General features: G+C 42.1%; 6 protein-coding genes, 1 long non-coding RNA gene and 1 pseudogene across 8 annotated transcripts; 5 read left to right on the top strand and 3 right to left on the bottom strand.

Annotated features, from left to right (window-relative positions):
- The first annotated feature begins 12,056 nt into the window (after nucleotides 1-12,056).
- Nucleotides 12,057-22,640, top strand: LOC149976228 (uncharacterized). 2 transcript variants are annotated; one of them, XR_016488079.1, is made up of 2 exons: nucleotides 12,057-13,032; nucleotides 21,731-22,640. It is a non-coding gene; the product is annotated as an uncharacterized LOC149976228 (long non-coding RNA). The 2 variants fall into 2 exon arrangements; XR_016488078.1 differs by lacking the exon at nucleotides 12,057-13,032 and adding an exon at nucleotides 13,670-13,820.
- Nucleotides 22,641-25,506: 2,866 nt separating this feature from the next.
- Nucleotides 25,507-32,635, bottom strand: LOC110494711 (adenosine receptor A1). The gene is made up of 2 exons (XM_021570006.3): nucleotides 32,155-32,635; nucleotides 25,507-26,590 (listed from the first exon to the last, which is right to left on the bottom strand). The coding sequence occupies exons 1-2, from the start codon at nucleotides 32,628-32,630 to the stop codon at nucleotides 25,963-25,965; spliced, it is 1,104 nt and encodes a 367-aa protein (XP_021425681.3). The 5' UTR covers nucleotides 32,631-32,635; the 3' UTR covers nucleotides 25,507-25,962.
- Nucleotides 32,636-40,184: 7,549 nt separating this feature from the next.
- Nucleotides 40,185-42,068, bottom strand: LOC110493273 (adenosine receptor A3-like). The gene is made up of 2 exons (XM_021567528.3): nucleotides 41,393-42,068; nucleotides 40,185-41,307 (listed from the first exon to the last, which is right to left on the bottom strand). Exons 1-2 carry the CDS (start codon nucleotides 41,755-41,757, stop codon nucleotides 40,719-40,721), a joined length of 954 nt encoding a protein of 317 aa, XP_021423203.3. The 5' UTR covers nucleotides 41,758-42,068; the 3' UTR covers nucleotides 40,185-40,718.
- Nucleotides 42,069-54,815: 12,747 nt separating this feature from the next.
- LOC110495198 (adenosine receptor A3) lies at nucleotides 54,816-56,725 on the top strand. Its single transcript, XM_021570512.3, has 2 exons — nucleotides 54,816-55,510; nucleotides 55,596-56,725. Exons 1-2 carry the CDS (start codon nucleotides 55,182-55,184, stop codon nucleotides 56,308-56,310), a joined length of 1,044 nt encoding a protein of 347 aa, XP_021426187.3. The 5' UTR covers nucleotides 54,816-55,181; the 3' UTR covers nucleotides 56,311-56,725.
- A 3,933-nt stretch (nucleotides 56,726-60,658) lies between these two features.
- Nucleotides 60,659-61,197, top strand: LOC110493272 (adenosine receptor A1 pseudogene; annotated as a pseudogene).
- Nucleotides 61,198-88,916: 27,719 nt separating this feature from the next.
- LOC110494710 (large ribosomal subunit protein P2) lies at nucleotides 88,917-95,399 on the top strand. Its single transcript, XM_021570005.3, has 5 exons — nucleotides 88,917-89,111; nucleotides 94,299-94,422; nucleotides 94,567-94,615; nucleotides 94,969-95,061; nucleotides 95,266-95,399. The coding sequence occupies exons 2-5, from the start codon at nucleotides 94,300-94,302 to the stop codon at nucleotides 95,340-95,342; spliced, it is 342 nt and encodes a 113-aa protein (XP_021425680.1). The 5' UTR covers nucleotides 88,917-89,111; nucleotide 94,299; the 3' UTR covers nucleotides 95,343-95,399.
- A 3,476-nt stretch (nucleotides 95,400-98,875) lies between these two features.
- On the top strand, nucleotides 98,876-102,812 carry LOC110494709 (uncharacterized). The gene is made up of 5 exons (XM_021570003.3): nucleotides 98,876-99,035; nucleotides 99,299-99,583; nucleotides 100,263-100,386; nucleotides 100,779-100,889; nucleotides 101,331-102,812. Exons 1-5 carry the CDS (start codon nucleotides 99,014-99,016, stop codon nucleotides 101,968-101,970), a joined length of 1,182 nt encoding a protein of 393 aa, XP_021425678.2. The 5' UTR covers nucleotides 98,876-99,013; the 3' UTR covers nucleotides 101,971-102,812.
- Nucleotides 102,813-102,968: 156 nt separating this feature from the next.
- LOC110494708 (uncharacterized) lies at nucleotides 102,969-106,732 on the bottom strand. The gene is made up of 6 exons (XM_021570002.3): nucleotides 106,538-106,732; nucleotides 105,540-106,182; nucleotides 105,168-105,272; nucleotides 104,923-104,984; nucleotides 104,327-104,608; nucleotides 102,969-104,144 (listed from the first exon to the last, which is right to left on the bottom strand). The coding sequence occupies exons 2-6, from the start codon at nucleotides 106,171-106,173 to the stop codon at nucleotides 104,097-104,099; spliced, it is 1,131 nt and encodes a 376-aa protein (XP_021425677.2). The 5' UTR covers nucleotides 106,174-106,182; nucleotides 106,538-106,732; the 3' UTR covers nucleotides 102,969-104,096.
- Between the last annotated feature and the right edge of the window lie 25,736 nt (nucleotides 106,733-132,468).

The following is a 132,468-nucleotide window of genomic DNA, read 5'->3' as shown; positions in this document are numbered from 1 at the left end:
CTTTATTTAACCAGGTATGCTAGTTGAGAACAAGTTCTCATTTACAACTGCTCCCTGGCCAAGATAAAGCTAAGCAGTGCGACACAAACAACAACACAGTTACAAATGGAATAAACAAACACACAGTCAACCACATAGTGGTGAAATAATTACAATTTATCAATTAAAGGAGTGGAGTGATAGATGTGCAGAAGATGAATGTGCAGTAGAGATACTAGAGATATAGGTTGCAAAGGAGCAAAAAAAAAAAATAACAGTATGGGGATGTGGGAGTTGGATGGGCTATTTACAGATGGGCTATGTACAGCTGTAGTGATCTGTGAGCTGCTCTGACAGCTGGTACTTCAGTTTAGAGAGGGAGATATTAGTCTGCAGCTTCAGTGATTTTTGCAATTCGTTCCAGTCATTGGTAACAGAGAACATGAAGGAAAGGCGGCCAAAAGAGGAATTGGTTTTTGGGGTGACCAGTGAAATATACCTGCTGGAGCGCGTGCTATGGGTGGGTGCTGCTATGGTGACCAGTGAGCTGAGATAAGGCGGGGCTTTACCTAGCAGAGACTTGTAGATGACCTGGAGCCAGTGGGTTTGGCAAAGAATATTAAGCGAGGGCAAGCCAACTAGAGCATACAGGTCACAATGGTGGGTAGTATATTGGGCTTTAGTGACAAAACGGATGGCACTGGAAGAGACTGCATCCAATTGGCTGAGTAGAGTTTTGGAGGCTATTTTATAAATGACATCGCCATAGTCAAGGATCGGTAGGATAGTCAGTTTTACGAGGGTATGTTTGGCAGCATGAGCGAAGGATGTTTTGTTGCGACATAGGAAGCCGATTCTAGATTTAATTTTGGATTGTAGTTGCTTAATGTGAGTCTGGAAAAATAGTTCACAGTATAACCAGAAACGTAGGTATTTTTAGTTGTCCACATATTCTAAGTCATAACCGTCCAGAGTAGTGATGCTGGATGGGCGGGCAGGTGCGGGCAGCGATCGTTTAAAAACCATGCATTTAGTTTTACTTGTATTTAAGAGCAGTTGGAGGCCAAGGAAGGAGAGTTGTATGGCATTGAAGATCGTCTGGAGATTAGTTACAACAGTGTCCAAAGAAGGGCCAGAAGTATACAGAAGGGTGTCTTCTGTGTAGAGGTGAATAAGAGAATCACCAGCAGCAAGAGCAACATCATTGATGTATACAGAAAAAAGAGTCAGCCCGAGATTAGAACCCTGTGGCACCCCCATAGAGACTGCCAGAGTTCCGGACAACGGGCCCTCCGATTTGTCACACTGAACTCTGTCAGAGAATTAGTTGTTGAACCAGGCGAGGCAGTCGTTTGAGAAAACGAGGCTGTTGAGTCTTCCGATAAGAATGTGGTGATTGACAGAGTCGAAAGCCTTGGCCAGGTCATTGAATACAGCTGCACAGTATTGTCTCTTATCGATTGCGGTTATGATATCGTTTAGGAACTGGAGCGTGGCTGAGGTACACCCATGACCAGCTCTGAAAACAGATTGCATAGCGAAGAAGGTACGGTGGGATATGAAATGGTCGGTGATCTGTTTGTTAATTTGGCTTTCGAAGACCTTAAAAAGGTAGAGTTGGATAGATATAGATCTTTAACAGTTTGAGTCTAGAATGTCTCAACCGTTGAAGAGGATGATGACCGCGGCAGCTTTCCAATCTTTGGGTATCTCAGACGATACGAAAGAGAGTTTGAACAGGCTTTTAATAGGGGTTTCAAGAATTGCAGTGGATAATTTTAGAAAGAGATGGTCCCGATTGTCTAGCCCGGCTGATTTGTCGGGGTCCATATTTTGCAGCTGTTTCAGAACATCGGCTATCTGGATTTTGGTGAAGAAGAAATGGGCAAGTTGCTGTGGGGGGTGCAGGGCCGTTGACCAGGGCAAGGGTAGCCAGGTGCAAAGCATGGCCAGCCGTAGAAAAATGCTTCTTGAAATTCTCAATTATAGTGGATTCATCGGTGGTGACAGTGTTTCCTAGCCTCAGTGCAATGGGCAACTGAGAGGGGGTGCTCTTATTCTCCATGGACTTTACAGTGTCCAAGAATTTTTGGGAGTTTGTGCTACATGATGCAAATTTCTGTTTGAAAAGATAGCCTTTGCTTTCCTAACTGCCTGTGTATATTGGTTCCTAAGTTCCCTGAAAAGTTGCATATCGCGGGGGCTGTTCGATGCTAATGCAGTATGCCACAGGATGTTTTTGTGCTGGTCAAGGGCAGTCAGGTCTGGAGTGAACCAAGGGCTATATCTGTTCCTGGTTCTAAATGTTTTGAATGGGGCATGATTATTTAAGATGGTGAGGAAAGCACGTTTAAAGAATAAACAGGCATCCTCAACTGACGGGATGAGGTCAATATCCTTCCAGGATACCCGGGCCAGGTCGATTAGAAAGGCCTGCTCGCAGAAGTGTTTTAGGGAGCGTTTGACAGTGATGAGGGGTGGTCGTTTGACTGCGGGCCCGTAGCGGATACAGGCAATGAGGCAGTGATCGCTGAGATCCTGATTGAAGACAGCGGAGGTGTATTTGGAGGGCCAGTTGGTCAGGATAACGGGAGTGTGAGATATTGTGAGATTGAGGGCATCTAGTTTAGATTGTAGGACGGGTGAGGTGTTAAGCATGTCCCAGTTTAGGTTACCTAGCAGTACGAGCTCTGACGATAGATGGGGTCAAGGAATTCACATATGATATCCAGGGCACAGCTGGGGGCAGAAGGTGGTCTATAGCAAGCAGCAACAATGGGAGACTTGTTTCTGAAAAGGTGGATTTTTAAAAGTAGAAACTCAAAAAGTTTTGGCACAGACCTGGATTGTATTACAGAACTCTATCAGGCTGCAGGCTATCTCTGCAGTAGATTGCAACTCTGCATGCTTATTCATTTCTGTCTTGTCAGAAAATGTTATAGTTAGGGATTTAAATTTCAGTTTTTTTTGGTGGTCTTCCTAATCCAGGATTCTGACACGGCTAGGACATCCGGGTTGGCCGAGTGTGCTAAAGCAGTGACTAAAACAAACTTAGGGAGGAGGCTTCTAATGTTAACAAGCATTAAACTAAGGCTTTTATGGCTACAGAAGTCAACATGAGAGCACCTGGGGAATGGCAGTGGAGCTAGGCACTGCAGGGCCTACATCAACAGAGGAATAGAGGAGGAGTAGGATAATGGCACGGCTAAAGGCTATAAGAACTGGTCGTCTAGTCCATTCAGAATAGAGATTAAAAGGAGCAGGTTTCTGGGCATGGAAGAATAGATACAAAGCATAATGTACAGATAAAGGTATGGTAGGATTTTAATACAGTGGAGGTAAACCAAGGCTTTGAGTGACAATGAGAGAGGTATTGTCTCCAGAGACACCATTTAAACCAGGTGAGGTCACTGCATGTTTGGGAGGTGGAACAAAAGGGCTAGCTAAGGTATATTGAGCAGGGCTGGAGGCTCTACAGTGAAATAAGACAATAATCCCTAACCAAAACAGCAATGGACAAGGCATTTTGACATTAGGGAGAGGTATGCGTAGCCGAGTGATCATGGGGTCTAGTGAGTAGCGAGGCGAGCTGGAGACACGTTGATTCAGACAGCTAGCGGGCTGGGGCTAGCAGGCTAGCAGAAGTGCCTTAGGGGGACATTGCGACGGAAGAGTCAGTTGTAGCCCCTTCGGGCATTTACGTCAGCAGACTAGTCATGATGGATCGGCAGGGCTCAGTTTAGTAACAGGGTCCAGGCCAATTGGCAAAATAGGTATTGTAGCCCAAGAAAATAGGCTGATGGACCTCTTCAGCTAACAGTCTGATATGCTCTAGACAGCTAGCAGACCGCGGCTAGCAGGCTAGCAAATGGGCATTCAGGGGACGTCGCGACGGAGGAGCCTGTTGAAAACCCCCTCGGGCGGATTACGTCGGTAGACCAGTTGTGAAGGATCGGCGGGGCTCCGTATCGGCAGTAAAGGGGTCCAGTCCAATTGGTAAAATAGGTAATGTAGCCCAAGGAAGTGGCTGATGGACCTCTTCAGCTAGCCGGGAGATGGGCCTAGCATAGGCTAGCTCCAGGCTAATTGGTGCTTGCTTCGGGGCAGAGACGTCAGCCAGGAGTAGCAAATCGGACAGCAGCTAGCTAGCTACAATGATCCAGGTGGAAAGTTTCAGAGCTTGCGGTAGGAATCCGGAGATGTGGGGAAAAAGAGTCCGGTATGCTCTGGTTTGAATCACGCTGTGCAGACTGCCAGGAGCTGTCCGGGCTAAAGGTTAGCTGATTACCGCTAGCAGTGGCTAGCTGACTACTAGCTAGTAGCTAGTTAGCTGGCTAGCTTCTGTTGGGGGTTCCGGTTCTAAAGTAAAGGAAATAGAAGATCCATACCACATTGGGTGAGGCGGGTTGCAGGAGAGTATGTTGGAGTTTAAAAATATTTTAAAAATATATACGAAATATATGTGAAGAAAAAATATAAATACACGGGACACGACAAGATTAAGACAAAGACGCCTGACTGCTACACCATCTCGAATGACATATTAAATACCTTTGACTGGCTCTAAGTGGGTGCTGATCATTGGATGTACTCTGTGTTGTGGTCAGGTGGTCTCCCCACACACAGCCCTCCACAATGACTGCCCACAGGGGTCCCATACTGATCCTGGCCATGTTGGCTGGTCATAGCACCACTTCACCAAGAGAATTTCCCACACATGATCTGGCCCCCTCAACTGGGCTCCTCAACCTGTTAATCAGATTTCTAGCAGGGCAGCAGGTCTCCGCCACTACCACCCACCCCACCAGGACAAGACATCCTGACCCGCCACCCTACCCTCTCCCCCCATTACAGCTTACACTAATCAGCTCTGCACCATCTGGGGACTTTTCAATCCATTTTAGAAGAAATGGTGAGTTCTGATAGGTTTGGAGTGTCAACTTCTATCCAAAGTGTGCTCTGACCTGGCCACGATAAGAAAAAAAAGATTCAACATTCATTCTAGTATATGAACGTAAACCTGTGTGTGTTTACCAATGGTGGAGAATGGTGTTATAGCATATTACTAGTCATATGATGCACAGTTGTAGTTCTCACTTTCTACCACTTGATGCTGCTGAATGTCAGTATACCACAAGCATTGCAGGAGCCAGCACCACCACATGGGGGCGCAATGTACGGATGTCCCAAGGAACCCAGACAGCACAGATCATTTAACCAAAGGGGTAGTCAATCACAGGCCCCTACAATATTTACTTTCTATGTTTCTTTAAGCAAAATGTGTGATGATCATGTGTTATTCATTATGAATATGTACTTACATTGCATTTAGACTTCACTCTAACTGATAACTGTAACTACATTTTCATTAATTGTACTATATTATTAGTCAATATAATACTGGTGGTGAAGTAGTAAATGGGAAAGGGAAAGGGGGATACCTAGTCAATTGTACAACTGAATGCATTCAACTGAAATGTGTCTTCCGCATTTAACCCAACCCTCCTGAATCAGAGAGGTGTGGTAGTAATGTATTGTTAGTCAAATCAACAGGTAGTAGTAGTAGTAGGTCATATGCTAGTAGTAGTTGTAGTAGTAGTAGTAGTAGTCATAGTAGTATTAGTATTAGTCATAGTAGTATTAGTAGGAGTAGTAGTAGAAGTAGTAGTGGTAGTAGTATTAGACATAGTAGTAGTAATATTAGTAGGAGTAGTAGTGGTAGTAGTATTAGACATAGTAGTAGTACTATTAGTAGGAGTAGTAGTAGTAGGTCATATGCTAGTAGTATTAGGAGTAGTATTAGTAGTAGTAGTAGTAGCAGTAGCACTAGTAGTGTTGGTAGTAGTATTAGTTGTATTAGTAGGACATATGCTAGTAGTATTAGCAGTAGTAGTAGTAGATCATATGCTAGTATTAATAGTAGTAGTAGTAGTAGCTAGTGTTAGTAGTATTGGTTGTAGTATTTGTTGTATTAGTAGGGCATGTGCTAGTAGTAACAGTAGTAGTTTTAATAGTAGTAGGTGTAGTAGTAGTAGTAGTAGTAGTAGTAGTAGTAGCAGCAGCATTAGTAGTATTCATAGTAGTATTAGTAGTAGTAGTAGTAGTAGTAGTAGTAGTAGTAGTAGTAGTATTAGTTGTAGTAGTAGTAGATGTAGTATTTGAAGTAGTAGTATTATTATTATTAGTAGTACTAGTATTAGTTGTAGTAGTATTTGTAGTAGCAGTATTATTAGTTGAATTAGTCAAATTAGTAGTAGTAGTAGTAATCTAATTGTTTGTTGTATCAGTAGGCATAACCAGTAACATCAGTCATACTGTAGTAATGATAGTATCACTTGTACCATATACAGCCTTTACAGTATACAGCCTTTACACTATACAGCCTTTACAGTATACAGGGCTGTAGGTCACATGTACTGTACATGTAATCTGCAGACTGCACCTGTCTGTGTTTCAACAGTAAATCAGTATTCAGGCTATTCAATGAAAGCCCCCTCCTCCCGTCCCCTCCTCTCTCCTCTCTGTTTGGCCCCTCACACTGGCCAGCCTGTTGCCTGTTGAAAAGAGTCTAGACTAATGGCTTTGCTGCCATTTCTGTAAACCCTTGACAGTAACACAGCACTTGGCAGGCAGCCTAAGGAAGGCCAATGACCTCAGGGGTGTTGGGGAGAGGGCGTCAAGATCTTAAAGAGACAGTACTCCTAGCTGACTGTAACTGGGGGAATGGGGGGGATAGTGTGTGTGTTCACAGCAATTTGACATGTATTGTAGGCCTACTGTTGTTATTCGTGCTGAATGTGTTACTCATGACAGGATGGGGGTTAACATCGCATCCATAATGATAAGTAGGCAAGACATACCAAGAAAACCTAGTTAAAGCAACATTCTGACACATCAACAACTGTAACAACAAAACAGAACAAAATCAAAACACAAAATACACTGCTCAAAAATAAAAGGGCAGGACAGGAGACTCGTTCTTAAGGTTGCGCAAACAGTGACCTGGCAGGAAACTATGTTATTAAGTACACAAAGCCAGGTACTGCTCCAGGGGAAATTCTGATATTTCAGTTTGCCAGTTATGGCCGAACCAGCAGGCAGTGTGGTTGAGGAAGGGGAGAACGACTGGCCCCTCTCATTGAAGCCACGGAGTTCAAGGCCAACCACTGTACTATAGGCATTGTTTTATTAAAGTTTATTTGTGCTAATATTTGTGCTAAATATTTGTGTAAATAAATAAAAATCCAAGGCATTCAAGGTACCACTAATTTCTTCTAATACACCAGATGTATATCCTTGAACTGATTATTTTAAAATCACACACAGAAGACGTTATAACGATAATTTAGTTGCTAATGGCAGCCTGCCTACCCAGGTCGGCCTTCAACTGGAGTTATTTAATGAGAGGGGGCAGCACTGAGCTAGCTTGAAACGTCACTTCCTGGAGTAGCTCAAACTGCGCATTTTATGTCTCCATGAGACACCATCTTAACTGACTTCCTTGGGTTCAAATGTGCTATTGAGTCCTCACATTGGTATGAATGGTGTCACGTGATCGATGACTTTGTCCATTTATATACAATCTTTGGGTTGAGGACATGAACCCTGTGCACTGTAAAGGTGAATTATACACACACAGAGAAAGAGAGAGAGAGAGAGAGAGCGAGAGAGAGAGAGAGAGAGAGAGAGAGAGAGAGAGAGAAAGAAAGAAAGAGAGAGATGTATCTCAGGAAGGGCAAACAATGAAGATGAAACAGGAAGATGTGGGCTGAATGAATCAGGGCCTGAAGGAACTGCTGTTCAGAGGAGAGTTGAAGACAGGGACAATGGCAGGAGGTCTCTTTACTATTCACTATAAACAACATCATGTTCTAGAACCACCAGCACCAGGCTCTCATCAGGGCAATATAATAGAATAATAATACACAACAGGAATCCCTGATCTATGATCGTTGTGCATGGAGCGTTTCTCATACACTGGATTCCAAATCAACCACGAGACCCCTCAGAACAAGAATAAACTGACGACTTTCAGAATTTCTGGCCATTTTGAGCCTGTAATCGAACCCACAAATGGTGATGCTCCAGATACTCAAATAGTCTAAAGGAGGACAGATTTATTGCTTCTTTAATCAGAACAACAGGTTTCAGCTGTGGTAACATCATTGCAAAAGGGTTTTCTAATGATCAATTAGCCTTTTAAAATGATCAACTTGGATTAGCAAACACAACGTGCCATTGGAACACAGGAGTGAGGGTTGCTGATAATGGACCTCTGTAAGCATATGTAGATATTCCATAAAAAATCTGCCGTTTCCAGCTACAATAGTTCTTTACAACATTAACAATGTCTACACTGTATTTCTGATCAATTTGATGTTATTTTAATGGACCAAAAATTTGCTTTTCTTTTAAAAACAAGGACATTTCTAAGTGACCCCAAACTTTTGAACGGTATTGTATACTAACATAAAACATAGTTAGTGTATACTTTCCTACAAAGGGAAATAACGGTAACTATGAATTTGGTTAACATTTTATCATCCGTATATAGGGTATAGGGCAGTATACCTTTGTAGAGCAGTATACTCAGACAGTTGAGGCCATGGCGTGTGAGTTCAAGAGAGAGATCCCGGCCAACATGATGCTGTTTATGAGGAGAGGTGTGGTTGCTATCACCTGATAAGCCCTTCTCTCTGAACTCTATTCACAGACAGAGTGCTCCGTGAAGCACAACCAATGAGAGGGAAAGAAACGTAGAAACTACAGGAGGTTGGTGGCACCTTAGTTGGTGAGAACAGGCTCATTTTTATTTTTAGTTTTTATCTCCGTAAGTCAGTTAAAAACAAATTCTTATTTACAATGACAGCCTTCCCTGGCCAAACCCTAACCCAGACAATGCTGGGCCAATTGTGGGCTGCCCTATCACGGCTAGTTGTGATACAGCCTGGAATTGAACCAGGGTCTGTAGTGAAGCCTCTAGCACTGAGATGCAGTGCCTTAGACTGTTGCACCACTCAGAAGCCCTTTGACTCATTCATGGTAATGACTGAAGTGGAATTAGTGGAATGGTATCAAATACATGGTGTATTTTCAGAATTGTTTTATTGTTGTTTTATAATATTATTGTTTTATTTGTTTGAAATAAACAACCACATGTTTATCAGTCGAGACATCTAATTGTAGATACGATACAAAACGGTTAGACTTAACTCCAGGACGTCACATTTTCCTGAGAATCACATTTTGATAGTTCTCCGTGACAGCGGCCTCGCATCTCTCTTCGTTGGAACCCCAGCGTTCTCCCTCAGGTGTTACCATGGAAACTCTACACAGCAAAAAGACAAGACACAACAGTCAAATGGTAACATTAGGAAAAGGTTACTAGAGCAGGCCGATGCCGATCCAGTGTTGTGTGAAATCTAATAAATAAAAAAATCGAGGGCTTTTTTACATTTCTCACCAGCCTCTCAAGTGTTTCCAATCCACACAATAAAAATATCCAAATAAGAAAAAGTGGATAATGTTACACTTTGCTTTTGCCTTAAACTGCTAAACCCTTGTCTGAAAAATACTTGGTACAAGTAAAAGGAGAAGAGAGAGGAAAGCCAGGATTCCCCGAAGAGGGAGGGCAACCCTAACGTGTGCCAGAGGAGGATTTCACCACCAGCAAGGGTTGTGTGTCTGTGTGTGTGTGTGTGTGTGTGTGTGTGTGTGTGTGTGTGTGTGTGTGTGTGGGGGTGGGTGGGTGGGTAAACCTGCAGCTAATGGAGGGTCCCAGTGGAGAGTGTGTGTTCTGGGGCTACAGAGACCATTAACTTCATAGATTCCACATCAACTTCTACACACACACACACACACACACAGCACTGTACTGTATATTCACGTGTAGAGTCGATTAGCATCCTTATGGCATATGGAGCACCTATGATTAGAAAACAGTGTGGTTTGAAAGGGATTATCAAATGATTAGGATGAATTTGCAAAGTAAATTGTATGCAAAAACATTTTTCTATTAACAGCTATACATTTAGTAGTCACAGCCCACATGGGTTTTGATTGGATCACAATAAGTTTTCAGAGTTGCCATGAATTGTTGTAGACTTACCAAGTTCTGTTCAGTGACAGTAGGTGAATAGATGACATTTTAGATTTGACTGATTTTATGTATCCAGACACATTTGTTTTAATCCCTGGACTGACTCATATCTCTCTCTTCCCCAGCACACTGCTTCAACTGTACACAAACAGGATACAGTATGTTACTGCTGCCCCTTCCTCTTGTAACAACACTAGCCTACATAGAGATGTGAAATACATCTGACCTTCCATTTGCCAGACAGCTAGCTGTGTTAAGGGTGAACGTGTTTCCTGATAACTGGGCTAGGGTTGAGGCTGTTTGCAGAGCCACCAGGCTGCATTTCATTCCAAGAAGTTCCCTCTCCTATGTCCTCCTTTACTCCCCTTTTATGAATCTGAGACAACTTGGAAGGTTTAAGCAATATCTTCACCACCCAGTTTCTGCCATGTTGCATTTACAAATCCAGTCCGATCAGATCTTTTAAGGGTCGTGGGGGAAACACCTTCCTGAAATGAAGAGCAGGCCGTACTGGGCCAGGCACAGAGAGACTTTGGGCGTGTTCCACATTGCAGCCGGCTTTAAAGGCGAGTCGAGACTGACCGATCTACAAATCACCTTGCATCATAAATAACTACTTATTGTTATCTGTAGATCAGTTAGTCACTCTCAATTTAACCATGATGCAACACAGCCTTTCCCTGCCCTGGGGTGACATCTTGCCTTGGGGACAGTGTCCTGCTATGACTCTGGCTGTGTGAGAGGCACAGTTGTGCAAACAGACTGTAATGATCGGGCCGTCACAGCACCTGAGTGTCTCGGTGGAACAGGAGAGCTATGTGCATTAGTTGGTGGGTGGTTGGGTTACTGTTTTCTGATCATAAACCATCAAGTTATACTACCCATTTTATAACAATGAAAGATTCTCCATATCAAATGGAGATTTTTTATTGTTTTTTTATTCAACCTTTAAAAATAACATTTACATTGCTGTACACATTTCTAAAAAGATTGTATTGACAAATATAATCTATTCATTATATTCAACTCAACAGAAGTATCATAACTTAAATCCTTCACATGAAAGGAAATAACTTATTTGACAGAGGCTCCCAGGACTAGCCAAGTCCAAAGTTGTATACAGTAATTCAGGTGAGGCATTCAGAACCTGCTGTGAACTCTAGAGCAAACAGCCATGAACCTCACGAGAGCCTGTCCTGCCTGCTCTGCCCTACCTGCCTTAAATACCTTGCCTGCTTGTCATATTGCCTGCCTGCCTTGCTTTCCTACCTGCCTTTCCTTTCCTTTCCTTTCCTTGCCTTGCCTTGCCTTGCCTTGCCTTGCCTTGCCTTGCCTTGCCTTGCCTTGCCTTGCCTTGCCTTGCCGTGCCTTGCCTTGCCTTGCCTTGCCTTGCCTTGCCTTGCCTTGCCTTGCCTTGCCTTGCCTTGCCTTGCCTTGCCTTGCCTTGCCCTGCCTGTCTGTCTGTCTGCCTGTTTTGCCTTGCCTTCCTGTCTGCCTGCCTTGCCTTCCTGTCTGCCTGTCTTGCCTTGCCTTCCTGTCTGCCTGTCTTGCCTGGCACACATCTGAAATGGAGGACAAGGGATCCAGGAAGTAGCGCTACATTAGAGAACAGCCTGCATTTTCTCTCTCACTCTCTGCTGGGCATACATACACATGAGAGACCAGCGCACACAGTCCTATTGTTACTGTTCAGTATGTGATCGTCAGAATCTTGGAGAGATTTTGACCCTTGCCCTAATAAAACTGAAAAAGATGGCTGGTTACTGTGCACTGCCTGAACTGGCAATGCCATAAGAGGGATGCCTGAGTGTGGCCACTGCCCCTGAAGCTTTCCCAATTGAGGGTGGAGTGAGAGAGAGAGAGCAGGGAGCCAGCCCGAGCTGCCTAACAGAGACTTAGAAGCAGGCAGCACTCTTTTGAACCACTGCCAACGGAGGCTGGCCCAGGCCATTGCAGCTGAAACTTTTACAAGCTCACTGCTGGTGAGCAGGAAGAGAGAGACACAGAGAAAGACTTGTAAAGGGAGTATTCTCCAGTTCCTCTCTGCGCTCGCTCCTGAAGTTTTGGCAACCTTATTTCTTTCTAGATAATTGTTAGGGTTTATTAAAAGGGGAATCTATACAAGAAAACATAAAACACATTGGGAGGAGTGTGTATGAGGATTGAGATACATTGAAGGACAGAAATCAATGAGAAAATAACAAAAGAGCAGAAGATGTCAAAGAGAGAGAGCTGCCCGGGATAATGCCTGCGAAAAGAAGAGCATCATGACATCACAGAGAGCAGCCCGGGATAATGCCCGAGAAAAGAAGAGCATGATGATGTTGCACAGAGAGCTGCCCGGGATAATGCCTGAGAAAAGAAGAGCATGATGATGTCACAGAGAGAGCTGCCCTGGGTAATGCCTGAGAAAAGTAGAGCATGATGACTCACAGAGAGAGCTGCCCGGGATAATGCCTGAGAAAAGAAGAGCATGATTATAGTTCTTGCCTGCAGCACTTGTTTATCTGACATACTGTATGTGTCTATGTCTCTCTCTGGTGGACATACGGGGGAGGAAGGGGGGAGACACTTTTTGGCACAGTGACACTGGATTATTTTGGTGACTTAGATTTTTCTTGGCATGGAGTCCCACGGAACTCTGTCATTGTATTTATTTTACTACTGCCGTCTTTTCCCAGAAGTTTTCCTCACCCTCAGTGTTGCTTCAATTCAAAACAAAGACACAGGCAGGTGCAGAACAGCTACAGACAGTGTGTAATGACTACCGAAAATGGGAATCGTGAGGCATGTACTACCTGGGACTGATGCCAACTGCTGACAAAAGGCTTCACTGCACGCTCTGCAGTCTTTAACTCCTCCTCTTCTTCTCCTCAAATGCAGCGGAGATCTCCAGCATTGACTTGTTTTGATATAATAAGTCTGGCAAAGCTTTTTGGGGTGCAAGAACCGATGTGAGTATTTAATTCTGATACCTATCTCCGCATTTGTGTGTTTTTTCCTGCTCCCTCTGCCTCAGTGTGTTACTGTGAGGTGTGTTGATGATGATAGACTGTCAGTCTCTGGGTTTAAGGGCCTTGTGGGGTGACTTTGTTTCATTGTTCCTTACAGACACTATTTTAGAGAGGATTTCAAAGTTCAAGAGCTCAGTTTACGCTATCGAACACTTTCAGTTCTAAGACAAAATATGATTTTGAGCAGGCTGTTGTGACCTCATGTGCACTCTCTCTCTCTGTCTCTCGCTCTCTATCTCTCTCTCTCTGCAGCTGGACCAAAGTGGACAGGGAGATAGGAGGGCAGGGAGAGAGGAGGGCAGCGAGAGAAGAGGGTGGGGAGAGAGAAGGGCAGGGAGAGAGGAGGGCAGGGAGAGAAGAGGGCAGGGATAGAAGAGGGCAGGGATAGAGGAGGGCAGGGAGAGAGGAGGGCAGGGAGAGAAGAGGGTGGGGAGAGAGAAGGGCAGGGAGAGAGGAGGGCAGGGAGAGAAGAGGGTAGGGAGAGAGGAGGGCAGGGAGAGAGGAGGGCATGGCAGAGACTGCTCTCAAGCCCCAACCCCTGTTCGAGTGGGGTTGCTCGCCAGCACGCCGCTCAGCCTTTCCCTCATTCTGCAGGGGAAAGAGAGGGATGTGGAAACGCGCTCTCCTCTCTTTTCTTCCCACCCTTTTTTCTCCACCAACTTGGCCTGTTCCCCTCGGGTCATGTCTGCCGAGATCCCTGCTCTGTCCTTTACAAAATCTACCTCCAGGTATTTCCATGTTTAATACTGCTTCTTAGCCAGCGCCCTGCGACTCTATTTTTTCCATTTACCTCTTCTTTACTCCTATCTTTTATCTTTTATATTTTCCTCTTTTACACCATAATCTTCCTCCTGTACACGTGTCTGCCTCGCCACCCGCCGCCTAATAATCTCTGCCATTACTGAACGGTAGAAATTAAGCATATTTTTTTGTATAAAGAGGTAAAGAGAATTAGCTAGACGACGAGCATGTTATGCACTTTGTTAACCCAGTGAAGTTTGATACAGAGATAGCTATTCACTTCAGGGTCAAACGTTTAGCGCATGAGGCAGCCGCTCAGGACGATATGCAGTCTTTTATATCGAATGTGATGGACAGCTTTGTTCGTGTAGGACGTTTTAGGTAGAACAGTCACCCGAGGATAAAGACATAGGCCTCTTAGTGGTCTCATGGCTGGCTCTGGCCTTTCTGGCTTTTAGTGAACAATAACAATGGATGCATCGTTACGAGGAAAAGGAAGCCTAACCACACTACTATGCCATGAATCCTATAGCCCTAAACAGAAACAAACTGCACCAGCGCTGCCTCTCCAAGGTTTAAAAGGGAAGTACTTTGAGATGAAAGGACTTTGGCATATTTACACTGCGGTTTCCCTTTCTCGCAGAATTCAATTCCATAAGGTTTAAAACATAGTGAAAAATAGGCAACCAGTCTCCTGCATTGTCTGTTGTGGAGGAAACACTATACAAACACTTTACAATTGGTATACTATACAATACTATACAAACACTATACAATTGGTATACTATACAATACTATACAAACACTATACAATTGGTATGATCAAAAGAACCACAATAGAGCAGCTCTATAGTGAACATAATAAAGTCAACAAGTTGGCTCTAGTATTATGGACAGTTTTGTTATTTTGATTATATTCAGAAATTCAACGTCACTTGCAATGTGTCTGTAACGTATATACTGTATGTCTGCACACACAAACAGTTACGATGTGCTGATGTTTTGGATGATTTGATATATAAAAAATATTGAGACCCTGATCTTAAGGTTTTTGCATTGACTATTACATCACATCTAAAAATATAACAATTTAGAAAGCCCTGGTGGCTGTGTAACACAAAAGCTCTCTCTACCAAATGTGTTAAAATGTGAAACAGAGATGTCAAACTAAATTACAACATTAAATGAGCTGATAAGGAATGGGGGGACGACTTCTTTGGTAACTAACGGTATGTTAGTTACCGCTGTTACCTACAGACCTGTCCAGAAACCAGTACGAACCAGATAATTCTGATGCAAGCAATGTTCGATGCATGAAGGGGTTCGTATGATTTTCGGGTCTCAATTTCAGCATTTCTGCACTCACAAAGTAGCTTTAAGTTGTTGTTGTTGGCATGTCGCAATTAAGATCGTGCAGAAACGATCACGTTAATAGAAGAAGAAGAAAAAGGTCTGGATTGATGTTGAAGTGGCTCGTGGTCATTATCAGTAGCTCTACTTTCAACAAAGGGTCGTCAAAAGTCGCCATTTTGTCAGTGCACGTACGCTTACTACAATGTGCAGCATTAATAAATTGCTCATGTAGCCAAGGCCTACACTCTCAAGGCCTACACTCTCCAGTTTTAGAATATTACCTACAGTCTATTATTTGGTTAGTGTGCGAGTGTGTTTGTGTCTGATGGTGTGTATGTGTGTGTTTGTGCGTGTGTGTGAGAAAGAGAGAGAGCATGTCATACAGAAAGCCAAAGCTACAGTAAGAGAGAAATATAAAAAAAGAGGTGGGGGCAGGGAAGGTGGGGAAGAGACAGAAAACGAGCTCCTCCTCCCCTTGTTCGTTGCGTTCTCCTCAGATGAACTTGTCATGTTACTTGATGATGTGTTCTTTTGGAAGCCAGGCCATTCATATCCCCTGTTATTTGTGTCTCCTCCCCCCGGTTACAGTGACCCACTGGTTACCAGGAACAAAGTCTCATTGCCTACATCAGGAACTATAAGCATACTCAAACAATCTGATTTGATAATACTTGAAGGCCAATGAGAAGTAAAAAAATAACAATATTGAAAGTAATGTTTAACTCTGATGTATCCAACTGCTACAAAATCGAGGGAAAAGTTCTGGATTTAAGTGAACATATTGTATTGTTAGATGGAAACAGGAGTAGACCATATAACCTGGCTCTGAAAAAGAACAATAGGTGTTGTCCGAACAAATTAAATCAAATCCAACTGTATTTGTCATATGAGCCGAATACAAAATGTCTAGACCTTACCGTGAAATGCTTACCAACAGTGCAGTTCAAGAAGAGTTAAGACAAATAAAATAAAAAGTAACAAAATAACATAACAATAACGAGGCTATATACAGGGGGCACTGGTACCGAGTCAGTGTGCGGGGGTACAGGTTAGTTGAGGTAATTTGTACATGTAGGTAGGGGTGAAGTGACTATGTATAGATAATAAACAGCGAATAGCAGCGGGGGGTAAATGTAAATAGTCCGGTGGCCAGTTGATTAATTGTTCAGCAGTCTTATTGTCACGCTCATCGAAAGGAATGGACCAAGGCGCAGCGTGGTGAGCGGACGTTTTAGTTTATTTATAATGTCGCCAACAAAACAAGAAATAACAAACGACGTAAAGCTACGTAGTAGTGCTCGCAGGCCACTACACATAGACAACTACCCACAATCACAGGTGGGAAAAAGGGCTGCCTAAGTATGATCCCCAATCAGGGACAACGATAGACAGCTGCCTCTGATTGGGAACCACACTCGGCCAGAACTAAAGAAATAAAGAACATAGAATCCCCACCCATATCACACCCTGACCAAACAAATAGAGACATAAACAAGCTCTCTAAGGTCAGGGCGTGACACTTATAGCTTGGGGGTAGAAGCTGTTATGGAGCCTTTTGGCCCTAACAGCTTATAAACTTGAATTCAGTATAAGACCGTAATTGTCAAATTTGGTATCAATATTCATAAGGCCTGTACGATATTAAATTCTTTGTTTTCTTTTGAACAAATCTATGGGGATGAATATTGAACAAAGTGAAAGATGTTTCCATTAAATGTTAATCAATCATCTAGGTCTGTTCATGATTTAGTGCAGTTAGTTCCTGCATGTTATTAGTGCTCCAACAAATAGGGGTTGCTATGCCACGCTACACTGAGGCCTCCAGAGACCACAGGATGGAGTCAAACAAGGTCAACACCAGATATACTTCCTGTTTGGGGCCCGCTATTTTTGCAACCAGGACATTATCGTAGGACAGAGACGATTTACTTGATGAATAAATTCTGTCGTTGTCAATGTAGGGAACAGAAGTAGGCTACTGTACTATACAAAAGTGTACTTGCTTTAGTCTAGACATATAGTGTTTAGGTACCATACTAGGCTCAATAGGATATATAGTATATCTATTCTGGAGGATTTTTCAACTCACCTGTACTAGGCTCAATAGAAAACTGAACTGAGAAGAAAAGATGTGGAGCCTGAGTCTGGTATTAGCAGAAAGGGTAGACTGGAGAGTTGGAACATGAACACGAGGAAGACACTGAACGTTGACTACTTGGCTATGGGAAAGGAGAGGCACACCACGTCCATAGTACTGTACTGAACAATATGGTGGTATTTTTGTTGTTGTTGCAGAGGTTGGTTATGTACATGCATACTTAAGATTGGAAGTAAATGCTGATTGACTCAAACAGTACACTGGCTTAATAATGCTGACTGATTTAAAGCAAATCATTTTTTGAAAGCAGTATTGTCAGATCAACTCTGTCATACACTGTTTGCCTACTGGTGAATTGATCAACTGATCTCTTCTAATTCCATGTTAGATATATGTGAATACTAAATGATTGACGTGCTTTTTTCACCATTGATTTCATGCTTGAAAACATTGTTCATAATTGATAGGATGTGTCTTGAAACAGACACTAAATAACGTATTGTTCTACATAAAATGGGCTCAAAACATTAACAGAGGCAGATGCTTGCAAACGGGCGAACTCAACGTGATAATAGCCACTTCCTTTTCAATCATTACCATACTGAAGTGGCAGGCGAACAAAGTGTTTCTAATTGTAAAGCGGAAAAAACTGTTTACATTAATTAGGCAGAAGATCATTGTAAATTCCTGGCAAATGGAGAGAGAGAGGGAAAATCAACAGGATGTGTTACAGATAGTCTCAACGGATGGAGCACACAGACAGGATCAGTCTTTAACTGCATTAGCTCTACCCCTCTCTCTGGACATTTCTCAGAATTGAAAACTTGAGCACAGGATCTAGCTGATGCTGCGACAGTGTAAGTCTGGTTCGATGCCATAGTAGTTATGGTATTGTTACATGCACGTCTTTGTTTTTTTACATGGCAGACTCCCATTGCTTCGGTGCCAATATTCCCCTCCCCCTCCCCTGTCAGTGGCGAGCATCGCCATGCTCCCTCCACTACATCAACTGCTTTTTGGTTCATTGAGATTCAGCCTGGCACACAGACAATGCCCATTTCTTGGCACAGGATATTGAAGGGAGAAGCGTACAAGATTCTACCCCAGTCTCTTCCCTCTCGGTCGTGCCCAGTGTTTTACCGATCCCCGTGGACCTTTGCCAACTCATGTTAGATATTTTTTGTATTGTGCTCGTGGTAAAATACTAATCGCGAGTGATTCGTAATCCAGCTAATCCACAGTATGGAACATTAGAACCAAGTTTGTTATTGCGACGTTGTTTCACTCTGTCCGGGCATCTTTCTATAAGGCGAAACACAGAAACAGCATTTTCTGATGATGTCTTTGTCAGAAAAAGTGTACAGGAGAGGTGACAGGAAGACAGCTCCTCTCTCTTACTTACCACGGCAGCCATTTTCTTTTGTCCAATGAAGTCAGTGAGTGAGAAGCCTGGGATTTGAACAGTTGATAATAAGGATCCAGCTTTTTGCTGATTTAAACTTTTTAATGTTTGTAAGTATTATCTCTTCTCTAAGTTTAAATGTGCCTGTTTTTGTCTAGGTTATATATTATGTGCACAAATATGACTCACTGTCTTGTATGATATTGACATCTACCAAGCCTGCAGATCTGTATTTATATAATTAGGACATACGGTCAAACGGTCATACAGGTAAAACACTTCCAAATATAAATATACTCAATCATATTATGGATTCTCACCGTCAATCCCATCACCTGTTGTCATGTATCCAGTCTTCAGGCTTGACAAAAACCTCTCCCAGAACTATGAGGCCCATCATCCTCATGAAGCACTGTTCAGTGGGAAGTTACTGCCTACCAGCACTTCAAACAGAAGGATGGGTTTCATATAGAAAAATGGAATGCAAAAGGTTGTGTAGCTTCTTCGTACTAAACTTGCTACCAAAACTATACAAGTGATTACTGCAACCTTATCTTTGATCAAGTGTTACCAATGTGCCAATGTGCTACACTTGTTTTCTTAAGATATTTTACCATTTTGAAATTGACCACTATCTTATTTCCTTTGTTAAACTTCCGGTCTGCGGGCTGTGTTGTTAATTATTCATAAACAACCAGAAAATCATCAACATTAGAAATGTGGAGTTACTCCAACAAAATCCAACTGAAAACGCATTTCAAAACGCATTTCTTATTTGACCTTATTAAGACGTCTAAATAGTTGTAAACTCACAGCCTGGAAATTGAATTATTTTTCTCTAACTTGAAAAATGAAATACCTCAAACTAAGGTAAACTTCATAACACATTCATGTATCAAGTTAGGATGCACAAGTTATGGACTCACAAGTTAGGATTCAACCCTAAGCCTTTAATCACTTATTTTTGTCAATAGAAATCAGTCCCCCTCGGTCTGTTTCGTCTATGTACACTGACCAGTCAGAAGAGGCTCTTATTTGGCGTCTAATTAATTCAACATCTCAATTAAGACCTCCACTCCATCCCTGCCCCACTGCCTTCTCATTCTCCCCCACAGAGCAGTCCCTGGCACTCCTGCACACTGCCTCGCAGCCTGCCAAAACATTTCAATCACTGTCTGCCTTAATTAGGCCAAATAGGAATTCAGAATGTTAATGAACTGCCCTGGTGCCTTTCAGAGGCTATGGTTCACATGCTAATTTATGCAAAGCGGCGGGGCCTCTTCATGGTTTGACCATCATCTACCGTAACACTGCCTGAGCTGGCCCAACCCACCCAGCCGAAGCAAGGCCCTGGGGGGTGTGGGCTGCACTGCCCAGCTGGTACTTCAAACCCTAGTTGGCACAGCTAACACTGAGCTCTTTTTCAAAGAGCTGGAAATGGCTTCCACACTGAGAAAAACAACCACATAGTTTTAGGGGGGACATTTGAGACTCTCTTGTTATGGTAGAAATGATAGAAACATCTTTATAGTTCGCTATCAAATACCATGTCAGCAAAAAAACAATGGAATTTGATCAGTTTTCATTCACCTTCATCTCTTCGAAATGATGGACGCTGCAAAGTGGTAAATGTCATTGAGCTTATCCACTCAGATGGGCCTAATAGTGTCACCTTTTACAAGTAAAGCAGTCAGACCCAGCTGAGATCCAATCCAATGAATTGAAAGAAGCAGTGTGAGAGTTTCACAGGTTTCTGCCCCACAAATGTTGTCACTTAAGAGTGCCAAGCAACTCCCTAAAATGGCCAAAGCGCTACTATTTTGTTTTCATCCTGTTCCCTTCCTTCTTTGCATTGCTTGCAGGCTATCCACACAGTTCTGTACACCATATCCACACAGCTCTTTTCACGCTATCCACACAGCTCTGTTGAGGCTATCCACACAGCTCTTTTCACGCTATCCACACATCTCTGTTTAGGCTATCAGCACAGCTCTGTTCATGCTATCCACACAACTCTGTACACGCTATCCACACAGCTCTGTTCATGCTATCCACACAACTCTGTACACGCTATCCACACAACTCTGTACACGCTATCCACACAGCTCTGTACACGCTATCCACACAGCTCTGTTGAGGCTATCCACACAGCTCTGTTCAGGCTATCCACACAGCTCTGTTCAGGCTATCCACACAGCTTTGTTCACGCTATCCACACAGCTCTGTTGAGGCTATCCACACAGCTCTGTTCAGGCTATCCACACAGCTCTGTTCAGGCTATCCACACAGCTTTGTTCACGCTAGAGGGAGGCAACTGGGGGATAAAATTCAGCTTTTTACTTCTGCCTGTTAAACAGCAAGCTACCGTAAGGTTGCAGGGCTGGAAAGAGCCAAGTTTCTAAAGAAAATGGGCACTAATTCCTGGCACAGCTCTCCTTTATTACATGCCAACTTCTCTGAATGCCAGTGAGTTACGTTTTAGACTCGCACAAATTAACATACTTTCCGTAGCGACTGCATTCTTTTGTTATTATTTTGTTCATCTTTTGACCTAAGCTACCTTTAGCGATTCCGTAGCAATCAGATCACATGCCTGCTGTTCTCTATAAGTGTCACAGTGACACAGACACACACCTGTCATTGCCTTAATATGAACTGATGAATCCTCGGGTTCAGCTCCACGGCTCACACAAAGCAAAGCAGTTGAACCAGGCCCAGGTTTAAACATCAGAGCCAAAACCAAAGAGAAAATTGCTCCTTGGAGGTAATTCCCTATAAAACTGTTACCAGACTAACTCTTCAGTCCGTAGTGGGGGATGTCATTTGAATAATCTGGACTTGTGCCGAGTTTCTGTTTGTGCCTGATTATTTAAGTTGGTTATGTGTGTGTGTCTATGTGTGACCATTTGTTTGAATGCAAATATGCAAAGGTGTGTGTGTATGTGTTTATTATGTACAGTAATAATCAACCAATAATCTCTCTCTCTCTCTCTCTCTCTCTCTCTCTCTTTCTCTTTCTTTTTCTATTTCTCTTTCTCTCCCAGATTCCCAGCAGAAGTCCTGACCTCCTCTCCAGGTTGATGATAAATTGAGCACCTGTCCTTGAGACTGAGGTAGTAGATTGAATAGTTGTGGGGTATATGTCCTCCCTCTGACATAACTATACAATCTACTGTCTTTCCTAAGGAGACAGACCAATCGTCAATACCCCTGAAGCTAGACCATTTTCCCCTGGCTGTCCCATCCATCTCCCCAGCCTGGACACCTGCCTGCAACCTGTCTGTGTTCTGTGGGGTAGTTAACAATTAGCATATCACATCCATTCACTGAATGTTCCAGGACAACATGAGGATGTGCAACATTTCCTCTGTTAGACCACCCAATCCTTTATTTGGTTTACAGCGATTGGGGCCAATTGTGATATGGCCCTATTGTGTTTGAGTGAAAGTGTGCTTTAGGGTGAGTGTGTTTGTGTTGTCGCCTCTCGCTGTATGTGTTTGAATGACATTCCCCCCTCATCCGTCAGCCTTTTAGGTGAGTGTGTCCTGGCGAGGTGAGGTAGTAGGTTGTATAGTTTGTGAAGGGATAGAATCCTATTCAGGTGATAACTATACAGTCTATTGCCTTCCTTGAGAGGCACAATGACCGTCCGCAGCGATGAGGAACTCCACAGAAAACTGCTTGTTGAATTCCTCTGCATTTTATGCAATCTTACTGTGGAAAAGCAACAGAGGAAGCACTGGTGTGTTTATTACAGTTTTCTAGCGTCACCTAGTGGCCAAGGAGCAGCAGGACTCCAGAGACATTCGACCGGAAGGTTCCCGTAGGCAGGGGTGGAAAGAGAACTGAAATATCCTACTCAAGGAGGAGTACTGTTACTTTAAGCAATGCAAAATAAAGTGCATAAAGAATAAAGTTGGCAGACTTCAATATACTTCATATTCCAGACATAAACATGTCATTCTTTCACCCTTTCAATCCATCATTCACCCCTCTGTTACATCTTACTTATCCATGGGACCGGCTGACATTCACTCACTCATCCATTCATACTCTTTCCCTCGCCCACTCACTCCCTCACTCACAAACTATCTTTTCCCTCACTCACCAGGGGTGGAAAGAGTACTGAAATATATTACTCAAGTAGAAATACAACAACAACAAAAAAGTACTCAGAAAAGCTACTCAATTACAGTAACGAGAGTAGTTGTAATGAGTTACTTTACACCTCTGCTCATATGTTCACGACTCAGAGCAGAAAGTAAAGAATATGAAATTAACTTAATAGAGAATGCATGAGTTTGACATAATCTAAACTACAGTGGGGCAAAAAGTATTTAGTCAGCCACCAATTGTGCAATTTCTCCCACTTAAAAAGATGAGAGAGGCCTGTAATTTTCATCATAAGTACACTTCAACTATGACAGACAAAATGAGAAAAATAAATCCAGAAAATCACATTGTAGGATTTTTAATTAATTTATTTGCAAATTATGGAGGAAAATAAGTATTTGGTCACCTACAAACAAGCAAGATTTCTAACTCTCACAGACCTGTAACTTCTTCTTTAAGAGGCTCCTCTGTCCTCCACTCGTTACCTGTATTAATGGCACCTGTTTGAACTTGTTATCAGTATAAAAGACACCTGTCCACAACCTTAAACAGTCACACTCCAAACTCCACTATGGCCAAGACCAAAGAGCTGTCAAAGGACACCAGAAACAAAATTGTAGACCTGCACCAGGCTGGGAAGACTGAATCTACAATAAGTAAGCAGCTTGGTTTGAAGAAATCAACTGTGGGAGCAATTATTAGGAAATGGAAGACATACAAGACCACTGATAATCTCCCTCGATCTGGGGCTCCACGCAAGATCTCACCCTGTGGGGTCAAAATGATCACAAGAACGGTGAGCAAAAATCCCAGAACCACACGGGGGGACCTAGTGAATGACCTGCAGAGAGCTGGGATCAAAGTAACAAAGCCTACCATCAGTAACACACTACGCCGCCAGGGACTCAAATCCTGCAGTGCCAGACGTGTCCCCCTGCTTAAGCCAGTTCATGTCCAGGCCCGTCTGAAGTTTGCTAGAGAGCATTTGGATGATCCAAAAGAAGATTGGGAGAATGTCATATGGTCAGATGAAACCAAAATATAACTTTTTGGTAAAAACTCAACTCGTCATGTTTGGAGGACAAAGAATGCTGAGTTGCATCCAAAGAACACCATACCTACTGTGAAGCATGGGGGTGGAAACATCATGCTTTGGGGCTGTTTTTCTGCAAATGGACCAGGATGACTGATCCGTGTAAAGGAAAGAATGAATGGGGCCATGTACTGTGAGATTTTGAGTGAAAACCTCTTTCCATCAGCAAGGGCATTGAAGATAAAACGTGGCTGGGTCTTTCAGCATGACAATGATCCCAAACACACCGCCCGGGCAACGAAGGAGTGGCTTCGTAAGAAGCATTTCAATGTCCTAGAGTGGCCTAGCCAGTCTCCAGATCTCAACCCCATAGAAAATCTTTGGAGGGAGTTGAAAGTCCATGTTGCCCAGCAACAGCCCCAAAACATCACTGCTCTAGAGGAGATCTGCATGGAGGAATGGGTCAAAATACCAGCAACAGTGTGTGAAAACCTTGTGAAGACTTACAGAAAATGTCTGATCTCTGTCATTGCCAACAAAGGGTATATAACAAAGTATTGAGATAAACTTTTGTTATTGACCAAATACTTATTTTCCACCATAATTTGCAAATAAATTCATTAAAAATCCTACAATGTGATTTTCTGGGGTTTTTTTCTTCTAATTTTGTCGGTCATAGTTGAAGTGTACCTATGATGAAAATTACAGGCCTCTCTCATCTTTTTAAGTGGGAGAACTTGCACAATTGGTGGCTGACTAAATACGTTTTTGCCCCACTGTATAAAGGTTGGTTCTCCAGACCTAAATCAAGCACTGAATATGTTTTTTCAGTCTTGTAGTACTGTTACAAGTCAACATTATTCAAGGATCTATGAACGAATAAAGGTTAAATAAAGCTATGAAACTGGCCTCTATCTTTTATTCTGAATTTTAAAGGAATTCAAGACCTCAGATTACTCCTTTTTTTAGGGCTTCTACTCTTTAGCTTGTACATAAATAATCATTCTCTTGTCAATAATGTCATGTGGATTATAATGTTTTGCATAGACATACCACAACCGTGGACGAAACTACATCTACCGCTGCGATGCTACTAGTATAACAATGACTTGAACACTAAAACATGACCTAGTTTACAGTATGTGAACCAAACCGAAAGTACGTAGCTCTAATGGAAAAAAACACAATGGTTACGAAGGTCAGTGGAGGTCTGATAGAGTATATCCAGCCATTGTATCACTCTGGTAGGAACACAATGCGTTCATCTATAGCTATATGCCATATTGCAATAATGTAATACATATCCCACTGCGTACTGCCATCTAGTGTACTTAGACAAGACCAGGGGAACTGTAGAGATGTACTGCCAGTTAATATACATTAATCAATAGAAACAATGTAATCATTAGCTGCAACAATTGTATATTACAACATATGTAATGTATGTATTTTACAAACCATTTTGAAATAAAAACTTAACTTCAGAGAGGATTTCCTCATCTCAGAAAATGTATATTTTGATAAAGAAAGAATTTGATGGAGACCTATTTGTATACTTTCTGTGTCACCTGATGGTATAAAGACATTACCACCACAAAATAAATTAAAAAATGGGGAAAAGTTGTGTTAGAACGTTGTGTATGGTTGTGTTGAAAAGAACATAAAAACAGTTAATTAGATAAGTACTCCTTCATTGAGATAGTACATCTTATTTCCAAATCTGGGAAAGCACTGTATACATACAGAAGGTAACAATTATAGAAACGACAAACTTTTGGATTGAGGAAATGGCATTCATACAAAGGAAATGCATCAATGAAATTAAACACCCACTACTCTTTCCATTTTCATCATCAGTTTCGATTTGCTGTGATATGCCAACGCAGTTGAGCAATGCTAAAGTAAAATACTTTGACATTAGCTCTACCTGATCTACACATGCTTATATTATACTGATAATACAATACATGAAGACAAATATGAGATATAGACCATATTCTAAATTGCTTTGCATCCCTACAATGACTCTTATCAAATAATTTGAGAATAAAACCCTGGAACTATAACTTCTTACCACACTCTATACATGTCACTAACTGTCCCTCACTCACAATGATGAACTCCCCTCCATCAGTCATTTCTGGCTACCCTAGGGTTACTGCTGGTGTTATTCTCAGTGGTCTGGTTGTCACCTCGGCACACAAACGTCCTCCATATCCTCAGGTACGCTTCCTGGATCTTGGGGATCTTGAAGGCATACACGATCGGGTTGACAGCTGAATTGCCATGGGAGAGGAGGATGCCCACGTAGAAGGCCTGTTGAGGTATGTTTGATGGGTTACCAAAGTAGGCAACACAGTTCATGAAGTGCAAAGGGAGCCAGCAAAAGGCGAAGAGCACCAGGACCAGAGTCAGGGATCGGGCTAGGCTCCTCTCCTTCTTGAAGTAGGTGTGGGACTGGGCACCGCTCCCTGTCCTCCCCTTCAAGTTCTTCCGGATTGTACAGAAGATGTAGCAGTATAGGACAGCCATGATAAGCAACGGAGTGAGGGTACAGAGGAAGAAATTGAAGTATACAATGTATGACATGGGAATCACAGCCAGGAAACGGCAAATGATGGTGGTTGAGTTCCCTGAGTGAGACAAGGTGTCATGGTTGTACCACCCAAACATGGGTGGGAAGCTCAACATGAAGGCAACAAACCAACATATTGCCACCACCACCCAAGATCTCCTCTCTGTCACTGTCCTCTTGTACCTGTTGAAGCAGAGAATCTGATCATCTGACATGACAACCTTGATGCTTTCCTTTGTACGCACGCACCCACCTATTTCATAATCATGATTACAAAGGGGAGATCCTTTGAGAGAATGTGCTAGGTGATAAATGTAGAGCACTCCGTAATTATTGGGACAGTAAATATTATTTTCTTATTTCGGCTCTATACTCCAAAAGTTGGGATTTAAAATCAGGCAATGACTATGCGGTTAAAGTGCAGATTATCAGCTTTAATTTGAAAGTATTTTCATCCATATTCATAGAACGAAGTGACTGCATCAAGCTTGTGACTTTACACATTTGTTGGATGCATTTGCTGTTTGTTTTGGTTGTATTTCAGATTATTTTGTGCCCAATAGAAATTAATGGTAAATGCTGTTGTCGTGGAATTTCTTACACAGGGACACTCAAAGTCAATCTTAAATTAATCATCCTTTACCAACTCAATGCACCATAGCTCTCCTTGCGCAGTCCCAGCAGTTGTCTTATATACGGCTATACACAGACAAGTTATATTTGCATGATTTAGCATAATTAATTAATCATTACCGTTTGGTTCATTCATGTGACCGACCAATACTGGTTTCCTAAAATGTGACAGACCAATACCTCACGAGGCTTCTTCTCTCGAAGCTGAGACCTTGAAACTGAGATATTGGGTGAACTGCCAAATTGCAGATAAGGATTCATGAAATTACAAGCCTACTCCCTAAATTTGTCTTACTCACTGCTTTTAGCACACTCTGCTAACCCGAATGTCTTAGCTGTGTCTGAGTCCTGGCTTAGGAAAACCACCAAAAATCCTGAAATCTCCATCGCTAACTATAACATTTTTCGCAAAGATAGAACTGGCAAAGGGGGCGGTGTTGCAATCTACTGTAAAGATAGCCTGCATAGTTCTGTATTACTATCTAAGTCTGTACCCAAACAATTCGAGCTTCTACTTCTAAAAATTCACCTTTCCAGAAACAAGTCTCTCACTGTTGCCGCTTGCTATAGACCTCCCTCTGCCCCCAGCTGTGCCCTCGATAACTGTTACTGTAATTTAATTATGCCAATGTGCTTTCTATTATATATAATCTATTTTATGAGAATTTCTAAGATTTCTTGTTTGCATAAAATAGACGCAGACCAGTCTTTCAATAATAGGTAATAGAATTTATTCTCTGAGCGCGCCCACTTAATCACTAACAGCAGTTTATATACAGATCATGACGTCATTTCATTGCTTTAACAGAATCCCCTCCTCTCGACCGGGACAAAGTGAGGTGAAAAGTTCATTCTAACTTACTAACACACTCCCAGATAACTTTTGACCCCTCAACATTATCGATCACCACTGAACTGACAGTTCTAATTAATAGAAAACTTAGGAATGCACTCACTGTCTTATCTAAAAACCCCAGAGCTAAGTTTCTGTAGGGTCAACCATAGGCTAACAACCATTTCTTCCTAGTTGGAATGGTGTTCATTAACTTTAATTACTCCTTGTCTGTGTCACACAATCCCTTCTTATGAACTCATATTGTTAATCAGATATAATAAAACAGAGTATAAGTTTACTTAGTTACAATTCCATTTAAAATGATTTGTTCAGTCATTTAATCATAATTTCCCAACAATCACATATGTGAATTGATTACCCCCATATATCTTCTGAGCTCATGATACTAGGTGACCTAAACTGGGACATGCTTAACACCCCGGCCATCCTACAATCCAAGCTTGATGCCTTCAATCTCACACAAATATCAATGAACCTACCAGGTACAACTCCAAATCTGTAAACACGGGCACCCTCATAGATGTCAACCTAACTAACTCGCCCTCCAAATACACCTCTACTGTTTTCTATCAAGATCTCAGTGATCACTGCCTCATTGCCTGCGTCCGTAATGGGTCTGCGACCAAACGACCACCCCTCATCACTGTCAAACGCTCCCTAAAACACTTCTGCGAGCAGGCCTTTCTAATCTCTAATCGACCTGGCCGGGATATCCTGGAATGACATTGACCTCATCCCGTCAGTAGATGATGCCTGGCAAATTCTTTAAAAGTGCTTTCCTCACCATCTTAAATAAGCTTGCCCCATTCAAAAAATGTAGAACTAGGAATAGATATAGTCCTTGGTTCACTCCAGACCTGTCTGCCCTTGACCAGCACAAAAACATCCTGTGGCGTTTTGCATTATCATCAAACAGCCCCTGTGGTATGCAACTTTTCAGGGAAGTTAGGAACAAATATACACAGGCAGTTAGGAAAGCTAAGGCTAGCTTTTTCAAACAGAAATTTGCATCCTGTAGTACTAACTCAAAAAAGTTCTGGGACACTGTAAAGTCCATGAAGAATAAATCCACTATAAATCCACTATAGTTGAGAATTTCAATAAGCATTTCTCTATGGCTGGCCATGCTTTCCACCAGGCTACCCCTACCCCGGTCAACTGCCCAGCACCCTCCACAGCAACCCGCCAAAGCCCCCACCAATTCTCCTTTATACAAGTCCAGATAGCTGATGTTCTGAAAGAGCTGCAAAATCTGTACCCCTACAAATCAGCCGGGCTAGACAATCTGGACCCTCTCTTTCTAAAATGATCTGCCAAAATTGTTGCAACCCCTATTACTAGCCTGTTCAACCTCTCTTTCGTATCGTCTGAGATTCCAAAAGATTGGAAAGCTGTCGCGGTCAGTCATCCCCCTCTTCAAAGGGGGAGACACTCTCGACCCAAACTGCTACAGACCTATATCTATCCTACCCTGTCTTTCTAAAGTACTTCGAAAGCCAAGTTAACAAGCAGATTACCGACCATTTCGAATCCCACCGTACCTTCTCCGCTATGCAATCTGGTTTCAGAGCTGGTAATGGGTGCACCTCAGCCACACTCAAGGTCCTAAACAACATCATAACCACCATCGATAAGAGACATTACTGTGCAGCCAAGGCTTTCGACTCTGTCAATCACCACATTCTATTGGCAGACTCGACAGCCTTGGTTTCTCAAATGATTGCCTCGCCTGGTTCACCAACTACTTCTCTGATAGAGTTCAGTGTGTCATATCGGAGGGCCTGTTGTCCGGACCTCTGGCAGTCTCTATGGGGGTGCCACAGGGTTCAATCCTCAGGCCGACTCTCTTCTCTGTATACATCAATGAGGTCGCTCTTGCTGCTGGTGATTCTCTGATACACCTCTATGCAGACGACACCATTCTGTATACTTCTCGCCCCTCTTTGGACACTGTGTTAACTAACCTCCAGACGAGCTTCAATGAGATACAACTCCCATTCCGTGGCCTCCAACTGCTCTTCAATGCAAGCAAAACGAAATAAATGCATGCTATTCAACCGATCACTGCCCACACCTGCTCGCCCGTCCAGCATCACTACTCTGGACGGCTCTGACTTAGAATACGTGGACAAATACAAATACCTAGGTGTCTGGTTAGACTGTAAACTCTCCTTCCAGACTCACATTAAGCATCTCCATTCCAAAATTAAATCTAGAATTGGCTTCCTATATCACAACAAAGCATCCTTCACTCATGCTGCCAAACATACCCTCGTAAAACTGACCATCCTACCGAACCTCAACTTCGATGATGTCGTCTATAAAATAGCCTCCAACACTCTACTCAACCAACTGGATGCAGTCTATCACAGTGCCATCCGTTTTGTCACCAAAGCCCCATACACTACCCAACATTGCGACCTGTACTCTCTCTTTGGTTGGCCCTCGCTTCATTCTCGTCGCCAAACCCACTGGCTACAGGTTATCTACAAGTGTCTGCTAGGTAAAGCCCCACCTTATCTCAGCTCACTGGTCACCATAGCAGCACCCACCTGTAGCACACGCTCCAGCAGGTATATCTCACTAGTCACCCCCAAAGCCAATTCCTCCTTTGGCTGCCTTTCCTTCCAGTTCTCTGCTGCCAATGACTGGAACGAACTGCAAAAATCACTGAAGCTGGAGACACATATCTCCCTCACTAGCTTTAAGCACCAGCTGTCAGAGCAGCTCACATATCACTGCACCTATACAGAGCCCATCTGTAAATAGCCCATCCAACTACCTCATCCCCATACTGTATTTATTTATTTATCTTGCTCCTTTGCACCCCAGTATCTCTACTTGCACATTAATCTTCTGCACATCTACCATTCCAGTGTTTTAATTGCTATATTGTAATTACTTCGCCACCATGGCCTATTTATTGCCTTAACTCTGTTATCTTACCTCATTTGCACTCACTGTATATAGACTTTTTGCTTTCTTTTGTTCTACTGTGTTATTGACTATGTTTTGTTTATTCCAACTCTGTGTTGTTGTATGCATCGAATTGCTACGCTTTATCTTGGCCAGGTCGCAGTTGGAAATGAGAACTTGTACTCAACTAGCCTACCTGGTTAAATCAAGGTGAAATAAAAAAAAATTATCAGTCACTTGCATGAACACAGAACAGTACATGAATAGAACACAGAACTTAATTATCAGAAAGGCACAAACATTAAAATTCCCTTACAATGTATTGTGTCTTTTTGGAGTCACTTTCATTGTAATTAAGAATAGAATATGTTTCTAAACAGTTCTATGTTAATGTGAATGCAGCCATGATCACAGATCATCCTGAATGAATTGTGAATAATGATGAGCGAGAGTGTTACAGAGCATTAATTGAAATTATGAATTGCCGCTTATCCTCTTGTTGTCCCCTTATGCCATAGTTTGTACATCTCAATAGTCATTAGAAACCACATTTGTCAACCATATCAGCTATGTTTTTTTTTAAAGACAGTAAAATGAGGCCGAATTAACTGTTTCACAGCCAGACAAGAATCCGCTGATAGCCAGGTGAAGCAGTGATAAGATATTGGGACTCTGCTGTTGGGACAGCTTTATGCAGGCCTTAACAGTTTGTGGGCACCGTTTGTCATTGTTAACGTGCATTTCATTTGTTGTTTAGTGTTGTGTTGTGTAGTGGCATTGTGGGCATGCATCCCACTTTTATTAAAAAAATTCCCCACCAAGATTTACATGCTAAAATTGCAACTGTGTGAGAGGTTAGAATACCCTGAGTGTATGATATTTGTGCGTCTAACTTTCTCACTCAACATTATTCACGATTTATTCAGGATTATTGTAATCATGGTAGTGTCCACATTAATGTAGAAGTACTTAGAAACATATTCTATTCTTATTTACAATAAAAGTAACTTGAAAATGACACAAAACATTATCTACCATTCATTTCTATTGGGCACAAAATAATCTGAAACACAACCAAAACAAACAGCAAATGCATCCAACAAATTTGTACTACTTTATTACACAAATAAGTGAATGTGTCCCAATACTTTTAGTTCCCTAAAATGGGGACTATGTACAAAAGGGATTTAATTTCTAGACGGTTCATGAAAATACCCTCAAATGAATGCTGACAGTCTGCACGTTGACGTCATTGTTTGATTTCAAACAAAATAAGAAAAAATGCTTCGATGTCCCAATAATTACAGACTATTTACAGTATTTAGGTCAGAAGACAGCTCACCTGAGAGGGATGAAGACTCGTAGATATCGGTCCACGGAGATGGCTAGTAGAAACAGTACAGAGGCCAATGTCAACAAAATTTCCACACAGCTTATGAAGAGACAGACATTGAATGAGATCTGCACTCTTCCATCTACCAGTATAGCCGCTGGTACAGCCACAGCACCTACAAGGAAGTCTGCCACAGCCAGAGAAACCAAAAAGCAGAATGTGGGCTGCCGTAGACAGCTGCTCAACCACACTGCCCAGATCACTAGCACATTGCCCAGACAGCAGGCAACAGCGATCAGCACCTCCAGCACTGTGTAGGCCACCTCTCCTCCAGACATCCTGTCAGCCATTCTGATGAAAGTGTAATATTCTACTGTAATCCACTGAACTATAATCCTGAGGATTTTACAGCATTGTTTCTTGGACCAGACTGTCGAGTATGTACATTTGCTCACTGAAAAAGTTACAACCCCCTGAAACTTCATGCTTATCTTCCGTTTCCTTTTCAACAAATGCAAAAGGATTAAACGATATGCACATTGACAAATATTTAAATGAACCACATTTTAAATTGTCGTGCATCCTAAAATAATCTATTTTGAAATATTCTAATGAAATCCTGTAAAAATAAACAAATCTAAAATGTAATACTTTTCTGTAATTTTTATTAAAACAAATGTCATCTTTGTGTCCTTTATTTCTATACATATACAGTTGAATTGGAAGTTTACATACACTTAGGTTGGAGTCATTAAAACTTGTTTTTCAACCACTTCACAAATTTCTTGTTAACCACATTGGCATTATGGTAGCATTTTGCATGTTGAGAATGAAACTGAAGGTGAACATGATGAGAAGTAGGACAATGATGCAGGAAAGAAGACTATTTAAAGGAATAGTTCACCTAAATTGGTTTCCTTACCCTGTAAGCAATCTATGGACAAGGTAAGACAGCAATCCATGCTTTGGTATTGTCTAGCTGTCCACTGTCTTAAAACACTACGTTTTTAGCATTTGTGTCCAAAAACCACTGCAAGTCAATAACCCCGAAATTAATATGTTGTGGATTTATATCCAGATCATCCTAAAGTGTCTAAAAGTTACTTTAACATGATTTTGACATGAAATGTGAAAAATGCTAACTATCCAATTCTATGGAATATTACCAAAGTAAATCATACAATTAAAAACATCTACTTAGCTGCGAGTTCATATTTTAATAGGAGGGGAAAAGGACAGGTGCTGGTTGAGCCCTATCTGTCTGTCATGAGAATTTTCAATCCCAATGATGATAACTAAACAATTATTTAAGCTTTGACCAATCCCCAAGGTTTGTAAGACCCTGGGTATAATAATAATTAGGCAAAGACTCAGCTTCTGAAAAAGGTTTGTAAGCTTTATTCAGAGAGTGTTCTAAAGTCAACCAAAATTTTAACAGCCTTTATAACCCCCTCTACGCACACACAGACACATACACACACACACACACACACTTTTCCTCCCCAGATAAGAGGGACCTTGGAAGGAACCTCTTTCCTGTTGTCCTTTGTTCTCTCAACTCTCACACCACTACACAGCATCACAATGGTCTAGTCATACGTATTATGAAATTATGACTACTAACACATTTCATACAATTCTATGATTTTAGGGTGGAATCCTTTAGTCATTACTTTAAACATATAAATTCACTTATCACTGTCGCTAGTTTTCACCTCTGGGTACGTTTTGCAACAGAAACCCACTGGCCAGTGAATACACCTCTGAGATTGTTGCCAACACTGTGAATAGCAGTAATGAGTTAGTACAGCTTCACAGAAACATGGCTCACTCGAGAGATGCTAACGGAATCGGTGCAGCCAACTGGTTTCCTCATGCATCGCGCCGACAGAAACAACCATCTTTCTGGTAAGAAGATGGGCGGGGTATGGGTATGCCTTATGATTAACGAGACGTGGTGTGATCACAACAACATACAGGGACTCAAGTCCTTCTGTTCACCTGACTTAGAATTCCTCACAATCAAATGTCGACCGCATTATCTACCAAGGGAATTCTCTTAGATTATAATCACAGCCGTATATATTCCCCCCCAAGCAGACACATCGATGGCCCTGAATGAACTTTATTTGACTCTTTGCAAACTGGAAACCACATATCCTGAGGCTGCATTCATTGTAGCTGGGGATTTTAACAAGGCTAAGATTTCCTAAATTGTATCAGCATATCGATTGCGCAACCAGGGCTGGTAAAACATTGGATCGTTGCTATTCTAACTTCCGCGACGCATATAAGGCCCTCCCCCGCCCTCCTTTCGGAAAAGCTGACTACGACTCCATTTTGTTGCTCCCTGCCTACAGACAGAAACTAAAACAAGAAGCTCCCGCGCTCAGGTCTGTTCAACGCTGGTCCGACCAATCTGATTCCAAGCTTTAAGACTGCTTCGATCACGTGGACTGGGATATGTTCCGCATTGCTTCCAACAACAACATTGACGATTACGCTGATTCGGTGAGCGAGTTCATTAGAAAGTGCATTGACGATGTCGTTCCCATAGCAACGATTAAAACATTCCCAAACCAGAAACCGTGGATTGATGGCAGCATTCGCGTGAAACTGAAAGGGCGAACCACTGCTTTTAACCAGGGCAAGGTGAGCGGAAACATGACCGAATACAAACAGTGTAGCTATTCCCTCCGCAAGGCAATCAAACAAGCTAAGCGTCAGTATAGAGACAAAGTAGAGTCACAAATCAATGGCTCACACAGAAGAGTGATGGGAATTGATGGGAAATTATGTAAATATATCACTAGCCACTTTAAACAATGCTACCTTATATAATGTTACTTACCCTGCATTATTCATCTCATATGCATACGTATATACTGTACTCTATATCATCGACTGCATCCTTATGTAATACATGTATCACTAGCCACTTTAACTATGCCACTTTGTTTACATACTCACCTCATGTATATACTGTACTCGATACCATCTACTGTATCCTGCCTATGCTGCTCTGTACCATCACTCATTCATATATCCTTATGTACATATTCTTTATCCCCTTACACTGTGTATAAGACAGTAGTTTTGGTATTGTTAGTTAGATTACTTGTTGGTTATTACTGCATTGTCGGAACTAGAAGCACAAGCATTTCGCTACACTCGCATTAACATCTGCTAACCATGTGTATGTGACAAATAAAATTTGATTTGATTTGAAGAGGTATGTGGCAGGGTCTTATCAATCAATCCTTATCCCAGTCTGCTGTTCCCACATGCTTCAAGAGGGTCAGTATTGTCCCTGTTCCCAAGAAAGCTAAGGTAATTGAGCTAAACGACTACCGCCCCGTAGCACTCACTTCCGTCATCATGAAGTGCTTTGAGAGACTAGTCAAGGACCATATCACCTCCACCCTACCTGACACCCTAGACCCACTCCAATTTGCTTATCGCCCAAATAGGTCCACAGACGACGCAATCTCAACCACACTGGACACTGTTCTAACCCATCTGGACAAGAGGAATACCTATGTGAGAATGCTGTTCAGGCCCTGTGCAACTGGGTACTGGACTTCCTGACGGGCCGCCCTCAGGTGGTGAGGGTAGGCAACAACATCTCCTCCCCGCTGATCCTCAACACTGGGGCCCCACAAGGGTGCGTTCTGAGCCCTCTCCTGTACTCCCTGTTCACCCACGACTGCGTGGCCACGCACGCCTCCAACTCAATCATCAAGTTTGCGGACGACACAACAGTGGTAGGCTTGATTACCAACAACGACGAGACGGCCTACAGGGAGGAGGTGAGGGCCCTCGGAGTGTGGTGTCAGGAAAATAACCTCACACTCAACGTCAACAAAACTAAGGAGATGATTGTGGACTTCAGGAAACAGCAGAGGGAACACCCCCCTATCCACATCGATGGAACAGTAGTGGAGAGGGTAGCAAGTTTTAAGTTCCTCGGCATACACATCACAGACAAACTGAATTGGTCCACTCACACAGACAGCATTGTGAAGAAGGCGCAGCAGCGCCTCTTCAACCTCAGGTGGCTGAAGAAATTAGGTTTGTCACCAAAAGCACTCACAAACTTCTACAGATGCACAATCGAGAGCATCCTGGCGGGCTGTATCACCGCCTGGTACGGCAACTGCTCCGCCCTCAACCGTAAGGCTCTCCAGAGGGTAGTGAGGTCTGCACAACGCATCACCGGGGGCAAACTACCTGCCCTCCAGGACACCTACACCACCCGATGTCACAGGAAGGCCATAAAGATCATCAAGGACATCAACCACCCGAGCCACTGCCTGTTCACCCCACTATCATCCAGAAGGCGAGGTCAGTACAGGTGCATCAAAGCTGGGACCGAGAGACTGAAAAACAGCTTCTATCTCAAGGCCATCAGACTGTTAAACAGCCACCACTAACATTGAGTGGCTGCTGCCAACACACTGACACTGACTCAACTCCAGCCACTTTAATAATGGGAATTGATGGGAAATGATGTAAATATATCACTAGCCACTTTAAACAATGCTAGCTTATATAATGTTACTTACCCTACATTATTCATCTCATATGGAGATGGAGAATAAGAACCCCTCCTCCCAGCTGCCCACTGCACTGAAGATAGGAAACACTGTCACCACTGATAAATCCACCATAATTGAGAATTTCAATAAGCATTTTTCTATGGCTGGCCATGCTTTCCACCTGGCTACTCCTACCCCGGTCAACAGCACTGCACCCCCCACAACAACTCGCCCAAGCCTTCCCCATTTCTCCTTCTCCCAAATCTGCTCAGCTGATGTTCTGAATGAGCTTCAAAATCTGGACCCCTACAAATCAGCCGGGCTAGACAATCTGGACCCTTTCTTTCTAAAATTATCTGCCAAAATTGTTGCCACCCCTATTACTAGCCTGTTCAACCTCTCTTTCGTGTCGTCTGAGATTCCCAAAGATTGGAAATCAGCTGCGGTCATCCCCCTCTTCAAAGGGGGTGACACTCTTGACCCAAACTGCTACAGACCTATATCTATCCTACCATGCCTTTCTAAGGTCTTCGAAAGCCAAGTCAACAAACAGATTACCGACCATTTCGAATCTCACCATACCATCTCTGCTATGCAATCTGGTTTCAGAGCTGGTCATGGGTGCACCTCAGCCACGCTCAAGGTCCTAAATGATATCTTAACCGCCATCGATAAGAAACATTACTGTGCAGCCGTATTCATTGATCTGGCCAAGGCTTTCGACTCTGTCAATCACCACATCCTCATCGGCAGACTCGACAGCCTTGGTTTCTCAAATGATTGCCTCGCCTGGTTCAGCAACTACTTCTCTGATAGAGTTCAGTGTGTCAAATCGGAGGGTCTGCTGTCCGGACCTCTGGCAGTCTCTATGGGGGTGCCACAGGGTTCAATTCTTGGACCGACTCTCTTCTCTGTATACATCAATGAGGTCGCTCTTGCTGCTGGTGAGTCTCAGATCCACCTCTATGCAGACGACACCATTCTGTATACTTCTGGCCCTTCTTTGGATACTGTGTTAACAACCCTCCATGCAAGCTTCAATGCCATACAACTCTCCTTCCGTGGCCTCCAATTGCTCTTAAATACAAGTAAAACAAAATGCATGCTCTTCAACCGATCGCTACCTGTACCTACCCGCCTGTCCAACATTACTACTCTGGACGGCTCCGACTTAGAATACGTGGACAACTACAAATACTTAGGTGTCTGGTTAGACTGTAAACTCTCCTTCCAGACCCATATCAAACATCTCCAATCCAAAGTTAAATCTAGAATTGGCTTCCTATTTCGCAACAAAGCATCCTTCACTCATGCTGCCAAACATACCCTTGTAAAACTGACCATCCTACCAATCCTCGACTTTGGCGATGTAATTTACAAAATAGCCTCCAATACCCTACTCAACAAATTGGATGCAGTCTATCACAGTGCAATCCGTTTTGTCACCAAAGCCCCATATACTACCCACCATTGCGACCTGTACGCTCTCGTTGGCTGGCCCTCGCTTCATACTCGTCGCCAAACCCACTGGCTCCATGTCATCTACAAGACCCTGCTAGGTAAAGTCCCCCCTTATCTCAGCTCGCTGGTCACCATTGCATCTCCCACCTGTAGCACACGCTCCAGCAGGTATATCTCTCTAGTCACCCCCAAAAACAATTCTTTCTTTGGCCGCCTCTCCTTCCAGTTCTCTGCTGCCAATGACTGGAACAAACTACAAAAATCTCTGAAACTGGAAACACTTATCTCCCTCACTAGCTTTAAGCACCAACTGTCAGAGCAGCTCACATATTACTGCACCTGTACATGGCCCACCTATAATTTAGCCCAAACAACTACCTCTTTCCCTACTGTATTTTATTTATTTATTTATTTTGCTCCTTTGTACCCCCATTATTTTTATTTCTACTTTGCACATTCTCCCATTGCAAATCTACCATTCCAGTGTTTTACTTGCAATATTGTATCTACTTTGCCACCATGGCCTTTTTGCCTTTACCTCCCTTATCTCACCTCATTTGCTCACATCGTATATAGACTTGTTTATACTGTATTATTGACTGTATGTTTGTTTTACTCCATGTGTAACTCTGTGTCGTTGTATGTGTCGAACTGCTTTGCTTTATCTTGGCCAGGTCGCAATTGTAAATTAGAACTTGTTCTCAACTTGCCTACCTGGTTAACTTTGTAACACATTAAAGTTACAACAGCTAGCATCCACAAGGCGAGGTCAGTACAGGTGCATCAAAGCAGGGACCGAGAAACTGAAAAACAGCTTCTATCTCAAGGCCATCAGACTATTAAACAGCCACCACTAACACTGACTCAACTCCAGCCACTTTAACAATGGGAATTGATGGGAATTGATGTAAAATATATCGCTAGCCACTTTAAACAATGCTACTTAATATAATGTTTACATACCCTACATTACTCATCTCATATGTATATGTATATACTGTACTCTATATCATCTACTGCATCTTTCTGTAATACATGCATCACTAGCCACTTTAAACTATACCACTTTGTTTACATACCCTATATTACTCATCTCATATGTATATACTGTACTCGATACCATCTACTGCATCTTGCCTATGCCGTTCTGTACCATCACTCATTCATACATTTTTATGTACATATTCTTTATCCCTTTACACTTGTGTCTATAAGGTAGTAGTTTTGGAATTGTTAGCTAGATTACTTGTTGGTTATTACTGCATTGTCGGAACTAGAAGCACAAGCATTTCGCTACACTCGCATTAACATCTGCTAACCATGTGTATGTGACAAATACATTTGATTTGATTTTACCATGCAGAGGTTCGCCAGGTCAGGTTCCTCAGGGGATTATGTGGCTGTGGTAAAGAGACCCCATTACCGGCAACCAACTGAGTTTAATGTTCTCCACATACTCACCAAACTTTGTAGGATGCCTCCAATAACCCATTATTACTTAGTACAGATCTGTAGCTACAGTACACAATGCTAGCTATCCCATTATGACTGCTGTAATGCACATCGATACAGAGAAGAGGGTCGTAGACTGGATTAATGTGTTCCAATGGTAAAATGTGAAAAACATTGAGTTAACATATATAATATTGTATTTTTGTTCTGAGGGAGCCAGCAATAAAACAATGGAATTGAAAACGTAATACCAATAGGATTTTAGAAGACTAGAAGCAGCACGATCTCTACTGCATTATCATCCACACAACTTCTGTGGAAGATTCTATTGTTTTCGCGTCATAGCTTAATGAGGGGCCTATGTTTTGACACAACGATCCCTTCAATTTAACATCTATTTTTTTTGCTTCTTCTCTTTTTAAGGAACGAAAATTCCTGCTTTAGTCACAATGAAGAATCCTGCTTCAGTCCAACGAAGAAAAACTGCTTTAGTCCCATTTAGTCCCATGGGGTTTACAGATGATTTTATTATATTTTTGACTAATTTGGCAGACACTCTTATCATTTATTGCTGAAGCAGACAAATCATTGAATGAGATTGCAATTTTTATTTCCTTGTTTCATATGCCCAATCCACATTCACATTTACATTTTCAGATTAGACATCTACATATTAATTGGAAACTTCCATATAAATCATGTCATTTCCATTTCTTGCCAATTTGATCATACAGAAAAAAAACATTCAAAATTCAGTACATTCAAGAAACGAGAGTCTTTAAATAGGAAATTGATGAGTAAAATGAAACCGAAAAAGAGCCCTCTTACTTGACATCTTTGCAACCTTCTCTGTGTATTTATTAACCCTCAGTTTTATCCAACAAATGTGAAATGTAACACCCTGGCAGTAGTTTTCCCTTTTTATTCAGGTTCTTAGGTCTTGATGCACTTTGCCAAAGATAAAAAAAGCTAAACGACAATCATTTTTGTTGTCTTCCTACACCATTAACATTCTGCACGTTCAACTGTGCCGATTTTCACAACACTGATAGCATCTGCATCAGTATTTCTGGTCGCACTGTCAGGGTTGCTGTTAATATTTTTTTCAGTGGTGTGGTTGCTCTAGGAGCCCTGCCTGTCACCTCGACACACAAAGACCTTCCTCCATATCCTCAGGAACGCTTCCTGGATCTTGCGGATCCTGAAGGCATAAACGATCGGGTTGACAGCTGAATTGCCATGGGAGAGGAGGATGCCCACGTAGAAGGCCTGTTGGGGTATGTCTGATGGGTTACCAAAGTAGGCAACACAGTTCATGATGTCCAGAGGGAGCCAGCAAAAGGCGAAGAGCACCAGGACCAGAGTCAGGGATCGGGCCAGGCTCCTCTCCTTCCTGAAGTAGGTGTGGGACTGGGCACAGCTCCCCACCTTCTCTCTCAAGTTCCTCTGGATGCTACAGAAGATGTAGCAGTATAGGACAGCCATGACAAGCAACGGAGTCAGGGTGCAGAGGAGGAATGCAAAGTAAACCAGGTATGACATGGGAATCACAGCCAGGAAACGGCAGATGATGGTAGTTGAGTTCCCTGAGTGAGACAAGGTGTCATGGTTGTACCACCCAAACATGGGTGGGAAGCTCAACATGAAGGCAACAAACCAACATATTGCCACCACCACCCAAGATCTCCTCTCTGTTACTGTCCTCTTGTACCTGTTGAAGCAGACAATCTGTTCATCTGACATGACAACCATTTTTTAAAGCTGTGTGTATGTACTGTATATGCATGCACACTCACCTGAGAGGGATGAAGACGCGTAGGAATCTGTCCACAGAGATGGCTAGCAGAGACATGACCGAAGTCATTGTCAACATGATGACCACACAGCTTATGAAGAGACATACATTGAACGAGGTGCACACCCGTCCATCCACCAGCACAGCCAGCGGCACAGCCACAGAACCTACAAGGAAGTCAGCTGCAGCCTGAGAGACCAAAAAACAGAAGGTGGGCTGCCGGAGGTTGCTGCTCGACCACACTGCCCAGATCACCAGGACATTTCCCAGACAGCAGGCAACAGCGATCAGCACCGCCAGCACTGTGTAGACAACGTCTCCTCCAGGCATCCTGTCGTTCTTCCAATGGAAGTTCAATATGGGCATTTACTGTACTTAACACTAAGTGTGCTCTGTTCTATACCTCTGGAGATTTGCCAGCACGTTTCTTGTTCCTTTAGAATTGAGGATGTTCACTTGGTCATTGAAAAGGTTTATTGAAATGTCACAGCCCCCACATGCCTGCTATAGGTTGGTGATAAGTGTTGTTGTGGTATCTCACTTCTCCTACACTGCTAGAAGGAGGAGACTGTGTATAAAAGAGTTTCAATATACCATAAATAGACTTGTTGTAAATCTGACAATGCTACCACAGCTAAACCATTTCTGTTCCTCTCAGATGAAGCCTTATCTTACATAAACATTTGGTAATACGAGGCAAGGTGTTTCCATCTTCAAATCTGAGAGATGGTACAGGACTTTTTTATTTTGGCTGCAGAAACATGTTCAGATGTGGTCATGTTGTACACATTTCCTGTAGCTTTAGAGGAAGGATGCTCAAAAATACACTTGCTTCTGTGAATGGTATACATGTCACAATGTGGAACGTGACAGGTGATACGTCTGGGATAAGTAGGCACAGTAAAGGCAGAGGCAGACAACAAAAAGGTCAGTTTCAACATGTATTTTAAGGCATGGTTTTCAATCGTCATCATTTCAGTAATCAAGTTAATTCACCATTTTTAACACTGTCCCACAATTCATTTCAAAAGTTTCACTTCCGTAATATTTTATTTTTGCTTTTATCTTAGAAAACCATGCTACTTCAAAATCCAGCCTGGTCTCATAGACTAGACGTAACATAGTAAATGTAAATCCGGGACACTCAAATTACTATGATATATTATGTTTGGTATGGTTACATAAGACAGAGGTTTACTTGAGGCTAAAACTAAATGAGGGTGGCTGGTCGGGTTGGGCGTATAACGCGAACGTCTAGCAAGCCAAAGTTGCTTGTTTGAATCTCATCACAGACAACTTTAGCATTTTAACTAACCCTTCCCCTAACCCTAACCTTAACCCTTTAAACTAACTCCTAACCTTAACCAATGGTGACCCGTCAATCAGGGCAGGTTTTGCCTCTATTTTTTTTCCTGTTTTGTATGATATTTTGGCATTAATATGTGTCACATATCTGTTTTCAAACAATGTAAAAAACATATTTTACTTAATTAAGCTGCATACAAACATGGTCTCTTTTTTGCTTTCTTTTGTAAGGCAGCTCCAAAATGTAGGTGTTTCAGTCTAGCTGTGCTTTCTATGGTTGTGGGGCAGCCAGCAGATAATACGGAGCTTAGGGGTTAGTAATATTCTCTGGTTGTTCCGTGATTGGCTCAGTGTTCTGTCACTCATGGGGACACTACGTCACCACAAAAATGACAGGTAGAGCTCGAAAATTCAAGCCCCTGGGTGCAGCCATAGATTTACATTAGAAGTGCCCATCCAAGAAGCCTCAAGGTTATTGGCCACAGATAAAAGTCAAATCACATTATATCAACTGCAGCTTTGATTGGACAGATCATGTCAACATCATACTTTCAAAATCTTAGCTAGCAAGCAGTCATCATCATGAATCAAGTCGACAATCTACTGGCAAATCCTTTTCAATCCTTGTCATATGAAGAGAAATTATAGATCAAATGTATCGGTGCTCTTCGGCCATTGGACATAAACATTACACAACAAGTTGGATATCGCAAATTCAACAATGAGTGGTTTGGAAGGAATCAGTGGCTAACTGCAAGTTTTGCAAAGCAATCACTAGCCTGCTGGTCAGTGGAGTGGGTGTGTGGTCCAAGTCTGGGTTTAAGGGTCTCTTTTCCAAGCTTAAAAGGAGAAACATTCACTCGCAACCCACCATGGGCCAGAAAAGGATGAATACATTGGCCATGATATCAATCCCGCATGACTTCAGTGAGTTCAAGACAACTGGCAACTCGGGATAAAACTAGCTCAGACTGGGAAAATACGTTTTGAACGGTCATCCAACTTGGAATTCCAAGTTGGGAATTCTGGCCTCTTTCTAGACCTGAAGATCACTGACGTCATGAATCGAGCTTGTTTTTTTCCTTGTTCCCAGTTGTCGTGAAAGCATCATAAATCCAGAGAATGCCAGACTTTGATGACAAAGTTTGATGATAAAATGTTCTCAGAAGAACTGCTGCGCCACCTTACTGTTCAAGTGAGCACAGTACAACAAGGTGAGTCCAAAAATGTATTTTATGCTGCTGCATAAATTCTGTAATATAACAGGGAGATAGTATTTATTTCTTATCTACAGTATACCTAAGTGTATGTTGTGTAGTAAGCCGTTAGTAGCCCATGTGCCTTCATAACTTAGCCTACTGTTCTGACTTGGTGGTGCACATGTAGCCTATAGTTTTAGAGAAATGTAATTATTGAATATTGTAAGAGCTTTCATTGGCTGCTTATATGCCCCCTTTATTTATCCTATGGTTCTAACTTGGTGTATAGGGAGAATACTGTAAGAACAGCCCATGTTCTGAATTCTGTCGCTGTATATTTCAAAAGTGCTGAACAAATAGCTATATTGACAATGTCCGTCCTAGCTCGCTCATCAATGTCTTAAGCGAAATTAGTGATTGCCTCTCATGCACTCGTCGTCGTCCCCTTATGCCATTGTTTGTATATCTCAATTGTCAGTAGAAACCACAATTGTTTAAGCAAGTCAGCCACATCAGCTATATTTTTAAAAAGGCAGTATATGAGGCTGAATTAACTGTTTCGCTGCCAGACTGCCAGACTGCTTCGCTGATAGCCAGGTGTAGAGGTGGAAAGGATTCACTCCATGGTGCTGAAAAGAAAGCTATTGGGACAGCTTTACGTAGACCCTAACAGTTTGTGGGTAACGTTTGTCACCGTTATAGTGCAATTAATGTTTTGTCTAGTGTTGTGTTGTGTAGTGGTTTTGCTGGTATGCATTAAACCAAAAAATGGGGGGTTTGCACCACCAAGATTTACATGCTAAAATCGCCACTGACCTTAACCCCTAAACTTAACCCCTAGCCAAACAAAACAGGGGACATAGGAAGTGGCATGTGTCCATTTTCTCTAAATCTCCATTGTAACAGTCCTGTATATAATGACAAGGTGCTCGGGTCTCCACCCTAACAATTGGAGTCTTTGTCGTAAAGCCAGGAAGGCAGGCTACAAAATAAGCCCATAGAAACGCATTGGGCTTATTTTGGACAGATAAAAGCTCTCGCTTCGCCCTCTTCCTCTCTGGTTGTGACTTAAACAAATCTTCATCAGCCGTGTAGGCTCACCAAAGCCATCATATGCTCGGGCAAACTTGGGCTCCACCATAATTCCGGATTGCATTCGCTTCCTGTGTGCGGCCAGCATAGCCACGAGAAGTAGTAACTTCCGACTTCAACTGTATATATTTGTTTTATTAAAAACATTTATTCAGAATTTTCAGGGATGCTGCAGGTGCATACACCTGAGGAAAATACATTTCCACTCAGTTTTTCACAATTCCTGACATTTAATCCTGGTAAAAATTCCCTGTTTTAGGTAAATTAGGATCACCACTTTATTTTAAGAATGTGAAATGTCAGAATAATAGTAGAGAGAATGATTTATTTCAGTTTGTATTTATTTCATCACATTCCCAGTGGATCAGAAGTTTACATACACCCAGTTAGTATTTGGTAGCATTGCCTTTAAATTGTTTAACTTGGGTCAATCGCGATGGGTAGCCTTCCACAAGCTTCCCACAACAAGTTGGGTGAATTTTAGTTGGGTGTTATTTGGCTTGCAAGCCTCCCCCTTTTTCCTACAAACATAGTTTACATACACTAATTGGGTGTCTTTAAACAATGGTCATTATGGCCAAACAGTTCTATTTTTGTTTCATCAGACCAGAGGACATTTCTCCATAAAGTACAATCTTTGTCCCCATGTGCAGTTGCAAACCATAGTCCGGCTTTTTTATGGCGGTTTTGGAGCAGTGGATCCTTTTTTATTTTTCCATTACTTTACCAGGTAAGTTGACTGAGAACACATTCTCATTTGCAACAACAACCTGGGGTATAGTTACAGGGGAGAGGAGGGGGATGAATGAGCCAATTGTAAACTGGGGATTATTGGGTGAACAGGATGGTTTTAGGGTCAGATTGGGAATTATGCCAGGACACCAGGGTTAACACCCCTACAATAAGTGCCATGGGATCTTTAATGACCTCAGAGAGTCAGGAAACCCGTTTAACATCCCATCCGAAAGACAGCACCCTACACAGGGCAGTGTCCCCAATCACTGCCCTGGGGCATTGAGATATTTTTTTAGACCAGAGGAAAGAGTGCCTCCTACTGGCCCTCCAACACCACTTCCAGCAGCATCTGGACTCCCATCCAGGAACTGACCAGGACCAACCCTGCTTAGCTTCAGATGTAAGCCAGCAGTGGTATGCAGGGTGTTATGCTGCTGGCCATTCCTTGATGAGAGGCCTTTCAGGTTATGTCGATATAGGACTCGTTTTACTGAGGATATATATACTTTTGTACCTGTTTCCTCCAGCTTCTCCATCTTCTCAAGGTCCTTTGCTGTTGTTCTGGGATTGATTTGCACTTTTCCCACCAAAGTACATTAATCTCCAGGAGACAGTTCGCATCTCCTTCCTGTATGACGGCTGCGTGGTCCCATGGTGTTTATACTTGCAAACTATTGTTTGTACAGATGGACATGGTGCCTTTAGGCACTTTGAAATTGCTCCCAATGATGAACCAGACTTCTGGAGGTTTACATTTTTTTTCATACATCCACAGGTACACCTCCAATTGACTCAAAGGATGTCAATTAGCCTATCAAAAGCTTCTAAAGCCATGACATCATTTTCTGGAATTTTCCAAACGGTTTAAAGGCACAGTCAACTTAGTGTATGTACATTTCTGATCCACTTGAATTGTGAAACAGTGAATTGTAAATGAATCAATAGATCTAGTTTAGATAAAACAATGAAAAAAAACATATGTTTTTTTTATTTATTTTTGTATCATCATCTTTAAAATGAACAAGATAAAACAAACATTCAGATAAGATGATGGGGAAAATATAAGAGGGCAACAGTACTTGTGCAAAGTTTCAGAATGATAACTTCCAAAATGAGTGTGCTACATAACATTTATCATGAAGTCACCCAGGTGTCCCACACAAGTAGCCCAAATGTACCCAAGTGGCCAAATTGGTGAAACAAATAACTATATACTAATATACTAACTAATAACTTTTGAAACAAATAACTATATACAGAATGGTATTCTAACACACCCCCCCACAAAAATTTAGAAAAATGTATTTATTTTTAAAAATATTAAAAAAATATATTATAAAAAAAATATATATATATATATATATATACATTTACAAAGTAACATGGGTAACTATTTACACACTTTCAATATTTGGAGGACCCTCAGTCCTCTATCAAATCTATTTATATAGCCCCAGCCTAAAACCCCAAACAGCAAGCAATGCAGGTGTAGAAGCACGGTGGCTAGGAAAAACTCCCTAGAAAGGCAAAAACCTAGGAAGAAACCTAGAGGAACCAGGCTATGAGGAGTGGCCAGTCCTCTTCTGGCTGTGCCGGGTGGAGATCACAGTGGTTGTAGAGGGTGCAACAGGACAGCACCTCAAGAGTAGGATGAATGCATTCACCACAGCAATGTCGACGAAATGATAGAAGAAGGTCTTGTACCATTTCATTGTCTTGTGGAGAACATTGTAGTAGCCTATTAGCGCGTCCGACAGGTCCACACCTCCCATGCTCTTGTTGTAGTCCTTTACTGCAGTTGGAATGGGGACATTTTTGGTGGTCCATGCCCCGGCACCGTCCTTCACATGCCTGACAACATGATCCCCACTGAAGCACTTGTGGATAGTGGAGCACATCACCACCTCTCTGGTATCCATCCACTTTACAAAAAGCAGGCCATCATCACGGATCCATCGCATGCTCCCCCGCTCAGCCCGCTTAGGCATGTCGTTCACCTTCGTCTTCGGAAAGCCCACCCTGTTGGTACGAATGGTGCCACAAGCCCACACATCCAGCTTCCTTAGGTCTGCAAACAGGGTAGGGCTTGTGTAGAAGTTATCCACTGTGATAAGGTGCGTCTCGGTGAGAGGTGTAGGAGTCAGGAGCAGGAGAGCAGGGATTTCTGAGAAGCGTGTTTAATATAGATATACAGTGCCTTGCGAAAGTATTCGGCCCCCTTGAACTTTGCGACTCTTTGCCACATTTCAGGCTTCAAACATAAAGATATAAAACTGTATTTTTTTGTGAAGAATCAACAACAAGTGGGACACAATCATGAAGTGGAACGACATTTATTGGATATTTCAAACTTTTTTAACAAATCAAAAACTGAAAAATTGGGCGTGCAAAATTATTCAGCCCCCTTAAGTTAATTCTTTGTAGCGCCACCTTTTGCTGCGATTACATCTGTAAGTCGCTTGGGGTATGTCTCTATCAGTTTTGCACATCGAGAGACTGACATTTTTTCCCATTCCTCCTTGCAAAACAGCTCGAGCTCAGTGAGGTTGGATGGAGAGCATTTGTGAACAGCAGTTTTCAGTTCTTTCCACAGATTCTCGATTGGATTCAGGTCTGGACTTTGACTTGGCCATTCTAACACCTGGATATGTTTATTTTTGAACCATTCCATTGTAGATTTTGCTTTATGTTTTGGATCATTGTCTTATTGGAAGACAAATCTCCGTCCCAGTCTCAGGTCTTTTGCAGACTCCATCAGGTTTTCTTCCAGAATGGTCCTGTATTTGGCTCCATCCATCTTCCCATCAATTTTAACCATCTTCCCTGTCCCTGCTGAAGAAAAGCAGGCCCAAACCATGATGCTGCCACCACCATGTTTGACAGTGGGGATGGTGTGTTCAGCTGTGTTGCTTTTACGCCAAACATAACGTTTTGCATTGTTGCCAAAAAGTTCAATTTTGGTTTCATCTGACCAGAGCACCTTCTTCCACATGTTTGGTGTGTCTCCCAGGTGGCTTGTGGCAAACTTTAAACAACACTTTTTATGGATATCTTTAAGAAATGGCTTACTTCTTGCCACTCTTCCATAAAGGCCAGATTTTTGCAATATACGACTGATTGTTGTCCTATGGACAGAGTCTCCCACCTCAGCTGTAGATCTCTGCAGTTCATCCAGAGTGATCATGGGCCTCTTGGCTGCATCTCTGATCAGTCTTCTCCTTGTATGAGCTGAAAGTTTAGAGGGACGGCCAGGTCTTGGTAGATTTGCAGTGGTCTGATACTCCTTCCATTTCAATATTGTCGCTTGCACAGTGCTCCTTGGGATGTTTAAAGCTTGGGAAATCGTTTTGTATCCAAATCCGGCTTTAAACTTCTTCACAACAGTATCTCGGACCTGCCTGGTGTGTTCCTTGTTCTTCATGATGCTCTCTGCGCTTTTAACGGACCTCTGAGACTATCACAGTGCAGGTGCATTTATACGGAGACTTGATTACACACAGGTGGATTGTATTTATCATCATTAGTCATTTAGGTCAACATTGGATCATTCAGAGATCCTCAATGAACTTCTGGAGAGAGTTTGCTGCACTGAAAGTAAAGGGGCTGAATAATTTTGCACGCCCAATTTATCAGTTTTTGATTTGTTAAAACCTGTTGAGGATATGGCAGATATACGCCCCCTTTGGAGAGATTGGGTACCCCTAGTAAACTGGAAAAAAAATCTTTCAAAAATTGTTAATATATGCAAATAAAAATTATTATTGGATAGAAAACACTCTAAAGATTCTAAAACCGTTGGAATTATGTCTGTAAGTATAGCAGAACTCACAGGGCAGGCATTCTTCCAAACTAGTTTCTGTGGCCATGAAAGTTGGAGCAACTTTGACGTCATGCCCCCACCCCTCCCAACCAGCTATGATTCTGGGGACACTTTCTATCTCTTCCGCTAGATGTCCTCTTTCATTAGAGCTTCAAACCGTTCAAATCGCGCGAGAATTGACCCTATGGGAGTGAAATTAGTGCGTGCCACGAGAGAATAGGCTGTGCGTATGGGCGCGAATTGGTCACAGTCATTCCTTTGTTTCCAGCACTGAAGAGAAGGGCAGACGATGGGCGATTGAATTGAAGTTTGTTTTGCACGTCTAAAACATCATAAAGCTTGCTTCTGCACTTAGTTTGACCTGTTTAGTCGACATATAATGTGTAATTTTGAAGTTTTGATGCGCAACTTATCCGGACCAGAGGACGTTTTGGGTGCATTTCAGCTGATGTTATTAGCAGTAGCTAATACAAAGACGCAAGACTTGAAACCAAACGATGTATTGGGTAAGTATGAAGCCTTCCAGAACATTCTGAACGAAGACCATCGAAGGTAAGGGAATATTTATGCTTAAATCTGTGTTTCTGTTGACTCCAACATTACGTGGAAATGTAGCTTGGAACTGAGCGCTGTCTCACAATATGGAATAGTGTGCGATTTCTGTAACGTTAAAAATAAATCTAACACAGCGGTTGCATAAAGAAGCAGTGTATCTTTCTAACTATATGTAGAACATGTATATTTAGTCAAAGTTTATGATGTCTATTTTACGTTATCTTGCCGCGCTACATAGATTTCCTGCGGGCGTTTTTGAGTAATTTCTGAAGGTGAACTCACTGTAAATGGACATTTATGGATATAAATGGCATATTATTGAAAAAAAAAAATATGTACTGTGTAATATGTCATATTACTGTCATCTGATGAAGATTTTCAAAAGGTTAGTGAGCGATTTATTTTTTAATCCTGCGTTTGTTGATTGCATGTTTTGGCTATTGAAATGAGCTGTGTCTGGTGGTGGTTTTACATATATATGTGCTATGTTTTCGCCGTAAAACATTTTAGAAATCTGACTTGCTGGCTAAATGAACAAGATGTTTATCTTTCATTTGAGCTATTGGACTTGTTAATGTGTGGAGGTTAAATATTTTTAAGAATATTTTTGCGTTCCATGCGCCACCGTTCCAGCTGCACGTGGGAGGGTTGATTCCCAATTGGGAACCAGTATCGTAGACAGGTTAAAAAAGTTTGAAATATCCAATAAATGTCGTTCCACTTCATGATTGTGTCCCACTTGTTGTTGATTCTTCACAAAAAAATACAGTTGTATATCTTTATGTTTGAAGCCTGAAATGTGGCAAAAGGTCGCAAAGTTCAAGGGGGCCGAATACTTTCGCAAGGCACTGTATGTATACATAGTCCACCAATACAAAATTGGCCCAGATGAATATCGGAAACTCGTGTCAATACACGGAGGAACAGCATAGAATACTGAATGCTAATACCCACACGAATTAAAGCAGGTAACAGGTGCCCTATATACACACAGAAATAAAAGCAATTGAAACCAGGTGTGAAAAGGAACACAGACAAAACAACTAGAAAAGGAAAAAGGGATCGGTAGCGGCTAGTAAACCGGCGACTCCGAGAGCTGAGCGCTGCCCCAACAGGGAGAGGAGTTACCTTCGGTAGAAGTCGTGACATCCACAAACAGTTTGTAGCCCTTCCCTAGTAGTTGAACATCCAATAACTCCATTACAGAGTCATAGCTAAGTCCCTTACCGGTAGCAAAACTGTTCTTCCCCTCGTAGACAGAGAAATTGCATGTGTAGGCACATACAGAATTAGCCAACACAAACAGGTTGTAACCACACTTGGTTGGTTTGTTTCTCGTGTATTGTTTGAGGCCAATTCTTGCCTTTGAGGCTACCATCCTCTCATCGATTGACACGTTCTGAGCTGGCTGAAAGTACGTCTTGCAGGCCTCAACAATGCTGTGGTAGAGCGGTTTGATATTGCATATTATTGATATTGATATTGTCTATCAAACGTTGCTGTGCCTCTCTTCTTCTCATTCTCTTCATCAACCTTTGGGTCACTGATATGAAGCGCCTGTGAAATAATCAGAAACCTTTTGCAGGACATAACAGTCATGGGGAAAGGCAGTTGGTACAGAGATGACGTTTTCCAGTAGTCCTTCAGGCTTTTCAGCCTCACCAGCCCCATGTAGATGACCAGTGAAAGGTAGCAGAAAAAGTCTGACATGGATATGGGCTTCCATGCTACCTTTTTGCCTGCTTGTTTCTTCTTCCCATTCTTATTTGTGTTGGACACGAGCGAATCTACAACAGATGGTGTGAAAAACAGTTGAAAAAGCTGAAGGGGGGTGTAAGTTGCGTTCGGGTTCACCTGAGGTCCTGGCTTCCTTTTCGGCCTAAAAGTTGGTTGGGGTGGCTCCACATCATCTTCTAGGACGGTGTGCCAACACCTCTGTTTGCTGGTGGCACACTTCCCCTCTTCCTCTTCTTTGTCAGTGCCTTCACACCTCTAGATGGCCCGGGAGGTGTGGAGCCAGAGACAGCAGGGGTACAGCTGAATGAACCAGTTTCAGAGGGGGATGGACACCTTGGCACTGGGGGCTCCCAGTCGGAGTCAGTGCCACTGTGAAAGAAAATGTTCAGTTAGAATAGTTTCACATATGAGCCCTGTATCAACAGCTATAATAAACATACATATAGAGTACAGGGAGTACAGGGAACATAAAGTGCTGTTCCATTTCACTTTGGCAATTGATGTGGGCCTGCCTCAAATAGGGCCTTGGGGTAGACCATGCGTTCTCAAACAGACTCTCATTCACAATGACTAGCTAACGTGTACTTTACCCATTTCATAACATCTTTATATATTGCAAATAAAATTTAAAAACAGCTATAATAAACATGTATATAAAGTACAGGGAGTACAGGGAACATAAAGTGCTGTTCCACATCAATTGCCAAAGTGAAATGGGCCTACCTCAAATAGGGCATTTGGGTAGACCATGCGTTCTCAAACAAACAGACCCTCACTCACAATGACTAGCTAACGTGTACTTTACCAATTTCATTACATCGCTAAATATTGCAAATAAAATGTAAAAACAGCTATAATAAACATGTATATAAAGTGCTGTTCCACATCAATTGCCAAAGTGAAATGGGCCTACTTCAAATAGGGCCTTGGGGTAGACCATGCGTTCTCAAACAAACAAACAGACCCTCACTCACAATGACTAGGAAAGCCTTTGCTGAAATACAATGGCAATAGCTCTTCTACAGTATAATACAATAAACCTTTCTACCACATTAGAATGATTTAGGGCCTGTATTGGCTATGCCAGGAATTAAGAATAGAGTACTACAATCTTATATCCAGAGAGCTGTAGGCTAGAATACGATGGACCAGTCCATTTGTGTGAGGTTAGGTTTTAGAACAAGGGTTAGGTTATAGGGATAGTTCACCAAAATTCCGATATTAGCATTTTTTGTGATTCATGTCCAAATGATCTATAAGTAATTTTATTGAGGAACACAATACATTTGAGATACTTTGGGATGATTTGGACATGAAGCTCCAAAAATTATAATATCGGTACCAAAGTTAGCATTTAGAAACAGTGGCCAGGGGTGTGGTCAGTGTGACCGAATGGTATGCAATGTTCAATTCAACAGAAATTGTACTGTATTGACCTTCCAGTTGAAAAATGCTGTGATTATGATTGCCCAGAGGGCGATTACCGTATGATGTGCTGCACGAGTTTTGCACGAGTTCTGCGATTTCAAATGGTTACACCCATATTGGTCAGGCCACACCCACCAAATCGGAGCAAACGTACCTCAAAGGCTATCGAAGGACAGTGTGGAACATTTTGGAGAAAAGTGTTGTTCAGTACAAATTGTCAAGCAACATGAACGCACCCCAGGTAAATGAAAGCAAAACATGGATTGCTGGCATACCTTGTTTATAGACTGCTTACAGGGTAAGGAAAACCAAAATGTCATTTTGTAATTATCATTCAACAAATCATTAACTATGACTCACTCACAGTGTTAGGATTAAGGGTGATACATGTTTTGTTCACAGTGATCTGGTTGCTCTGAGAGCCCTGGTTGTCATCTCAACTGTTTTGTTGGGGAGGGGGGGGGGGTGCAAAGCTACAGATCGCTATAACAGTCCTCTAATATAGGACTAGTACAGGTATATATATATTTATATTTATATTTTTTATCTTGATTTTTCAGGAGTTGCAGCAGCACCCTCAGCACCCCTACTTCTTGCGGCTATGCTGACAGCCCACAGGAAGTGAATGCAATCCGGAATCATGGTGGATCCCAAGTTTGCCAGAGTATGTGATGGCATTGGTGAGCCCACATGGCTAATGGAGATTTGTTTGAGTTACAATCAGAGAGGAAGAGGAGAAGCGAGAGCTTTTATCTGTCCAAAATAAGCCCAATGTGTTTCTATGGGCTTATTTTGGACCTAAGCTTGTCGTCTGCCTTCCCGGCTTTAGGACAAAGACTCCAATTGTTAGGGTTGAGACATGAGCACCTAGTCATTATATACAGATCTGTTACAATGGAGATTTAGAGCAAATAAATGCCTGCCACTTCCTATGCCCCTTGTTTTGTTTGGCTAGGGGTTAGGGTCATGGGTTAAGAGTAGGGTTAGGAGAAGGGTAAGTTAAAGAGTTTAGGGTAAGGGTTTGCTAACATGCTAAGTAGTTGTAGTTGCAAAGTTGCTAAAATGCTAAAGTTGTTTGTGATGAGATTCAAACACACAACCTTTGGCTTGCTAGATGTTCGCGTTATACGCCGACCCCGACGAACCGCCATCATTTCGTTTTTGCCTTAAGTAACCCTCTGTCTTATGTAACCATACCAAGCATAATATATTGGATATCCATTTGCTATGTTACGTCTAGTCTATGAGACCAGGCTGGATTTTGAAGTAGCATGGTTTTCTAAGTTAAAAGCAAAAATAAAATATTATGGAAGTGAAACAGTTGAAGTGAATTGTGGGACAGTGTTAAAAATGGTGAATTAACTTGATTACTGAAATGATGACGATTGAAAACCATGCCTTAAAATACATGTTGAAACTGACCTTTTTGTTGTCTGCCTCTGCCTTTACTGTGCCTACTTATCCCAGACGTATCACCTGTCACGTTCCACATTGTGACATGTATACCATTCACAGAGACAAGTCTATTTTGAGCATCCTTCCTCTAAAGCTACAGGATATCTGTACAACACAACCACAGCTAAAAAAAATTTTGCAGCCAACATAAATTTTAAGATTGCGACACCTTGCCTCTTATTGCCAAATGTTCAAGATAAGGATTCAACTGAGATTAACAAACTATTTTATACACAGTCCCCTCCTTCTAGCAGTGTAGGAGAAGTGAGATACCACAACAACACTTATCCTTAACCTATAGCAGGCAAGTGGGGGCTGTGACATTTCAATAAACCTTTTCAATAGCTAAGTGAACATCCTCGAGCCTACAGGAAAAGGAACATCTCCAGAGGTATAGAATAGAGCACACTTAGTGTTAAGTACAGTAATTGCCCATATTAAACTTCCATTGGACGGTTGACAGGATGCCTGGAGGAGACGTTGTCTACACAGTGCTGGAGGTGCTGATCGCTGTTGCCTGCTGTCTGGGAAATGTCCTGGTGATCTGGGCAGTGTGGTCGAGCAGCAACCTCCGGCAGCCCACCTTCTGTTTTTTGGTCTCTCTGGCTGCAGCTGACTTCCTTGTAGGTTCTGTGGCTGTGCCGCTGGCTGTGCTGGTGGATGGACGGGTGTGCACCTCGTTCAATGTATGTCTCTTCATAAGCTGTGTGGTCATCATGTTGACAATGACTTCGGTCATGTCTCTGCTAGCCATCTCTGTGGACAGATTCCTACGCGTCTTCATCCCTCTCAGGTGAGTGTGCATGCATATACAGTACATACACACAGCTTTAAAAAATGGTTGTCATGTCAGATGAACATATTCTCTGCTTCAACAGGTACAAGAGGACAGTGACAGAGAGGAGATCTTGGGTGGTGGTGGCAATATGTTGGTTTGTTGCCTTCATGTTGAGCTTCCCACCCATGTTTGGGTGGTACAACCATGACACCTTGTCTCACTCAGGGAACTCAACTACCATCATCTGCCGTTTCCTGGCTGTGATTCCCATGTCATACCTGGTTTACTTTTTCTTCTTCCTCTGCACCCTCACTCCGTTGCTTGTCATGGCTGTCCTATACTGCTACATCTTCTGTATCATACAAAATAACCTGAGAGAGAAGACGGGGAGCAGTACCCAGTCCCACATCTACTTCACAAAGGAAAGGTGCCTGGCCCGATCCCTGACTCTGGTCCTGGTGCTCTTCGCCTTTTGCTGGCTCCCACTGGACATCATGAACTGTGTTGCCTACTTTGGTAACCCATCAGACATACCCCAACAGGCCTTCTACGTGGGCATCCTCCTCTCCCATGGCAATTCAGCTGTCAACCCGATTGTTTATGCCTTCAAGATCCGCAAGATCCAGGAAGCGTACCTGAGGATCTGGAGGAATGTCTTTGTGTGTCGAGGTGACAGTCAGGGCTCTCAGAGCAACCAGACTAGTGAAAACATCATCAGCAGCAACCCTAACAGTGCAGATAGAAATATTGATGGAAATGCTATCAGTGTTATGAAAATTGACACAGTTGAAGGTACAAGCATGTTGATAGTGTAGGAAGACAATAGAAGTGATAGTCGCTTAGCTTTTTTTTCTTTGGCAAAGTGCATGAAGACCTTAGAACCTGTATAATAAGGGAAACTACTGCCAGGGTGTTATACATTGGCATATTTTAATATTTGGCATTTGTTGAAAAAAACTGAGGGATAAAAATAGACAGAGGAAGTTGCAAGGAAGTCAAGTAAGTGGGCTCTTACAGGTTTCATTTTACTCATATCGATTTCCTGTTTAAAGACTCGTGTTTCTTGAATGTGCTGAATTTTTTTTTTTTTTCTTCTGTATGATAACGTTGCCCAGAAATGGAAATAACATGCACTATTTGGCAGTTATCACAAAAAAATTGTAGGAAAAAAATGTGCAATCTCATTCAATGATTTGTCTGCTTCAGCAATAAATAGTTGTATTGAGTTGAGTGATAGTGGCCAGGGATCTGGGTCATTGTTGAGTGATATTTCACCATGTTCCTGTACAGATGCCAAAAGTTTCTACCCACAATATCTGGGGGAGTCACAAGCGCCTCAATATTTACACTGCTCCTATAGGACATATTTGTCAGTGCTATCCGAGTTCCTTGGGACATCCCTACCCTAAACCTTAACCCTAACCTCAAGCCTTACTTTAACCATTTTAAATGTCAACTTCAATGAGGTAGAGATGTCCCAAGGATCCCGGATTGCACTGACATATTGCTGATTTATTCTTCTACTCTACTTGATGAAGGCAGCTATGACATCCAGAAATCAGATACAGATGTAGAATCTTAATTTGACCAGCATTGTTGCAACAAAATAATCCTGCAGCAACGAGATTTGAACATTTAGTACATAATGTTGTGTGTGCGATGGTTAGGCTATTAGCTGTCAAAAATCAGTCTACATGAAAAATGCAATACTGTTAATATGACCATGTGTTCGTGCGGATTTTCCGTGAATTTATGTAAATCAGAAAGCGCATCTGCATTTCGGCACAGGAAAATCAGCAACAAAAGAGTGAACAAATGATTATGCTACACCTGTGCGCAACCGAAGCAAACAAACACATTGTTATAAACACAGCAAGGACTACAAGAGACAAAACAGGTACACAAACTGATTAACCCTAATTGCTCCTGTTAGTCACTCTGGATAAGAGTGTCTGCTAAGTGAGTAAAAATATAATAAAATCATTTGTAAACCCCATGGGCCTAAAGCATGTTTTACGTTAGGACTGAAGCAGTTTTTTTCGTTCCTTAAAAAGAGTAGCAGCAAAAAAAATAGATGTAAAGTTAAAGGGATCGTTGTGTCAAAACATAGGCCCCTCATTAAGCTATGACGCGAAAACAATAGAATCTTCCACAGAAGTTGTGTGGATGATAATGCAGTAGAGCTCATGCTCCTTCTAGCCTTCTGAAATTCTACTGGTATTACGTTTTCAATTCCATTGTTTTATTGCTGGCTTCCCCCTGAATAGAAATACAATATTATATATGTTAACTCACTGTTTTTCAAATTTTACCATTGGAACACATTCACCCAGTCTACGACCCTCTTCTCTGTATCGATGTCCATTACAGCAGTCATAATAGGATCGCTAGCACTGTGTACTGTAGCTTCAGAGCTGTATTAAGCGCTAATGGTTGTTGGAGGCATCCTTCAACTCCAATAGGAAGTTTGATGAGTATGTGGAGAACATTAAACTCAGTTGCTTACAGGTAATGGGATCTCTTCACCACAGCCACATAATCCCCTGAGGAATCTGACCTGGCGAACCTCTGCATGGTACTGTACTAATTCATTACTGCTATTCACAGTGTTGGTTACAGTCTCAGAGGTGTATTCACTGGCCAGTTGGTTTCTGTTGCAAAACGCACCCAGAAGTCAAAACTCTAGCGGACAGATAGGTGCTCGGGTGCTGGTTGAGCCCTGTCCTTTTGCCCTCCTATTAAAATATGAACTCGCAGCTCGGTAGATGTTTTTAATTGTATGATTTCCTTTTACATTTTACTTTGAGTCTCATTTTATTTTGAGAGCGAACTCGTCTGACTTGCATGCAGTGACCACTGGCTGCGGGCGCCGGGTGGGGAGACTGGTAGGAGGCTACGATTGAGTTGAATGTCTTTTGCATGGTTTAATTCAATCACATAATCAATTAAACGTTAGGTAATCGATTTGATAAAATAGCATCATATAATTTAATCATAGTCATAGACACGACACCAGCTAGCGTATTTACTTGTTTCGACAGCATCGCTAGCTAGCTAGCATATTTACGCTATCATTAGCTTTGTTCAGCTGATAGCCACTTTTCCCGATGGCAATTATCTCAAATAGTTTTCTAGGCTTAGGAGTCACTGACACTAGCTTGCTTACAATGTGTGATGAATGAATGTGTTGTTTCAGAAAGCAAATAGAGAAATAAACGTTACATATTTTGGCTAGAGAAGCCGTCGGAATGTTTTCACTTTGAGCACCTGTTCCCCCGCTTCATCTAAAGGTGTACTGTAGATAATATACCATTTAGCAGACTCTTTTATCCAAAGCAACTGTGTGTGCATACATTTGTCATATCGGTGGTCCCACCAGGAGTTGAACCTACAATCCTGATGTTGCAAGTGGCATGGTCTACAAACTGAGCTACTCTACTGGTAGACTACAGGTTGGTTGATCAGTAGTCCATTTGACAAAAATGTGCTCATTGGCCTGAAACAGCTCTTCTAAAGGTTTATTGACACACAATAAAAAGCTTGTCGCCATACCTTTACCAACCCGTACATCAAAGCTCACTGTTGCTATGTTATGATTGTCGCTCTATCACTGTTGCTATGTTATGATTGTTGCTCTATCAGAGACACGCACACAAAGCTGACTATCCCTGGGACTCAGATGACGTAAAGAACATGAGGAAGGCGATACAATCTCCAATAAAAGTGAGTTACTGTTGTGTCTGCTCACCAACAAGCTAATGCACAGAGCACGGTCAGAGGTAGGAGGCAATGTCCCCAAAGAAAGTCTTGATTCATCGGTTTCCTCCAAAAAAGAGAGAATGTAAAATGTTTACGGGCAGACGTTGAAACTTCTTCTCTCCTTAATGGATTGAGAAGGGCCATCACAGAGATCCTTTATAGTGGCTGACAGGACTTTCAGATTTAGACATTAACATTGCCTTATTGAAACCAAGCAAGAGAAAACAGTGTTTTAGGATAATTAAACATTTTCGGCTTGGCTTGCTGGCAGTCATCAAAATTATGCAATGCCACTTGAATTGAATTAATTTCAGTGCATATGATATTTCAATATGTAAATATGTGTCCCTTTTTTTTGCATGGTTCCATGATTATTTTAGCAAAGAGCTGGTCCAGAATGATTAAATTGATGGTGGCCAGAGTGAAGTAAAAAAAATCACAGAAAATTATAATGATGTTTTCAAAATGATAAAAGGAAGAAAATGTGCTAAAATGTATTCATGAGCATATAAATGTGATAAAATCACAATCCTCTTCCTGTCGCTATAGAGTTACATAACTGAATGGCTACAGTTATGCACTAATGTACCATTCAAAACATACCATATTTCACACAAGTTATTTAGCTGGTCTATGAAATTAAATCACGGATTGCAACTGAATAACTTGCACATTACATACTTCCAATTACTCCCATGTATCTTATTTATTGATGCTTTGTGATGAATTCATTAATTCACCTTTATGAACAAGGCTAAAGGCAAAAAGGCTGGATACAACAATTATCTATAGGCGATGTACGGTTCTATTTCTACAGATTCTCTGTAATTCAGGAAGTAAACACATATCACATCACATAGAGCTCATCTGGACACAGCGTGCAGTCCAGTCATTCATGCAAAGCCATTTGAGAGTTTGAAATTGGTTTTGGTTAGCACAAGAGCATGGGTGGGGGCAGAATGTTAGTTTCTCACAAATCCTCTTGGGTAAGTGTCAAGGTCCTGTCTGCAGTGCATCTCAGGTGACAGAAAGAGTACTAAAATGTTAAAATGGCACCTAGGTCGCTCACATTGTCGTTTGACACCCTGTTATCTTGAGTGGCAATGTTAAAAAATATCCCAAATGCATGTTTTATGAGACCCACCTGCCAGACCTGTCACAGCTCCCCTCTCACCCACATGTATGCACACACAGATTATCACATACAAAAACCCACACACATAGCACATGCGCACCCACCCACACACACACGCGCGCCCATATGACATGTGTGAGAAGCTCCCTACTGTTCCAGAGGAGTGATGGGAGGAGAACGAGGCCCCTCCCCTCTAAGAGAAGGAGAGATGCAGGGGATCAGCCGGTCAGTGTGGAGCAGTCGACATAGGGCCCACTCAGTGAGTCAATGCCAGGTCAGTCACCACCCACGCTTCTCTCACCAGCAGCAGCTTAAAGGGAACACACAGAATGGAAGAGGACACAATGAAATTAGCTGAATGCAAAGGACCAACTGAAGAAGAAGAACATTTAACTACTTCTTAAACAATTTTTAATCTGAGGAAAGGCAAGAGGAAATCTGGGGACTATTAAAATGTCTTCCTCTCCCGGTGTCAAGCCACAGGAGCATGTGGACATGATGTACATCTCCATGGAGACAGCCATAGCCCTGGCCTCTGTGCTGGGCAACGTGTTAGTGGTGCTGGTGGTCTGTACGAACCGGCCCTGAGGGACACCACGTTCTGCTTCATCGTGTCTCTGCCGGTGGCCGACATCGCTGTGGGAGCCCTGGTCATTCCCCTGGCTGTAGTGATCAGTCTGGGGCTGAAGACTCAGTTCTACACCTGCCTCTTCTTCTCCTGCCTGCTCCTCATCATCACCCAGGGCTCCATCCTGTCCCTAATGGCCATTGCCATCGCTACCTCCGGGTCAAGATTCCCACCAAGTGAGTCGAATTACACCGGCTGTATGCTATTTACTTTTACCAGGTAGCGTTCTGAACAGTCTGAAAACAACTGCCAACTTTACCACGCAGAGGGCTCTATTTTAACTAACCTAATGCAATGTTAAATCGTAGTGCTGGCTGTAGCGCTGTAGGTTTGAACGTGCTCCATGGCTAAATATGTGATTGCTTCAAATTGTGTATTTATAGTATTTTATGAATTGCGTTGTCATCAACTCTAATAAGAATGTTAGTCCGTGATAGCCTAGTTTGTTAAATAGCATCAGGAAACACATTTTCTAAATATGTTGAATTTGTTTGCAGTCCACATTGTTCTAAGTCATTTCATGGCTTCAATATGGAAATGCATTGTTAACATAGGCCTACTATAAAATGCATTATGTCTGAGCCATGGACATGTCAAACGTTGTCACAATGATTTATAAAGCCCTTTTTACATCAGATGTCACAAAGTGATTATACAGAAGCCCAGCCTAAAACCCCAATGAGGAAGCAATTATGTAATGCCGTTTGGGTATTTGCATGTCAAAAAATATACACGTCAAAATAACACTATTTGTCGCGTTAAATAAGCTTTTCATTTGACACGTCAAATAACACAATTCTATTATAGAATGTTGTGTATGCTGAATTTGCACGTGCAAGCCAAGCGCCACAATTACGATCAGAAGCACTGTCAAAACTACAAAAAAAAGTAGGCAAAAAAAGCGAGGCACATTTGTTCGAGCGAATGGGAAACCGTCTGTGTGAACATCTGAAATAAGATCAGGATCAAACGAGCGGGATAAAAAAAAAGGCAAATATCTTTGATACAGATGTTAGAACTTCGGCGGTAGATAGCTAACGTTAGCACTAATGCAATCAGCCTGAAAACAATGACCAGTAAAAACTGCAGTAATTTTCAATATTCTTAGCAATGATTTAGGAATCCTTGTGCGTAAGTATTAGCTCGGTTGCCACCTGTTGTTCGCCTATTGACATGACACAAAATAACTAGCTTGCCGCTACTTGGCCCTGTTACACAGAGCTAACGTTAGAAGCAGCCAGCTAGCTTCATTTGGCTGGTATAACCCGGTTATACGTTGTGAAGCCAGCCACAATAATGATTAGCCACACAAGTGGAATTTTCAGTTCGCCTTGAAAGTAAAGGTGTATCTTTGAAAGTGACTCAGAAAGTTACAATTGGTGGAATCATGCCATTTTTTTTACCAGCAGTGCGGAGAGCTTGGGGTAGGAAAGGGAGGTGCGCAAGGTAAAACGTTACCAGCGTCATAGCATACTTATCTATTAATCGTTGTGACATATGAAATACAAGTGATAGTGTAATCAATGTGTAATAACTACATAAAAAAAATTATGAACGTGTTAAATTATTATGTGACTAATATATGACTATTAGGTCCTGATTGGTGGGCTCCCGAGAGATGCACTGCATCTCTGTGCTAGAGGCGTCACTACATACCCTGGTTCGATTCCAGGTTGTATCACAACCCGGCGTCCCAATCACAGCCGCACAATTGTCCCAGCATTGTCCGTGTTAGGATTTGGTCTGAAGTTGGTATCAGTTTAAAAAAATAATTTTAAAAAAGTAATGTAAGTATGGAGGTAGTTTTATACCTACCCCCAAAAAGGGGTTAAATATGTGTAAATATATATATACATTTTTTTACTGACCTTTTTTTATATATCCTATATATAGGACAGACACTTCAAAACCTTATTCCTTATGATTTATTTTTCGACTGTCTTTTTTGCCAATAATGAATGTGTTGTTCAGTGTGTTTTTATGGGCTATAGTAGTAATGGCCAAATTCAATATTTTATCAAAATCTTTTTGATATATATCTTTTTTTATACCTAAAGGGCTCCTAAAATTCAAAAATCAAATAGCTAAATGATCCATGGTATGACCATCTTAAAACCATTCTATATGTTAGCTTACACTCCACTGACTTCACACCCCTTTACTTTTTCCACATTTTGTTGTGTTTAAGCCAGAATTTAAAATGTACTAAATTGAGAGCTTTTTTTGTCACTGGCCTACACACAATACCCCATAATGTCAAAGTGAAATTATGTATTTTGAAATGTTTCCCTACTCATTACAAATGAAACGCTTAAATGTCTTCAGTCAATATGTATTCAACCCTTTTGTTACGGCAAGCCTAAATAAGTTCAGGTGTAAACAATGTGCTTAACAAGTCACATAATAAGTTGCATGGACTCGCTCTGTGTGCAATAATAGTGTTTAACATGATTTTTGAATGACTACCTCATCTTTGTACCCTACACATACAATTATCTGTAAGGTTCCTCAGCCGAACAGTGCATTTCAAACATAGATTCAACCTCAAAGACCAGGGAGGATTTAAAATGTCACGCAAAGAAGGGAACCTATTTGTAAATGGGTAAAATATAGATATTTTTAAACAGACATGGAATATCCCTTTGAGCATGGCGAAGTTATTAATTACACTTTGGATGGTGTATCAATACACACAAACATTACAAAGATACAGGCGTCCTTCCTAACTCTGTTGCCGGGGAGGAATGAATCCACTCAGGGATTTCACCATGAGGCCAATGGTGACTTTAAAACAGTTAAATAATTTAATGGCTGTGATGGGAGAAGATTGAGGATGGATCAACAACATTGTAGTCACTCCACAATACTAACCTACTTGACAGTGAAAATATAGAAGATTGTACAGATTACAAATACTCAAAGTAATAATGCAACAAATGTGGCAAAGCAATAAACCTTGTCCTGAATACAAAGTGTTATGTTTGGGGCAAATTCAATACAACACATGACTGAGTGCCACTGTCCATATTTTCAAGCATAGTGGTGGCTGCAACATGTTGGTACGCTTGTAATCATTAGGACTGGGGAGTTTTTCAGAATATAAACTTAACGGAGCTAAGCACAGACGAAAACCTGGTTCAGTCTGCTTAGACACTGGGAGATTAATTCACCTTTCGGCAGGTCAATAAACTAAAACACAAGGTCAAATCTACACTGGAGTCGCTTACCAAGAATTCACTGAAGGTTCCTGGGTGGCCGATTTACAGTTTTGACTTAAATCTACTTGACAATCTATGGCAAGACCTGAAAATGGTTGTCTAGCAATGATCAACAACCAATTTGACAGATCTTGAAGAATGTGCAACATTTGCCTTTTTATTATTTTTTACAATCTACAAAGCTCTTTGCATCTTACCCAGAAAGACTCACCACTGTAATCACTGACAAAGGTGCTCCTACAAGTATTAAGTCAGGGGTGTGAATTCTTATGTGAATGAGATATTTCTGTATTTAATTTGCAAAAACTTTTCATATATATTGTCTATAATGAGATTGATTTTGCTTTAGGGCAACAACTTGAGTATTTTACTGTATTCCTAGTGAAGAAAATGTTATGTTAATTGTAATTACACATTGATGACTTACATGCTAACTTTTGTTTGTAATTTAAAAGCCCTGTTTGTGGTGTAAGGGATACCAAGGGAGTGTGCAGTAGCAATCTAAGTAGAATTTATCTCAGACTGCTGGGAAGACATATATCTTCGCTTAGTTTAATAGAAATCAATGGGCTAGACATTGACAGCTTTTAAGCAAATTGAAATATTCCTGTCCCAAGGAGTGACTTTTAAGGCTGGTTCGTTGGGCATTTTTGGCAGAGTTCCTGGTGTGTCTCATTTATTTGTAGTGCCATGTCGACGGGGGAGTTGTGTAAGAGAGCAATATATGGTAACAGCCACTTACCATCAAATGTTCCTTCATTTTGTTGTTTTATAATAAATTATCATCAATGTAGTGTCACGACTCCTACCGAAGGTGGCTCCCCTTCCTGTTCGGGTGGCGCTCGGCGGTCGTCGTCACCGGCCTACTAGCTGCCACTGATCCTTTTTCCCCCCTTGTCTGTTTATTAGTTACACCTGTGTTTAGTTAGGTTAACCTGTTAGAGCTCTAGGGGCGCTATTTCATTTTTGGATAAAAAACGTTCCCGTTTTAAGCGCGATATTTTGTCACGAAAAGATGCTCGACTATGCATATTCTTGACAGTTTTGGAAAGAAAACACGCTGAAGTTTCAGAATCTGCAAAGATTTTGTCTGTAAGTGCCCAAGAACTCATTCTACAGGCAAAACCAAGATGATGCATCACCCAGGAATTAGCAGAATTTCTGAAGCTCTGTTTTCCATTCTCTCCTTATATGGCTGTGATTGCGCAACGAATGAGCCTACACTTTCTGTCGTTCGCCCAAGGTCTTAGCAGCATTGTGACGTATTTGTAGGCATATCATTGGAAGATTGACCATAAGAGACTACATTTTCCAAGTGTCCGCCTGGTGTCCTGCGTCGAATTCGGTGCGCAATTGCCAGCTGCTTCTACTTTACCATTTGATTCAGGGGAGAAAGCATGTGTCCAAGAACGATGTATCAATGAAGAGATATGTGAAAAACACCTTGATGATTGATTCTAAACAACGTTTGCCATGTTTTCAGTCGATATTATGGAGTTAATTTGGAAAAAAGTTTGCGTTTTGAGGACTGAATTTATGGATTTTTTTTGGTAGCCAAATGTGATGTATAAAACGAAGCTATTTCTAATACACAAGGAATCTTTTTGGAAAAACTGAGCATCTGCTATCTAACTGAGAGTATCCTCATTGAAAACATCAGAAGTTCTTCAAAGGTAAATGATTTTATTTGAAGGCTTTTATGTTTTTGTTAATGTTGCGTGCTGGATGCTAACGCTAATGCTAACGCTAAATGCTAACGCGAAATGCTAACGCTAGCTAGCTACTTTTACACAAATGATTGTTTTCCTATGGTTGAGAAGCATATTTTGAAAATCTGAGATGACAGTGTTGTTTACAAAAGGCTAAGCTTGAGAGATGGCATATTTATTTCATTTCATTTGCGATTTTCATAAATAGTTAACGTTGTGTTATGCTAATGAGCTTGCTGATAGATTTACACAATCCTGGATACAGGGGTTTTTTCATAGCTAAACGTGACGCAGAAAACGGAGCGATTTGTCCTAAACAAATAATCTTTCAGGAAAAACTGAACATTTGCTATCTGAGAGTCTCCTCATTGAAAACATCTGAAGTTCTTCAAAGGTAAATGATTTTATTTGAATGCTTTTCTGTTTTTTTGTGTAAATGTTGCCAGCTGAATGCTAATGCTAAATGCTACGTTAGCCATCAATACTGTTACACAAATGCTTGTTTTGCAATGGTTGAGAAGCATATTTTTAAAATCTGAGATGACAGTGTTGTTAACAAAAGGCTAAGCTTGAGAGCTAGCATATTTATTTCATTTCATTTGCGATTTTCATGAATAGTTAACGTTGTGTTATGGTAATGAGCTTGAGTCTGTATTCATAATTGGTTGGGCTTTATTTTCCGGGATTATTTTCTGTGTACTATTGTGCACGATATGTGTGTTTTTCTGGACTGTTTAGTTCCCCGTGTTTTGGGCCATTTGTTTGGGTGGCGTCGTTTTCATCGGTGGTGTGGTGAATTAAAAGTATCGCTACCTTGAACTCTCTGTTTCCTGCGCCTGACTTCTTCCTCCACTACACCCCGGGCATTACATGTAGTTTAAAATTGATTTCTGTCACATAACCAACTTTTGTATTCTCACATAAAAATCTGAAACCAATGTGTATATATACTAAACAAAAATATAAACGCAACATGTAAAGTGTTGGTCCCATGTTTCCTGAGGTGAAATAAAAGATCCCAGAAATTTTCCATACGCACAAAGAACATATTTTTCTCAAATTTGGTACACAAATTAGTTTACATCCCTGTTAGTGAGCATTTCTCCTTTGCCAAGATAATCCATCCACCTAACAGGTGTGGCATATCAAGAAGCTGATTAAACAGCTGATTAAACAGCATGATCATTACACAGGTGTACCTTGTGCTGGGGACAATAAAAGGTGGCTCTAAAATGTGCTGTTTTGTCTCATGTTTTGAGCGAATGTCCACCAGAGGTGTTGCCAGAGAATTGAATGTTCATTTCTCTAACATAAGTTGCCTCCAATGTTGTTTTAGAGAATTTGGCAGTACTTCACAAAGCAGACCACGTGTAACCCCACCAGCACAGGACGTCCACATCCGCCTTCTTCACCTGCGGGATCGTCTGAGACCAACCACCGGATGAAACTGAGGAGTATTTCTGTCTGTAATAAAGTCCTTTTGTGAGGAAAAACTCATTCTGGGGCTCCCCAGTGGATGGGCCTTTCTCCCAAGTGGGTGGGCCTATGCTCTCCCAGGCCCACCCATGGCTGTGCCCCTGCCCAGTCATGTGAAACCCATAGATTAGGGCCTAATTTATTTATTTAAATTGATTGATTTCCTAAAATGAACTGTAACTCAGTAAAATCGTTGAAATTGTTGCATGTTGTGTTTATATTTTTGTTCAGTATACTGTAGATGCTTGGATTGTCACACCCTGACCATAGTTTGCTTTGTATGTTTCTATGTTTTGTTTGGTCAGGGTGTGATCTGAGTGGGCATTCTATGTTGTGTGTCTAGTTTGTCTGTTTCTGTGTTTGGCCTGATATGGTTCTCAATCAGAGGCAGGTGTTGGACAAGGAGCTGAAGCTAGCCAAGACCTTGGCGCTCATCGTCTTCTTATTCGCTCTGTGCTGGCTGCCGCTGCATGTCATGAACTGCATCCTCTTCTATTGCCCGGAGTGTGGGATGCCCAAGAGTGCCATGTATGTGGGAATCTTTATGACCCACATCAACTCTGCCCTCTATGCCTTCCGAATACAGCGGTTTCGTGCCACGCTGGTCCAGATCTTCCACTGCTGCATGCTGTGTAAACCCACAGAGAACAGCCCTTGCCCCAACCAGCCCAGCCCAGCCCACCACCCCTGTTTGAGAAAACCCCAGTCCACCCGTACCCACGACCTGCCCTGATTACATGCTTCTCCTGCGAAATGTTGTGTCAAAGAAGTAGTCGTAGTGCAATAATAAGGAGACTTCTGCTTTGCAACCATCATCTGGGATGAAGGATACAGCATATGGACTGCAGTCTGATTTGTGATGGCCCCCATTAGTGGACTAGACTCCAACGAAAAGCACTTCACTGAATTATGAGAATTAAGTTAATTAACATTTCGTTAACATTTGCAATAGGCACCTTCTGGGAAAGTCAATCCCGGAAACAGGAAGACTTTAAATGCAAGTACCAGCCCAAATGTTATTTAATTTACTGATGCCAGCTACAATTCATATTTGGAATTTTGCTTTATAACGACATCCTTGTCCAATTATCCTATAACACACTCACCAGTGGTGCTGCTGAATGGAGGATGGATCATAATAATGTCTGGAAGGGAGTGGATGGAATGGCATCAAACAGGTGGAAACCATGTGTTTGATGTATTTGATACCATTCCACCAATTCTGCTCCAGCTATTACCACGATCCCGGCCAAACATGCCATCAACCTCCTGTGACACTCACACACCCTTGGACACTCATTCATACACATTGCTTGCTTCTAAATTTGAATCATACAATAATGCTTTCTATGGTATGTTGTATAAATCTGAAGTCTGATTGGACCATTATTTGTTCTATGAAATTGTCTGAAAATGTTTATTGTCTTTTCTTTCAGCTTGATTGCCAAACTAGTGGTGTGTGATTGGGTGGGCTGTTACCTTGCCAACTGTAAGGTTCACCTGTGACTCCCCATTGTGCACAAACTGGTTGAATCAACGTTGTTTCGATGTACTTTGTCAACATATTGTGACAAATCCTACATGGAAAATACACCGTATTTGAACAAAGTTATCAACTTGAACTGTTGTTTTGAGGGTGACATTTCAACCGCAGTATTATGTCATCATTGTAAACAAATTTCAACATAGACAAACCTTGTTTAAAGTATGTTGAATTTGTAACTTTAAAACATATCAGATCTTCAATGTTATTTCCACTATCCCAAGAAAAAACTATAGGCAAGGCAGCACCTCCTACTGGATAATGTATCTATCTACAGGTACCCATTGGCCTCCCATACAGTGTTTTAACTAAGCCCCGCTTAGCTATGATATTTGTCACTGACTATTACCAATGAACTATCATGAGAATGATTGTTGAGAGATATCCACTTAAAAATTACATGGATTCACTGTTACTATCGAAGTCTTTTCAAAGGGTATTTGTATTTATTATGGATCCCCATTAGTTCCTGCCAAGGCAGCAGCTACTCTTCCTGGGGTTTATTATGGATCCCCATTAGTTCCTGTCAAGGCAGCAGCTACTCTTCCTGGGGTTTATTATGGATCCCCATTAGTTCCTGTCAAGGCAGCAGCTACTCTTCCTGGGGTTTATTATGGATCCCCATTAGTTCCTGCCAAGGCAGCAGCTACTCTTCCTGGGGTTTATTATGGATCCCCATTAGTTCCTGTCAAGGCAGCAGCTACTCTTCCTGGGGTTTATTAGGGATCCCCATTAGTTCCTGTCAAGGCAGCAGCTACTCTTCCTGGGGTTTATTATGGATTCCCATTAGTTCCTGCCAAGGCAGCAGCTACTCTTCCTGGGGTCAAAACACATTAAGGCACTTCCATCACACATAAAACAAAATGTATAATAGCACCATACAACAATATTACAATGTGTGTGTAGAGTGTGTGTGTGTGTGTGTGCATGTGTGTGTGTATCTCTTCAAAGTACCCGCTGCTCCATAAGGTGTATATATTTTTTTTATCTGATTCTACTGCTTGATTCAGTTACCTGATGTGGAATAGAGTTCCATGGAGTCAAACGCTCTATGTTGTTCAGTGCACCTCCCATTGGATTCACGTCTCAATCTCAACCAAAAATCTAAGTTAAAGAATAGGACTATTTCAAATCAAACTTTATTTAAAGTGCATTTAAAGTTTGATTTGATAACATAAATGTCTTCTTATGTAATCATATAAAGCGGGCATGTTCAAGATAGCATACAGAGTAATTAAAAGTTGTTTTTCAACCACTCATAACATTTCTTGGTAACAAACTATAGTTTTGGCAAGTCGGTTAGGACATCTACTTGGTGCATGGCACAAGTCATTTTTCCAACAATTGTTTACAAACAGATTATTTGACTTATCATTCACTGTATTACAATTCCAGTGGGTCAGACGTTTACATTCACTAAGTTGACTGTGCCTTTAAACAGCTTGGAAAATTTCAGAAAATTATGTTATGGCTTTAGAATCTTCTGATAGGCTAATTGACATCATTTGAGTCAATTGGAGGTGTACCTGTGAATATATTTCAAGGCCTACCTTCAAACTCAGTGCCTCTTTGCTTGACATCATGGGAAAATCAAAAGAAATCAGCCAAGACCCCGAAAAAAAAAATTGTAGACCTCCACAAGTCTGGTTCATCCTTGGGAGCAATTTCCAAACGCCTGAAGGTACCACGTTCATCTGTACAAACAATAGTACGCAAGTATAAACACCATGGGACCATGCAGCCGTCATACCGCTCAGGAAGGAGATGCGTTCTGTCCCCTAGAGATGAACGTACTTTGGTGTGAAAAGTGCAAGTCAATCCTAGAACAACTGCAAAGGACCTTGTGAAGATGCTGAAGGAAACAGGTACAAAAGTATCTATATCCACAGTAAAACAAGGGAATTTTTACTAGGATTAAATGTCAGGAATTGTGAAAAACTGAGTATAAATGTATTTGGCTAAAGTGTATGTAAACTTCCAACTTTAACTGTGCATAGGTGGTCGCAGGTCTGTGGAAATCTTCACAATTACTTGTAATAATCTGTCAGAATCTCGAACAGCACTGATCACTTGCACCATGTACTTTTAATGTAATCTCAACTGTAATCCAGATCCTTTGGTTCTGGTATTAGATGAAGCACACTTATAACACATTCAACTGATGTATAAACAAACATAGCGTTGTAACAAGAAGAGAGATTTACAAGAGTAAAATATATACTACTGTGCAATCCCACGCTTTCTCAGGAAGACCACTCAATAGGCCTATTTATGTTTTACGTTGTAGCCAGTGGGGATCGGTCATTCAGGGCAGGTGGGGCAGTTTTGAGACCCACATTTTTAGCTTTCCTTTTATGTTATTTTGGCATTAATATGTGTCACATATCAGTTTTCAAACAATGTAAAAAAGAAAGAAAGAAAGATAAAAATCACTGAGTTAATAAAGCTGCATACAAACATGGCCTATTTTTTGTTTTCTTGAGGCAGCTCCAGTTCAGTGCTTTCTGTGGTGGTGGGGCAAGCCAGCAGAAAATATGGAGCATTGCGTCGTGATTGGCTCGGTGTTCTTTCCCTCATGGGGACACTACGTCACCTCCAAGTCTAAGGGTAGAGCTATAAAATTCAAGCACCTTGGGTGCTGCCATAGAGTTACATTAGAGGTGCCCATCCAAAATGGCTCAAGGTCATTGGCCACAGATAAAATGACGTCAAATCACATATCTATAGTAGCTTTGATTGAAAGTATGATGTTGACATGATCAGTCCAAAATCTTAGCTAGCAGTCATCATCATAAATCAAGTCGACAATCTGCTGGCAAATCCTTGTCATATGAAGAAAAATAATGAAGAGAAATAACAGATAAAACACACAACAAGTTGGAAATCGGAAATTCAACAATGAGTGGTTTGGAAGAAATCAGTGGCTAACTGCAAGCATTGCAAAGCAATCATCAGCCTGCTATTCAGTGGAGTGGCTGTGTGGTCCCAAGTCTAAAATTAAGGGTCTCCTTTCCTAGTTTAAAATGATAAACATTCAACATTGGCCATACTGTCAATGAAGCATGAATCATGAACAAGGCGGAACTGCAAAATCTGATTTTAGTGAGTTCAAGACAACTGGGAACTGGGCAAAAACAAGCTACGACTGGGAAAATATGGAATTGTACATTCGGAACTCGGGCCTCTTTCTAGAGCTATGACCTGAAGATCACTGACATCATCATGATTCAAGCTTTTTTTTTCTCCCAGTTGTTTTGAAAGCATCATAAAACCTGAGAATGGCAGACTTTGATGACAAAGTTTGATGACAAATTTTGCCCACGAAGAACCGCCGCGCCACCTTCCTGTTCAAGTGAGCACAGCACAACAAGGTGAGTCCAATTATGCTGCTGCATAAATGATGTAATATGCCAGAGAGATATGTATACTGAAAGTTATACTAAGTGTAAGATGTATAGCAAGCTATTAGTAGCCCATGTGCCTCACCATAATTATTTGGTCTATTTTCACCTCTTAATGTCATCTACTGTTCTAACTTGGTGGTGCACATATAGCCTATAACCTGTTTTTGAGAAATGTAATCATTGGAAATTGTAAGAGCTTTCATTGTCTGCTTATATGCCCCCTTAATTTATCCTACGGTTATGACTTGGTGCACAGGGAGAACACTGTAAGAACGGCCCATGTTCTGAATTCTGTTGCTCAACACTTCAAAAGTGCTGAACAAATATTTGAAATAGACTACGTTAGTCCTAGTGCGCTCATTAATGTCTTAATAGAAATTACGGATTGCCTCTTAACCGCTTGTCATCCCCTTATGCCATAGTTTGTACATCTCAATTGTTAGTAGAAACCACATTAGTTTAAGCAAGTCAGCCACGTAAGCTATGTTATTTAAAAAGGGCTGAATTAACCACTGTAGTGCAATTAATGTATTGTGTAGTGGCTTTGCTGGCATGTATAAATAGAAACAATTGGGGAGTTTGCCTCACTAAGATTTACATGCTAAAATCGCCACTGGTTCTAGCTAATGTCCATCAAGATCAAACAAGGAAATGTCAAACAAGACGATTCTCTCTACACCAAACTCCAACAATTATTCTAAGACCTCCAACATAAGAAGACTGCTACCTGCAGTCAGATAACGGCTGTTTTCAGGTGAACATGTTCAACAATACTTTATTTAAGGAAAGGGATCTAGTATTTAATCTTGAGACATATTTTTCATTACACCGACAGGGTGTTAGAAAAAGCTAAGGGCGTCAGAGTGAGTCCATCTTAATTCCAGAGTGAATTACATACAGTAGATTGTGATTGTGATTTATACAACGATGGAAAACCTTTTTGCAAGGCTTCAACTTTACCCTTGCAAGGTACTTCTGTATAACTGATAGTGATACACATGGGGGTAAGGGTTGGAAATAATGCAAAGCATTAAAAGTCAATCAACAATAATAGCCAATCAATAATAATAGCCTATTAATTACACAGTAAATTGCATGACAATCTGCATTGTTTTATATGAGGGTCCGAGTACAGGTGGATGGATGACTTTCTGTAGAAGCAACGACTGGGTGGAGATGGATAACTATTTAGCAGATTTAATGTTGAAACCACATTGAATTTGGCAAAGTGGGTGGGGTTATATCCTTCCTGTTTGGCCCTGTCCGGGGGTGTCCTCGGAGTGGGCCACAGTGTCTCCTGACCCCTCCTGTCTCAGCCTCCAGTATTTATGCTGCAGTAGTTTATGTGTCGGGGGGCTAGGGTCAGTTTGTTATATCTGGAGTACTTCTCCTGTCCTATTCGGTGTCCTGTGTGAATCTAAGTGTGCGTTCTCTAATTCTCTCCTTCTCTCTTTCTCTCTCTCGGAGGACCTGAGCCCTAGGACCATGCCCCAGGACTACCTGACATGATGACTCCTTGCTGTCCCCAGTCCACCTGGCTGTGCTGCTGCTCCAGTTTCAACTGTTCTGCCTTATTATTATTCGACCATGCTGATCATTTATGAACATTTGAACATCTTGGCCATGTTCTGTTATAATCTCCACCCGGCACAGCCAGAAGAGGACTGGCCATCCCACATATGCTCTCTCTAATTCTCTCTTTCTTTCTCTCTCTCGGAGGACCTGAGCCCTAGGACCATGCCCCAGGAATACCTGACATGATGACTCCTTGCTGTCCCCAGTCCACCTGACTGTGCTGCTGCTCCAGTTTCAACTATTCTGCCTTATTATTATTCGACCATGCTGGTCATTTATGAACATTTGAACATCTTGACCATGTTTTGTTATAATCTCCACCCGGCACAGCCAGAAGAGGACTGGCCACCCCACATAGCCTGGTTCCTCTCTAGGTTTCTTCCTAGGTTTTGGCCTTTCTAGGGAGTTTTTCCTAGCCACCGTGCTTCTTCACCTGCATTGCTTGCTGTTTGGGGTTTTAGGCTGGGTTTCTGTACAGCACTTTGAGATATCAGCTGATGTACGAAGGGCTATATAAAATAAATTTGATTTGATTTGATTTGATTGAACACCATCAGCAAAGTTTTCAAACTAGAACTGTCTATCACTTCCTGTAAATCTTAACCCCACACAATTAAAGCATTGGCCAATAGGAAAACATATACTGTAATTAGTTGCCAGGTAAAGAATAGGTGAACAGGTATTTCCTGTAACACAGATGCACCACATATTAGCAATGCGTATAACTGCCACATAAATGAAATAATGACTCTTGGGTTCCCCTGTGTCGCTCCGCTTAACAGCAAAGATTATGATATTATTTCCAAATGTTCCCTAAAAGTAGAGATACTGAAAACATCCACTGTTCTTTATTAGGTACTTTACATTTTTGTGACTAGGGGGCAGTATTTTCATTTTTGGTGTTACGGTTTTCTTTCTCCTCTTCCTCTGAAGAGGAGGTGTAGCAGAGATCGGACCAAAATGCAGCGTGGTTATTTGTATACATCTTTAATAAAGATGAAAACACGAACAATACAAAACAATAAACGTAACGTGAAAACTTAAACAGCCTTATCTGGTGCAAACAAACACTGAGACAGGAACAATCACCCACGAAACACTCAAAGAATATGGCTGCCTAAATATGGTTCCCAATCAGAGACAACGATAAACACCTGCCTCTGATTGAGAACCACTCCAGGCAACCATAGACTTTTCTAGACAACCCCACTAACCACAATCCCATAACCTACAACAAACCCCTAGACAAAACACACCACATAAATAACCCATGTCACACCCTGGCCTGACCAAAATAATAAAGAAAACACAAAATACTAAGACCAGGGCATGACAGAACCCCCCCCCCCCCCAAGGTGCGGACTCCCGGCCGCATACCTAAACCCATAGGAGAGGGTCCGGGTGGCGGCTCCGGCGCGGGACGTGGACCCCACTCCAACATAGTCTTAGTCCGCTTGTATCGCGTCCTTAGATTGGCGACCCTCGCCGCCGACCTTGGCCTAGTAACCCTCACCAAGGGCCCCACTGGACTGAGGGGCAGCTCCGGACTGAGGGGTAACTCGGGACTGAGGGGTAACTCGGGACTGAGGGGTAGCTCGGGACTGAGGGGTAGCTCAGTACTGAGAGGAAGCTCAGGACTGAGAGGAAGCTCAAGACTGAGAGGAAGCTCAGGCGGGTTGATGGCTCTGGCAGATCCTGGCTGGCTGGTGGTTCTGGCAGATCCTGGCTGAGTGGCGGTTCCGGCAGATCCTGGCTGACTGGCAGATCCTGGCTAAATGGCGGATCCTGGCTAAATGGCGGATCCTGGCTGAATGGCGGATCTTGGCTGACTGGCGGATCTGGAAAATCCTGGCTGACTGGCGGATACTGGCAGACTGGCGGCTCTGGCTGCTCCATGCTGACTGGCGGCTCTGGCTGCTCCATGCTGACTGGCGGCTCTGGGTGCTCCATGCTGACTGGCGGCTCTGGCGGCTCCTTGCAGACTGACAGCTCTGGCGGCTCCTTGCAGACTAGCAGCTCTGGCAGCACTGGACAGGCGGGAGACTCCGGCAGCGCTGAACAGGCGGGAGACTCCGGCAGCGCTGTAGAGGAGGAAGGCTCTGACTGTGCTGGACAGGCGGGAGACTCCGGCAGCGCTGGAGAGGAGGAAGGCTCTGGCAGCGCTGGACAGGCGGGAGACTCCGGCAGCGCTGGAGAGGAGGAAGGCTCTGGCAGCACTGGACAGGCGAAGCGCACTGTAGGCCTGGTTGGTGGTGCTGGCACTGGTGGTACTGGGCCGAGGACACGCACAGGAAGCCTGGTGCGGGGAGCTGCCACCGGAGGACTGGTGCGTGGAGGTGGTACTAGATAGACCGGACCGTGCAGGCGCACTGGAACTCTTGAGCACCGAGCCTGCCCAACCTTACTTGGTTGAATGCTCCCGGTCGCCCTGCCAGTGCGGCAAGGTGGAATAGCCCGCACTGGGCTATGCAGGCGAACCGGGGACATCGAGCGCAAAGTTGATGCCATGTAAGCTGGCCCAAGGAGACGCACTGGAGACCAGATGCGTAGAGCCGGCTTCATGACACTTGGCTCGATGCTTACTCTAGCCCGGCCGATACGAGGAGCTGGTATGTACCGCACCGGGCTATGCACCCGCACTGGAGACACTGTGCGCTCCACAGCATAACACTGTGCCTGCCCGGTCTCTCTAGCCCCCCGGTAAGCACAGGAAGTTGGCGCAGGTCTCCTACCTGTCTTCGCCATCCTCCCTGTGTGCCTCCCCCAATACATTTTTGGGGCTGACTCTCGGGCTTCCATCCGCGTCGCCGTGCTGCCTCCTCATACCAGCGCCTCTCCACCATCGCCGCCTCCAGCTCTTCTTTGGGACGGCGATATTCTCCAGGCTGAGCCCAGGGTCCTTTACCATCCAATATCTCCTCCCATGTCCAGTCCTCTTTGCTCTGCTCCTGCTGCCTGTCACCACGCCGCTTGGTCCTGTTGTCTTGGGTGATTCTGTTACGGTTTTCTTTCTCCTCTATTTTCTGTGAGTATAACAGAACTGATATTGCAGGCGAAAGCCTGAGAAAAATCCAATCCGGAAGTGCCTCATGTTTTGAAAGCGCTGCGTTCCAATGCGTCCCTATTGAGCAGTGAACCAGATTACTTTCTCTCCGTATTCCCCAAGGTGTCTACAGCATTGTGAAGTAGTTTAAAGCATTCATGTTGAAGAATACCCGTAAGCGGCTACATTGCGCAAGTGGTCACCTGATGCTCTCAGAGTGATTCTCATGTAAAATGCAGAGGTAGCCATTATTTCAATCGGTCCTACTGAAAAACCAATTGTCCCGGTGGATATATTATCGAATAGATATTTGAAAAACACCTTGAGGATTGATTATAAACAACGTTTGCCATGTTTCTGTCGATATTATGGAGCTAATTTGGAATATTTTTCAGAGTTTTCGTGACGGCAATTTTCCGGGCAATTTCTCAGCCAAACGTGAAGAACAAACGGAGCTATTTCGCCTACAAAAATAATATTTTTGGAAAAAAGGAACATTGGCTATCTAACTGGGAGTCTCGTGAGTGAAAACATCCAAAGCTCATCAAAGGTAAACGATTTAATTTGATTGCTTTTCTGATTTCCGTGACCAAGTTACCTGCTGCTAGCTGGACAAAATGCTATGCTAGGCTATCGATAAACTTACACAAATGCTTGTCTAGCTTTGGCTGTAAAGCATATTTTGAAAATCGGAGATGACAGGGTGATTAACAAAAGGCTAAGCTGTGTCTCAATATGTTTCACTTGTGATTTTCATGAATAAGAATGAATGTTTTCTAGGAATATTTATGTCTGTTGCATTATGCTAATTAGTGTCAGTCGATGATTACGCTCCCTCATGCGGGATGGGGAGTCACTAGAGGTTATTAACATAATCTTAATTACAAAGGACAAACATACAGTACCAGTTAAAAGTTTGGACCCACCTACTCATTCAAGGGTTTCTCTTTATTTTTTACTATTTTCTACATTGTAAAATAATAGTGAAGACATGAAAACTATGAAACAACACATATGGAATCATTTAGTAATCAAAAAAAATGTTAAACAAATCGAAATATGTTTTATATGAGATATTCTTAAAGTAGCCACCCTTTGCCTTGAGCACTCTTAGCATTCTGTCAACCAGCTTCATGAGGTAGTCAACTGGAATGCATTTCAATTAACAGGTGTGCCTGTTAAGCAGTTGAACTAAGGACTCTAGAGATGGGGAAAGGGCCAATGAAATGGGGGGAAAGTTTGCTGGACTCCACCCGAAGGGGCAGGTCCCGTGTGGTTAGCCATACCCTCTACCAAATGCGATAGCGAGGAGCTGGAGTCCAGTGGCGGTCCGCTTGTCGACGATACCTGGAGTTGGTCTTGAGAAGCACCGCCCGGGCTCATCTCCAGGTACGTCAACAGCAGTGGACGAACATCTGGGCCGAGGGTATGTTGACTTCCTGCTCTTGTTCTGGGAAGAGTGGAGGCTGATACCCCATGGAGCACTCAAAAGGGGTCCCGTGGCCGAACAGGGAAGAGTGTTTTGGGCATACTCCACCCAGACCAGTTGTCGGTTCCAGGTAGTGGGTTGGGTCTTGGTTTGATCGTGCTGACTGGCCATTGGATTGGGGATAGAATCCGGGAGGACAGGCTGGCCGACAACCCAATAAGGGTGCAGAATGCCTTCCAGAACTCAGACGAGAACTGAGGACCCCAGTCGGAGACCATGTCCCCCGGGAGTCCGTGGATACATGCTGCACCAAGACATGCTGCACCATGAGCTGGACCGTCTTTGGCAGAGGGTAGTTTGGGGAGAGGGATGAAATGCGCGGTCTTGGAAAACCTATCCACTACCATCAGAATGACTGTGTTGCCATCAGACGGATGGAGCCCAGTGAAAAAGTCCAGGGAGATATTGGACCAGGGACAATGAGGGACAGGTAGTGGCTGAAGGAGGCCGGAAGGGGCTTGCCACTGAGTCTTATGCTGAGCACAAATGGTTCAGAGGCATCAGGAACCATTGTGGGCCACCAGAAACGTTGTCGTAGGAAGGCCAGGATTTGACGGGAACCCGGATGACAGGTAAGCCTGGAGGAATGAGCCCATTCCAGGAACAGACTGAATTAGGGACAAGCAGCCGGTTAGCCGGGCCCCCTTCAGGGGCAGGCTGGGAACATTGTGCCTTGCGAATCAGGGTCTCAATACCCCAGCCCACAGCAGCCGCAAGGCATGAGGTAGGAAGGATGGTCTCAGAATCAGAGGATGTGGCAGCGGGACAGTACAGGCAAGAGAGGGCGTCAGGTTTAACATTCTTGGACCCTGGGTGATAGGAAATGGTGCAGTTGAAGCTGGTGAATAACAGAGCCCACCAGGCCTGCCTGGAGTTATGATGCTTGGCTGTGTGGAGATATTCCAAATTCTTGTGGTCGGTCCAAACCAAAAAACGATGTTCTGCTCCCTCCAGCCAGTGTCTCCACTCCTCCAGTGCCATCTTGACCGCCAGGAGTTCTCGGTTACCCACGTCGTAGTTTATTTCTGCAGAGTTGAGACGATGGGAAAGGAAGGCACCGGGATGGAGCTTTTGGTCCTGGCCGGATCACTGGGGCAGGATAGCCCCCACTCCAACATCAGAAGCATTGACCTCAACCACAAACTGATGGGATGGGTCCAGATGGATGAGGATGGGGGCTGTAGTGAACCAATGCTTGAGGTCCACAAAGGCTCAGTCAACCGCTGGGGACCATGTGAACGGTACCTTTGGAGAAGTGAGTGCCGAGAGGGAGGCCGCCAGGGTGCTGTTGCCTCGAATGAAACGCCGGTAAAAATTGTAAAACGCCAGGAAACATTGTAGCTGCACCCTGGATGTAGGTTGGGTCCAATCCACTACTGCTTTCACCTTTTCCGGGTCCATCTGTACATTTCCTTCAGCGATAACCTATCAAAGAAAGGAGAGGGTAGAATGGCGGAACCCGCATTTCTCCACCTTCACAAATAACTGGCTCTTCAGGATTAGCTGAAGGACTTGTCGAACATGTAGGATGTGTTCTTGGGCAGAACAGAGAAAAAACAGGATGTTGTCGAGTTAGACGAACACGAAAGGACTTAACATGTCCCGGAGCACATTGTTTACCAGGGCCTGGAAGACCGCGTGGGCGTTGGTGATTGCAAACGGCATAACCAGGTACTCATAACGTCCACTGGCAGTGTTGAAGGCTATCTTCCACTCATCCCCTTCACGTATCCAAACCAGGTGGTAGGTATTCTGAAGGTCCAGCTTGGGAAAGACGGTAGCCCCCTGGAGAGGTTTGAAATCTGAGTAGAGGAGTGGTAGGGGGTAACGATTATTGATTGTTATGTCATTAAGGCCCCGGTAGTCAATGCACGGACACAGGGTCTTGTCCTTTTCCACAAAGAAAAACAGGGGATGCAGAAGAACGCATGCCTCCAGCAGCCTGAGAGTCCTCAATATACTCCTCCATGGCCTTGGTCTCCGGGCCGGATAGGGAATATAGCCGACCACGAGGCGGAGAAATCCAAGGCTTGACTTAAGCCCTGAGGAGGCAGTCTCGGGTAAGGCTACACCGCTTTGAGGCAACGGGAATGGCAGAGCGAACTCCAACCCAGGATTGAACTTGTGGTCCAGTCAATAACGTGGTTGTGTTTTTGGAGCCAAGACAATCCCAAAACAGGAACATGGGGGGACTCAATGTGTCACACCCTGATCTGTTTCACCTGTCCTCGTTATTGTCTCCACTCCCTCCAGGTGTCGCTTGTTTTCCCCAGTGTATTTATCTCTGTGTTTCCTGTCTCTCTGTGCCAGTTCGCTACCAGCGTTTTTTCCCCGTTTTCCTGCTTTGCCTTTTCTGCTTTTTCTAATCCTCCCGGTTTTGAGCCTTGCCTGTTCTGGACTCTGTACCCGTCTGCCTGACCATACTGCCTGCCTTGACCTCGAGCCTGCCTGCCACTCTGTAACTCCTGGATTCTGATCTTGTTATGATATTTTGCCTGTCCACGACCATTCTCTTGCCTACCCCTTGGGCAGGGTTAGGGTTATAGAGAAAAGGAAAAAGCAGGAGCACAGTGTAACACGCTGCTTGACTTGACAAAACAAGACAGAAAACACAGGTATAAATACCCAGGGGATAATGGGCAAGATGGGTTAGGGTTAGCGCCAGGCTGCCCTACATTATGCACTCCTGCCACCATCAATACACACACCTGCTCCCCTCGTAACGCGCATCAGCGATTCATTGCACTCACCTGGACTCAATCACTGTATTATTACCTCCCCTATATCTGTCTGTTCCCCAGCTCTGCTCCCCGATTCTGCATTAATCGCCATTTTACCAGTTGTTGTTTTAGCTGATTAGCTGTTGTTGTTTCACCCGTAATTTTCGTATATTATCTCCAATATATCGTCCATGTAAAAAACCTGTCTGATCAGGATGAACAAAATCTGGTAAAACCTTTTTTATTCTATGTGCTATGCATTTTGCAAGGATTTTCGCATCACAACGTTGAAGAATAAGAGGCCTCCAGTTTTTTACATGGACTGGATCTTCATACTTATCACCTGGGTCCTGTTTTAGTAGTAATTAATTGTATTATATTACTTAGATTGACGCACGGGTAAATAGACTCTTAAGGATTCAGAGAGATGCCACTGGGCACACACTGGTTAAATCAACATAGTTTCCATGTCACTTCAACAAAATTAAATTAAACCAACGTGGAATAGACGTTGAAATGGGTGACGTGGGTGACGTGGTGGGCTCATATGAAGAGATCAAATCAAATCAAAGTTTATTTGTCACGTGCGCCGAACACCTTACAGTGAAATGCTTACTTACAGGCTCTAACCAATAGTGTGAAAAAAAGGTGTGTGTGTGTGTGTGTAGGTAAGTAAAGAAATAAAACAACAGTAAAAAGACATTTGAAAATAAGAGTAGCAAGGCTATATACAGACACCGGTTAGTCAGGCTTATTGAGGTAGTATGTAGGTGTGGTTAAAGTGACTGTGCATATATGATGAACAGAGTAGCAGTAGCGTAAAAAGAGGGGTTGGCGGGTTGGACACAATGCAGATGTGCCATTGTGCGGGAGCACTGGTTGGTCTGGCCAATTGAGGTAGTATGTACATGAATGTATAGTTAAAGTGACTATGCATATAAGATAAACAGAGAGTAGCAGCAGCGTAAAAGAGGGGTTGGGGGGCACACAATGCAAATAGTCCGGGTAACCATTTGGTTACCTGTTCAGGAGTCTTATGGCTTTGGGGTAAAAACCGTTGAGAGGCCTTTTTGCCTTAGACTTGGCACTCCGGTACCGCTTGCCATGCGGTAGAGAGAACAGTCTATGAGGTGGCTGGGGTCTTTAACAATTTTTAGGGCCTTCCTCTGACACCGCCTGGTGTAGAGGTCCTGGATGGCAGGCAGCTTTGCCCCAGTGATGTACTGGGCCGTACACACTACCCTCTGAAGTGCCTTGCGGACGGAGGCCGAGAAATTGCCGTACCAGGCAGTGATGCAACCGGTCAGGATGCTCTCGATGTTGCAGCTGTAGAACCTTTTGAGGATCTCAGGACCCATGCCAAATCTTTTTAGTTTCCTGAGGGGGAAAAGGCTTTGTCGTGCCCTCTTCACGACTGTCTTGGTGTGTTTGGACCATTCTAGTTTGTTGTTGATGTGGACACCAAGGAACTTGAAGCTCTCAACCTGCTCCACTACAGCCCCGTTGATGAGAATGGGGACGTACACGGTGCTCCTTTACCTGTAGTCCACAATCTTCTCCTTAGTCTTGGTTACGTTGATGGATAGGTTGTTATTCTGTCACCACCCGGCCAGGTCTCTGACCTCCTCCCTATAGGCTGTCTCGTCGTTGTCGGTGATCAGGCCGACACTGTTGTGTCATCTGCAAATTTAATGAATGTTGGATTCGTGCCTGGCCATGCAGTCGTGGGTGAACAGGGAGTACAGGAGGAGACTGAACAAGCACCCCTGGGGAGCACCAGTATTGAGGATCAGTGTGGCAGATGTGTTGCTACCTACCCTCACCACCTGGGGGCGGCCCGTTAGGAATTCCAGGATCCAGTTGCAGAGGGAGGTGTTTAGTCCCAGGTTCCTTAGCTTAGTGATGAGCTTTGAGGGTACTATGGTGTTGAACGCTGAGCTGAAGTCAATGAATAGCATTCTCACATAGGTGTTCCTTTTGTTCAGGTGGGAAAGGTTAGTGTGGAGTGCAAAAGAGATTGCATCATCTGTGGATCTGTTTGGGCGGCATGCAAATTGGAGTGGGTCTAATTGTGTTGATGTGAGCCATTACCGGCATTTCAAAGCACTTCATGGCTACGGACGTGAGTGCTACAGGTCTGTAGTCATTTAGGCAGGTTGCCTTTGTGTTCTTGGGCACAGGGGCTATGGTGGTCTGCTTGAAACATGTTGGTATTACAGACTCAATCAGGGACATGTTGAAAATGTCAGTGAAGACACCTGCCAGTTGGTCAGCACATACCCAGAGCACACGTCCTGGTAATCTGTCTAGCCCCGCAGCCTTGTGTGGCTTAGGTCCTGCATGGATCTGTTAGAAGGAGCTGTTAGAAATGGACAGTCTACCCAGCTGAAAGACTCCATGACAGGACATGGGAGAGGTGATACTGATGCAAGAGGGATTGTGCTCCTATCAATCATGCTAACTGTCTGTATAAGAGGACACTGACTTGACTGACAAAAGCCAATTTTCCAATTTAATGATCTCTCTTTCTCTCTCCCTCTCCTTCCCCCTCTCTCTCTTTTACAATCTGTTACCTTGGGTCAAACAGGATTGTAAACTGCTGAGTGTGGCTTAATCCCCTATATCTTCTTAGTGAAGTGTCCTGACTTAACTAATCAGCCTGGCACTTTATTCCCTTCAGCCAGTCTAACACAGGGAGAAAACCAGACAGAATAACACACAGGAGACATCAAGACTGTTTCTCGTCGATTCAGAAAACAGAGACAACAACAGGAGGAGGAGTTGACAATGGAAGCTAAGTTACCAGAGATCCAAGAGTGCTAATCGACAGACTGGATACCAATTTTCACGAGGGACACACAAGCAGTATGGATGCTCTAAAACTATAATCACCACTCTCTGCATTCCTTCCATCTCAAATTATTTGTTAGTTTTGTGAACGTTGAAATCCTGAACTAGAGGGTTTAGGGTGAAGGGATATATAGAATCGCCCAATAGAGGAAGTCTTGAAGAGATGGCACAAGGAGACGGAGTTACTGAGCATGAGAGGGAGACGGCTGAGGAGGAGGATGCCTTGCTACACTTTAGCCGCTATGCCGAGGCCCGCCAAGCCCTGCCCTGGGACCAGAAGACCCGCAGGGAGAAGATTACCTACTACACTGACCGCTGCTTTCTCATCTTCGTCATCATCTTCCTGTCTGTGCTGTTTGGGGAGGCTATGTACAAAGCATGGTGGGTGTCAAACGGGCATAAGATTAAGGCGTTTTTGTTCAATTTTGCCACATACCTGTTCGCCCAGGAGGAAGGGGAGGACATGATTGAACTGTAGGCCTATAGGACAGTATGACATTGACAGATATGCCGAACACATCCTCATGATCACCTGAGGATCACCACACCTGAAATGATTACCTGTCAGTCAGTAGGCTATTTAGTTTTGACACAAATATTTTGTTTTTATTTGTTACTGAATGTGTGCAAGGAAATCAACTAGATATAATCAGAACCATTGTCTAAACTCCAAAATGGTTAATTATTCAATAAAGTAAACTGTCTACATGAATAATTAGGTGTGCTTGCTCATACTTCCCACAAGACACACACTGGTTGAATCAATGTTGTTTCCACATCATTTCAACAAAATGTATTATTATTCCGTTACCACCTGTAGCACCAAAACCATCAAATCTACCAGCACCAAAACCATCAAATCTACCAACACCAAAACCATCAAATCTACCAACACCAAAACAACTTGCTTGAAAAAAAAAAACTTTTTGAAACTACTAATACTTTTCACACTACAGAAGTACTTGCACAAATCACAATGCATTACAATGGTCATAATTTGACATGGTAAAAGTTTGGACCATAAGTAGTTTTCAACCATTTTAGCTAGAAACGCTGACCGGACTGGCACAATAGGGTGATAGTATTCAGCTTTTTGATACCATTTATACTTTTTCAACTATAACCAATTGACATTTGCATAAGGCTCAAATTCTCTCTCTCTCTCTCAAACCTTGGGTCACATGCTCTCCCACAACAAACAGAAGGATTGTAAACTGCTGAGTGTGTGGATTAGAGCGTTTTACACTTCCATAGATTCTCAAAAGCAAGGAGTTCAAATCACTCAAATTAGCCTATCCCTAACCTGAATCGCAAATTCCAAAGGATCATTTAATTTCATCATGGCTTGAATTATTGCTGGACGAAATGTGTTGTTGCAGCATATCATGTTCATTTAAAAACAATCCTGAAAAAATGGAAAGATCCTTGAACCAATATGATGATAATGTATTCATAAATACCCGACACTTCATTTGTCAGGAGCATCTCGTCCGAGCTGATTTTTTTTCTTGGGCGAGAGGTGATTGTGAACAAATAATATACATTTGGCCAGCAAGCAGCTGATCGAACTCCCCAGTGAATTACCTATGTTTTCAGTCACAATTTCCTTTTACCACATGTAATGATCTGCATGATATTGATAAAAATGAAGCTTGGGTTGTTCTTAACTTTGATAAGCTAATGTTGTAAGGTAGGACTACTGCACTTTTATAATTCGTATGAGAGGGGTATTTGTTATTTTTATATATATATATATATATATTCATATATATATATATATATATATATATATATATATATATATATATATATATATATATATATATATATATATATATATATATATATATATATATATAGGCTAACGTTACTTGATGAAACATGTTCTTAGCTAGCTACCCACTGGGGAAAAAAATGGTTAAATCAAAGTTGTTTCTACGTCACTTTAACCCAAAATTCAATGTGATGACATTGAATCAATGTGGAAAACTTATAGGATTTGCAAAAGGTCATCAACTTAAAGGCATTTCTTATTTTTTTTCTAACCCAACTTTGAACCTAAATCCAATGAAATGGCAAAAAAAATGGTTGATTTCACATTGAATTCACATTAGTTGAAAACTCAACCAAATGTAATTCAAAACTAAATGTTTATCTAATGTCTGTGCCTAGTGAGTAGCTAGCTAGCAGTATCTGTGCTATTGTCTTGAAGCTAAAATGTAATGAGTGTACGGACAATAAACAAACTCTAACTGTCCAACGTGGTTTTGAATTGTTGCTTTATTCAAGGGCGTAATGTGGTCTGGTGGCATTATTCATTCAAGAGTGCTATATGATGGAATGTTGCTTTCATAGTCGAACAGTTTGTTATTAGCATGCTTACTGACTTACTGGGATATTTACAATAAATTTGAGCTGTGGAGCAAAAATGAGTGTCATGAAACCCCCAACTCTCTCTCGGGATGTGACATTCCTTTGATCATGTAAAAGTTAAAGCTGCAATAAGAAGAGGCAGATCTGTTCTAGGTGTACAATTTCTATGCTTCCCTGTCTTAAGTTTAGTTTTTGTGTCTTTTACTTTTGGTTTTGTAAAGCAGCTTCAAACAGTTGAAAATACAATATTTTTTGGTTATGGAAAATATATTTCACAGTGGTTTAGATGGTACAATGATTCTCTACACTATACTTGCTTGTTTTGTCACAAACTGGAATTAATCGAACTATTCGAATTTTAGCAACCTGAAAATGGCGGAGCGATTTCTGCATAGTGCATCATCAATGTACATTTTATGGGAATTGAAATCTCGTAGCGTTGCCTCTACTTCAACTCTTTTCAATCTGAAAAGTCTCTTAATCAGTGATGTAGTGGTAAACTCTGATCACTGGTTGCAATAAAAAAAAAAAGTAATGCTGCCTATACTTTTAATAATTATTCCGCAAAAGGTGGGTAAACTGTCAAGCAATAAAAAAAGTGGATAAAATACATTTACTTCCGTTTACCCTCCACTACACCACTGTTTTTAATCTCTTGTATCTTCTTAGTGAGTTGTCCTGACCTCACTAATCAGCCTAGAAATTTCTGCCCTACAGCCTGTCCAACACAAACTGTCCCTGGAGACGCTTGAGCTCTGACAGAGAGAAAACAAGACAGTATAATGCATGGGTGAGATCATTATTGATTCTAGTTTAAAAATAACCATTCAAAGGATAAACAAAAAATAAGCCAGACAACAACAGAAGAGGTGACAATGGAAGCTAAACTATCAGAGATCTGAGAGTGCTGATCGACAGACTGGATACCAATTTGAGGAAGGACACTCAAGCAGCATTGGTGCTGTAAAACTATAATCACCAGACGGTCTGCATTTCTCTCCATCTCTCATTGTTCTTCAGTTTTCTGACCATTGATATCTCAAAAACCTGAAATCCTGAACTAGGGTGACGTGATTCATAGAATCACCCGATAGAGGAATTCTTAAGAGAGATGGCACAGGGAGACGGGGTTACTGAAGATGAGAGGGAGATGGTGGCCGAGAAGCCTCGGGTAACCGAGGAGGAGGCTGCCTTGCTACAGGCCTTGGGGGGGATGACCGGGGAGGACGATGCTGCCTTGCTACACTTAATCCGCTATGTCGAGGCCCGCAACGCCGTGCCCTGGGATCAGAAGACCTGCCAGGAGAAGATGACCTACTATACTTACCGCTGCTTTCTTGTCTTCCTCATCACATCTGTCATCTTCTCCCTCTTTCTGCTGTTTGGGGAGTTTATTAACAAAACATGGTGGGTGTCAAACTGGCATAAGATTAAGGTGTTTTTGTTTGACTTTGCCACATACCTGTTCACCCAGGAGGAAGGGAAGGAGATGATTGAACTGTAGGCCAATTGGACAGTATGACAACGACAAAGATGCTTAACATCCTCATGATCACCCGAGGATCACCACACCAGAGATTATTATTTGTCAGTAGGCTACTTTGCTTTGACAGAAATATTTGAAATGTGATAGATTGTTTTGTCTGTTTGGAATTCCTGTTTTTGTTTGTTTCTGATTGTGCAAAATCAACTAGATGTAATCTGAAGTCCAAGATTGTCAATTATTCAATAAACTAAACTGTGTGTATTCATAATTGGTTATTATTCTGCGGCGTGGTTTATGTTTGATAGACTATTTTTTGGTTCCATGATATAGGTTGCCCATACCAGAGATGGACTATTCTGGATGTGTACCAGTGCCAGTTTCACCAGAGAGGGAGAGGTGAAGGGAGAGGGTTTACCCTACCCAATATCTGTTCATTAAAATAAGACTAGGAATTTAGGATTTTTTTTATGAGGATCAATGAAAAGGGTCGAATTTGTTAAAAAAAATAATAATAATAATTGCTACATAGGCTTATTTGATTGAATACACGTTTTATACTGGTTAGGCTGTTACGTATTCACTGATACAACTTGGCACGCGTGGCATTTCGGCACAAAAAAAAAACACTACTTTATATCTGAGTACGCCTGTCGGTCACAAACGTAAATCTGACCTCTCATTCGCTAGAATGGTCCCATCTGCTCTGGCCTTCGACCGCCTGACTTCCATCTTTAAATACATGTATTTCCATTGTTAGAGTGTTCACTCGATTATCTTGTCAATTAAATAGATATTCTTTGGTTTCACACTAAACTAGCCTACCCCTAGTCTGAATCACACATTCCAAATAATAATTTAATTTCGTCATGGCTTGACTTATTGCTGGACAAAATGTGCTGCTGCTGAAAATCATGTTCATAAAAACATGTTTTAGTCCTAGCTATGTCGCGAAGAAATTGAAAGATCCTAAAACTATTTACGGTGGTAATGTATTTTTACTGTAATGAAACAGCAGGGAGCAGGTCTCGAACCTTCGACCTCCTAGCCCGTGGTCCAGCGCGCTCGTCCAAGCTGATTTTTTTGGACGAGGCGTGATGATGGACCAATAATATCTGGGCACTACAAATTCCTCTACCTTCCGGTGACGACCCTCTTTCTCTTCCGGAAGATTCAGCGTGACCGACGTTTCGTGTCTGTACAGACTTAAAGTAAGTTAAACTATTTAATACGTGTTCGTCCATCAAAACGGCGTCAGTATTATAGTTAAGATGTTTTGATGTGCAAGTATATGATCAGAATCCATTCTGTACAACATCTGTTCCACGTTAGCAAAAAAAGGCGCGTGCAAGTTTTGCTAGCTTTATTGAAGCTAATGTCAGCGTTTACTAGCTAACTAACATGACACCATTGCATGAGCACCAATAATTACATGGAAATGGGCACAAGAAAGCCCGTGTTGTGTTTTAAACTGTAATTTTATTATTATAACGTTCAATGTTGTAGGACCGTTAAAGTGGAGGGGGAAGAGTGAATGTTACAATGACACAAACGCAGTGTGTAGCCCACTGAGATATTGACCGTGGCCTGTGCTAGGCTGGACATATGAAATTAACGTTTCTTTGTCATAACTGGTTAATTACATCCGCAGTGTAGCCCAGTTTCATAATATTACCATCTGTCCTAACTGTTTGCCATAGTTTAAGTAATTGCGAAAAAAACAGATCTTATTTTAGGGCATTTTTCACCCTGCCAGCTCCTATTAGATCTATTGAGCACCGTGGCTCCAACTCGCCTCCAGAACGTTCTATTCCCAGCCCATTGTCCTACTTCACAAAACGTGCCCACATTAAACTCATAGGCTTATCTCAAGTAACTTATTATCAACAAGGCTACTTGGTGAGCAAGTTAACTGTTCGCCTGTGTACACGTTGTTGTGACCTCCTTCAGAAAAAGGTGTAAACCTAAACAAACCGCAAGTCCCTGAACGAAGTTTCAAGATGTGGCCGATTTATTAAACAGCCAGAATACATTATTTTTTACATTTAGAAATAACCTATTTTTTTTGACGATTTGTTGTTTCTAGATGGCTGCTGGATAATTTGATGTGTCAAAATGTGCTCAATAGTACAGGTTCACCTAGTTGCAAACCAAATGGATAGGTCTAGCTCATTGATTTGGAGATCTGATGCTGTTGCTACCTCAGATTATGGCCACAGGGAGGCGCAAAAGAGCTATAAACAATAGTTTTTTGCCTTAAAACCCCTAACCCTAGGTATAATCTATTTTTAGCTCTAGTCATTATCTGAGGTACCTACATTCCAGCACAGGTGAGACAAACGGGAAGGCCTCCTATGGGGTAATGCTTTGTGTTAATTATTTGCATGTGGAAAGCAATGCAGAGACAGAGGGGGAAAAGGAGAGGGAGAAGAGGTCTGAGGGTGAGCTTGAGTCTGATAAAAATGGTGGGGAAAAGGGAGATGGTTTGTCAAAGAAGACTGGTAGAAAGTGTAAGCATAGGGAGCAGAAGACAGGAGGAGAAATGGAAGTGAATGAGGGTGAAGTATTGGCAATGGTAGGTGCGGTAAAGCCACCAGAGACTGAGGTATGCACCGAGGATCGGGATGAAGAGTCTGACAGGAGTGAAGTTTATGGACAAAGTGGACTATTGCCTTTAGGCTGATCCATTTGTGGTTTCACGGGTGGGTGAAAAAATAGTTTGGTCATGTGGAATTGGTGAGGGTAACCAGAAGTGGTCTAGTGATAAATTGATTGTGTTTCTGTTGGGCAGAGGAAGAATGTGCTCAAAACACTTCACGTACCCCCATTCGTTTTACTTCGTTCTCAAGAAAAAGGCACTAATGAAAGGAGTGGTAACTGTGGTGCGGTAGATATAAATGTTGAGGTCAAAGATTCCCGGTGTATGTGATATTTGTCGTTTGATGTTACGCAGACAAGGTGGCGAGAGTGGGGAAACAAGTCATTGTTCTTTTGAGTTTTGAAGTTGAGTCTTTGCCTGACAAAGTGAATTTAGGATGTAAGTGTTATCCTGTATGAGCGTATGTGCCGACTACATTAAGTGGTGATGGCATGAGGTAGGAATAAATGTTTAATTAGTGGCATAGAGGGGTGTTTTATTTTATATAATTTTGAAGTTGGTGAGTATAGTGTTAGATGGTAGGGTATTTAATTAGTACATTTTTCTTTTTCAAGTAAAGTACAAGGGAGTTGTGTCTAGTAGGTGGCGGTAATGCAACAAATTGGATGCCAGCCGCCGTTAAACCTCATAGGTTAGTCTTCTATTTTACCCTTAACCCTAGATATAACCTATTTTAGCCTTTAACCTTAACCCTAATTATTGTGTATGGTAGCCTATAACACTTTTTAAAAGCTATTTTTGTAAAAAAATATTATGTTAGTAAATACCGTTATTGTACTAAAAAGCATTTTTAGTGATGTTTTTAATCAAAACCAATGCAAGCATTTTGCTATTTTATTTTATGATATTTGTTATTGCAAGGCAGAACACTTGATAAACAAGCCACATTTTATTTTTCAAATGTGGTTTGAACTGTGTGATTTAATAACCTATATGTGAAAGTCCAGCAATTGTCTGGGATAGGTGGGGTAGGTTTGAGACTGATCTCAGGAATTAATAAGAAAAATACACTATTTATCAGCTACTTCATCAATGTCTTTATGTGAATTAATAACTTTTAATTGCTAAATATTTCCAATAGATGGCAACATTAAGACCATGAAGCATCAATTATAGCCTGTAGCAGCAATATAATTGACATAAAATAGCATGCAACCAAAGACTGACTATATGTTCCATGATTTTCTAAAATGGTCACTCATTAGTTTACAGGTTGCTATTTATCTCATATTAGGCCTGTGTTGCTTTTGGGGGAGAAAAAAATAGTGACTACAGCAGGTATTGAACATTGGTCAAATAATCACTAGACAGGTGTACATACCTCAACCCTAGTAGACATGTGTTATAAAAAGCTCTGTTAGTGTTTCGTATTATGAGTGAAAAGACAAGTGTTTTTTCCAGCTCGTCAATAAATTACATCATGCAACCCTTGTGGTTGCATTACCTCAACATGCCCCTCGATTGCGAGAGAAGTCAGTGCTCACTGCTGCCTAGGGCACACGCTTTTGGCAGGACTTTGTTGAATTGGCTACTTTTGCGAGAAGGCAGAGCGGGTCGGTGCTGGTTGATGAATTTGACAATGAATGTACTAGGGAAAATATGTTTTGTTGACCAGAGGTGACTGAATTAATGTTCATGCTTATTGATAAAAGTTATAGTAATGAAGTATATTTTCAAAACATGAGCATAAAAACAAGTAGTAATAACATGAATCATCATTATATTACTTCACAGTAATCTGTTAAATGCATGTTCAGTCCTTCCTCTTGTGTTAGAAGTGTGGAAGGAGACAGAAAAATGCACACGCAGGAGTTCTCCTGTGAAGGGAGTATCCAGGGAGAACGAAACTTCTGAAATTTATTTTGTGGTCTTATGCTGCCATCTATTGGAATTATTTAGTAATTGCGGTAGTAATGAATCAATTGTATATCTTTACCAAACTAGTAATTACTCAGAATTGCAAAATATAAAATGTTCTAGTTAATTTTATCACTTACAACATTAGCTATTTTAAACCATAGCAATGAAACGGACATAAACACTATACATTTAGATATAACTTTATTTAGATGGGTGACATCTGCAAAAGTAACACCCCCTTAACATATAAACACAGGCACTAAAAATGTGCTTTTTTAAAAATATAATAAATCTGGTAGCTCTCAAAAGAGCCTTTTTTTTTGCTGAGCAGTTGGTTTTCATGAGTGTGCTGCCTTCCATCAGAGGAGTCTGTTTGCCTGCCTGCCTGTGAATAATGAAAAGTTAATAAATCATTGCCACACTTTCACATAGAGGCCAAGTTTGCATTTTGGTCTTTAGTGACGAAGGTTAAGTGCCTTGCTCAAGAGTACATCGACAGATTAACCAAGTCTGTTCGGGGATTCAAACTAGCCACCTTTCGGTTACTGGCCAACGCTCTTAACCACTAAGATTACAAACCACAAAATGTTAAACACAAAAGGCAAATGGTAGTAGATAAATGGTGAACTGGTTAAGAAAACAAGGGTATGTATGTCTATTTTGCAAAATTTCTCAATGTGTATATGTATATTTTTTTCAAGTCCGACACCATTTTAATCAGGGGAATCTCCTTTGTATTGATGTAAGATTGGGCCGCGAGCTCTGCGGTCATCAAACATTAGCCTTTCAAATATCAGAACTTGCACATTACTGTTAGAATTCTGAGGATGATCCATTGTTTCCTTATGGGGAAATTCTACACAGACATGTCTGTATTTCCCCAAATATCTCACAATGTGTGCATTTACATTTAAAAAAAAAAGTTGGATACCATTTTTTAATCGGGAGAATCTCCTCTTTGTAATGATGTAAGTCTGGGCAGCGAGCTCGGTTGTCTTCAGATGCTAGCCCCAAAATACTTTTTGGCCTTGGAACCCTGAGCTCCACCCATTGTTTTACTATGGAGAGGCATGCCGGTCTATTTCGCCAAATGTGTATATTTCGATTTTTTTCAGGTTGGACATCCATTTTAATCAGGATAATCTCTTTGTAATTATTTAAGTCTGGGCAGTCGAGCTCGGTTGTCATCGATCACTCGAAAATAAATAGTCAGAAGCCACTTGTCTCAATTCATTTTGTTTTTGTATGTCCATTATTTTATCATTAATGTTCAATGTTGTAGGACCGTTAAAGGGGGGGAAAGTGAATGTTACAATGACACAAACACATTGTGTAGCTCACTGAGATATTGACCTTGACCGGCGCCAAACCTGAAGTCTGGCAGAACAGTAGTGTTCCTTTTGGCAGCGACCACATTTTCTTGATATGGGAAAATTACATTTTTGCGTGTAGTGACGCAAAAATGTATTTGTCGATCTATGCAAAAAAAGAAACCTTTTTGGATTATAAGATATGAAGAACAGTAAATAGCGTTTATGTTTTAGTTGTTTTCTTTTTCTTAGCCCCCCTTTGTTCACAGAACAGCATGCGATTTCTGTTTTAGACGCGGTAAAGTTTAGAATCAACAATAATTGAAGTTGAGGTAATTTTAACCAAATGACACATGTAAAAAATATATATATATATATTATATATCTATATATTTTTTAAATAATAATATATATATATATTATATATATATATATATATATATATATATTATAGTTGTTAACTAATTTGGCTACTGCTATCCTAATATAGACCTGGATAGATCCAGAATGCATTTCAAGTAGGCCAATATAACAGTTATTTTTTTTCTCCTCCATCCTCCTGCTTGCAGAATGCGTTACGTGTCCGCTTACCTCCTGGCTGTGCTCGGTGGCAACACCAGCCCCTCCTCCAAGGATATCAAGACCATTTTGGGGAGTGTGGGAATCGAGGCCGAAGATGAGCGCCTAGACAAGGTATGCCTCCATTTAGGGTGAGGCTGTCTTGTATTTTTAGAAGATGAACTGAGTTACTTTTGTGTACTTTGACACTATTGCAGGACAGAGGCTTTGGTTTACATAGTAACTGGTGACAATAAGAACCTGAATTTGTCTCCACAGGTTGTCAATGAATTGAATGGAAAAGATATCAATGAAGTCATGAACTCTGGTGAGGCATTGTCCTTATGTCTTTGTTTTGACTCATGAATTCATACACAATTATGCCAGATTTACACTATATGGCCAACCCAAACGGTACTGTTGGCTGTTCTGTATTATGTCATGTTTGTGTGGACCCCAGGAAGAGTAGTGGCTGCTTTTGCAACAGCTAATGGAGGTCCTAATAAAATACAAAAAATTCCAGTACAGCTTGGTTTGGCACCATCGTGTGAATCAGACTTTGGTCTGTAGATTGCATATAGGTGCAAATGTTGTGAAATTACCAGTCACTGTACAGTCAAATTACCAGTCACTGTACAATCTCAATGACCTGTCAATGAATTACTCTGTTGCGCTTTGCAGGTCTCTCTAAATTGGCCTCCGTGCCAGCAGGTGGTGCTGTGGCGGCTCCTGCTGCTGCTGGGTCTGCTGCAGCTGGAGTTTCTCCTACTGCTGGTAAGCCATCATAGTAGAGAGTCATTCATTTCAACAGACTGAAACACGTTTATTTGAAATGAATTGCATGAAGACACATTTCAAGGAAAACGCTTGATATTTTAAATGCGCTTTGATTATTTATATGTATTTCTGGAAATGGTCCATGTGTTTTGGGATACGCTCCCAAATATGAAACTAACATATGTTTGTGTGTCTTTGTAGCGGAAGAGAAAAAGGAGGAGAAAGAGGAATCTGAAGAGGGATCTGATGATGACATGGGATTTGGACTCTTTGATTAATCTTCCTTCTGTTAGAGGTTGAAAAACCAATAATAAAATGGAAATGGTTAGAAGAAAGCCACTTGTCTGTTTTTGTTTACATGTTTATCATTAACGTTCAATTTTGTAGGACCGTTAAAGGGTGGGGAAAGTGAATGTTACAATGACACAAACACATTGTGTAGCTCACGGAGATATTGACCTTGGCCGGCGCCAAACCTGAAGTCTGGCAGAACAGTAGTGTTCCTTTTGGCAGCGACCACATTTGTTTTTATATGGGCGAATGTATTTTGCGTGCAGTGGCTCTGTTGGGATTAATGTGTCGGATCTATGCTAAAAAAAATAAACCTTGTTGGATTATAAGATATCAAGAACAGTAAACCCCTGGTATGCTTACATTTTTTTTGTTCTTACCTCTCTTTTGTTCACAGAATAGCATGGGATTTACGTTTTAGATACGGTAAAGTTTAGAATCAACAATACTTGAGGTTATTGTAACGATTATTGTGTGTGTGCTTTTTGAGGTAGCATCTCAACTGCGTGTTTATTTGGACAGTGAAGCTAAACCTTTTAATTTGGCTCTATACTCCAGCATTTTGGATTCGAGATCAAATGTTTGAGGTGACAGAACAGAATGTCACGTTATATTTGAGGGTATTGTCATACCTCTGTTTCAGCATTTGGAAATGAAAGCACTTTACGTGTATATGGGGGCGGCAGGTAGCCTAGTGGTTAGAGCGTTGGACTAGTAACCAGAAGTTTGCAAGCTCAAAGCTGACAAGGTAAAAATCTGTCGTTAACCCACTGTTCCTAGGCCGTCATTGAAAATCATAATTTGTTCTTAACTGACATGTCTAGTTAAAGGTAAATATATATATATATATATATATATATTAGTCCCCCCCATTTGAAGGTGTCAAGTATTTGGATGAATATACACTGAACAAAAATACAAACGCAAGAAGCTGAAATAAAGAATCCCAGGCCTTTTCCATATGCACACAACTTATTTCTCATTCTGTGCACAAATTAGTTTACATCTGTTAGTGAGCATTTCTCTTTTGCCAAGATGCTACACCTGGAAGCTGATTAAACAATATGATCATTGCACAGGTGCACCTTGTGCTGGGGACAATACCACTTTAAGGCCACTTTAAAATGTGCAGTTTTGTCACACAAACCAATGCCACAGTGGTCTCAAGTTTTGAGGGAGTGTGCAATTGGCATGCTGACTGCAGGAATGTCCACCTGTGCTGGTGCCAGAGAATTTAATGTTCATTTCTCTACCATAAACTGCTTCTCAAGTCGTTTTACACACAGACCATGTGGAACCACGCCAGCCCAGAACTTCCACATCCGGCTTCACCTGTGGGATTGTCTGAGGGGAGGTGGGGGGCACAACAATCTGAAACACAACCAAAACAAAGTGAAAATACATCCAACAAGTTTGGAGGGTCAGAAGCTTGATAGAGTCGATGCATACTAAACTTTAGACTAAATTGAATAAACAAAGTTAATTTGTCTAAATACTTATGAAAACTTCAAAATGGGGGGAATTCATTTTTAATGGTAAAACCGATGTATGAAAATACCCTCAAATAAAATGTGACATTCTGTGCTGTCGCCTCATAACATTTGATCTCAAATCCCAAAATCAGGGATATAGAGCCACATTAAAGGTTTTACTTCACTGTCCAAATAAATATGTAACGAAGTGTATCTGCTTCACCTAGCTAGTAGAATATATTTTGTTTACTCGTTTCCTATCGCTACCCCAAAACAAAATGCTTCCTGACCAAAAGTATGTGGACACCTGCTCGTCGAACATCTCATTCCAAATTCATGGTCATTAATATGGAGTTGGTCCCCGCTTTGCTGCTATAACAGCCTCCTCTCTTCTAGGAAGGCTTTCCACTAGATGTTGGAATATTGCTGTGGGGACTTGCTTCCAATCAGCCACGAGAGCACCAGTGAGATCGAGAATTGATGTTGGGCAATTAGGCCTGGCTCGCAGTCAGCATTCCAATTCATCCCAAAGGTGTTCGATGGGGTTGATGTCAGGGCTCTGTGCAGGCCAGTCAAGTTCTTCCACACCGATCTCATCAAACCATTTCTGTATGGACCTTGCTTTGTGCACGGGGGCATTGTCATGCTGAAACAGGAAAGGGCCTTCCCCAAACTGTTGCCACAAAGTTGGAAGCACAGAATTGTCTAGAATGTCATTGTATGCTGTTGCGTTAAGATTCCCCTTCACTGGAACTAAGGGGCTTAGCCCAAACCATTATTCCTCCTCCACCAAACTTTACAGTTGGTACTATGCATAGGGGCAGGTAGCGTTCTCCTGACATCTGCCAAACCCAGATTCGTCTGTTGGATTGCCAGATGGTGAAGCGTGATTCATCACTCCAGAGTCCAATGGCAGAGAGCTTTACACCACTCCAGCCGACACTTGGCACTCAGCATGGTGCTCTTAGGCTTGTGTGCGGCTGCTCGGCCATCAAAACCCATTTCATGAAGCTCCCGACGAACAGTTATTGTGCTGACGTTGCTTCCAGAGGTAGTTTGGAACTTGGTATTGAGTGTTGCAACCCGAGAACAGATGATTCTTACACAATTCAGCACAAGGCAGTGACATTCTGTGAGCTTGTGTGGCCTGTCACTTCGTGGCTGAGCCGTTGTTGCTCCTAGACGTTTCCTCTTCACAACAACAGCACTTACAAGTGACCAGGGCAGAAATTTGACAAAATAGTTGGAAAGGTGGCATCCTGTGATTGTGCCACTTTGAAAGTCACTGAACTCTTCAGTAAGGGCATTCTACTGCCAATGTTTGTCTATGGAGATTGCATGGCGGTGTGCTCGATTTTATACACCTGTCAGCAACTGCTGTGGCTGAAATAGCAGAATCCAGTAATTTGAAGGAGTGTCCACATACTTTTGTATATATAGTGTATGTATTTGGACTGAAATGTCACTGATCCGTACTTGACCTGTTTGCTTGTGAAACTACTACTCTAACTCTGCTTGGTATGCTGCATACAGCTCCATGCAGATCAAGTCCCCATCTGACTCCTCCTGTATTCCACCTGTATTATATTTTGCTGTATTTGGCATCTTTAACAATATCTAAGGGGGACGAGAAATGGTCTACTGCCATCCATCTAGAAGAAAAAGAAACGCACACCTATTAAGACGAGGTGCTGGCTAGCGGAGTAAAAACTTGAAAATAAAAGAGAGCCGCACACTCTAGGAGCTCAGATGCAAAAATGTTAATACCAACGTTTCGACAGCCAAGCTGTCTTCATCAGGGTATAATAATTCATGACACAGCAGTGACATCTTGTGGATAAATTGATTACAATATTTAATTTAGTACACATTTTCTCTCAGGTGGTTGAAAATGACATCTTTACAGACAATGCCACTTACAAATATTTTTTTTCTCCAGAATATCTAATCAAAGGTTAAAAAATAAATACATAAATATGAAACTGTTGCCAGGGAATTTCGAGTCATGGTGTCCACTAAAAATAGTTTCACCTTGCAACATTGCATAGTCTGGCAGTCCAAACAGTGCCTGGTCAAATATCCCTGTCCAGTGTCCACTCCACACTGTGCTGGTTGGGGGAGGAACTCGACCCCTTTTTCCCCTGCTCCTACTTCTCTCCTTGTGCCTGTATCTATCTCCCTGGAAAATGAAATATGCTAATAACAGAGGCAAGTGTTACCCTTTAACTGCATGCATGACACAATACAAGTGAATTGTTTTTTTTGTTTTTTCTTAACTAGTTGTTTGCTTTGAAATGTTTCGGTACACTGTACACTATAAGAGCTTTGTGGACGGGATCCCTTTGACTTGAAGACAAATGACCTCATCGCTCTGTGTAAAGAGGTTCATAGTGGACTGATGATAGCTGTAGTTATTACAATGTATAATTAGACCAGAGTCAAAAGTTCAACCAAAGTATAATGTGTTGCAGATATGAAGCACCCTCTAGTAAGGATGAGAAAAGTTCATTCCCAGTCCTCTCTGGGGAGTGACACAGACTCGCAACCTGTTCTGAAAGAAGAGGAGGAAGAGGAGAAGGTAACACTAGAGGAGGAGAAAGAGACAGAAGAGGAGAAAGAAGGGGACGTATTGACGGACTCAGAGCTGGATCCTGAGTTGCCTGAGGAGTATTCCCATGGCCTGGAGGACCTGAGGTGGAACCTGAGCTCTCTAGAGAAGGCTGTATATCTCAGCCTGCCACCGTGGGTTCAGAGAGGTATGCATGACAACACCACCCACACCACATCACCATGTCATGCCACTGCTGTGTTGTTAGTGGGCAATTAGCCACAACTTCAGCTGTCCCTTAACCGTGAAGCCATGCCCAGATGGGTGAGACAATTATAAACGTTGCTCAATAGTAAAACACAAAACATTTATCTCTCACATTCAAGTTTTGTTTGATGGTTCCTTCACCTTTGACAGCCAAAAATATCATTATATGTTATGTTTTATTTGACAGAGATTCACCATTGAGACCAGGGACTCTTTCTCAAGGGAACCCTGCACATACAATTCATAGACAAAATCAAATCAAAATCAGATAGGACAAAAACAAAATAAAATATAGCTCAACAAACAATCAAGAAAAACAGCCACATTCCTCAAATAGTACCCAAATCAATATTTTAAATTGCCCAAGCAGCATCAGAGCGTCTAATTGCAGTGTACTTTACGATTTACCTAATTTGGGGGAGATCTGAGGAACCTCAAGAGTTAACCAACCCTGTGAGCGGGTTTGGTATGCTATGTTTTTTTATACTATAACAACAAAGTAGGGAAGTTGGAAGCTTGTATAGTAGAGCTTTGTAATTCATTGATCTGCGGCACTTTAATGGAAACCAGCCAACCTTTTGATACAGTTGTGGTTGTGCTTGTTTTGTCTTCTGTTTCAGCATTGCTGTGCAACCTCATGGCTAAATGTGGTGTAAACAACTCATTCTTCCCAGCCCGTCTGCTGTCCTACCTGCTGCTGCCCTACATACTGCCAGCCTCTATCTTTCTCCATGTCAACTACAGGTGATGCTCGATACTAGCGTCTATACAAACAACCATATTGAATTTATCAAAAGAACAAAGAAAACAAGTCAAGTTACCCCGCTGACTATAAAATGTCCATCAATCAAAACATGATAGCATAGTTACTATGACTAACACCATTAAAATAAGCAGAGTTATGGAAACTTCCATAGACAATTCATAGACATTTCCAGCGATTTCCAAGGGTAAACTTAGCTGTGAACTGATAGTGTTTACAGTCCACATTCTGTACAGTCTACCCCTTGGTTACATACTGTAACTATGGCTCGTTCTGTCATGCTTGTGTCCATACCATATTACCATTTGTACATTTGTGTCTCTATGTTTTTCTTTGCTTCAACTTGTGTGTACATGGACTATACATCCCCCAGGGTGCTGTGTTGGCTCCGCCAAGTCCCAGGGAAGTGGCTGTGGCCGGGTGTGGAAATGGCTGTGCCATTCTTTCTAAAGCTCTCTCACCCCAGGAAGAACCTCATGCACAGGTGAGACGTGACTGTCAGATCATATCAGCTGTAAGTCAGCGATCCCAGTTACTGGAAATCATGTGCCACACAAACACCATGTTGTTATTGGCAAGAGCCTCCCCATCAGGTTAGAATTGGTTGAGTCACCATTTGTAATTTCAACATACTGTCTGATATCAACGTGGTTGGTGAATCATATTTCAATAGAATTTCTTGTCAGGTTAATCATGACATCAACAAACTTGACTACAGGGTTTCTACGTGTGGTTCATTTTAAACTGTGGGCAATTATGTATCAGTCAAAATTGAATGTTGATCTGCTATTGCCCGGTGGGTAGCTCCTGTCTGTTAGACATGTTTGTTTTAATCTCTCTTCTACCAAGTACTTTTCCATAACACTTTCTGTCAGGCTAGTGCAGCCAGTGCCCTCTCTTACACTCTGTTTTGTGATGCTTTTAGGTTGTGGCCCTCTGGTCCTGTCAGGTTTTGGCCCGGTGGTCCTGCCAGGTTGTGGCCCTGCAATCCTATCAGATTGTGGCCCTACAATCCTGTCAGGTTGTGGCCCTACAATTCTGTCGGGTTGTGGCCCTGCAATCCTATCAGGTTGTGGCCCTGCAATCCTATCAGGTTGTGGCCCTTAAATCTTATCAGGTTCTGGCCCCTACGCTTTCTGGCATCTGCCAAAGAAACACATACACAGTTTAAGAGTGCAGAGGATCCTCCTCCACAGCAGCGCCGTCGCTCTGTCCTGCGGTTCCAGCTGTCCACCACCAGCACCCATTACACAACCGAGACCCCCAACACCCCAACCGAGAGCCACCTTGACCCCCTGGGCTTCTCCCTCCTCTTCAACCTGGAACTAGAGATGGACAACCAGCCCAATCAGCCCAACAACCAGTCTCTACTCCACCATAGCGAGAGGCTGCTGCCACTGGAGTATGGCCCCTGCATAAAGGGAGAGGCCCTGGCCTCCCCACACATCTCCTACATGGGGGTGGAGGAAGAGGAGGAGAGGATGTCTCAGGGAGGGGATGAGGTGGAGGAAGGGTTAGCTCTCCTCCGCAGCCTTCCTGTGGAGTGTGCCAATACTGGCTACTAATGTTGGCTGACTTTAGGGTCAGGAGTTTTTCCCTGATCGGGTCACATGGTTGGGAATGTGATTTTCTCAGCAAATGAATAGCAGACCTAAGTCTGCCTGTATCCAATTCACAACTAGTTTGTACTTTGAAGTATAATGTATGTTGAACCCGATTAGTGAAGTCGACTCTCATGATAGCATGAGGCAGTAAGCACAAAAGCTCTCTTTCTGCTACAGTCTTCCATTCTCACTCCAGGTTTGACAATGACTGGAAGGAATGATGATTAGGGTAGAGTCCCTCTTAGTCACGTCACATAGTCAAAATAATTCCCTCATGTCCCTTATCAGCTGACTTCCAGGTAAAGTAGTACTTACATTATATTAGATGTATTTTATGAAATTGTATATGCAGCGCTTGAAAGAGACACTGGTCTCAATGGTGACACCCTGATTAAATAAAGGTAAATAATGTCCACAGGACATGTATTACACCTCAACTAGTTTAATCAGATTACTTTCAGGTATTTGATCGTGGGTATTCTTCATCAAGTGAGTGGCAGTCCTATGAGTGGGGGGCTACCTGGCAGAGATGAAAATATAATCTTGAACGGAAAACTCAGTTCGCCCACTGGCGGTAGGAATTTACAGCCTTGGGCACAAGAAAGGCAGCAAATAGCAAGCAGGACATTTTTTCCTATCTGGTTACTATCAGTGTTTGATAGGATCCTAATAAACACCATTCATTTGTTAGCTGACTAGTAATACCTTTGAGACAATGTTAAGCCTTTTCACCTTGACCAACTGTTTTGCTGAGGTTGAGTGGAACTTAGTTCATTTAAATAAAAGGAATTAACAAATGAAAAGGCTGTGTCTTTCTCTTTCTTACTCAAAGCTCTGGCAGTTACAAGAATTCAGCTCTCTATCGAAGGACAGTTTGGCCATTATCTAACCAAAGTCAAATGCTGATACTGTATCAACCAAGGTACCATCAAATAATGCATTTCAATCAGTAGAAGTGGTGCTTTTTAACAAAAACATAATTTATTCATGTAACAAATAGTGTGAATGCCAGCATACACATCTATATAAATGTCATATTGTTCATCAGCAGTTGTTCATCCTTAGACTGAAAAGCAAAACAGGTAAACAATGATGAAACTAAAGATTGCACTGCCAATAACAATAATAGTTAATAAAAAAAGTTAACAGAAGTATGCTGCGGTTTTCATGTAATTGTACTAATACAAGTGCACTGTGTAAAGTGCAGGACATTGCACTGCATTATTACATAGCCAGATAAAGTTTTGTAAAGTGCATTCTAAAAAAATCTGTAAAACATTGATATTGCAGAAATAATATATACCATTTAGCAGACGCTTTTATCCAAAGTGACTTACAGTCATGCGCGTTTACGTTTCACATATGGGTGTCTCCAGTGGGAATTGACACTTGGTGTTACAAGCATCATGCACTAACAACTGAGCCACACAGGACCACAGTATTAGAGAAAATATATTTCTACCATCTGGAAATATTGCTACATAAATAGTTTGGATCAATAGCTTGGTTTTCTTATTTTGTCACGTGTCATAAGTAGAATCCCCAGAAACAATGCATTACTCTAGAGTTACTGTAGGGGCATGTTTCTTAGTCCTGGTTCTGAGGACTCAAAAGGGGTGCACATTTGAGTTTTTACCCTAGCACTACACACATCATGTCACTAATCAACTCATCATCAAAGTGAAATCAGTTGTGTATTGCTAGGGCAAAACCAAAAATGTGCACCCCTTGGAGTTCACAGAACCAGGATTAAGATACCCTGCTGTGGGGAAATAACCAATGTACCTGTACATGCAGTTACAGTAGGCTACATAGTACTTACGATCACTAATTCAGATAAGTAAATACAGGCTGCACCACAAGTGGTAAGAAGTGGATATATTTTACTTACTAACCTGTACACATAGTAGTTATTTAGATGACCTAGTGTAGATTTACTGGTACAAGGACTACCATAAGTGGTGTTCCCTAGGTGACCTTCCTCTGGGTTTTATTTGTGTCCCAAGGAACACTTTATGTGTTATTACAGTACTGAGTATGTTTACTTTCCCCTGCACTAGTTGGTCTCATTTGCATGTGGTGGTGCATCAACGATTAGGACCATCCTGGTTATGTAGCGTCTGATCTGGATTAACCTGCAAAGCAACATAAATGCCATTAGAAACATATGTGATCTTCCTTGATTCACCTGCTAACAGCACTGTGGTTAAAAGGTACAAAAGCCCCATTCTCCCCAAATAAGGTGCCACCAGCCTCCTGTGATTTACACATAATTACATGCATTTGAATTAAAAGAGAAAACAGGGCTGACTCTTGCCTCTGGTGTCTGGGTGAAGCGGTCCTCTAAGTAGCGGTTGCCCAGGCCCATGATGTGTCCTGTGGATTGTCTGGAGAGACAGGCCACTCTGGCTGTGAAGTCCAGAGTGAAGGCCAGCTTGACCAGCTCCGGGGCGTTGACGGGCCCGGGCCCAACAGTGTGTGGTGTCTGGCGGCTCTGGCCTGTAGGGGTCTCTGTCTCCACGTACGTATCAGCCAACTGCTGGAAGGTACTGTAGGACAGCTTCTGGAAGAATGCGCTCAGGCTGGAGTTCTCCTTCAGCTATGGAGAGAGCAGGACATACTTTCATGAGTGACCATAGAATAAAACATTATTATCCATGAGGAAATAGCAATTTTAGCCTGAAATCCAGACCAGTTTTGTGATAACATTCCATTCCTTGTACTCTGTGCCATTTACCAAACCTGTTTGGCATAGGATACTGAGTACAAGGGGTGGAATGTTAGCACAAACAGACTGGTACCCAGGCTATAGCAAGCTATCATGGATGTGAAAGAAGCATTGAGTGTCAAAGATAGACTTTGTATGAAGTTTCTCACATACATTCTTTTTTTTTGTAGTTTATGAACACAAACCTTGTTATCAATGACGTCTCCTTGCTGCTTCATCAGAACAATGATCCTTTTGATGACTTCCTCTGTAAGAAATGGATAAAAAGGGTCAATAGAAGTCTACACAGTTGTAACAGATGTGTGATGTGCTGTGGCCTTTACAGCTTTATATATAGAATGCTTAGGATGCTATTGAATGTGCGATTTCTATTATGATTAGATAAGACATCAATACACATGAGAACATTGCTTGATGATAGGCTTCTTACCATCTGTAGAAGCTGTGTCTGTCTCTTTCTCCTCAGACACAATCTTCTCCAGCTCTTCTGACACTTTCTCATAGTACGAGTCTGTAAGCACCACACTCACAACCGCTGTAGAGAGTAACAAGTAACATAGTATTTTTTCATGCAATAACTCTCTAATAACAGGACTACCAACTAACTCTCTAACAACTGGACTGCCAACTAATAACAGGGCTACCAACTAACTCTCTAATAACAGGACAACCAACTAGGGCCCAATTTCCCAAAACACAGTTAAACTAAGATTATCCACAAAATCCTGTTTGAACAAAAGGACCATAAAAACAAAAACAGTACTGTGTGTGATGTTTGGGTGCCATGCCCGCTCAAACCTACATTCAACTCCAGTTATTTCTGTAGTGTTGGCCCTGTTCCGAGCCGATGATCTCCTCACAGACCCTCTGAAGCTGTCACTCTTTATTTTTCTCAGAGGTAGTCTCCTCATGGAGCGCCATTGCTTTTTTATGGATTTGTTTCCTTGCGACTGTCCACCAGTCTCTGTACCAGACTCATGCTCATCTTTCTGGTCACTCCCCTTCTTCGAGAAGAAACCCAGAAAACTTTTCCAGAGAGAGGGCCTTTTGGTCCTCTTCTTTCCCTCTTTAGACTTATTCTCCAGTTCAGTAGACGCATCAATCTCAGGAATATCAGCAGGCCCTGGGATTTCTACAGGAGCCACATTTGGTATAACAAAGCCCTCGTCGGGTGGTGTGCTGGTGGCATCGCCATCGACAAGTTTGCTGGGCCCTAAGGTGACCAAGGAGTCAATAGAATGCCGGTGGACTCTTCTGCGTTTCTCTGACAGTGTCACCCACTTCCGAGGCTTTGTTGGTGACCTCTGGTCCGCACATGTCCCGTCACTTAAACTGATGCTGCGCTTCACATACACTTCCAAGAGGTGACTGGTGTCCTTGCGGCCAAGAGAGAGCAGCTGGGCCTGTTTGGGCATCTTCTTTTCTGCAACCTCCATGATAGGAATCTACAATAGATAATGCAAAATTAGAGACATTTTTTTAAATTCCAACATTATGATATGTCACAATTGCACAATTGTATTGGATATGTTGTTCTGGTTGTTTTGGTTTCACCACTTGTAATATAGCCTAAAGTAAAGTTTTCGTTTACATTTTCTGAACGATTAAAACACAACATTGGGTGCCCAAAAAATTGCCTAACAGTTCTCTCTGGTCGTGGTATTTCACCCAATGCTGATCTTAGTTCTTCCTGAACATTAACAGTAGCCTACCATTACCACTTCAACTTCCAATTTCCCATGTGAATACGTCAGTCGACAACATGAAATATAATAGAATATCATACAGTAGGCTACTCACTTTTTCACTAACTGTCTTGCTGTTCCCTTCCCGATAAATGTGTTGATTTCGAAGTGTTGACTAGGTGAGATATCCTACCCAAAAATGACCTCTTCAACAAAAACCTGGTTCAGGACATGTAATGACGGTTGGTTTACGCCTCCTCCTTTACCGACAGCCTATCACCACCGTTCGTGCAGAGCGCGTGGGTGAAGTGAAGCAGGTAAAGGAGAAGCCTACAGTCAATGCGTCATATGATTTCTCCTCAACGGTACTTTAGGGCTTGTTTACGGTTTCGGTGTTGTCCTGCTCGTGCCACAAGGGGAAATTACGGTATTGGTTTTAGTTAACCTGAAACACAAACACCCATAAACTCAAACACACACACACACACACAGTCGATGCTGCTGTTCTAATATATACTATTGATTCTACTACCCACCCACTTTAAATATGTAAATCCATTGTAAATGCAGTCCATTATTACTATGCATACTACCTCTTCTGCTACTTCCACTACTTCTTATTTTATTTTTTTTACTTCATCTTTGTTATTACTGATTAAGGATTTATGTCCTGCATTGTTGAGGGAGCTAACGCATAAGCATTTCACTGCACCTTTTATACCTACTGTAAATTGTGTATGTGACTAATACATTTGATTTGATTTGATTAAAATAACACTTCCCCATCAACAAAATAACATTCATATGTCCTGTATAATAATGCAGGTGGCATATGCGACTAGAAACAAAAACAGAATCCTCACCCTCTTGTTTTATGATTGGCCATACACACTGGGCACAGTCAAATCAACTTGTATTACTGGCAAAGGCAGCAATAAAGGCTGCCATCACCATTTTTTGACCTCTGTAGTCATACCGGTAGCCTACTGATAAGAACATTTATTGACTCCAGGGAAAATGTGAGGAACTACTTTGTGGGGCATTTGGACTTTCGGTTCAGCTGATAATATATTACCATAACCTTTAGGTCTGGAGAAACACAAAATACATGATATATCATTGAGTGTGCTCTTTTTGGGGCAGGTCTGTGTGGTGGCATGATGCTACATGTTCCAACCTGGACTCAGGGTCATTCTGCATGTTCGCAAGCAGTGTTGTGTTACCAAGTCTATTATATTTAGATTTTATTGTGCAACCTTGGAAAGGATGGAGGAGGGGAGGGAGATGAGAAGGAGAGGAAGTGGAGGAGGAGGAGGAGAGACTTCCAGGCAGATATGACTGAGAGCAGCCCCAACTGGTGTGACCTTTGACCTGGAAAAATTTGCCCTGAACCGAGAGAGACAGAGAACATTCATCGACAGACTTTGCTCCTTTTAGGAGCCATGGGCTTTAAGTCTTTACACCATCCTAAAGGGACCTATATTCTCTGAAATGGAAGTTTGAACAGTCCCTAAGAAGAGGATGGTGTCTGAGCCATTCGAGTGTTATGACTACACTGTACGATTCAAGAGAAGTGATCAAGACACAACTAGGCTACAGTATATGGTTATATTGTATGGCCACATGTATGGCCACATAGCCATTAGGCGGCAGAGGCATACACTTCTCCATTGAAAGTCTACGCTGCACTCCTCATCAAGGCTACATTATTTGAAGTGTAATCTTATTCCATCATAAAGGTGTATCGCATCAATCATGAAATCGACCACAGCTCATGAATGTGACCAGAGATGAATGTGAGGAGTAGAGATACGAAAAGGGACAGGGGTTCACGTTAATGCACACTGGTTCTGATTCATTTACACTTGGGTTCATTTGATCTGAAAATTATTTTTGACTGTTACTGTTATGGCTGCGATTTTTCATTTTTAATGACCCTCTGGCTTTGGTCGTGTTCAAAGCCTGTTAATCTATTTGCTCCAGTCAATGTCAGCCACACACACTGTAGTCATATGACCAGAATTTAGATTAAGCTGGCAGAATACTAACTCATACAAAAAATGATTCTGTTGAATTCTCAGTGCATCATGTAATGTAATGCAATGCAGGCTACTCACAAGGCACCACACAAGGCACCACAATACACAATACTATAAAACACAAGACAATACTATACAATACAAATACTATACTATAGTATACAAGACAATACAATAATATACAACACAATACAATTCAACACATTACAATACTGTACAATACAACACAATACTATAGAAAGACAATACGAATGACCGTTCCCATCAGTGGGTGCTCTGGTCAGTGGGTGCGTTCGCCCCCACCCGCCCCGAGAGGCCAGCAGGGCAAAGCTCCTGCCCCCGACCCAAAAGTATTTTCCAAGGGCAGGAAGCACCAAGACCCCCCCTGTCGCCCAGGCAGGCATGGAAGTGAGCAAAACCGAAACCACCAGGGCCAGCACACAAACCACTCACAGAGTGAAACCATAACACAAAACATAAATAACTAAATGCAAAACATACAATAATCACATCCCCACCCTCACCTCTGATTGGTTGGAGGAGCTCAAATATCTATACTGTGCATGCGTGTATGTATTTATTTCAACACTCATTAATTCCAACCTTCAGACAGCCACAGATAAACTCATATTTCCCAGTAAATCATCATTCTACCATTTCCTCTTGGGATGTGTTTCTCCATTCTCCATGGTGTCTCACTAGGGACTTTATCTTCCCATCTGCAACATTTCTGACCAAATGTTGCCAAAAATAACATTTTTACCCAGGAGCACAATTATATTTCCTGTTAACACCATAGCACTTAGCACACCATCGCAAAACATAAACAATCAGTAGACTACGCATACTGTACACCATACAATGGAAAAATACAAGCCTCAATCAATCAATCACATTTATTCATGAAGCTTTTTGTAGCTTCCCAACTGCAGCATCCTCATTCGTTTTCACAAAGTGTTTGCACACAAACTGAACAATGTACACACACTATTCCATCTTTCCTCTTCTTATCACTGCGGTTTAAATGGCATGATCATGACCTGCATAATGAGTGTGGCTGCTGAATCACTATGCCTTATTAACATTCTGTGTGAACACTGGGGAGGGTGTGTAAAGCCTCTCAATAGTACCTGCTGCCCAATTCACCCTGTGTGCTGCAGACACCCACTCTCTTCTGATTTTCAATGTATATACTGTTCCTGGAAAAAGAAAAAAAGATACGTTTGTGAGAGGAAAAAAAAGTTTGCAAATCAAGCATTTGTTTCCCCTCCAAATCCATGATTTACATATGAGTGAAGTTTCAGTTTTGCTGGTCTCCTTTCATGTAATGCACTAAAACCAATAGGTTTGTTTTATAGACAACTTGCTATTTGTGGATGACACATTACTGTGAATTTCCATCTCCCTAGAGATGGACTTTTTTATTTAACGAGGCAAGTCTGTTAAGATCAAATTCAACCAGCCTACCCCCCGGCCAAACCCTCCCCTAACTCAGACAACGCTGGGACAATTGCGCACCGCCCTATGGGACTCCTGATCACGGCCGGTTGTGACACAGCCTGGGAAAGAACCAGGGTCTGTAGTGACGCAACTAGCACAGCAATGCAGTGCCTTAGACCGCTGCGCCACTCGGGAGGCACTATTCTATTCTGTTCTATTCTATTCCATTTTTTTATATTCCATTCTATTCTCTTGTATTCTATTTTATTGTATTCCATTGTATTCTCTTATATTCCATTATATTCTCTGCTATTCTATTACAGTGGGGCAAAAAAGTATTTAGTCAGTTTGGCCCATTCCTCCATGCAGATCTCCTCTAGAGCAGTGATGTTTTGCGGCTGTTGCTGGGCAACACGGACTTTCAACTCCCTCCAAAGATGTTCTATGGGGTTGAGATCTGGAGACTGGCTAGGCCACTCCAGGACCTTGAAATGCTTCTTACAAAGCCACTCCTTCGTTGCCCGGGCGGTGTGTTTGGGATCATTGTCATGCTGAAAGACCCAGCCACGTTTCATCTTCAATGCCCTTGCTAATGGAAGGAGGTTTTCACTCAAAATCTCACGATACATGGCCCCATTCATTATTTCCTTCACACGGATCAGTCGTCTTGGTCCGTTTGCAGAAAAACAGCCCCAAAGCATGATGTTTCCACCCCCATGCTTCACAGTAGGTATGGTGTTCTTTGGATGCAACTCAGCATTCTTTGTCCTCCAAACATGACGAGTTGAGTTTTTACGAAAAAGTTATATTTTGGTTTCATCTGACCATATGACATTCTCACAATCTTCTTCTGGATCATCCAAATGCTCTCTAGCAAACTTCAGACGGGCCTGGACATGTACTGGCTTAAGCAGGGGGACACGTCTGGCACTGCAGGATTTGAGTCCCTGGCGGCGTAGTGTGTTACTGATGGTAGGCTTTGTTAGTTTGGTCCCAGCTCTCTGCAGGTCATTCACTAGGTCTCCCGTGTGGTTCTGGGATTTTTGCTCACCATTCTGGTAATCATTTTGACCCCACGGGGTGAGATCTTGCGTGGAGCCCCAGATCGAGGGAGATTATCAGTGGTCTTGTATGTCTTCCATTTCCTAATAATTCCTCCCACAGTTGATTTCTTCAAACCAAGCTGCTTACCTATTGCAGATTCAGTCTTCCCAGCCTGGTGCAGGTCTAAAATTTTGTTTCTGGTGTCCTTTGACAGCTCTTTGGTCTTGGCCATAGTGGAGTTTGGAGTGTGACTGTTTGAGGTTGTGGACAGGTGTCTTTTATACTGATAACAAGTTCAAACAGGTGCCATTAATACAGGTAACGAGTGGAGGACAGGGGAGCCTCTTAAAGAAGAAGTTACAGTTATGTGAGAGCCAGAAATCTTGCTTGTTTGTAGGTGACCAAATAGTTATTTTCCACCATAATTTGCAAATAACTTCATTAAAAATCCTACAATGTGATTTTCTGGATTTTTTTCTCTCATTTTGTCTGTCATAGTTGAAGTGTACCTATGATTAAAATTACAGGCCTCGCTCATCTTTTAAGTGGGAGAACTTGCACAATTGGTGGCTGACTAAATACCTTTTTTTGCCCCACTGTATATTCCATTCTATTGTATTCCATTCTATTCTCTTGTCTTCTATTCTCTACTTTTATATTCTATTCTATTCTGTACTCACACTCATTACATTTTGCACCCAGGCTGACCTTACAGAATGATTACAGAGCTAGTAGTGAACAGCTGGCTCATGTGAAGGATGTTCAGTTATTTATCTCCTGAAATACCAACTGGAAACTCATTCAGTTACAGTAGCATACAGAGTGGCATTAGTGTTGTTCACCCTCTGTTGGTCAGCCTCTACAACAGGCCATTATACTGATCCCTGATGTTTGACCAACAGTCAGATCCTGAAACTATGAGAGGATCATGAAGGGCTCTCTCATAATTGAATTGCATTAAGGGATAATTTAATTTATTGTACCTTTCTAAAAATAATGGTACATCCACAGTGATTAAAATTTGATGTGGAATTTGATCAAATCAATATGATATTTACATTCCACAATAGACTATGTATTATCTACTTACTAAAATCAACTAGTCATCCAGTGATGCTTCAACGCCAAAGAATGTCACCCCAAACACTGTGAAACACAATAGGAGAGTTTATCTCTCAGCGATCAAGGTAAGACCCAGATGCAGACTGTCAAAGTAACAAAATGTTTATTGTAGAGATAGGGGCAGGCTAAGACAGGTCAAGGCAGGCAGGGGTAAAAAAATCCATGGTAAGGCAAAGGTACAGGACAGCAGGCAGACTCAGGGTCAGGGGCAGGCAGAGGTCAAAGATGAACTGGCAACAAACAAAAAGACAGAGAACACAGGTATAAATACACAGGGGATAATTGGGAAGATGGGCGACACCTGGAGGGGGGTGGAGACAAGCACAAGGACAGGTGAAATAGATCAGGGCATGCATGACATTATCATTGTGATGGCTTTGTGATCACATAGGTTGATAGTCAAAGCAACATTTGTGCAAAACACACCAACTTGTAGAGCTGACATTATTCATTTTTCTACATGACAACGCATCATATCTGTTTCACATAGTATATGTTTATCTGGTCAACGAGCGTTCTCTTATGTGATCCAATTCACCGTCCCAGGAAGAGTCGCCAGCATCCACTTCGACTTACTTAAGTTGAACCCTTAGGCAACACCTTACTGCCAGCGGTTGTTATCTCAAGTACCGTGAAACACAATAAGAGAGTTCATCATTGTGATGTCTATGTGATCACATAGATTGATAGTCAATGCAACATTTGTGCAAAACACACCAACTGTCCAATGGATTAACCACCTTTATGCTGGTTTGCTTTAAAATGAAAGGTCATTTCAGTAAGGACCTTGAATGTGGTATATTATTGTATGGTCTCTAATGTGACAGGTTGGCCTTCATATGATGCACTCCAGAATTAGAGTAAATGAGGTGTGAACAAAAAACGTAGACATAATTTGTTCCCAAGAAGAAAGTGTGACAGATGAATGATTCACAAACACTATTCATTCTGGGAGGCGCATCAGAAAGGGCACTGGTATTTTCTTAATCCGAAATCAACCATACAAGTTAAGTGATCATACTTTTATTTTTTGTAATGTAAGACTCTACACTGATAATAATTCGTTAACTTGATTGGGGCAAATAGATTTTTGTACTATATATGATACATTTATGATTAAATTAAGAGATTTGTTGCTGAACCACTTCAGCAGCTTGATAGCTGTCTATGTTTGGGAGCCTTATCTTGTGTTTAAATTCAACTTCATTTGATCCAGGTTGATACTCCAGGTGTGGCCCTTAAGCAGGACAAATGTCGGACTCACGTTTCCTCTCACATGGTGCATTCGTTGACCTGGGGGGACAGCGCATCGCAGCGTAGCAGGAAGAGTCACCACTCTGTAATCAGTCATCAATCTTTATCTCTTAGGTCATTACCTGCTTCTGCCGCACTCAAACCCATTTTGTCTACTACAGAGGATTATAAGTTAGATACTGTAGTATCCTCAGTCTGACTTTAGAAAAATCAATACCATTTAAAATAAATACGCATCAGTTGGAATGGCAGCTAACTTAAACCATGTCATAGAGAAACCAAAGTGAAACCAAAAAGTCCCTAATGTGTCTATAGATAGATAGTGTATAGCAGAGTCATTGCATTGTTAGGACTCAACCTTGTGAAGATTAGATCACCTGATTGAGAATAATTACAAAGGGCTTCCTCATTGCTGATGGACAACTCTGAATTATTAACGAGGACCTACATGTCAGTCTCATTATTGAGCAGCTTGCAGTAACAAAGTCTGATAGTGGAGAATTCTAGATCAGGAAAAGGGCTGTGGGTCTTCCCCATGGCGTCACAGTCAAAGATAATGTAAACTGGTTTGACCGTGTCATGTATTTCACAGGACTGTACAATAATGTAACCTCTATTGGATCGGTGTCACCATACTGGGACAGTTGTAGCTAACGTGCGCTAATGTGACTATCATGACGTTGTACTTAACAGCAAACTTTCCAGGTCATAGATGTGTCTTATATGAGCAGAAAGCTTCAATTCTTATTCATCTAACTGCACTGTCTAATTTACAGTAGCTATTATAGTGAAACATACCATGCTATTGTTTGAGGAAAGTACACAACAACAAAACACTTTTATCACGGCAACTGGTTTGATACATTCACCTCTGAAGGTAAATAATGTACTTACATTCAAATCAAATCAAATCAAATCAAATCAAATCAAATTTTATTTGTCACATACACATGGTTAGCAGATGTTAATGCGAGTGTAGCGAAATGCTTGTGCTTCTAGTTCCGACAATGCAGTAATAACAAGTAATCTAACTAACAATTCCAAAACTACTGTCTTGTACACAGTGTAAGGGGATAAAGAATATGTACATAAGGATATATGAATGAGTGATGGTACAGAGCAGCATAGGCAAGATACAGTAGATGGTATCGGGTACAGTATGTACAAATGAGATGAGTATGTAAACAAAGTGGCATAGTATAGTATAAAGTGGCTAGTGATACATGTATTACATAAGGATACTGTCGATGATATAGAGTACAGTATATACGTATGCATATGAGATGAGTAATGTAGGGTAAGTAACATTTATATAAGGTAGCATTGTAAGCTGACCACGACTCCATTTTGTTGATCCCTGCCTACAGACAGAAACTAAAACAAGAGGCTCCCACGCTGAGTAATGACATTCAGTAATCTTGCTCTGATTTGTCAACCTGAGGGTCCCAGAGATAAATTGTAGCATAGTTTTGTTTGATAACATCAATTTTTATATTCAAATGAAGGACCTGGTTTCTACAGTTTGAACCCCTGCTGTCCACACCCACCCCGTCCGGCCATCTAGATGTGTGAAAGTTAGTGTATAAGCTAATGATCCATCATGTATGACATTCCTGGGAGTGTGTAAACTTAAATGTTGTATTACCATATCATTTTTGTATGTTCTCCATAGTTATGTACTTGAAAATGTATCAATTGACCAATTCGGCACATTTGGGCAGACTTGATAAAAAAAAATTGTGCATTATTGCTTTGCTTCACTGGATCAATCCAGTGATCGACCGCATTATCTACCAAGGGAATTCTCTTCGATTATAATCACAGCCGTATATATTCCCCCCCAAGCAGACACATCGATGGCTCTGAACGAACTTTATTTGACTCTTTGCAAACTGGAATCCATTTATCCGGAGGCTGCATTCATTGTAGCTGGGGATTTTAACAAGGCTAATCTGAAAACAAGACTCCCTAAATTTCATCAGCATATCGATTGCGCAACCAGTGCTGGAAAAACCTTGGATCATTGCTTTTCTAACTTCCGCGACGCATATAAGGCCCTGCCCCGCTCTCCTTTCGGAAAAGCTGACCACGACTCCATTTTGTTGATCCCTGCCTACAGACAGAAACTAAAACAAGAAGCTCCCGCGCTGAGGTCTGTTCAACGCTGGTCCGACCAATCTGATTCCACACTCCAAGACTGCTTCCATCACGTGGACTGGGATATGTTTCGTATTGCATCAGACAACAACATTGACGAATACGCTGATTCGGTGAGAGAGTTCATTAGAACGTGCGTTGAAGATGTCGTTCCCATAGCAACGATTAAAACATTCCCAAACCAGAAACCGTGGATTGATGGCAGCATTCGCGTGAAACTGAAAGCCCGAACCACTGCTTTTAATCAGGGCAAGGTGACCGGAAACATGACCGAATACAAACAGTGTAACTATTCCCTCCGCAAGGCAATCAAACAAGCTAAGCGTCAGTATAGAGACAAAGTAGAATCTCAATTCAACGGCTCAGACACAAGAGGTATGCGGCAGGGTCTACAGTCAATCACGGATTACAAAAAGAAAACCAGCCCCGTCACGGACCAGGATGTCTTGCTCCCAGGCAGACTAAATAACTTTTTTGCCCGCTTTGAGGACAATACAGTGCCACTGACACGGCCAGCAACTAAAACATGCGGACTCTCCTTCACTGCAGCCTACGTGAGGAAAACATTTAAACGTGTCAACCCTCGCAAGGTTGCAGGCCCAGACGGCATCCCCAGTCGTGCCCTCAGAGCATGCGCAGACCAGCTGGCTGGTGTGTTTACGGACATATTCAATCAATCCCTATCCCAGTCTGTTGTTCCCACATGCTTCAAGAGGGCCACCATTGTTCCTGTTCCCAAGAAAGCTAAGGTAACTGAGCTAAACTCACTTCCGTCATCATGAAGTGCTTTGAGAGACTAGTCAAGGACCATATCACCTCCACCCTACCTGACACCCTAGACCCACTCCAATTTGCTTACCGCCCAAATAGGTCCACAGACGATGCAATCTCAACCACACTGCACACTGCCCTAACCCATCTGGACAAGAGGAATACCTATGTGAGAATGCTGTTCATCGACTACAGCTCGGCATTTAACACCATAGTGCCCTCCAAGCTCGTCATCAAGCTCGAGACCCTGGGTCTCGACCCCGCCCTGTGCAACTGGGTACTGGACTTCCTGACGGGCCGCCCCCAGGTGGTGAGGGTAGGCAACAACATTTCCACCCCGCTGATCCTCAACACTGGGGCCCCACAAGGGTGCGTTCTGAGCCCTCTCCTGTACTCCCTGTTCACCCACGACTGCGTGGCCACGCACGCCTCCAACTCAATCATCAAGTTTGGGGATGACACAACAGTGGTAGGCTTGATTACCAACAACGACGAGACGGCCTACAGGGAGGAGGTGAGGGCCCTCGGAGTGTGGTGTCAGGAAAATAACCTCACACTCAACGTCAACAAACTAAGGAGATGTTTGTGGACTTCAGGAAACAGCAGAGGGAACACCCCCCTATCCACATCGATGGAACAGTAGTGGAGAGGGTAGTAAGTTTTAAGCTCCTCGGCGTACACATCACAGACAAACTGAATTGGTCCACACACACAGACAGCATCGTGAAGAAGGCGGCTGAAGAAATTCGGCTTGTCACCAAAAGCACAAAAGCACTCACAAACTTCTACAGATGCACAATCGAGAGCATCCTGTTGGGCTGTATCACCGCCTGGTACGGCAACTGCTCCGCCCACAACCGTAAGGCTCTCCAGAGGGTAGTGAGGTCTGCACAACGCATCACCGGGGGCAAACTACCTGCCCTCCAGGACACCTACACCACCCGATGTCACAGGAAGGCCATAAAGATCATTAAGGACAACAACCACCCGAGCCACTGCCTGTTCACCCCGCTATCATCCAGAAGGCGAGGTCAGGTGCATCAAAGCTGAGACCGAGAGACTGAAAAACAGCTTCTATCTCAAGGCCATCAGACTGTTAAACAGCCACCACTAACATTGAGTGGCTGCTGCCAACACACTGACTCAACTCCAGCCACTTTAATAATGGGAATTCATGGGAAATGATGTAAAATATATCACTAGCCACTTTAAACAATGCTACCTAATATAATGTTTACATACCCTACATTATTCATCTCATATGTATATATATATATATATATATATATATATATATGTGTATATATGTATATACTGTACTCTATATCATCTACTGCATCTTTATGTAATACATGTATCACTAGCCACTTTAACTATGCCACTTTGTTTACATACTCATCTCATATGTATATACTGTACTCAATACCATCTACTGTATCTTGCCTATGCCGCTCTGTACCATCACTCATTCATATATCTTCATGTACATATTCTTTATCCCCTTACACTTGTGTCTATAAGGTAGTAGTTTTGGAATTGTTAGCTAGATTACTTGTTGGTTATTACTGCATTGTCGGAACTAGAAGCACAAGCATTTCGCTACACTCGCATTAACATCTGCTAACCATGTGTATGTGACAAATAACATTTGATTTGATTTGATTTGATCTGAAACTTTGCATAAACACTGCTGCCATCTAGTGGCCAAAATCTATATTTCGCCTAGACTCCCACATTATGGCCTTTCTCTTGCATTTCAAAGATGATGAAAAAATAAAATAATTGAACACGCCTGTTTTTTTGTTTGCATTATTTACAGATCTAATGTGTTATATTCTCCTACATTAATTTCACATTTCCACAAATTTCAAAGTGTTTTCTTTCAAATGATACCAAGAATATGCATATCCTTGCTTATACTGTATATTTTTCTATACTTGTCCTCTTAAGGATCGGACCCTTTTTAACATTTTCGCCTAAAATGACACACCCAAATCTAACTGAACTACAGGCAGTTACATTTGGGTATGTCATTTTAGGCAAAAATTGAAAAAAAGGGTCAGATCCTAAAGAGGACATATATAGACTTCTATTTGAATTGTCTAAAACACATTAAAATATTTCCCTCCACACACATTATCCTGACATAGGTATATATATTTGGAATATTTAATAACACACAACTTTTTTCTAGTATTTTCACAACTAAACACTGAACAATAACATTTAGTGTGACTTGTGACTTGCATAAGTCAACACAAGAGACCCTGGTATCAGTGTACAATTTCCATAAACTTACCCAGGTACCATCATTCAGACTGCCCACATCTGATCTCATCTTTTTCTATGTAATACAGAAACCAGGGTTTGGTTTCGTGGAGCAGGAATCAGGAAGGTATTTCATTGCATCATTTACAGGACTTGACATGAGCATAACTTGAAGAGTTCATTTCCAAAATGCTATGTCTACCAATTTATCACATTTGTGTTTTTTCATTAGAAATTATACATTTTTTATTCATAGATTTTGTGTGTATGAAAACTTTTTTTTTTACAAAACACTATACTGTATATCCATTGTTTAGCTCGAATGGAATGTTTGTATACTGTACATTTGACTGTGATATATGATTGTCTCACTCAGTGTCTTAAAATGAATGCACTTACTGTAAGTCGCACTGGATAAGAGCATCTGGTAAATTATTCAAATGTCCAATGTAAAAGTTTTACATACAGATCTCGTATTACTGTATCGATTTTTATGTTTTTATGTATAATTTGTACAGTTCTTGAATAAAAAATGTTGTCATTTGTTACATTTGACTGTGTAAAACCTAGCAGTACTACTTATTTTTCGAAGAGTGAGGCAGGTATACTGTATTGCACTTAGTAAAAAAAACAAACATCATTATTTGTCTTTCTGAAATTAAACCATCAGGTGATATATTTTAAACAAGTACATGTGTAACGATCGTCGTCCTACTCGTCTGAGGAGGAGTAGGAAATATCGGACCAATGTGCAGCGTGGTAAGTGTCCATGTTTTTAATAAAATAACTGAACACTGAACAAAGATACGACAAACGAACAGTTCTGTACGGTGAATTGAAAAAACACTGAACAGAAAATAATCACCCACAAATCATAATGGGAAAACAGGCTACCTAAGTATGATTCTCAATCAGAGACAACGAATGACACCTGCCTCTGATTGAGAACCATACCAGGCCAAACACATAAACGCAACATAGAAAAACGAACATACACTACCCACCCCAACTCACGCCCTGACCAAACTAAAACAAAGACATAACAAAGGAACTAAGGTCAGAACATGACAACATGTCTGTCATTGAACAACTCCATGCCATGATCAGATAGTAGAAAAAACACACTGATCTCTTTCATAATTTCTTCAGACAATAAAAGCTAATTTACCAATTCCTAATTGACCAATTTACTAATTTCGCTGCACCTACTTTAACAACTGCCAATCTGTGTATGTGACAAAATACACTTTGATTTGATTAGATTTGACCAACATTTCTGAAAATGTATATATAGCGTTTTGGAATTAAACTCTTCACTTCCCTCCTGAACAGGCCACCAGGCCCAAGACTCTGCCACACCCACCAAGATGCAGGATGTGTTCACCTGTCTGTCACCAAGCCCAAGACTCTGCCACACCCACCAAGATGCAGGATGTGTTCAGCTGTCTGTCCTCCATACCAATTTATGCCTAATGAGCAGGTGGAAGGTACACGCACGCAAATGCACGCAAACACACACACACACACACACACACACACACACACACACACACACACACACACACACACACGCACATGCACACAGGCACACAATTGATTAATCTGCTGTAGCTATAAGACATTTCAGCACATACAGTATATTACTAAGGGATGTCTGGGTCAACAAAGTAAACGTTGTGTGAAATGATATTTATACGAGACAAGGTACAAGGCAAGGTCTTTACGTATTATGTCAGCTTGTTTTTGTCCTCTTTTCCTGCTTGCTCTTTACATGTCTCATCATCCAAGTGTCAGGTTGTTCATCCCATACTCCTTATCAAATGGCACAGGCTAAGGGCAAAAAGGCACTTTACGCTTGCTAACCTCAAGGTCAAAGATCATCTTATCCTGTAGAGCTCATAGTCTAAACATTTATCTGCTGTAGTTGGTTTGCCTTGATGAAACCGACGGACAAATTATATTCTAAAGGCAGTAGTGGTAATAGGGTGCCAGTTAAAGGGGAGGGTGTCTTTTGCAAAATGACTGTTAACGTGATTTCATTATATAGATCTTATCTCCCCAATGTATTGTCAGGAAGCACAAGTTATTTCATGGTGTAACTCAGAGATCCTAGCCCTAGGGAAACAGCACTAGACCATTGTTTACACTGTTGTAGGCAACCTGTCTGCCTAGGGAGACTAAAATGTACCAGACCTTTGCAAATTTTCCGGAAGTCAGTTGAAATGACATCTTATTGGCAACAGGGATATCCAGAGAACCGAGGCTGAACGTTGCATCAGTCGCCTGCTGTCCCTAACATGAACATAACTTCCTTCTTGACAATATTTCTTTGCTGTAGATCAAGGATTCTTGAAAGAGTGCTAGGTGCAAAGGTAAGTTTGAATCTCTCTAGGCAGACAGGTTGCCTCCCACATTGCAAATAATATTCTAGTGCTGTAGCCCTAGGACTGGGATTTCCAAGTTATGCAATAAAATACCTTTGTGCTTCCTGCTCATGGAAATCAAAACCCTGGTTTCTGTATGCCAGCTCTCTTCCTTTCAATGTCTGTCTGGTAAACTCCCTGGCTGTCAACCACTGATCATTTTAACCATTTATAGACGACCTAAGTCATCTGATCTGTTTTTATGTGAACTGTCCTCATTAATGACTTCTGTCTGCCAATGTACTGCTTGTAGGTGATCCAGATTGATGCTACTGCAAGCTGTACTTTTGCTGCTGACTTTGTCATTACGTGATGGTCTTGATATCATTCAAAATGTTGCTTTCCCCTCCCACAACAAATGGCACATTTTTTATTTAGTCTGATCCACTGGTATTCTTCCTTGCAAAATAACTGATGTTGAGCTCCCCATCTCTGATCACAAAGTTGTTCAGTTTGAAGTCTCCGCCCCCCCCCCCCCCTTTCCAAACAAAATGTCCAACGCACCATTTCCTTTAGGAAAGGTAAAAAACATAAACCCCACTGATCTCATGAGCCTGATTAATACATACCCCAGTCCTGACCTCAGCCTGATTAAAACATACCCCAGTCCTGACCTCAGCCTGATTAATACATACCCCAGTCCTGACCTCAGCCTGATTAAAACATACCCCAGTCCTGACCTCAGCCTGATTCAAACTTACCCCAGTCCTGACCTCAGCCTGATTAATACATACCCCAGTCCTGATTCCCAGTCCCCTCCTGACCCTGTTTCTCACTATAATGACTGACTTTCCTCCTCCCTGGATACTCTCACTCCACACTCACACTGCTCCCCGGTGTACACCCCGGAGCTACAGAAGTTAAAAGTCAGTGGACGTTGTCTTGAGCGTTTCTACAAGAGTACTGGTTTAGTAGTTAATTCTCAAGCATACACAGATCACCTATTAAAATATAAGAATGCCCTCAACAATTTCTGTTCAATCTCATACCTTCCCTTCCTCTTCAAAATAATGGAGTGGGTTATGGCCACTCAATTACAACACCATCTCAACTCTAATAACCTTCACGGACCATTCAAGTCCAGTTTCTGCTCCAAACACAGCACTGAAACAGCCCTAATCAAAATCACTAATGACCTCCTCCATGCAATGCATCCTTCAATACCATCTCACATCACCTCCTCATGGATCGTCTGGCTGGTGTTGGCATCACGGGCATTGCACTCTACTGGTTTTCCACTAACTGTACCTCACTGACCGCCAACAGTTTGTGCAACTGAAACAGAGAGTGTGGCTGTCTCACAGGGTGTCGCCCAGGGGTCACTGGTCAGGCAACTCCATATTCCTCCCTCCCCTGGGAAAGATCATGCTACATCACAAAGTTCACTTCCACTGCTATGCAAATGACACCCAGCTATACCTCTCCACCAAGCCCACCACTCCCCTCCCTCATCAGCTGTCTCCAAGACATCCGGAGCTGGATGAGCATGAACCCCCTGAAACTTAACAGCAACAAGACAGAGGTCACGCTCCTCTGCAGGTGTCCTTGTCTCCCCCCATTCCGCTTCTCCACCATGGGTGTCTGGGCCTTCAACTGCTCTGCACCGAGGCTCTGGAATGCACTCCCCCCACACATACAACATGCAAGCAAAATCTACTAAAAACACACCTCTTAGGGTCTCCCGAGTGGCGCATCACTACAGTCCCGGGTTCAATCCAAGGCCATGACCGGGAGTCCCATAGAGCTGCGCACAATTGGCCCATCGTTGTCTGGGTTAGGGAAGTGTTTTCCCGGGGAGGGCTTTACTTGGCTCATTGCGCTCTAGTGACTTCTTGTGGCAAGCCGGGCACCTGCAGTCTGACTTTGGTTAAGCGGGCAGGTGTTAAGTAGCTCGGTTTGGTGGGTCATGTTTCGGAGGATGCGACCTTTGCCTCTCCCAAGCCCATTGGGGACAAGATTACAATTGGAGGGAAAAAAGGGGTAAAATAAAAATAATTTAAATATTTATTAATGAAACACACCTCTTCAAGGATGCCTATAACCTGTGTTTTATGATTGACTCTGTCCTACTCCCCCTTCTGAACATTCTCAGTATACTTATGAATCCCTATGTGTCCCCCCCAACCCACACCCTAAACCTTTACCCTAAACCGGGTCCATATCCTATTCCCAACCATACCCCCTAAACCTTTACCCTAAACCGGGTCTATATCCTATTCCCAACCATACCCCCTAAACCTAAACCCTTACTCTAAACCGGGTCCATATCCTATTCCCAACCACAACACTAAACCTAAAACCTTACCCTAAAACGGGTTTGTATCCTATTCCCAACCATACCCCCCAAACCTAAACCCTTACCCTGACTGGGTTTGTATCCTCTACCCAACCCCTCAATCTTCTTTTATCTCTCCTGTTTCAACTGATCTTTTGATTTAAATGTTACTTTGATTGATTCAAATGATTTTATGATCGTATGTGCTGTACTTGTTCTCATGTAGACCTACTGTTAATGTGAAATGTCCTTAAAGCCGTCCGATAAATAAAATGTAATGTTATATCATTTTTCATCTTTGTTCTGCAAGGAAACTTTCTTTTCCTAGTAATTTTTTAACATTTTGTTGCATTATTTGTGCTCAAAATAACATTTAGGGGAATTTTATGAGAAAAGATTTGCCCTTGTAGTGAGAAAAGGATCCCAATTTCAAACTCTCCATAAAAGTGTGGAGTTTAAAAACTGGAAATAATGAATATTACCTGAAAAATGATATTATGTAGTTTTTTTCAGTAGCACTCTGTGACATTGAAGAAGATTTCTCTCAAAACTATGATTCCTACAACTCAATAATACGAAGGTATACCTAATGTTTTGTACACTTGGTGTATATACATTATTTTAATAGCAGGACACTGTAAAGTCCATTGTCCCTCTAAAGAGTATGAATTAGGCTGTTTGAGAAGGTTTGAATCCTAAGCAACCTGCCTACACATTGTTGTTAGCGCAATAGATCAACATACGTAGCTTTTGTAGTAGGTATAAAGCAGTGTGCTGGAAAACCTTGGTAGAGCATGGGGGAAGTAAGCATTATGGTGCTCGTGAATTTCCTTTCTTTTTCGGCTTCAGACCAATGCCTTCTTCTCACTTAAAACATTGTTTTTTTGTTTTTAATTTTCATGGTTTTTACACTGGAAGGTGATTATACATACATTATTATACAACATTATAACACAGCAAAACACAGCAATAAAAGTAAAGTAAACTTACACAATAATGAAGAATTGCAAAATAAATAATGTAGTTATTAGTATTTATTTAATATTAACAGCTGATTTTCCAGAGGGAAGCAATAAAAAAACAGAAAGACATTTAAGCCAATCGAGAAAGCTCTTAGAAAATGCACAAAATAATTAATGTGTACTCATTAACTATTTACATTAAAATGTACCTTAAAGTTCACTGAAGAAAGGTGTTGTACTACCTGTAAACAATAGTGAGTTAGTGCAAAATATACAATTTACAATCAAGCGTACATTCATCAGACATACTGTAGGACACTTTGTACATACAATTCAGGGATGGCCATAATTGCTATTGAAGAGTTACAGGGTTATGCAGGCTTTCTTGTTCAAGCCCAATGCTACCTCACCTGATTCTACTATTTAAGGTATCCATAAACAGCTGAGGTCTTGATGAACAGCTGAAGTCTTGATGAAAAGTTGAGGTCTTGATAAACAGCTGAGGTCTTGATGTACAGCTGAAGTCTTTATGAACAGCTGAGGTCTTTATGAACAGCTGAGGTCTTTATGAACAGCTGAGGTCTTTATGAACAGCTGAGGTCTTGATGAACAGCTGAGTTCTTGATGAACAGCTGAGTAGTAGAATCAGGTGTGGTACAGTAGTACTGGGCTTGAACAAAAAAACCTGCATAGCCCTGTGACTCGTAAAGAGAAATTTAGGTACCTTCTGATACAAATGACAGCAGCATACCACCCTGCATACCACTGCTGGCTTGCTTCTGAAGCTAAGCAGGGTTGGTCCTGGTCATTCCCTGGATGGGAGACCAGATGCTGCTGGAAGTGGTGTTGGAGGGCCAGTAGGAGGCACTCTTTCCTCTGATCTAAAAAAATATCCCAATGCCCCAGGGCAGTGATTGGGGACACTGCCCTGTGTAGGGTGCTGTCTTTCAGATGGGACGTTAAACAGGTGTCCTGACTCTCTGAGGTCATTAAAGATACCATGGCACTTATTGTAAGAGTAGGGGTGAATTTAGCCGGTGTCCTGGCTAAATTCACAATCTGGTTACCTAATAATCCCCAGTTTGCAATTGTTTCATTCATCCCCCTCCTCTCCCCTGTAACTCTTCCCCAGGTCGTTGCTGCAAATGAGAATGTGTTCTCAGTCAACTTACCTGGTAAAATAACAGATACATTTTAAAAAACACTGTGACAAATGACAAACTGCTGAGAAACAAAAGTCATTAGACAAGTACAAAACACATTTAAGAACAAATCTGACAATGATTAGTCTCTAAATCCTTTAGCTACAAATGTTCTTAGTAATGCTGTCCACAGCTGTCCAACTCCAGTAAAAGAGCCCACATGTATACCAGACAGAGAAACGTTTACAACCTGTGCAAATTATTGTGTGCATTTGTATCGTAGGGTAGGCGTGCATCTGACGGATGAAGGCAACAACGTCTTCTTTGAGAGCTGGTCTCCACCGTTCTTTCCTCCGTAGTAGCAAGACGTGTGCACTAGTATACGTTATACTCCTTGTCCCTTGCCTTTCAATGATGCCCAACAAACCCAAAGGCTCTTTAAGAGACACCTAATGGATGAAAATAAGCACAAACCTTGTGTGCGTGTGCGGGCTGGTGTGTGTGTGTTCAGGAAAGGGAGTGGGGTGTTATACTCAAAATGTCCCCTTCAGTAGGTCGAACCCAGGACTTTCAAATCCCAGGGCAGTGACGTTAACTGTCATGCTGTGAACCAACACTCGATTTAAACAGTCTCGTGATGACAGCATGCGTTCGTTCCAAAATGTTTTTGTTTATTCACTCAGTACTAGATGTCGACCGATTATGATTTTTCAAAGCCGATACCGATTAATCATCTGATTTCTTTTATTTATTTGTAATAATGACAATTACAACAATACTGAATGAACACTTATTTTAACTTAATATAATATAACATCAATAAAATCAATTTAGCCTCAAATAAATAATGAAACATGTTCAATTTGGTTTAAATAATGCAAAACAAAGTGTTGGAGAAGAAAGTAAAAGTGCAATATGTGCCATGTAAGAAGGCTAAGTTCCTTGCTCAGAACATGAGAACATATGAAAGCTGGTGGTTCCTTTTAACATGAGTCTTCAATATTCCCAGGTAAGAAGTTTTAGGTTGTAGTTATTATAGTAATTATAGGACTATTTCTCTCTATACCATTTGAATCTCATATACCTTTGGATGTTCTTATAGGCACTTCAGTATTGCCACTGTAACAGTATAGCTTCCGTACCTCTCCTCGCTCCTCCCTGGGCTCGAACCAGGAACACAAAGACAACAGCCACCCTCGAAGCAGCGTTACCCATGCAGAGCAAGGGGAACAACTACTCCCAGTCTCAGAGCGAGTGACGTTTGAAATGCTATTAGCGCGCACCGTGCTAACTAGCTAGCCATTTCACATCGGTTACACCAGCCTAATCTCAGGAGTTGATAGGCTTGAAGTCATAAACAGCGCAATGCTTGAAGCATTACAAAGAGCTGCTGGCAACATGCACGAAAGTGCTGTTTGAATGAATGCTTACAAGCATGCTGGTGCCTACCATCGCTCAATCAGACTACTCTATCAAATCATAGACTTAATTATAACATAATAACACACAGAAATGCGAGCCTTCGGTCATTAATATGGTCGAATCCGGAAACTATCATCTCGAAAACAAGACGTTTATTCTTTCAGTGAAATACGGAACTGTTCCGTATTTTATCTAACGGGTGGCATCCATCAGTCTTAATATTCCTGTTACATTGCACAACCTTCAATGTTATGTCATAATTATGTAAAATTCTGGAAAATTAGTTCGCAACGAGCCAGGCGTCCCAAACTGTTGCATATACCCTGGCTCTGCGTGCAATGAACGCAAGAGAAGTGACACAATTTCACCTGGTTAATATTGCCTGCTAACCTGCATTTCTTTCAGCTAAATATGCAGGTTTAAAAATATATACTTCTGTGTATTGATTTTAAGAAAGGCATTGATGTTTATGGTTAGGTACACTTTGGCGCAACGACAGTCCTTTTTCGTGAATGCGCACCGCATCGATTATATGCAACGCAGGACACGCTAGATAAACTAGTAATATCATCAACCATGTGTAGTTAACTAGTGATTATGATTGATTGATTGTTTTTTATAAGATAAGTTTAATGCTAGCTAGCAACTTACCTTGGCTTCTTACTGCATTTGCGTAACAGGCAGGCTCCTCGTGGAGTGCAATGTAAGGCAGGTGGTCAGAGCGTTGGACTAGTTAACTGTAAGGTTGTAAGATTGAATCCCTGAGCTGACAAGGTAAAAATCTGTCATTCTGCCCCTGAACAAGGCAGTTGACCCACCGTTTCTAGGCCGTCATTGAAATTAAGAATGTGTTCTTAACTGACTTGTCTAGTTAAATAAAGCTGTGAAAGAATCAACAATAATTGGCCAAATCGGTGTCCAAAATTATAATGATTAGAAGAAAATGTATTTGACAGAGAAGGGAGCAGACTGAATTAATGCATAAGGTAAGAGCTACAATTTGCTCTGGATTTTCTAACAGTGATGCGTCTGTCTGGTGTGTGCATGTATTATAAATTAGCAGGGTGTCAGTTTTCCCAAAATTCCCAACGTTTGGTGAATTTAACTGGCTAGAATAGCAGCCAAGGACATTCACTGGCTCATTTGTTTGTGCTCTGATTACATGCAAGTGTCCAGGTCAGCAGTTTACACAAACCTATTGACACAGTACAGTGCCTTGCGAAAGTATTCGGCCCCCTTGAACTTTGCGACCGTTTGCCACATTTCAGGCTTCAAACATAAAGATATAAAACTGTATTTTTTTGTGAAGAATCAACAACAAGTGGGACACAATCATGAAGTGGAACGACATTTATGTGATATTTCAAACTTTGTTAACAAATCAAAAACTGAAAAATTGGGCGTGCAAAATTATTCAGCCCCTTTACTTTCAGTGCAGCAAACTCTCTCCAGAAGTTCAGTGAGGATCTCTGAATGATCCAATGTTGACCTAAATGACTAATGATGATAAATACAATCCACCTGTGTGTAATCAAGTCTCTGTATAAATGCACCTGCACTGTGATAGTCTCAGAGGTCCGTTAAAAGCGCAGAGAGCATCATGAAGAACAAGGAACACACCAGGCAGGTCCGAGATACTGTTGTGAAGAAGTTTAAAGCCGGATTTGGATACAAAAAGATTTCCCAAGCTTTAAACATCCCAAGGAGCACTGTGCAAGCGATAATATTGAAATGGAAGGAGTATCAGACCACTGCAAATCTACCAAGACCTGGCCGTCCCTCTAAACTTTCAGCTCATACAAGGAGAAGACTGATCAGAGATGCAGCCAAGAGGCCCATGATCACTCTGGATGAACTGCAGAGATCTACAGCTGAGGTGGGAGACTCTTTCCATAGGACAACAATCAGTCGTATATTGCACAAATCTGGCCTTTATGGAAGAGTGGCAAGAAGAAAGACATTTCTTAAAGATATCCATAAAAATGTGTCTTCCAACAAGACAATGATCCAAAACATAAAGCAAAATCTACAATGGAATGGTTCAAAAATAAACATATCCAGGTGTTAGAATGGCCAAGTCAAAGTCCAGACCTGAATCCAATCGAGAATCTGTGGAAAGAACTGAAAACTGCTGTTCACAAATGCTCTCCATCCAACCTCACTGAGCTTGAGCTGTTTTGCAAGGAGGAATGGGAAAAAATGTCAGTCTCTCGATGTGCAAAACTGATAGAGACATACCCCAAGCGACTTACAGCTGAAATCGCAGCAAAAGGTGGCGCTACAAAGTATTAACTTAAGGGGGCTGAATAATTTTGCACGCCCAATTTTTCAGTTTTTGATTTGTTAAAAAAGTTTGAAATATCCAATAAATGTCGTTCCACTTCATGATTGTGTCCCACTTGTTGTTGATTCTTCACAAAAAAATACAGTTTTATATCTTTATGTTTGAAGCCTGAAATGTGGCAAAAGGTCGCAAAGTTCAAGGGGGCCGAATACTTTCGCAAGGCACTGTATATATACATATACAGTGCCAGTCAAAAGTTTGAACACACCTACTCATTCAAGGGTTTTTCTTTATTTTTACTAAATCAAATTCAAATCAAATGTATTTATATAGCCCTTCTTACGTCAGCTGATGTCACAAAGTGCTGTACAGAAACCCAGCCTAAAACTCCAAACAGCAAGCAATGCAGGTGTAGAAGCATGATGGCTAGGAAAAACTCCCTAGAAAGGCCAGAACCTAGGAAGAAACCTAGAGAGGAACCAGGCTATGAGGGGTGGCCAGTCCTCTTCTGGCTGTGCCAGGTGAAGATTATAACAGAACAAGGCCAAGATGTTCAAATATTCATAGATGACCAGCAGGGTCAAATAATAATAATCACACTGTTTGTCGAGGGTGCAACAGGTCAGCACCTCAGGAGTAAATGTTAGTTGGCTTTTCATAGTTGATCATTTAGAGGCTCAGGTCCTCCGAGAGAGAGAAAGAAAGAGAGAATTAGAGAGAGCATACTTAAATTCACACAGGACACCGGATAAGACAGGAGAAATACTGCAGATATAACAGACTGACCCTAGCCCCCCGACACATAAACTACTGCCGCATATATACTGGATGCTGAGACATTAGGGGTTGGGAGACACTGTGGCCCTATCCAACAATACCCCCGGACAAGGCCAAACAGGCAGGATATAACCCCACCCACTTTGCCAAAGCACAGCCCCCACACCACGAGAGGGATATCTTCAAGCACCAACTTACCATCCGGAGACAAGGCCGAGTATAGCCCACAAAGATCTCCGTCACGGCACAATCTGGGGGGGGGAGATCACGTCAGTGACTCAACCCACTCAAGTGACGGCATGGAAGAGCACCAGTAGTCCAGTGACTCAGCCCCTGTAATAGGGCAAAATATTTAATCTTTATTTAACTAGGCATGTCAGTTAAACATCAAATTCGTATTTTCAGTGACAGCCTAGGAACAGTGGGTTAACTGCCTTGTTCAGGGGTAGAATGACAGATTTTTACCTTGTCAGCTCAGGGATTCGATCTTGCAACGTTTCAGTTGCTAGTTCAATGCTCTAAACACTAGGCTACCTGCCGCCCCATATATACTGTACCCTATCCTCTTAGAAGGTACTGCATATATGGTCGCAGAGCCAGGATGACCATTAGCCATAAGCTCACCTTCTAGTATTTAAACTGCATCCACCTTCCCTCCTTTGTATCTTTACCTAACCAACAGTCACTACCCCTGACCTGTCACTACTCCGTCCTCTTCCCAAACATCTCACCCAACCAGGCTTCCTGTGCAATGGCAGACCAGCTCAACCCCGGGCCATGCCCCATCGAGCCAACCTCCAGGCTTCCTGGGCAAATGCGGGCGTGCTCAACCGAGACAGCACAACCCCTGCCTACGGGGGTTGGCTCTGCCATCAGGTTCAGCACGACTGGGGGCTGGCCTCCATGACCGCCATCCACGCAAAAACCCTCATACCAGAAAACAAGGGATTACCTGCTGATTCACGCTGCTTTTCACCTCGTCTTCTAGCCACCCCATTCTCCTCTCCTCTCCTCTCCTCTCCTCTCCTCTCCTCTCCTCTCATGTCATCTTATCTCTTCTCCTCTCCTCTCCCAGACACACCAGCCACCAGCCAGATACATGTCTTCTTGCCACCCTCCTCCTCTCCACCCTCTCCTCCCTCTCTCCTTTCCTCTCCCCTCTCTCTGTCCTCTGCCCTCTCTTCATCTCTCCTCTCCCCCTTCTCTCATTTCATCTCCCCTCCTCTCTCATCTCTCCTCTCCCTCCCTTCCTCTCTCCTTTCTCCTCTTCTCCATAAACTACTACCCCTTCCAACATGTTTGTCAGATGGTGCAAAGCTGAAATCGTGAGATGACATTTCTATGAGACAGGGTACAGGGCAAGGTCTTTAGAAAGGTCTTTACGTATTATATCAGCTTGTTTTTGTCCTCTTTTCCTGCTCGCTCTTTACATGTCTCATCATCCAAGTGTCAGGTTGTTCATGCCATACTCCTTATCAAATGACACAGGCTAAGGGCAAAAAGGCACTTTACGCTAGCTAACCTCAAGGCCAAAGATCATCTTATCCTGTAGAGCTTCTAGTCTAAACGTTTATCTGCTGTAGTTGGTTTGCCTTGATGAAACGGATGGCCAATTTATATTCTAAAGGGAGTAATGTTGTGTCTTTTGCAAAGTCATCATAAACTGTCAGTCAATCAATAAAGGAGGCATAAAAGTAATGTTAAACCCGGGTCAGAATGTTCTTGGTCAGCAAAGTCAGAGACATGCAATCAATGCCAAACCAATAGGGAATCATGACGCCTGAATTTTTATCAAACTCTAATCCATAAAGATTGTCCTGTCACTCACAATTAGGCAGGCTGTGTTTCTCCTTCATATTATCAGACATTTGTCAAAGTCAAGGGAAGGGTAAGCTCAAGGCTGATGCCACTCTTTCCCTCCAGTATGTTACATTCAGAGGAGATAATCAAGGTAGTTGAGACAGAGAGAGGAGAGGAGACTTTGGATGTTTTGAATACAGCCAGCCTTTCCCCTAGCCTTTCCTTCAACACCAGGGACTCTGTCCTCCAGAGGACACTTGGGTATACAAGCTGCTAGCTGAGCAGCTCTATAATTGGCTCATTGCGTGTCTGCTGACAAAACAGTAACCCGGTCACATTGATATGAGATTCACTCTCTGTGCTCTGGCACAGCACCGCCCACCGTATTAATAAAACATCGGAACAGCATTTTACTATTTGTAGAAATGAGTAAAACTGTGATAATTATAGAACCATTATCGCGGTTCATTATGGTGTACGGTGTCATAGCGTCGGCCATTTGTTGGACGTTTCAATGGATTTCTTGGTGTTGTGAGCGATATCAAGGCAGGATGCATTTGATCTCTTTTTGGACTGCCTGATGAATAATAAATGCTGCTTCACTTTGTGTTCGACCTTGTGCCTACAACCGGTCTGTTTAATGACAGAATACACTCAGGCTGCTCAGTGAGTTGGAGATACCACTAGCCATCATCAGTGATCAGTGGGGCGCTAGGGCAGGCCACTTGGCTAGGCAGAAACTACAGACATCTGATCACAGACCCCAATAGACCGCACTCATACTGACCAACATGACAAGGACCAAAATCAAGCAGCAAGTCACATGAATTGAACTGGTAATAAATTGACAGCCGTCAGTATAATCA

This window comes from Oncorhynchus mykiss, chromosome 17 (genome assembly GCF_057628025.1).
Source record: "Oncorhynchus mykiss isolate SJ-2025 chromosome 17, ASM5762802v1, whole genome shotgun sequence".
Classification (NCBI taxonomy): Eukaryota; Metazoa; Chordata; class Actinopteri; order Salmoniformes; family Salmonidae; genus Oncorhynchus; species Oncorhynchus mykiss.
This window is presented reverse-complemented; position numbering and strand designations above follow the sequence as displayed.

What these genes read in the sequence shown, in the direction of transcription:
- LOC110494711 (XM_021570006.3), bottom strand. Translation starts at nt 32,630, where the DNA reads ATGAAGTTTCAGGGGGTTGTAACTTTTTCAGTGAGCAAATGTACATAC. An exon ending in CGAGTCTTCATCCCTCTCAG is followed by an intron (nt 26,591 to 32,154) that starts GTGAGCTGTCTT and finishes CTGCTTCAACAG; the next exon opens with GTACAAGAGGACAGTGACAG.
- LOC110493273 (XM_021567528.3), bottom strand. Translation starts at nt 41,757, where the DNA reads ATGCCCATATTGAACTTCCATTGGAAGAACGACAGGATGCCTGGAGGA. An exon ending in CGCGTCTTCATCCCTCTCAG is followed by an intron (nt 41,308 to 41,392) that starts GTGAGTGTGCAT and finishes CTGCTTCAACAG; the next exon opens with GTACAAGAGGACAGTAACAG.
- LOC110495198 (XM_021570512.3), top strand. Translation starts at nt 55,182, where the DNA reads ATGCCTGGAGGAGACGTTGTCTACACAGTGCTGGAGGTGCTGATCGCT. An exon ending in CGCGTCTTCATCCCTCTCAG is followed by an intron (nt 55,511 to 55,595) that starts GTGAGTGTGCAT and finishes CTGCTTCAACAG; the next exon opens with GTACAAGAGGACAGTGACAG.
- LOC110494710 (XM_021570005.3), top strand. Translation starts at nt 94,300, where the DNA reads ATGCGTTACGTGTCCGCTTACCTCCTGGCTGTGCTCGGTGGCAACACC. An exon ending in AAGATGAGCGCCTAGACAAG is followed by an intron (nt 94,423 to 94,566) that starts GTATGCCTCCAT and finishes TTGTCTCCACAG; the next exon opens with GTTGTCAATGAATTGAATGG. An exon ending in CAATGAAGTCATGAACTCTG is followed by an intron (nt 94,616 to 94,968) that starts GTGAGGCATTGT and finishes TGCGCTTTGCAG; the next exon opens with GTCTCTCTAAATTGGCCTCC.
- LOC110494709 (XM_021570003.3), top strand. Translation starts at nt 99,014, where the DNA reads ATGAAATATGCTAATAACAGAG. An exon ending in GAAATATGCTAATAACAGAG is followed by an intron (nt 99,036 to 99,298) that starts GCAAGTGTTACC and finishes AATGTGTTGCAG; the next exon opens with ATATGAAGCACCCTCTAGTA. An exon ending in TTTCTCCATGTCAACTACAG is followed by an intron (nt 100,387 to 100,778) that starts GTGATGCTCGAT and finishes TACATCCCCCAG; the next exon opens with GGTGCTGTGTTGGCTCCGCC.
- LOC110494708 (XM_021570002.3), bottom strand. Translation starts at nt 106,173, where the DNA reads ATGGAGGTTGCAGAAAAGAAGATGCCCAAACAGGCCCAGCTGCTCTCT. An exon ending in AGACACAGCTTCTACAGATG is followed by an intron (nt 104,985 to 105,167) that starts GTAAGAAGCCTA and finishes CATTTCTTACAG; the next exon opens with AGGAAGTCATCAAAAGGATC. An exon ending in GAGACGTCATTGATAACAAG is followed by an intron (nt 104,609 to 104,922) that starts GTTTGTGTTCAT and finishes CTCTCTCCATAG; the next exon opens with CTGAAGGAGAACTCCAGCCT.